This window comes from Fistularia commersonii, chromosome 18 (assembly GCF_037954325.1).
Source record: "Fistularia commersonii isolate RoL2024-O1a breed Wild chromosome 18, RoL_Fcom_v1.0, whole genome shotgun sequence".
NCBI classification, from domain to species: domain Eukaryota; kingdom Metazoa; phylum Chordata; class Actinopteri; order Syngnathiformes; family Fistulariidae; genus Fistularia; species Fistularia commersonii.
In genome coordinates, this window is record NC_141301.1 from 9374544 (window position 1) to 9517225 (window position 142682).

Here is a 142682-nt window from a genome sequence, read left to right on the forward strand (position 1 = left end):
GCCGAAAAAGAAAATCATCGGTTCCTTTTTCGTCGTCAGGACGTATCAGCACTCTTGGACTCCCCATCTGTCAGATGGATTAGGAAAGAAAACTGACAGCTTGATTTCCACAAATGATGATGGATGGGCGGACGAGTGCAATGAAAACCCCATTTAACTTTGTGTTTCGATCGACAAGAGCACACCTTTTCTTGTGAGTGGTGCGTCCTCAACATATCCAGTGTTGAGCTTCAGTGGGGGGGGCACAGCTGCCCCTCTGCAGCTTCCCTCCATCCTCTGACAGGAGTTGATAGATATCAGGGAGAGGGAGAGAGAGAGAGAGAGCCTCCTTGCCTCCAGGCAACAGTGCCTCCCACTGAGATTTGATTTCAGTTTGAAATTGACAGTGCAGCCTGATTTGGGGGGCAATTTCGTTGCAAGAACTGTTTCGCTGCCAATGAGCGTCCGTTTGTCACAGCTGGAATGTTGGGATTTCGTAAGCTGTTGCTTACTGAAGAAGACCAGTTGCCAAGAATTAAAATCTGCTCTCAGTCTTAATAATCCCGGAAAAAAATTCTATGTCTGGACCACAAACACCACCAATCTCATTATCTATCATTGCACATCAGCAATCGTGCGGTCAATACACAAACTATCGCTTCTGCTGCAAATTACATCTGAAAAGTCACTGGCTAGAAAAGCAGCCGTAGCGTTGCGGTGCCTCTGCAGAAAGGGGGAAAATTCCATTTAAGATCAGATTCAGGGGAAATTACATGACATAAATATAAATTACAGATATTAAAATTTTGATATGAAAGAACGGATTGATTTATTCATCTATAATGGACTAAAGACAGTTTTCAATGGCTCATTTCAAGATCCGTAGGAGTACATAAAAGGACAAATAAAGCTAAATGGAAAATAGTCTCAACGTATACGGCACCTTCACACCTTGCGATTTAAAGCACTTTACAATGAAAAGCATTAGTCCAGTCACATACTGTCTACACACTATTGACGTATTTTTTATCTCAGATGCTGATGTGCTTGTACAATTTCGCAGGTTCATTATTACAATATTCTTAACAGAGCAAAAAGAGAAACATAAAAATAAGGAAAATTTTTTTTTTTTTTTTTACATTTTGGGTGCAGTTATTTCACGTGTGTGTGTTTGTGTGTGTATTTACATATATATTCATATATTTATATATACACAATACATATATATATATATATGTATTGTGTATAATATATATATACATATATATGTGTGTGTGTGTGTGTGTGTGTGTGTGTGTGTGTGTGTGTGTGTGTGTGTGCATGTATAGATATGTATTTATACACATATACCTTCTATATGTGTGGACACACTCACACATACAGAGAAAGACATTGACATAAAGTATATATACAGAATGAGATGGTATATATGGAACAAATGGAACGTATATATACGGAAAGAGATGAAGAATTAACTTGGAGACCAAGAATAATGAAATGGATAATTTACTTGAAATATACTGACTATTTTGTAATACATGTAAAAAGAGTACAGGTGATTGTGTTGTCATGGAGATTTTGGATGTGCTTTTCATTTTGTTCTAGATATGAGTGTATTTACCTATTTAACACAGCAGCAATAAAATAGGCAGCAAACTCTTCAGTCTCCACAGCACAGAGCATCAAGTGGAACTCCAGCTCACTTTGGGGAAACAATGATGTGACCCAACAATCGTACATGGTGACCAAAATCATCCAAAAAAAATAGGAGATAGGAGAGAGCGGGAGCTAAATGACGGCACGCTTCACTTTTTCTTTGTTTCAGATGATGTTAACCTTGGATGAAAGCGACCAAGGAACACGTGTATCAAAATGTAAACAACTTTGGGAGCCACATCAGTCTGAAGTGGAAAATTGATTCTGAATGGATTTACCCCTTGGCTGCACAGTAATCAGAACAGAAGATGTCGGAAAAACAAACCAACATCAACAACAACAAGGAGATTGTGTTGCCTGGGAGACCTCTGCAGAGTGCAGCTGAGGGATCTAGCTGCTTCACTCTGATTTCACATACCTCGGTCTACCTGCTTTCCGCATCTACATTCAACCATGAAGCTTAAACAAGACCATGTTTGTTCCTTAAAAATAACAATTCTTGTAAAGCATTAAATCTGTCAGGACAACCATTTGGCCAGCCATCACCAGTCATTCTCATGTCACTGCGTATAGAATGCTGTTTGTCTCAGCGGCCACAGTCACAATTTACCCGCCGACCCTTATCTTAATGGACCGATTTGCCATCTCCTTGTTTACGTCTTTAAGCATCTAAAAGGACACAAAAGACTTTCCTGCTCTTTTGCCAGACAAAAAAAGCACACTGTCTTTAAATATGATAGGGACTTCAATAGTTTGTGTTAAATCTGTTTTTTGAACAGTTTCTTGTCACACTTAATTTTCACTTTCAAAGTTCTTTAGTTTAATCGTATCACAGATGTTAACATACCATTCATTTGGTCTGGCAACTTTCACTTTTGTATTGGCGACGTCTCACTTAACTTGATGGTATCACAAGATGTTGCCTTGGGTGGCACAAGGATCCTTTCTGTATAGACGAGAGACAGTGGTACTGAGAAGGAGACAGGAAGTAGAGCTCGAGGTAGCAGAGATGAAGATGTTGAGGTTCTTTTGTGGGAGTGAGGAGGGCGGGTAGGTCTGGGAATCAGTCCATCAGAGGCACAGCGAATGGTAGATCAGGTGTGCCCGATACGTCAGTCGCGATCTACCGGTCGATCGCAACGGTAGTGTGGGTAGATCGCATGGCATTAAAAGGTAGATGTCAGCCTATCGTCCTCACTATGAAATTTGTCACTTGACTGACCTTTTGACCTTTTCTGACACATGCGTCACTGTGCATGTGCATATACCGGCGCGTTCTAGTAAGCTGGCGAGTTAGCCTCCAATTTATGTCTTCTAAATTTATAGGTATAAAAATGAGCGAGGGAGCTGGACCAAGTAAAAAGACTAAAACGTATCACTTCCATACGGAATGGGAGGTGGACTTCTTTTTTACAATCTCATTTTCAAAGTACGTTTGCGTCATCTGCCAGTCTGCCATTGCTATATCGAAAAAGGGAAATGTGGAGCCGCATTTTCAAAATGTTCATAAAAACTACGACACCGACTTCCCTCCGAAAAGTAAGCTGAGAAGGAGAAAGGTGAAGGAACTAAAATCCCAGCTGTCAGGACAGCAGTCATTTTTCTCACAGCTAACTTCAACTATGTTGCGGACTCCATTCAAGTCATCAGAATAAGATATTTATCATAAGGTAGTGTACCATATTATCATAAGGTAGTGTACCACAAGGGTTCATGCAGTTATGCAAGATCCACAAACATTTATTGTGTTAAGTATACTCGGTAGATATATCAATAAATATATATTCAGCATTTTTAGTGGTGGTAGATCATTTTCACGTGGTCGTTTGAAAAGTAGCTCACAAGACGAAAAAGTGTGGGCACCCCTGTGGTAGATGTTTAGGGGATAAAGTCAGACTGAGATGGGTTGGTGAAGAAATATTGATGCTGAGGTTGGAGATACCAGGCAGGAGGCTTAGAGGAAGACAGAAGAGAAGATTTGTTGATGGAGTGAAAGAGGACATGAAGTTAGTTTGTGTGAGAGGGGAGGATGCAGAGGATGGGGTTAGATGGAGGCAGATGATTCGCTGTGGTGACCCCTGAAAGGAGCAGCCAAAATGAAAAGAAAAAGAAGAAGACGAAGGCAGGAGCTCCTGCAGTGGAAACGGATCAATATATCGGTGAAGTCAGTCGCAACGGAGTATGTTGCCAGTTTAAATAACCCACATGCTTTTCCAACGTGACCTTCAAAGTAGTTTTGTGGTAGTTCCTGCAAATGCAGTGAAATTATACTCAGAAAGTCTGAAAGTTGCTGAATAAACAAAGTCTTTGACCACAAACGCATCTTTCCTGGGGGAGCTTGGAAAACCACAACACGCAGAAAACAGACGTGGAGGAGATGCTGACAGCGGAAGCCTCAGGCAACGCCAGACCAAATCTACTCCCCTCATGAGCACCGTCACCGGTGGAAAATGAAGAATGTTATATTTTGGTCGAACTGGTTGAATTCGGAGGAGCGTTCAATGAACTTAGAGTAATATGGGAAACAGCAGGGTGACGTTTCTGTTGTTTTTCTTTCGCTCAAACCGTGACACTTCTTCCTCTCCTAAATTTATTGGCAGGTGTATTGGGTTTTGAGCTCCTCATCAGCTATATTTGTATAACTAAAATGCAATGCAAATGTTATTTTTGCAGCCTTTTTTTAGAATCATTTCAAGAATGAAGACGGTCAATGGCATATTATTACGGTATTAACACTAAATCACGAATTTGAATGGGAAATGCAATTTGCCCTCCGGAGGTCACTTCAGTGCCATTCTCGCTCCTAATATGATTTATGCTGGCGCCAGCTCTATGTCATCGCTTATTATGCTGCTCGCACGAGTTTTGTTTTTTGGTTGTTTTTCACTGAGCGTCAAACGCTATTAGGGTGGAAAAAAAAAACATTTGAATTTAAACAAATTAGGCTTTCCGGTCAATATCACAGGCTGCCGTCACTTGTACTGGAATGAATTGATGTGTTTCACTTAAATGGAAGGAGCTGTTCAATTGCCTCCCAATAGCCCAAGGGAACTGTAAATCTATCCCGGCTTTGATTTAGTTATTTGTGAGGTATCCATAATGTAACTAGATAGGAATAAATAAATAAATGGGACACAAGTGAAAGGAAAATATGTGATTGAGATTAGAAAATTGAAATTAAAAGAATTGGGTAAAATCACCTTGTTGTTTCATAAAGTGCAGTGCGAGCCGGGCGGTGGCCGGAGTGAGGGACCTTGGCAGTCCGACCCTCGGCTGCAGAAGCTGGCTCTTGGGACATGGAATGTCACCTCTCTGGCGGGGGAAGGAGCCCAAGCTGGTGCATGAGGCTGAGAGATTCCTATTAGATATAGTCGGACTCAACTCGATGCACAGCAGGGGGTCTGGAACCAGGCCTCTTGAGAGGAGCTGGACCCTTTTTTTTACTCTGGAGTTGCCCCCGGTGAGAGGCACCGGGCAGGTATGGGCGTATTTATTGCCCCCCGATTCAGCACCTGTACATTGGGGTTCAACCCGGTGGATAAGATGGTAACCTCCCTCCGGCTTTAGGTGGGGGGACGGGTTCTGACTGTTGTTTGTGACTATACACCCAACAACAGTTCAGTTTATCCACCCTTCTCTGGGTCCCTAGAGGGTTCCAAGAGGGGCTTCTTGAGAGCACTCCTACCAGGGACTCCGTCGTTCTACTTCAAAACTCACGTGGGCAACAACAGTGCAACTTGGAAGGGCGGGATTGGGAGGTGTCCATATGCGCACTTGGCACCAACACATCTTAGGCCATAGTTCTTTAATCAACTTTGTGGTTGTGCCGTCGGACTTGCATGTCCTGTACACTTGGGTGAAGAGAGGGGCGGAGCAGTCTACTGATCACCACCTGGTGGTGAGCTGGTTCTGACACTGGGGGAGGATGCTGGTCGGACCCAGCAGACCAATACGTAGCATGAGTGTCTGCTAGGAATGTCTAGCGGAGTTTTAACTCCCACCTCAGGCAGAGCTACAACCACATCCCGAAGGAAGCAGGGGACACTGAGTACGGAATTGGCGCCGGTGAGGGATGCTGTCAAACTGAAGAAGGAGTACTACCAGTCCTTTCTGGTCTGTGGAGCTCCAGAGGCAACTAACCGGTACCGCCAGACAAGTGGTAAGTGGCTCTGGTGGTTGCCAAGGCAAAAACTCAAGTAGGGGGGAGTTTGGGGAGACCATGGAGAACAACTTCTGTAGGGCTTCGAGGAGATTCTGGTCCACCATCCAGCGACTGGTGAGGGGGAAGCAGTGCTCTGTCAACACTGTACAGGGGGAGCAGGGGGCTGCTGACCTCCTATTTTTGGGTCTGAAGTTGCTGAAGTAGTCAAAAAGCTCTTCAGTAGCGGGGCCCCGGGGGTGATTGAGGTCCGCCCTGGGTTCCTCAACGCTCTGGATGCTGTAGGGCTGTCCTGGCTGACACGCTTCTGTGCCATTGCGTGGATGTCGGGGACAGTGCTGTAGGACTAGCAGACCAGGGTGGTGATCCCACTTTTAAAAAAAGGGGATCAGACAGTGGTCTCCAACTTCATGGGGATCACACTCCTCAGCCTTCCTGGTAAGGTCTATTCTGTGGTCTGCCAGGTGGTTCAACCTCAGATCCTGGTCTGCCAGGTGGTTCAACCTCAGATCCAGGAGGAGCAGTGTGGTTTTCGCCCTGGTCATGGAACAATGGATCAGCTTTTTACCTTCAGCGGGGTCCTCGAGGGGGCATGGGAGTTTGCCCAACCAGTCTACATGTGTTTTGTGGATCTGGAGAAGGCATTTAACCGTGTCCCACAGGCCATCCTGTGTGGGGGTGCCCCGGGGGTACAGGGTCCTCGTATGATCGGTGACGGAGCTTGGTCCACATTGCCAGTTGTAAGTTGTACCCGTTTGCAGTGAGAGTTGGACTCACCCAGGGCTGCCCTCTGTCACCGATAACTTCCATAACCTTTATGGACAGAATTTTTCTAGGTGCAGCGAGGGCGTCATGGGGATCCGGTTTGGTGGCCGCAGGATCGACTCTCTGCTTTTTGCAGATGATGTGGTTCTGTTGGCTTCATCAGGCCATGATCTCCAGCTCTCACTGGAGCAGTTTGCTGATGAGTGCGAAGCAGCCAGGATGAGGATCAGCACCTCCAAATCCAAAGCCGTGGTGTTCTATCAGAAACGAGTGGAGTGCCCACTCCGCTTCGGGGAAGAGGTCCTGCCCCAAGCAGAGGAGTTCAAGTATCTGGGGGTCTTGTTCAAGAGTAAGGGAAGGATGGAGCACCACTCACTACGTGTCAACAGATGGCAACTGATGGAAATATAACCTTAAAAACCCTAACACTTTCTGTCCATGGTACATGGGTCATACTCAAGAATTGATTTGATTTGCATTTCAAAACAAAGCTTATATAAAGTCAGAGAATGTGTTATTGAACCTGGTACCCTATCTGATCATGGTACTGTATATATGAAATTAAATTTAGGCTTTGGTTGGCACTTCAAATACTGGAGACTAAATATTTCATTGTTGACAGATCCAAATATAAAGGACAACATAAAAAAAACAATTGATGAATACTTCAAAATTAATGATAATGGATCAGTATCCCCCTCGACTCTTTGGGAGGGGGCAAAGGTGGTGCTGAGAGGGAAATGTATTGAAATTGCGGTTAGATTAAACAGACAGAGAATGGAGAAGGAAAAAACAGCTGGAAAGTGACATAAAAAGACTAGTACATGAACATAAAATGACAAGGGACAAAAATGTCTTTAAACAAATACAAGAAAGTAAAACCTCCTTGGATGAACTTCTCACACAAAAAGCAGAGGGAGCACTTCGATACACAAGCCAAAGGTACTATGAAAAGGGAAATCGGGAAAGCCGGCTACTTGCCTCTCAACAGAGGAAACAACAATCAAGCCGTATTGTCCCTAAGATAAAACACCCCTCCTCTCTGACCGAGGTCTCCCACCCAGAGGAGATAGCTGAGGCATTCCAAATTTACTATAAAAATCTTTATGATACATCAGGGGGAACACAAGACAAAAGGAAATTAGAAGATATATTCAAAAATCTTAATTTAAGAAAACTCTCTGCATCTGAGGCGGACGAATTAATAGCTCCTATCCGAGAAAACGAGATACAAGACGTTATTAAATCATTAAAAAACAACAAATCCCCTGGCACAGATGGTCTACCAGGTGAATTTTATAAGGCCTTTGGAGAGGAGCTCGTGCCAAAACTTTGCCAGATCTTTAATTATGCCTTACAGGAAAATGACCCGCCTAATAGCTGGTCTGAGGCAGTAATAACGGTTATACACAAAGAGGGGAAAGATCCATTAGATTGTGTTGCCTATAGGCTGATCAGTTTGTTGGGGAATGACGTAAAGATTATTAGTGTCATATTAGCAAATAGAATGCAGAAGTACTTAGGTAAATTGATTAATCCAGACCAGACCGGTTGCATACCAGGTCGACAAGGAGCAAATAATATTAGAAGAGCATTAAATGTACAATCAGTGGCAAGACATTCAGTTCACCCGTCAATGCTTCTTATGCTTCTTATTTGAAGGAAGAACTCTAAGGGCTTTTTCACAACTTCAGGCAAAGTACGACATTGACTCTAAGGATTTATTTAGATATTTTCAAATTCGACATTATTTGATGACACACAAAGAATGGGACAATATTAAAGAAGCTTCAACTAATTTTGAACAATATTGGATTGAGATAGTTGAGAACAAAATGAACATTAAAAATACAATATCAGATATATATGGCAGGATACGTATGGACACTTAAGTAGATGTGAAAGCTAAATGGGAACTGGAATCTAATGCCGTGATTGCTGATGGAGAATGGGAGAGTTCTTGGTTGCCCTGGCAAAAATGTTTAAGCAGCCCAACATGGAGGGAGTTCAGCTGGAAGTTAAGAATAAGGTATTTTAAAACTCCCTTGATAATAGCTTCTTATGATAATAACTGTTCTCCCCTGTGTTGGAGGGGCTGTGGCATAATGGGGGACTTTTCCCACATTTTTTGGGACTGCCCTAAACTGATGAAATTCTGGGAAGAGGTAAAAAAACAAATAAGTGAGATTCTAAAATTAAACAGACCAATTGATCCACAGCAATTTATTATGGGTACAGCATCAACAAGCGATTTAAGGAAAAACCAGGTGTTTTCGCTTAGAGTACTTCTATTAATTGCACATAAAATGATCACAGTAAACTGGCTCAAACCCCACCCACCTACCCTGGACCAGCGGCATCAGAGGCTTAAGGATGTAAACTGCATGGAACGCATAACAGCAAACTTACGACTTCAGACAGACCTATATCTTGACAAATGGGCACCCATTAAAAAATATTTGGAGAGTTGAAGATATTCTCTCTATTTGACTGAGTTGGATGTTTTTTTTTTTTTTTTATTTTATTTTTCACATGCTAGTGAGGAAATAAGTGACCTCTAAAGAATATAGTATAATGTGTATCTTGTTATGAGGTTTTGTAAGAATGTGTGTGACTCTGTTAAGGAACCTATTCTAATAAATGTTCAAAAAAAAAAAAAAAACCCTAACACTGGCCAATGACGACAGTAATACTATTCCCAGTGGAAAAGGTTTGATTTAATATTTACTCTTGCATGTGGCACAGTCACATGGGATAATCGCTGCTTGTTTTTATTCAAATGTGCCCAAATCTTCCCTTGGTTGACAGAGAGAAGAGAAAAATGAAAGAGCGCCGGCTGGCATGCGGAGAGTGAACGAGGAAAGACATTTACCCCGGTTGTAAGAAAAAACCTGCAGGAGGTGAAATGGATTAGTGTAGACGTTTTTCCATGCTCTGAAACATAAAGCCTCACAAAGCGGAACCAGAAATACTATTAAAAACCTCAATGGATTGTTTCTGCCCCAGCCTTGGTATCTTCCTAAATTTCAAGGTGTTGGAAAGACACATGAAGACGTGTGTAGAAAATAAAAAAACACATTCAAAAAGCCCGGCAAGACCCATCACTGAATTGCAGATTCACAGGGGACTGGTACCACATGACATCTCTTGGGCTGACCTCAACTTTGCAATGATATGATCAGTATTTTGCAGTAAACAGTCTCCATTTATAGAGTACTTTCACACCTTGTGGTTTCTAAGCAATTTACACTAAACAGCATTGACCTTTTCACACATCAATGGCAGCAGAGCTGTACCTCTATGGATATAACTCCGCCCGCCACCTGCTCTCAAGAGAAATCACAACGTCATCTGCAAAGATCATTGTCCATGGAGTTTCCTGTCTTACTTCATTTATCAGCTTATCCATCACCACCGCAAAATGTAGGGGCTCAGAGCTGATCTCTGGTGAACTCAAACCTCCATCTTGAACTCCTCTGTCCCATCTACATCGTATCTCCATGCCTGCTTCCAACTTCCTCATCCAATACCACACTTCTTCTCTTGGCATCATGTCGTATGCTTTTTCTATATTTGCAAAGGCACAATGTAGCTCCCACTGACCTTCTATGTTCTTCTCTGTCGACATAGTTCAAGCAAAAACTGCATCCCTGGTGCTCTTTCTTGGCACAAAACCAGAGTGCTACTCACAAGTGCTCACTTCCGCCCGAAGTTAAGTTTACACAACTTTTTCCCATAACTTCACTGTGTGGCTCAATTTATTCCTCTTAAGGTACCACAATTCTGAACATCTCCCTTTTTCTTGAAAATCAGTATTAGCAAATTTCTCCTCAATTTCTCAGGCGAATTCCTTCTACACACCCAATGTTACATTTGTATGCAACTGCACCGATGCCATGTCTAAATTAAGAGTAAAAGTTGGGGAAAAGAGAGGAATATACTGTCAATATAGTTTTAGACTCGCTTGTCAACTTCTCTGTTTTGCTATTAACTCAATGTGCGTAATTTTCTCTGCATCTGTTACCGTACATCTTTGTCCTTGAACAGAAACAATCTGTTTTCAAAAGTTACAGAGAACATAAATCAAACTGATGAGGTTATTAACAGAAAAATTCCGTCCTCTCCTCCTTCCTGTGTTTGGAGAGCACAACATTGATTTCTTTTTTTCTCTAAAAGAAGTTACAAGGTAGATGAAGTGTGGGCGGTTCTTCCTCCAGAGCCCGCAGTAGGTTTTATCATATAGTCTTGTAAACTATCCTTCATCCTCCATCCTTCTGAGATCCCAATAAATGATAAATCAGAAGCCCACTCTCAAGCATAGATGGAGAGGAAGATACACTGCACACCTTGATACAAGAAAGAAGATACTCTTTGAGTACTAAATATTTCCCTTTCATTTTCCCCAGGTTGCTCTTCAGTGAGTTGCAGACACAGATTTTACAACTAGAAAAGAACACCGGACACTAAGTTATGAGAAATGTATGCCGACTTTGATTCAAGATGCTGATCTCACGAATGTGGGATTTCAAATTAAGACATCTGAAACGGCACTTGGTAACTTCTTTCAAATCTCTGTTGCACAAGAATCTTGATGTGACAAATGGTGAGTCCTTAAAAGAAAAGAAAATTTCTAATTGTACTTGTTCTGTGCTGATTTGAATTTGTTCAATATTCACACTCACGTATACACGTGCACGTACACACACAGAAACATACACATGAATACATATGTACAGTATATATATGTATATATGTATACTGATCAAAGAAATAAAGGGAACACTTAAACAACTAACTGTAACTTCAAGTCAATCACACTTTTGTGAACACAAACTGTGCACTTGGGAAGCAACACTGATTCATTTTGACTTGTTTTAAGGACATTACATCAAAGTTGGATTAACCTGTAGTGTGTTTTTCCACATTAGTTTTGAGTGTGACCCCAACTCCAGACCTGCATGGGTTAATAAATTTGATTTCCATTGATAATTACTGTGTGATTTTGTTGTCAGCACATTTAGCTATGTATAGAACAAAGTATTTAATGAGAATATTTCACTCATTCAGATCTAAGATGTGGTATTTATTGTTCCTTTTATTTTTTTTGAGCAGTGTATATCCAGCATATATATGTATTTTATTGTATTTCTTATTCTCCCTCCTTCCTACTATTATCTATTACTGTTATGTTTTTGCTTGAAACTCTGGCACAACAATTTCCTTTGGGATAAATAAAGTTGTTCTCATCTCATCTCATATATATTTTTTCAGTTTTTTATACAGGACTGTCTCAGAAAATTAGAATATCGTGATAAAGTTCTTTATCTTCTGTAATGCAATCAAAAAAACAAAAATTACTTTTTCATGATAGTCTAATATTTTGAGATAGGATTTTTGAGTTTTTTGAAGGTGTAAGCCATAATCAGCAGTATTAAAATAATAAAAGGCTTGCAATATTTCAGTTGATTTGTTATGAATCCAGACGGTATGACATTTTTGTTTTTGGTTTCTAATTTTCTGACAGTCCTGTACATATATTTGTTTAGATACACACAAAATAAATGCACACACCTTACACCATATGTAAATACCATACATTTTCTGTGTTGATATGTTTGTCCATCTATTGGGCACCTGCTTCTCAGTCGGTAGACCGTGCATCCTTCCAATTGGAGGGTTGGTGTTTTAATCCCCAACTCCAACTTTTTGCATACTGAAGAGCCATCATTCAGCATGACATTCCTCAAACCATTACCATTGTAAATTCACATGTAAATATGTAACCATGGCAGGTGCACCGTCAGTAATAATCCCAGCGATTTTATTCCATTGTAGTTGCATGTCATCTACGGTGGAACAAACAGAAGCTCACTCTCTCTTTCCCTTGATCAAGCAGATCAAGGGAGTTCCCTGCAGGAGTGCTCTCTAGCACTCTCTCCAAGGGGTCAAGAAAGGGTCGATACTCAGCTGTTTGGTGCATAGACATAAACAACAATCCGAACCAATCCCCCTCCATCCAACGACAAAGTACATGCACTGAGCTGGGGGGGCAATAAGAATGCAATAAGAATGCCCAAACCACCTCTCACTGTGGGCAACTCTAGAGTGAAAAAGACTCAAACCTCGCTCAAGTAGACCAGTTCCAGAGCCCAAGCTGCGCATCAAGGTGAGTCCGGCTATATTGGGTCACAACCTCTCGGCCTCACACACAATCTCAGGCTCCTTCCCCACGAGAGAGGTGACAGTCCAAGTTCCAAGAGCCAGATTTTTCAGCCGAGGATTGGACCGCCAAGGTCCCTGCCTTTGGCCACGACCCAGCTCACACTGGACCTGACCCCCTGTCCCTCCTATGGGTAGTAACCTCATTAGAAGGAGGACCCATGTTGATTTCCAGGCTGTGCCTGGCTGGGGCCCATGGGTACAGGCCAGGCACTCGCCAACAAGTCCATCCTCCAGGCCTGGCTGCGGGGGGAGCAAACATACAAACATGTATGAATTTACATAAAAATATTTTGAGTAAATTGATTCGATTTGATTCCGTCTCACAGCAAGAGTGACAAGTTAGATTCTGACAAGGGGGCATAGAGCTTGTATGTTCTCCCAGTGTCTGCATCAGTATACTCCAGGTTCTCCAATTTCCTTCCACAGTTCAAATAGATGCTGCAGGGTCACTGGAGACCCTAAATTACTCACATGTGTGACTGACAGAGTGAATGGTTGTATGTCTCTAAATGTGGTCCATGATTTAGATTTTTTTTAAGTCCAAGGAGATAGACATTGGCAGATGGATGTCATCATTTGAATTACTCTGAAAATACTCAACAACAGTTGTACTGTCTCCCCTTCAGCATTTAAAACAGCGTCTACGTCGTCAGCAAGAAAAAGCTGCAGGTCAGTAAAGTAAGGCAAAAATTGAGGTTGTATTTGCAGCAAATCCAAACAACCGGATGTGATCTGGCATAACACAGTGACTCACTGAGTCGGGCAAGAGTGATCAAATGGGACTGGAAATTGCTGAAAGGCAGTAAAATTAGCTTTGCAGTCAGGCTGCAGACTTGCAGGCACGGATGATACACGCTGCAACGACACCAGTGCCAGTTTATCAGCCACAGGCACCCCCCTCACTAAAAGACATTCCTATTATTTGCTTTTTTTCTTGTTTAAAATCTATTCATTTCATTCACATTGCCGTGAAGGCCACCTGTTTTTAATTGACAGGTAACGGCTAATAAAGTGTTACTTAAGTGTAACTCTTTGACAAGGTTGTGTCAAAGATTTTAACCTCATTTGCCATTATTAGCCTGAAAATCCAAATTATTATGGAAGGCCTTAAATTCAGCAGGAGTCCTGTCCTGCCCCTGAGGGCACCAACTTCCAATGAGCATGTGTTAAGTTATTCATCAGAGCTACTCTTCCATTTCTGTCCCTCGAGTCCAGAGTATCAACTGCTTAATATGGCACGGCCAATGCCAAGGGCCATTTAATTCAAGTCAATCAATACTGTGGAATACAGAAGAGTCAGTGCTTTTATGTGTCTGTATAGAATATTAATGAAGCTGATGGTGTTGCGCTCGCAGGGTTTATGTTCCATTATCATATTCATGTTGATAATGGAGCAGAAAAGTCCCCGTAGTCTGGTGTACTCCGGTGACAATGATAGGAGATCGTCTCGTCGCCACCATTGGCTTGGCTCGCTCAGAGTTGAGAATCTTGCATTTCAATCCAAGGTCAAATTTTAGCTGACAGGTGCCAGTTTAGATTTTAGGCACAAGAAATCACATGGCGATATCAATATTGAGAGGAAAAAAAAAAACGTGCAGTTAAAGTCTCATTATTCATGCTAAATAAATCAGATGTCCAAAGTAAAATAAATTAAAGATGATATTTCACTTCAGTACAACATAAGTTTCAGTCCCAACCATCCAATAGATTCAAGATGTTTGTCCCGTACTTGGAGCAGCTGTACCTCAGAAAAGTTTTGGAAAGAAACAACAGATTTTGCATAATTTGTGAACAGCACGGAGCTGCTGTTAAGCAGAGTGAAGAAAGCTGCCTTTCGCTTTTTCTAAATGTTGGGTTTTTATTATCATTGTTCTGCCGGCAGCTTTCATTTCTACAGGAGCGCAGTGACTGGACCACTAACGGACCCACACAAACAGGAAGGGAGAAGTAGAATATAACAAGCCACTGGAGAAATCCTGCAGGGCTCCGGAGAGCCATTAGCCAAAGTTTCCATTTATTTATCTGTACAACCAAAGAAAAAAAAAAAAAGAAAAAAAAAAGAATACGTCAAGGAAGCTGGGGAGTCTCTCATCCCCAATGCCGCTGTTCTACTCTGTAATTTTTCTCGTTGCAGTGGAAGAGCATACCTGCTGCCCTGACGGGCTGGCCTGTCCAGAATAAAGGGGTAAAAGTGGTGTTCCTGGCATGTGTGTGAGGACCAGACACGATGGCTTTTTATTGAGTGTCACACAAAGTGGCGTGAAGAAGCCGATGACGGAGAGGCATGGCTGGCACACGGCGGCTGAGTGACGGCGATCACAGAAAATTGCCTCAATTAAAAGAGGTGAAAGCCGGGTACCTTGTCATGGCCTCGTGGACGCGGGAGCAGACGGGTTCTCCGATGCCTCCAGACGATAAGAGCGCACGGTTTTGTGGAGTGCAACCAACACCCACAAAATAAGCCCCGGGGAAGGGTAAGGTTAAGCTGGAAAACAACACACAAAACCTGGTCATGTAATAGGCATCTCATGTTGCTCCTGTCATTGTCGGGCCCACCGGAGGAAACCTAATTTATTTAATAGCCTACCGCCTCGGTGCCAAGCGTTTGGCACGAGAAACAGAAGGCAGCGATGATGAAGGCATAGCAGGAGGGGGGGGGCAAACGCTTTCTTCACTGTCGAGATGTGATTTCTAAAGTGAAGATCTGTGTCAGCCATCTGGTGACAGAGAATAGCGGGGAACTATGTCAGCATGCTATTTTGAATAATGTATACATGCTCGCTGTGTCTGGATAACTGGCACTCCGCGGAGTCATTTCTGTGAGCTATTTTGTGCATATTCAGTTCCTTTCTCCAGTTTTTCTATTTTCTTGAAAAAAAAAAGTTGAAAGCCAATCAACGCGATGATTGGATTCAATATCTATTCATTTTTCTGTCCTGCTTATCCTGCAGGGTTGTGAGGCTGCTGGAGCCAATCCCAGCTGTCACAGGGTAAGAGGCGGGGTGTATCCTGGACCCTACCACTGCGCGACTGTGACGCCAAAATACAATTCTTTATCTGCCAATTCATCTCTCTAAACAGAGATGTAAAAGGGACAAATTAAGGGTGCAGAGTAATTTTTGGACGGTCACATTTTCAGCAGTTTCCAGCATGGTTCTAAGGATGACCATAACTGTCTTTTTAAGGCACGCATGTGTTTTTGCAAACAGATATGCAAAATATAGATGTCTTTTTCCCCCATTCATTCATTCACTCATTATATAATTACTGTCAGGGTCGCTGGGGGGCAAGAGCAGGGCAAAAGGCAGGGTACACTCTGGCCTGGTCGATCAAAGTGCTACATCTGGGGATAAACAACCAGTCATCCAATTTAGGGTTCCAAATGAGCCCGAGGTTGGAGGAAACCCATGCAGAAACAGTAAGAATGTGCAAACTTCACACAAAACAGTCCCCTGTCAGAATCGAACCAGGGACCTCCTTGCTGTGAGGCGCTAACCATTGCGCCATTGAGACGAATTACATTTATTTTTATTATTTTTTGAATGTGAGTTATCAGACTGAAGGCCTTAATAATAAGCAAACTAACAACCACAATGACATGACAGGGAAAATGGCTTATTTTAAAAAAATTGAAATACTCCAAAAAAAAAATTAGATATGCAGCCAATTCTGTATAATTGTCCAAATTAATGGGGGTAATAGTAAATGGGGGATTCTGTGACTTTTCTGAGCATGCTGACAGTAGGAGCCAGTGATCAAACCGCCAACCTTCCAATTAGAAGGTGTCATTGTAGTAATTACATCCTTCTTTGAGGATTATTTTGTAAACTGAGCAGATCATAAATCCTGATAAATCTAAAATTCTTTTTACGGATAGTGCGAGTCCTCAAATAAAGATCATTTTACATCATATTTTTCCAAAAAAAGCCCCACCAGTGTTGCCTTAGCTGCCTTCTGTTCATGGTGCATCCATGATGGGTTAAATGCAATGGTCGCTGTTGTTGTGCTCTACGTATAACTGAATGTGACAATAAAGGCCTTTCTTTCTTCTTCTTCAGTTCTTTTATTCACCATCATGGATTGACCTTTTGGTGTAATATTCCTTCCCTCTGCATCCATTATTATGTAAAAATATACAACGAGTCACAGTTTGCTGCTGGGAGATTTTTTTTTTTTTTTTTTACTTGGAGTCATATTGCACTAAATCAATGGTGCCAGCAGACATAAATCAAATCCAAAGCTAAAAGTCCAATCACAAAGAGCACTGGCCTGCAGTGAAATGGATTAAATGAAATCAGTACTTCCCATTCCACAAAACACAAGATGCTGCTTACGAGCCTGCGACTTCATTTAAGGTGATTTGGGGAGATGATGAACATAGCAAAAGCAGCTGTCACTCAAAAAACATGTCACTGATATCCGCTGTTAAACCACCACGTAGTTTCTATCTCATCTCGTGAAAAAAACATAAGGCCAATATCAGCCAGAATAAAGAACATTTGCGCATGTGTGTCAGTAATAGGAATGTATTAGCAGAAGAATAGAAAATAGCAAAAAATGGCATTTAGTGAAATATGTAAAAAAAGACATTTCACATGAATGGTGTTTATTAAAAATATAGAAAAAACAAAAAATCACATGATGAACAAACAAATCAAGACTATAAAATAACAGAAAATGGCTTTCCATTGACAATATAAAAGTATAATTTCAAATGGTCCTCCATTCTAATGGGGTTTGTCGGTATAACTGTAATGTTTTTTGTCTGATGATTTGGTGAGCCAATTATTTTCCATACATTTAACATGGGATCACATAAAATAAAAATATTACTAAACCGGACTGTTTTTTGTATCAATAAACACTCGATGACCGTCTGTTAATCTGATCATAAAATGTCACACATAATCAAACTGTGGTAATTCTTCTGACGTTCTTGGCATTTTCCTGGAGATTACTGGAGGACACGACATCGGGGACCTGGGGAACAGGTTCAAGTTTAATTTCCAGCAATGATACACGTCGTAATTGTCTCCACATAGTAAACAGTCAAGGGGAAAATGCTAAGCAATGGAATTTTTGTACCATCTTATTTCCATCTTATTATATCTTATGAGGGACACCATAACACAGCTTTAGGAAACCTATGGCTCGCCATATATGGCTCTTCTGGTGACAGCATATGGCTTCCAGACAATTTTGGATTTAAAAATTAAAACTCAGTTTGGTAATTATTTTAAAATACTTGTGATATTTCCTCATAATACTGTGTCATTTTAAAGTAAACAGAAAATTAGTCTTGAAGATAAAGTTCACGGCTCACCCGTCAGTCGGGTCAGGAACCATTGGCTTCCAGGCACGTCCAGGTCATTGTAAAGGTGAAGAAATTAATTTTATCAGATAGCAAAATAATTTATCCGCATCATCCCTCGTAACGGAAAAGATGGCGAAAAGAAAAAAAGACGATGATTGCCGTGCATTCCAGGCTACGTGGACAGAGAAATTTGCATTTGGATCTGCGGTATGTCTAATATGCTATGATAAAAAATTAACAAATCCATGCAGTACCAGAGGTCGCATTAAAAGTAAGACATATTTAATTTACTAGATGTTAAAAATACTATATTGCTCTCGATGAAATACATTTAGAAATATTTGGCTTTTATGGCTCTCCCAGTCAAAAAGGTTCCCGACCCCTACCATAACAGTATTGGTGTCTAGCTGTGTAGGAGTTTCTTGTAAAGTTCATTTTTGGTCCAATCTAATGACAGTGGAAGATATTCCTATTTCCAGATACACTGAACATATTACCGGATCCCATTCTCTTCCAAAAGAGTTAATTAAAATGGAACTTGTGACCCGAAGTGATTCGAATAAGGTTGAGCTGTGTCAAGCTGAAACTTGGCTTTGGCTCCAGATGGCAACAGGAGATACAATTTTGAAATAAGTTTCATGGTTGAGTTATAGATAACAGGTGCCTTTCGCATAAAAAAAAAAAAAAATTCCCAGAGGCTGCCACCGAATAATATCAGTGACACAGCAAGGGAAATGACATTTGCATTTATATATTTGTATTCCCATGGGTGCAATATTCAAAGGAAAAAAAAAACTGTTCCTTCAGTGACTCAGACTGTAAAGAATGGAGTGATGTAAATGACAAATGTTTATAATGTGTCCAACCAGTATGTCAAGCATTCGCTGTAGCGGTTCAATGGCGAGACGGGGGACAGCTGGACGGCATTGGCTCATCGGATGTCGAAATTTTACCCAGCAAACGCCTCTGCCTGGCCATCAGGGGTGCCCCAAAAGACATATATTAGGCTACAATCCTTTTGTGACCCTCAACAAAGCAATTCCAAATAATTTGTGAATTCTAGTACATCCATGTTGTGTTTAATCTAGCTGCTTTTCTTTGTTTACTTCTTTTGTAACCAATAAACCCTGCTTGTTTCTAACGTCCTCTGAGAGGTCAAGTCAGTACAAGAAATCATTTAGTGAGTTTAAACCCACGCCTAAGAAATCACAATTCCAAATAGAGGTGAAACTTCGACGAAAAAAACGCTGAAATTCTACAATGTAGTGCTGTGACCTGAATCCCAAGGTGAATAATTCAATAGTGTGTACCTGACTAAGCTGAACTGAAAGACCATCTGAAGATAATCTCAGATAATCTTTGTGAAAAGTTTCTAATCATTTCAGGTGTATTTTGCTGGGATGGCCCATCAACCGGTATCCGAAAGCGAAGTTGCTATTCATACATCCCGCCGTCTTTGTCTTGCGATTTTGTGAAATTTGGGCGGGATTGTGTTTAAGCCAGAGCTGTTTCACTTCTGTGCCCAGGCCGTCAGAGAGAGCCTCAAACCGTTCGAAAGTAAAATGATTAAGTTATTCTCCCTGGAGCGATAATTCCTTACACCTGCTGCTATGGACCATCATTCCTCCCAAACGTTAACAAAATGTACAAGGATTTCTTTGCTTGGCACCCACACAAGTATCATGCAGTCAACCAGTGATCTATTTGAAATGGTTGCGCTGTATATTATGAAGCATTCGTATCACCGTAGAGCAAAGATGCCATTTCAAGTGGCCATCACTTTCTTCTGTTCAGTCTCACTTGTTGAACTTCACTCTGTCACTTGGCGATCTTACCTTCGGGAAGCCGACAAAGTCCAACTTGCCACGAGCTCCCATAGTAATCTCATTTGTAACTGCATCTGCAGGGTTGCAAACCGCAAATTTAGGCCTTAGCAAGATGCCAAATAAGGTGAGTGAACTATGGTTCACTTAAATTTGTTCTAGTACTTCGGGTCATATTATGATTTCATTGACAATTGTTCATTGGTTCATTTAGAATATATCTTATATATTATCCTGCATCTAAAATTACATTGTACGCTGAAGCCAATTGCAGCAGTCACTGGGTTGGAGGCAGGATACAACCTGTACTGGTTGGCTGGATTACTGAGCCACATATGGAGACAGAGAACTATTCAGTCACTCATACGCACCTATGGACAATTCAGAGATGTAGAGTTGCTACTGACAATTTATAACTACTAAATATGAACATACATACAAAACAAACATGCGCTTGAGAAAATAGAAGTAGAAATTTCATTGCAGAGGGAAACACATTTCGACTCTGTGCATGTGACGACAAACGCTTTGAATCTTAAATATCCAGGATGTACTATCATGTCAGATTAACAAATAAGATATTAGGAATCACTGAATGACTATGAAGATATAAAAGCCTGAACATCATGATGATATTATTGTGGTATTTAGTCAAATGTTACAAATGGAAAGCTTCCCTACCATCTAATATATTTGATAAAAAAAAGAGAGAAATTCAATTTTGCCTTTTAGCTTCCCCACACGATATTGATGTTTATATGACGGTCACAGCAAATTGCGTGTCATACTCACCCATGGAGCTCTCGCTTGAGTACCCTCGGTTCACTCTCCCCCCGGTCGCCTCAGCAACAGAGCTTCGTCCAGTCCCTGATTGGCCAAACCTGCAAATAAGCAATTGAAAGATCCAATGGAGAAGATTACCTTTGGCTGATAAACGACAAAGCCTCTTCGTCTTGCACTACACTGCTGAGAACATTTCTCCCCGCTCGTGAAGTGGCTATGAATCAACAGGCCCAGCCTTGTTGTAGTCATGAGGTTGTCCGAAAGAGAAGAAATTAACCCATCTTATTATCTATAGAGCACCTACTGACCTCCCGACTTTTGTTGGTGGAAAAGCTACAGAATATATTTCAAGATTTTGATCTCCTTTATCAGACCACAATTTTGACTGGCTCCAAAGTGTCTGGAGTTTTTTCTTCTACCGGATTACCTTGATTTCTTTCGTTCATTCATACATTATCTATACCACATAGCCTGCACTCAGGGTCACTGGGGATGGTGGAGTCTATCCAAGCTGTCATTGGGCGAGAAGCGGGGTTCACTCTGGTCGGTCACCAGTCGATCTCAGGGCCTCACATAGAAACATACAACCCTTCACTCTCATTCGCGTCATAAAGAAATAAAACAACCATTCACGCATTCATTCACATGTCATATGGAGACGTGCAACCATTCACTCTCTCATTCACACTACCTTTAGACAAACAACCATTAACACCATTAACACATGCAATTTAGACATACATCTATTCACTCTTATTCACAGATCAGGGCAATTTAGGATCTCCAGTGAACATTTGTCATGTTTTACAGGAGAAAACCAGAGAACCCAGAGGAAACCCACACAGATTGGGGGAAAATTCCAGGAACCTTCTTGCGATGAGGCGGAGCCACGAGCCACGCCCTTAATTTTCTAATCGTCTTCTTTTTCTCCTCCTTTCAACTTAATTTTTTTATACGTATTTTTTTAAGCTCATCTTGTTGATTAAATACCAAGAGCAAATATATAGGCCTGGTTCAAAAATAATCTTTCAGAGGCAACAAAAAAAAAGGGGGCCTATTAGATCTTACCTCGTTTGTTCCTGCGGGCCACGCTCTGAAAAGTTAAAGAAAAGATGCGTCAGACTTCTGGAGCCGTAAAAGACGAGGAAAGAGAAGAATACTTTGCAAAACTATTCTGTTTTCTGTGTTTTATTTGTTTGGGGTACCGATATAATGGACTCAAAGCAGTTCGCAATTCCGCAGTGAAACCCAGAACTGAGTTTCTCTAACAGGACCGCGGTTCACCAGAGGGCTCCTCCAACCACGACTCCATTTTTAGAGTGAGATTAACAAAATACAGCTCAGCGGCTCTCAACTCAAAACGTCGTTTTTACGTGACGCGTAAAAAGCAAAGTCAGTTGAACTCGCTCACCGATTACGCGTTTAAAGATTCCCACTGCAGGAAGAACGATGAGGAACTGGGATAGACTCTGGGGGCGAAAGTCACACCTGGTTTGCGACAATCTCCCGAGGCCTAAGGCACGGCCGTGATTTCCAGCGGTTCAGGATGAATAACAGGGATTACGCTGACTTCTGAAGATGTGACCTCTTTTTGTTATCTTGCTCAGACAAGCTCCCTGCACCCCCTGAAGCTCAAGCAACAATCCCTTCAGAGATGGCACCTCACGGATTTATATATATCTGCTACATCCATAATTCCTTCCTGAGCGCCACTTCATCTCGACGGGCTTGTCGTAAATTTCCAAGGTATCGACGTCTCCTTTAGAGAGGTGACAAGCGGTCTGAATGCATCTCAAATGTCCCGGGGTTGGTTCTGGGCTCTAAACGTGTCAAAGTAAACCTGATTGGCTCTGCTGTGACTTAACACCTTATTAATGGGGCTGGGAGAATCACCACAGAAATGTAAACAAAAAGAATCCCTTCCCTTTTCCACTTTAAAAACATTACATCATTGACTTCCAAATACTATGAATCTAGAATTCATCCATGAGCGTAATGTGGCACAAGAATGCTGGATCTGGAGGCAGGTGAGAGCCACGATGCACGTTTTTTCAAGATCCAATCCAGGCTGCGGTTGTGAACCAGCAACGAGTTCAACAAAGCGGTCGATGGCCTGTCAAAAGTCTCGGAGACTTTTCTGCACACCTCAGTGATCTTCATCGCGTCTGCGGACCGATAAGACCGGGAGGGAAGTGCAGCATCCTGAATCAACATTATTGAATAAAACCAAAAGAGCAGACATCACTATTCCCAGGCAAGTCTTTCAAACAAAGCACGTACAATGAACTTTAAGTTTGACTTAAAGTTCAGTTCTTATAGTTTTTTAAGTCTATTTGAATTCTGAATTAATCCTTATATTTTCTTGTTGAAATCTTCTTGTCATGGCAACTGGACTTGAAGAAACTGGAAGTTTCCAAATATAACTCCCTGGCAGTTATATTCGGAAATTCTCCACAGGTCATTATACTGAAGAAGCCTCTTGGATGTGGGGTGAAACATCTTCAAGTGAAGAAATGCAAGTCCATTTGCCACGACAAGAAGATTTCAACAAGAATTGACCATCACCTGGACGACTGAGAATCTGCACAGAATTGATCCTTATGTTATATCTATAAGAGCTCTGCATTCTGGGTCTGTAATCTGTAATTGGCTGTAAATCCAGCACAATTGCAACCAAAAAAGGTGAGTCTCTGGAACCAATGGCATTTTCACCCTTAAAAACTATACATTTTGTTAGTTTGTGTGTGTGTGTGTGTGTGTGTGTGTGTGTGTGTGACAATTTACTGTGATAATTCTGCAGTATCTTATAATAGTTCTATAAGTTAAAAAAACAAAAAAAGTTGTTATTCCTCCACAAACACACCCCAAAAATACACACACACATAATATTCACACAAACCATTCACAATTCACGGTTTACTGGTACTAATCAGAAGTTTGGACAGGAGTTGCAGCTGCTGTTGATTCCTTCATGTCCAAATTAGACTGCTGGTTACAGAATTTGAACCTCCAACTCTACAGTCACACACTTTGTTTTCTTTTTTGCCAAATCAGAATCAGAAAAACTATTTGTCCACAGGGGCAATTGGGGGCCACATGGGGTAGCAGCATTAAAATTGTGAATACCAATGAAATGAATAAACAAATAAACAAACAAACAAATAACAGAATTATACATATATGTATGTATATATATGTATACACGTGTGTGTGAATATATATACACATACATTCATACATATATATACACACACACATGTATATATATATACACACATGTATATATATACGTATATAAACACATATAAGTATATATGTATACATATGTGTGTATGTATACACGTGTATGTATACACGTGTATATATATACGTAAATGTATATATATGTATATTCACACACATATATACATACATATATATATATGTGTATACATATATATATATAAATAATACCGTACAAAATTGTGCAAATTGTAGTTACGCTCACTCTGCATTTATATAATAAATATATCATGAGCGGCATTATACCCAGTGAATGTGTGTGTGTGTGTGTGTGTGTGTGTGTGTTCGCATGGGGATGAGGGGTTTGCAGGGCTGCTGGGAATTGGGGAGTTGGACAGCTCTGAGAACGAAGGTTGCCCTCCTCCTTCGGGTCTTGCAGGCAGGGCAGTGGACTCTGTGACCAGAGGGGAGCCAAATTTACTGTGTTTGACTCCTGAGAAGCAATGCTTTCCGCTGACACACTTAATGTTCCACCTTAGGATAAAAGTATTGCGTGTCCTTGACGGGGGCCGGCTGGGGGTGGTGCGAAGACACAGCGTGTAACTGCCCGTCACCTTCTTTGTACTTTAATCACCGCCGCCGCTCGGAAATAAACGGCGGGGAGTTACAATTTTAACACCGGGTGCAATTTAAGGAAGAGGAAAGTGCCTACTTGCATGTCTCCATTCTCTGCAGCAGAGGATGGTGCAGAGACCAAGCAGGAGGAGGAAAAAGAGAACAGCAAGGGAGGCTGTTATCGCTAACGGGACAGTGCAGTCCTCTTCTTCCTCCGTCACCTCTGCGACTAAAGAGAGAAGGTTACATCAGCGTGTAACGATTGAAAGCTTAACTTGTGAGTTTACTTTGCCCCTCGGTTAGCCATGCAAAGACAGCAGGGAGTTTTAATTTCCCTTTTTTGTTCTGACGGATCTCAAGGGTCGCCGCACTGAGCACATTTCAAGGCATTTTGTGCCTTCAGCCCACAGCAAAAAAAAGATCCCTGGTTCTATTCCAGCAGGGTTCTTTTCTGTGTGGAGTTTGCATGTTGTCCCTGTGTCTGCATGGGTTTCCTCCGGTGTCTGTTTATGACCTGTGGATGAGAGTGAATGGTTTTGTGTCCCTACATGACGTTTGTAAGAGGGAGTTCAAAGTTGTATGTTTTAATATTATGTTTGTATTAGGGAGTGAATGGTTTTGTGTCTATGTAATGACTGAATGAGAGGGTGAATGGCTATATGTCTCTAGCATCTCGGTGACCCTGAGTGCAGGATGCAGGATAAGTGTAATTTATAATGAATCAATTCATTTATAAATGAATGGACAGATGGTTATTTCAAACGTATGGGGATTTTCAAACTCCGTTTCATTTGGGCTGTATTATTTCAAGAGCAAGATTTGAATAGGAAACAGATGTTCCCAGAGATGACTGACTATGCAGGAATAACCATGCTTTGATCAACAACAACAAAAAGAAGCGAAGAAAAAACAGTTTGTAGAACGCATACAGATACCTATTATCATTCCAGGTTAATGGATGCACAACGCGTGTTTTAAGAGATTTGGTTTAATGACCGCTACTTTAGGTTTATGTGAACATAAAAATTGTAGTCAACAATGGTGAGGTACTTGACCTCCATTTGATCTTGGCTTGAACCACAGGTTTGTTAACGCAATGATATCTCGGGCAATAATCTAAGTCAATCACTCAAAGTGGTGTTACTCAACGAGGGCGGTGTTGTCTCACCTACTTTGAGACGGATGCCACTCCGCAGGGGCGCATGCAGGGCCGACACCGAAGCCAAGCAATCCACATTGGAGCTCCTTGCTGCCCTCATGCTGAAGTTGCTGGTGACAGTGATGAGGCTCTCCAAGTCTTCACCACTGACGTTGTATTCACTTTGACTCAACTCAACACCAGTCACAAGAGAGAAAAAAAATAGCATTATCATCATCATTATTTCATATACAGATTTTTTTTCATAAAGTTATAACAGGTAGATAGCAGATAGTTAGATCCATACATATATAAATGTATAATAAGATAATACACACACATGCATACAGTATATGCATATCTGAATTACATTTAAATATACAATATCCCAACTGCAATGTACATTATATCCAGCAAACTCATTTTATACGAGAAAAATTTATTTCATTTTTCCTTCTGTTCAAATAATAGAAAACAATGGACACAATCTGGTAGCGCATCATCTACATTGGCTCTGTCTGTCCAGTGACATTATATAATTGGATATGATTTGCTGATACGTAGAGTTTACGACAAAGACATCCTACGCATTAGCAACCTTTGGAATAAAAAGGTTAGTTACATATTTGATCTAGTTTAACCCATGCAGACATGGGGAGAATATGAAAACTCCACAAAGAGAGCCCCCTCTAAGGGTTCCAACCAGCAACCTTATTGCTGTGAGCAAAGGTATCAACCACTGTGCCAATGTGCCCCCCCAACACCACACGTCACTTAAACTTATTGCACAGTTGCAAACGAGTGGGTCCTCAATTCTGCTTAAAAGGAGGCAGAGCTAGAGGTCTCAGAGATGAAGATGCTGAGGTTCCCTTTGGGAGTGACAAGGATGGATAGGATCAGGAATGGGTCTATCAGATGATGACCAGCACATGTTAAATGTTTTGGAGAGGTCAGAGAGGTCATCACTATGTTGGAGCACGGAAAAAAAAGGCCCTTTTTGGCAAAGTCTTTCTCTGGACCTTGGGGACACATGAAAGGGTGGAACTCTGGGAGCTCAGTGCTCGTCCATGCTCATCAGGCTTCACCAAGTCAGATAGATAAGATGGTGCAATCCCATTGACTGTTTTATAGGTAAGGAGCAACACTTAAAAGTCTGTTCTTGCTGAAACAGGAAGCCAGTGGAGCGAGGCCCGCAGTAATTACTTCAAATTTACCTGCTCTGTTCAGAACACGGGCTACTACATTCAGGACAGTTTGCAAGTCTCAGACATTCTCCTAAAGCAAGCCAATTAAAGAGGGCATAACAATAATCCAATCGCGACGTCAGGAGTGCATGGGTCAACATCCATGCATCCTTTCGTGACAAAACGGGTCTGATCTCAGAAATGCTTCCAAGAAGGAAGAATGAAACTCCAGTGACGTCTTCAATAGAGTATCCAGTCAAACATCATGCCGTTCATACTTGATGTGGAATTCACTGAACATCACTTCTGCTTACTATTACGGTGTACGAAGAGAAGTACTGATGAATAGTTAAGATCTTGCTTAATTTTCTGACATGAGTCACAGCATGATTTTTTAGTTACATACAGCAATATAAGATATAAAAAGCATAACTCTGATCAAATGGTTCAGTGGGATGTTTGCCTTGTCACAGTCAAGTCCGATTTGATTTATGGCACCAAATCACAGCAGAATTGGCCCATGAGACTTAGCATTTAAAGCACGTCTGAACCTCTTCTTCTTCTTCTACTTCTTCTCCTTTCAGCTTTTCCCTTCAGGGGTCGCCACAGCCAATCAACCTTCTCCATCTAACCCTATTTTCTGGATCCTCCTCTCTCACACCAACTACCCTCATATCCTCTCTCACTACGTCCATGGATCTTCTCTTTGGTCTTCCCCGAGACCTCCTGCCAGGCAGCTCCGATTCCAGCATACATCTACCAATATATTCACTATCCCTCCTCTGTACATGACCGAACCATCTCAGTCTGGCTTCTCTGACTGTCTCTCAAAAACATCTAACACAGTGGTCCCAAACCCCCGGGCCATGGGCCGGTACCGGTCCGTGGATCAATTGGTACCGGACCGCACAAGAAATAATCAATTATTTCCGTTGGATTTATCATCTGAGTCTGAGCAATCTTTATTTTGAAACATCTTTTACTTTGACCGGAATCTCTCGGTTTCATCTCGGTCACTTGAGCACCAACACCCACAAGCTAGCAAAAAGAGTAAAAAACAGACGTCAAACGGAAAGTTTCTTTTCGAAGAGGAAAAGGTGGCTCCACACAGTGGATTCATGTTTATTATTACAGTCGCGATATAAACAGTTGCGATATAAACAATCCCCCTCCACCCCCCCCACCAGTCCGCGGTAAAGTTGTCAAGCGCAAACTGGTCTGCGGCGATAGAAATGTTGGGGGCCACTGATCTAACATGTGCTTTTCCTCTGATACTCATTCCTGATCCTATCCATCCAAGTCACTCCCAAAGAGAACCTTGGCATCTTCATCTCTCAGACCTCTAGCTCTGCCTCCTGTCTTTTCGTCACTGTAACTGTTTCTAGACCATACAGCATCGTCAGAATGGTGTCACCACTGTCTTGTACACTTTTCCTTAAAATCTGGCTGATCGCCCTCTATTGCATACTACCCCTGACACTTTTCTACACCCATTCCAACCTGCTTGAACCTGTCTCTTCACCTTGCTCTGGACTATTGACCCTGAGTATCTGAAATACTCAAACTTCTCGATCTCCACTCCCTGTAGCCTCACCGTTCCATCCGGGGTTCCTCTAATTCACACTCATATACTCTGTCTTGCTGCAACTAACTTTCATTCCTCTCCTTTCCAGCGCATATCTCCACCTCTCTAAATTTTCCTCAGCCTATTCCCTGCTCTCATTAAAGATCACAATGTCAGCTGCAAACATCATGGTCCATGGAGATCCCTGTCTAACCTCATCTGTCACCCTGACCATCAAACAAGAAGGGGCTCAGAGCTGATGTAAACCCATCTCTACCTTGACCTTCTGTTACCCCTACAGCACACCGCACCACTGTCTCACAGCGAGCATACATGTCCTGCACCAGACTAACATACTGGTGTCCGGACTGCCACTCCGGATTTCCTCATACAATAAAGCAGGTCTGGACCGCACTCTTTAAAATGATTTACAGAAAAACAACTTTACCGCAAGAACTTGGCTGCAGGAACGAGGACAAAGTGGCCTCAATGGGCAGAATCTTGCACAGATCTGAGCTCAATGCAGACGGCTTCTGTCACAACCAGTTGAGGCACAAAGGGAATTTCGGTTCAGCTACATCTTGATACTGAATTTTGCAATTAACAATCAGTTCATGATAAGAATTAATTACACCACAAACACTCTTGGTGGAAAAATTAATTCAAAATTATGTTTTAGGGGTGCTATAACTTTAGAGGCGCTGGCAAAAAGTTCCACAAAAGCAGCAAATGTGCTTCATCTGACACACCTATTGTTCGGATTGAGAAAGTTGGACTCATTTACGGTCCACCAGATTTAAGAGCTAAGTAAATCAAATCAGGGTCGCTCATCAGTGTCCAGAGTAGCGCCGGCCTCTCGGTGAAAGTGCTGACTCCAATCCGCCGTTGGGGTCAAGAGAATTGGCAGCATCATTTGCTCCTTCACTGACTTTGTCCAGCCACAAACTCAGAGCCCTTTGTGCCGGATTACTGCAGATATTTCTTTGAGAAAATGGCTTGAAAACTTGGGGGAGATCATCAGGTAATCCAAAGTTTCCTGGTCCAATACCTGGCTCCTCCATTGGCTGTGTCACCCATGTCCTTCAGCAACGATTAAACCCTAATCCAAACGCCTTAATCAGTTCAGGGCTGTTAAATGACTACATATTTAGATGGTCTCCACTTATATAGCTCTTTCACTCCTTGTGATTCCAAAGCACTTTGCACAAGATATCAGTCACACTCTGACGGAGTGACAGAGCTGCTATGCAAGGTGCTAACCAGGCCATCGGGAGAAGCTGAGGATTCAGTGTCTTGCCAAAGGACACTTTAGCATGCAGACAGAAGAAGAAGGAATTGAAACCACTGCCTGCTCTGCCACCTGAGCAACAGGCAGCCAAAAGATATCACATTTTTTAAATCGCGTTTCTCTCCTAAAGCATCATGCTGGATTTTAACACCGTCACTAAACCATTTCTTCCTAGTTTCCAGACTGGGAATTAACTCTTAAAATGACACTTTCGTCCACATTTCCACTCCAAGACCACGATTTGGAGGAGCAGCAGCTGGTCCTGTTGACACTGGATGCTTATTACATTTGATTTATGAACTGAGCTGAACCAGAATAACCCCATAAACCGACTTGATTTACAAGGAGATCAGACACATTCAGAATCCATTTCACCAGGTTTTAAGTGTTTGTTCTCTGCAACATGTAGAATAGCTCGATCTATCAGATTCCCAGGAAGGATTAATTGCAGCTGAGTGAGTGATGTTGGATGCAACAAATGCAAAGAAGCCTTCATGGGAGTGGCCTGAAAAGTCAGGTAAAATCCAGACTTCTATGGTCAGTTTTTAAAATACAGGATCAAAACCTTGTCAGCTGTAAAAAGTAATCCATAATGTGGTGCTCAGATCTGTACACTCTCAGGACGCAGGGCTACTTGCTTCTCCTGGAGCCTCTAAAGGCAGAACGGGAGCCGGAGCATTCATTTACCAAGCTCCTCAACTATGAAACCATTTTCTAATTTTCCATCCAGGGGACGGACACCCCCTCTTTGTATAACAACGGCCTTAGGCAAAGGCGTGGTAGAGCAATCATCTTTAGAACCGAACATTCCTGGTTTGCTTCCCGGCTCCTCCTTGTGTATCAAAGTGTTGTTGAGCAGGACACTGAACCCCTAACTGCTCCCCAAGCGCTGATGGATGGCACCCAACTACTCATGGTTCATCCATGATGGGTTGAATGCAGAGGACGAATTTCCCCACATGGGATTAATAAATTAAAACCTTTCTTGTTGCAAAAGCTTGTAGTTAGCTCTTGGCTAGCCCTTTTAATGCTGCCATAGGCTTACTCTGCTGAGGGATATCCCATGATGCACTGCTCCCATTTCTCCCGTTCTTTCCGCTCTGTTCCGTTCTTCGCACTAATATCGGTTCATCAATGCATTAAAATAACCTCCTAACTTCTCAGAGTCCTTGGGCTCTCTCATTTTGCCCATCCCAAGGGAGCGTGTCCATCATTGTTGTTTATTTAATGAATATTAATGAATATTGAAGCTATTATTGTATTGGCTACTACCAGTTAGCACTGCTGTCATTATTAAAATGAGATCATCTCATCATCTGCCCGCATTGAGCTGGGATCTGTCCAAGAGTTTTGTCCCGGGTAAAATGCAGTGTTTCCTCATCACAGTTGCCATCTCATGGGGGAATGTTGGATTTCTACAAAATGATTTTAAAGCGTGTGATCCAGACCTGCTCCACATGAAACGTGTAAGGAAACAACTGTATTATGATTTGGCACCATCTGAATAAAATCTAACTCGACTTGACTCTGAACATTAAATGATTCTGATACATCTGATGATGGCAAAGACTTTTCAGGGATTTACCATGTATGTTTTCTGCACAGTCAGCGCTAAGTGTCAAAAAGTAAATCCACTGTTGTTGGTAAAGCAAGTATGCACGTTGCAACTAGTATTTTCTTTAGGACTGGACAGAAACAACTGAGGATAGCATAATACTGCTCAATGTCAACGTTATAAAATGGTCATAAATGTTTTGATGAGCACGATCCTTGTAACCCATTTACCTTTTTACCATTCACATGCCACTCCAAAGAGGGTTGAGGGTACCATCCAGATGCTCGGCACTCAAACGGGACTACCTGGCCCCTGAATGCCATCTGGTCTCCAGATACTGTCACACTGCCCTTTTCTGCAAAATCAAACAGTTGTGTTTTTGTACTCGTGTTCGCACATCTGTATGTTTGTATCATAAATAATCTAAATGTGATCACATATAAGACATGTTTCCAAATATGGACAGTTTGCTTTATGAAAAAGACTGCATTTAATTCATAAATGACCACTGCTTCCCCTCTTTTCCCCTCCACTATCCTCGTTGTCAGCCACATAAGCTACTTTAGGCCGACGATATTCAGTGTCTCACGTGTAAAGCCTACTGAAAAGCTGCTGGATTCATTCCCATAGCCTGAAAGGTAATTACCGAAGCATATACACCTTCTCCAATAGCGCTTCCATGTTGATTTATATTTAAATCCCGTATGGATTCTATGCTGCGGCTTTCGGCTACGTCACACAAAATCACACCACTGAGCTCTTATTCACATTGTGGACCCCAGTTACTCTGGAGACTCCTTGTCAAAGTTGGTCCGTCACCATCAGCCTCGCTTGCCCTGACTGATGAGATGCTGTTTAGAGATCATGACTGACTGATAGACCCGGACGGAGCACAAAGCGGCCATCACACTGCATCACAAAGCCTCGAGTTTCAGTGACCACTGAAAATAGGATTGTTAATCCTAGAAGAAAAACTTTGAAGATGACGCGAATCTGTTGCAGAAAAAGCAAGCTTTTCTTTTGTGAGAAAAGGACTCTTTACTTTATATCCATTACACATCTTAAAAAAAATAATTGTAAACAGTATGAGATAATTTTGTGCCTGTCCCTACTAACTCATACGCACTCCTCTGGCTCAATCACCCTCTTGCTTTCTATCTCTCTGTCCTCTTTCTATCCCGAGTGGTCAAGGCAGAAGGCTGCCAAATATTGAGTGCAAATCTTTCCAAAGGTTTATCCTTTTTTTAAGTGTCACGGGAAAACTCTGCTGTGATTGGGTGCCATATAAAAACAATCTGACTCGATTTGATGTGTCTGTTTTCAAATCACTGCGTTGAAAATTTTGACTGGTTGCGACAGAAAGCTGCCTACCTTCTGAGCTGAATCTGTCCAAGGCGACTGACCGGTAGAAGGCAGTGTTTCCTCACCATAGTCGCCAAATGTTTGCTCAAGGGTGAATGTTGGGTTTCTGTAAATCAGTGTAGTCCAGACCCACTCTACATGAAAAGTGTCACGGGACACCTGGATTGTGATTTGGTGCCATATAAATAAAATCTGACTAGACTATATAAGGAGATTTGCAAGTGTATATGATACACAAGTAAATGCAGAACATATGAGTACAACATTTGCACTTGCGCATTTATCTAACCGTCACCTTCCAATCACTCAGGACTCTATTAAATATGCAACCATAAGGACTTTGGTCAATTAAGGCAAGGACTGAAGATGAGACCAGTCAGTAGGAGGCAGTCGGTCTGCCGTAGATTTGTGGCTCCTCTAAACAGTATATTTGACGCTGCTGTAAACAAATCACAGGCAGAGTTGCTGACTGCTAACCAGTCATGCCAGCGCGCACGATTAATTCAAAGGCTGTGTCAGGCCGTAACGATTGGTTGCATCCTGGGCTGTTAACGGGTGAATATGTCAGTCGGGATTTGTGGTCCGGGGGGGGCCAGCAACAGAGGCTTTATTTATGATATATTGTCGGTGACGGGTCATTGATTTTGTTTCCTCTCATGTTTTGTGGATATTTGTCCGTGCAGATATCTTTTATTTAGCTGAGCTCTCAATTCAAGGGTGCAGATGCAAATGAGCTGAGCGATAAGGTCAGAGGAAACGCGAGGGTCTATGTAAATCTTTCGGCTGCTAATGAGTTTGCTGTACAATATGAGGGATGCCACTCCCTCGGGAACTTGAATGGCACTGAGCCGACAAGGCGGAGTTGTCGATATCTTCCTAAATGTGTCGTTTATTAGTTAATCGAGAAAATACGGCCTCCCAAATCTGGCTTCAACATTGGAATTTAAGCCACTGTAAAAATAGATTTATGTAGTGTGAACTTTTAAACTTTTTCCAGGGGTCCCCTGAATGCTACAATGTAATACTTTCTCTTGATAATTCCACAAGCACAAGGAATAAGGTACATATTGCATGTATTCGGTTCACCAACCACTGGAGGTTTCGCAAACTCTCAGAATCAGAGAATCAATAATCAGAAATTAAGCACCATCTTGCATGACATATAATTACACATTTCTCAAAAGTGAAGAGCTTTCAAGAATTGTGAACCGCCACACAGGTTTTCCTTTTCTAATGCTGTCACAGCCCTGCGTGTGAGAGTTTCATTGCAAGAATGGTAAACAGTTTCTACTTATAGAGTGCTTTCACACCTTCTGGTGTCAAGGCACTTTGCACCAGACAGCATTGACCCTGTACACGCGCGCACGCACATGCACGCACACACGCACGCACACACACACACACACACACACACACACACACACACACACACACACACACACACACACACACACACACACACACACACACACACACACACAGAGCAAAGCTGCAATGCAAGGCGCTAACCGGGCCATCTGGAGCGACTTGGGGTTCAGCATCTTGCAAAAGGACACTTCAACATGAAGACAGGAGGAGCTGGGAATGAAACTACCAATGTTCTGATTGGATGCCCACACTTCCAGCCACAGCCACCCCAGGATTTAGGACCAAAGAGGAGAGGAGAATTTCTGATTCCTCAGCAAATGTGAGTAAATAGGAGAATGTCCGAATTTGTGTTTTAGTATTCCCCCACTGTGTGTGTGCGGGCATGCACGTAAGAACACACACACACACACACACACACACACACACACACACACACACACACACACACACACACACACACACACACACACACACACACACACACACACACAGATGGCAGAAGAGCTGCTGTGCAAGGCGCTTACCAGGGAGCACTTTTTAAGTGTCTTGCCCAAGACATGTAGACAGAAGGAGCCTCGAATTGAACCTCATACTTTCTGTTGCCCATTCTACCAACCGAGCCACAGACGTGTGATAAACACAACAGAGCGCCGAACCATAATAAGTATAATAATATCATAAATAATAGTAACTTATTTTCAAAAATGTATACCGCAAAAACACTTCCTCTTGAATGTACACACGTTTATACGTCTTTCTTCTTTTCCTTTAGGGGTCAACTTCCTCCATCTAACCCTATTCTATATATCTTTTCCTCTAAAACAATCTAATTTCATGTCCATCAATAAATAATCTTTGGTCTTCTTCTCTGCCTCCTGCCTGGCAGTTCCAACCTTAGCATCCATCTACAAATATATTCACTATCCCTCCTCAGTACATGACCAACCCATCACAGTTTGGCCAGTTTTCAACTCTTCTCACTCTCCATTGCTCTGGACTATTGACTTTAAGTCCTCCACCTTTTTTATCTCCACTCCCTGGGTCAATTTCATTTACACACATGTATACTGTCTTGCAGCAACTAACCTTCATTTCTCTCTTTTCCAGAGCATACCTGCACCTAGATTATCTTCTACCTGCTTCTTGTTCCCACTATAGATAACAATATCATCTCCGAGTATCATGATCCATGGAGATTCCTGTCAAACCTCATCTTCCAGCCTGTCAGTCACCACTGCAAACAAGAATGGGCTCAGAGCTGATCCCTGATGTAGTCCCACCTCCTCCTTGAATTTCTCAGTCACACCCTCTGCACACCTCACCCCTGTCTCACAGCTTGCATACATGTCCTGCACCAGTCTAAGATACTTCTCTGCCTCATACAGTACCCATAGTCCCCCTCTCTGCACCCTGACGTGCTTTTTCTAGATCTACAAAGGCACAATGCAGTGACCCCAGACCTTCTCTGTACTTCTCTCCCAGCATTCTTAAAGCAAATACAGCATTTGTAGTACTCTTTCTAGGGATGTAACATACTGCCCCCGCTCATAAACCCTGACTTCTGCTCTCAGTCTAGTTTCCACTATTTGTTCCCCTAACTACTACAGTCTGAAAATACACACCTTGAACAAATAGTTGTGCTGTTTTCCTACCAATCTCCTGGAGGTCACAGGTCACTTCACCTTGGTGGTACCTTTCTGTGTTCTTGAGGACAAAGACCCAGCTGTCACCCCTCAAGACGGGGATTCTCTCTGCAGTCACATCAGTGTCATCCGGGGAGAGGAGGCCGTGGAGGCTCGAGATGGTGAGTGCCACCGAGCCATTGAGGAGCCAAACCATCACGGTCCACTTTTCGCTAGATGTGGTGCAGGTGAAGCGGGCCTCATCCCCTCGCAAGACATCCAGCGTCGCAGGCGACAGCTGCATCAGAGCTGCAAATGCTACAGATGAGGGAAATGACAATAGGCTCAGTAAAACTGAAATCCTTTTTCTAACAAACCCAATCTGCAGAGCATGTTTTTTTAAAGAGGCAGTTATCCAGAGGAAACTCTAATTCTGTTTCTTTAAGAAGACCTGATTCCATGAGTCATGTTCTGGAGTTAAGAGCCTTATGCAAATCTGAATTAAGAGGCTAACTACGTGATATGTGGCAAGAAAAACCTCACAGAGACGCATGTCTGTGCTGCCACTTGACCGGAAAGTCACCCAGGTTTAAGGAGAGGGGGGAAAAAAAAAACAACTAAAGTTTAGACATCTCACTGAAGACAGAGTCACCAAGTCCCATCAGCAATCATTTGTTAATGACTTTGACTTGCTTTTGAAGGTTGGGTGCAAATAGACTCCTGTATAATTCATTCCCTGGACAGGAGATAAACAACAATTCACTCTCTCATTTGCATCATACAGAGACATGAAACTACGCACCTGCTTGCTGCAAGGTTGGAAACATTAATCCCTGTGCCACCATGCCATCCTCCCAAATAATAAATGAAATATCAGAAGTATAGCAAAAGGTTTCTTCTCCAGAGTGTGTAAACTATGACAAGAACAAAAGCATAAATTGGAAGGAAAGAAGGAGAACAGCCTGACCTAGAACGGGCCTGAGAAGGAATAGAAAGACAGAGAAAGAACAACAGCACGCGTTCACCAGACAGCTGATTGGGTCGGACGTATCGAAGGGGGGTGAGCGATTATCATAGAGGAAAGTCTGACGAATTCCCCAGTGGCTCCCAGCAAACTGGCGCGACATGTTTCTGCAGGGCGAATATTTAGCCAACAAACCCGTGGGATCTGATAACCTGCAAGGCTAATGTGATTAAGACTGGAATATAAACAGAAACGGTGATAACACACGGTTACTCATGCACTTCTAGGATTCACTCTAGTTCCACCAACCGTCCTGGTTTGACGCATATGGGCCGAGCTCTATTGTCGTTGCAACTACTGCTGACACATAGCAGCGAAAAAAGGAAATTGCGCTGATGAGAGACCGTGAAATATGCAATAAGTGGTTTATGACGCTGTACTGAGGGTGTGTATTACTTGTTTGCGGCGAGCTAACAGCGTTTTCCTCAGCAGCCAGCACGGGGCTTCATAAATTATGTATCCATTTAGGAAATGAGGTCTAAGAAATATCTAGGTCAGCCTATACAGCAATTTATTTTTATTGCAATCAGAGAAAGGCAGACTAATGAGCATAATTTTGCAGACGCCTTTTGGGACCGTGAACCATTGACTCTGAAGTCCCCTGGCCAATAGCTACATCCTACAGTTAACTAGATGGGCAGCCATTTTGAAGAGAATTAATTATAAAGTGCAGAGAGATCATTAGGCTATCTAATTAGATTGTCTTTGGGTTTAATCTGAATGGCGGCACAATTAAGTACGTGTTACTACACGTACATTACCGGTCTAGATGACACATTTGTTTTGCGCTGAACTCTTACCTTGGACGGTGCAAAAAAGCAGAAGCACTAGGGGGGTGAAGATATTCATGTTTAGACCCTGCAATCCATCAATCCATCATCCATAGTTGTGTGTACCTAATATAAAACAAGAATATTGTTAGTTACTGTCATATTTCTAGAAATAAGTAAAAACTAAGTTAACTTGGGATGTTGATGAGTGTGAGGAAGTGTGGCATGTTTGCACAAGAACTCTTGTGACAAACCTGATCTATTGACCAAATGTTATTAAAAAGCCAGTGCATCTTGTATGTGAGTGACTGATGGCTGGCTCTATTTCCTCATGCTAGCACAAATTGACAGTGCTTGTTAAAGGTACAAATAAAAAACATGAAGCCCACCAAGCCTGAGTAACTTACCCGTTTGTCTCCTTTCAGCAGCAGCAGTTGGTGAACACAATATAGACCTGTAAAATAACTGTTTCTTTTTTTATACGTTTTAAACAGACGGCCAACCCACAAAACTGTCCCGTTAAACATTACCAAATATCGTGGGAACTTTGGTCCGCATCGCTAGTGTAAGCAAATACACACAATGGTCCTTGAACAGACTGTTTCCACAGCAGCTTCAAACTGAGCCCACTAAAATGTACATGTTTGGTTTGAAGTGCTGACAGATAAAGTATATACATATATCTATGTATATCTATACATACATACATACATATATATATATACATACATATATGTATATATACACTCACACAAATACATACGTATACGCATACATACGAATATGTATTTATGTGTGAGTATATATATAAAATCCAGCCTCGGGGCAGCACTGGCCCATGTCTCCCTAAGCCTTCCTTGGGGGGTCACAGAGCAGTGTCTCCCTGAGCCGGTCCCAAGCCCAGATAAATGCAGAGGGTTGCGTCAGGAAGGGCATCCGGCATTAAACTTTTGCCAAAACCAAACATGCGAGTCAACCATAACCATAACATACCGAATCGATCGAGGACCGGGTTAACAACGACCGCGATTGGTACTACTGACCTACAGGGTACCAGTGGAAATTGGGCTACTGTGGGTCGAAGAACAAGAACAAGAAGATGAGGAGGAGGGCGTGTTCGGAAGCAAGGAGAAAGAAGGAAAGAGCCTGGGACTGAGAGTGGGGACTTTTAATATCGGGACTATGACAGGAAAAGGTCGAGAGTTGGTCGACATGATGCAGAGAAGGAAGGTGGATATACTGTGTGTCAAGGAGACCAGGTGGAAAGGTAGTAAGGCTAGAAGCTTAGGAACAGGCTTTAAGTTGTACTATTATGGTACTGATAAGAAGAGAAATGGAGTAAGAGTTATCTTGAAGGGGGAGTTTGCTAGGAACGTCCTACAGGGGAAAAGAGTGTCAGATAGACTTATGAGCCTGAAACTGGAAATTGAAGGTGTGATGCTTAATGTTGTTAGTGGCTATGCCCCGCAGGTGGAATGCGAATTTGAAGAGAAGGAGAAGTTCTGGATTGAGTTAGACGAAGTGATGCAGAATATTCCCTGAAATGAGAGTGGTAATTGGTGCAGACTTCAACGGACATGTTGGTGAAGGCAATAGAGGGGATGAAGAAGTGATGGGCAGATTTGGTATACAGGATAGGAATGCAGAGGGACAGATGGTGGTAGATTTTGCAAAAAGGATGGAAATGGCTGTAGAGAACATCTTTTTCCAGAAAAAACAGGAACATAGGGTCACTTATAAGAGCGGCGGTAGGAGCATGCAGGTAGACTACATCTTGTATAGACGAGGTAACCTGAAAGAGATCAGTGACTGCAAAGTAGTTGTTGGTGAGAGTGCAGCCAGACAGCATAGGATGGTGGTCTGTGGGAGGACTGGTGACAAGAAAGATGAAGACGACAAAGGCAGAGCAGAGGACAAAGTAAGGGGGGAGTGTTGTGTGGTTTTCAGTGAGGAGTTGAGAAAGGATCTGGGTGGTCAGGGTGAGCTTCAAGATGATTGGACAACAACTGCTAGTGTTATCAGGGAGACAGGTAGAAGAGTACTTGGTGTGTCATCTGGAAGGAAAGTAGATAAGGAGACTTGGGGGTGGAATGAGGAAGTGCAGGAGTATATATAGAGAAAATGGTTAGCGAAGAAGTGGGATACTGACAGGACTGAAGAGAACAGACAGGAGTACAGGGAGATTCAACGTAAGGTAAATATAGAGGTAGCAAAGGCAAAAAAAAGGGTGTAAGATGACCTGTATGCTCAGTTGGACAGTAAGGAGGGAGAGAACGACCTATACAGGTTGGCGAAACAGAGAGATAATGATGGAAAGGATGTCCAACAGGTCCAGGTGATTAAGAATAGAGAGGGAAATGTATTGACAGATGCTAGAAGAGGGATGGGAAGATGGAAAGAGTACTTTGAAGTGCTGATGAATGGGGAAAATGAAAGAGAGGCAAGGGTAGAAGAGGTGACTCTTGTAGACCACAAAGTAGCACAAATTAGTAAAAGTGAAGTGAGGAAGGCATTGAAGAGGATGAAGAGTGGAAAAGCAGTTGGTCCTGATGATATAGCTGTGGATGTATGGAAGTGTCTTGGAGAGGCTGCGGTAGATTTTCTGAATCGATTATTCAACAGGATCTTAGAGAGCGAGACGATGCCTGACAAATGGGGACGAAGGGTGATGTTGCCTATTTTTAAGAATAAAGGGGATGTACAGAATTGCAGCAACTATAGAGGGATAAAGTTGATGAGCCATACAATGAAGTTATGGGAAAGAGTAGTGGAAACTAGAATGAGAGCAGAAGTCAGCATTTGTGAACAGCAGTATGGCTTCATGCCTAGAAAGAGTACTACAGATACAGTATTTGCGTTGAGAATGCTAAGTGCAGAGGAGGCCAGAGGGAGCTGCATTGTGTTTTTGTAGACCTCGAAAAAGCATATGACAGGGTGCTAAGAGAGGAGCTCTGGCATTGTATGAGGAAGTCTGGAGCAGGACATGCATGCTAGCTATGAGACAGTGGTACGATGTGCTGTAAGGGTAACAGAGAAGTTCAAGGCGGAGTTGGGACTCCATCAGGGATCAGCTCTGAGCCCCTTCTTGTTCACAATGGTGATGGACAGGCTGAAAGATGAGGTTAGACAGGAATCTCCATCGACCATGATGTTTGCAGATGACATTGTGATCTGTAGTGAGAGCAGAAAACAGGTAGAGGAAAATCTAGAGAGGTGGCGGGATGCTCTGGAAAGGAGAGGAATGAAATTTAGTCGCAGAATATATGTGTGTAAATGAGAAGAACTCGGGTGGAACGGTGAGGCTACAGGGAGGGGACATCAAGAAGCTGGAGGATTTCAGGTACTTGGGGTCCACAGTCCAGAGCAACGGAGAGTTTGGAAAAGAGGTGAAGAGACGGGTCCAAGCAGGTTGGAATGGGTGGAGAAAAGTGTCAGGAGTACTATGTGATAGAAGACTATCGGCCAGAACAAAAGGAAAGGTGTACAAGACAGTGGTGAGACCAGTAATGCTGTATGGCCTAGAAATTGTTACTATGACGAAAAGACAGGAGACAGAAAAAGAGGTTGCAGAGATAAAGATGTTGAGGTTCTCTTTGGGAGCAACCAGGGTGGATAGGATCAGGAATGAGTCTATCAAAGGAACAGCACGTTAGTTTTTTAGGACAGAAGGTCAGAGAAGCCAGATTGAGACGGTTTGGTCATGTACAAAGGAGGAATAGAGAAAATATTGGTAAACGGATGCTGGAATTGGAGCTACCAGGCAAGAGGTCTCGAGGAACACGGAAGAGAAATCTATGGACGTAGTGAGAGAGGATATGAAGGTAGTTGGTGTGAGAGGAGGATGGAGAGAATAGTGTTAGGATGGAGAAAGTTGATTCGCTGTGGCGACCCCTGAAGGAAAGAGCCAAAAGGCGATATATGTATGTGTACATATATATATATATATACACACACACACACACACACACGTTTTCATGTGTATACACACAAATACATATATATATATACACACACTTCTACCTCCTGCATTAAGGTCTTTGGTTTTCTCTGTGTTTCCCTGTTTCGTCCAACTGTCCAAAAACATGCAGCAGGTTAACTGGAGACTGAATTGCCAGGACGTATGAGTGAGAGGGTGAATGGTCGGATTTCCATTTGACAAGTAAACGTTGTTGCGGCCCTGTTATCGACTGGCAACTGGTCCACATCCCTGCCTCTTGGCCAATAACAGCTGGGATAGGCTCCAGCTCTCCTGCAACATGAAATGCAGGATGAGAGGCACAGACAATTAATATACAATTAAAGTATATAATTATTAAAAAAAGAAAAATCAAGGATAAATAGATCAATTCATTTTCATGCAGAAATATATAGATCTGCATAAGGAGTATTGTCGACTCATATAATTCGAAAATCAGAATTAAGAAAATTTAATCAAAAAAATTAACCAATTAATTAATGAAGAAATCCGACATTCACTATTCCACTATCCTACTTCATCTGGTGTAATTAGCATCTGGTGTCCTTTACCTTTCTACTATAATAGGCTGAAGATACTGCTTTCCAGATGGTGCATGATGTTAGCTTCATTGACATTTTCAACTATTTTCCCACCACAATAATCTGACAGGAAATGATTAACAGCAATGCAGGATGGACGCTCTTGTTCAAAGATTACCATGTCGTGCTTGTGAGAATGCAAATTACAGTTATTAAATATAACCAAAATATAACCATTTTCATCTATTCACTTTATTGCATTTTCCATTTTTCCGAGTCACATTTCATTCCTTATCCGAAAAAGTGCATAAGATTAGACAGCAGTATTTGCAGAAGTTAACCAGAGTGTCGACGAAGTCTGCAGCCTCAAAGTATGCGCACATTTCTTCCTGATTTGAGTTTACATTAACATCCAGCAGACAATTTATATCCCATCGGTAAAGACTTGTAAAATATGTTGACGCACGTCGCAAACGCTATGTTAAGTATCTTTTTCGTTTAACAAAATAACTGTTTGTGCATTTTACAAAAAGCTACTCATTACAAACAGGCACCGCCATGCTACTCTGCACATAAGTCCCTATTTCCAAAATATAAAAATTAAGTGGTTATTGCAGTCACAAGGGAAGGAGTAGTAAATATTTGTTGTTTTCACTGTTGTTGGTGTCTTCTAACCAAATGACCAACGTTTTGTTTTTGTTGTTTTTTTGTTTTTTTTTTCCTTTTCTTGTCCTCCTTTCTACCAGTGAGGTCTGGCGCTGCCCCTGGACGAGGTGGAGGGGGCTGTACGATGGAGCTGAGGTGGGTGGAACGGGGTCAAGCAGCAGGGGTCATGGACAGACAGCATGGGAGGCTTCCTCAGGCTGAACGCAAGACAAGCAGATAAAAGAAAAAAAAACAAAAAAAAAACAGGGGTCATTATTTTTTAGGTTGTACAATGATGACTGCTGCAGCCGCCGCCTCTTCGCCTACACCGACCAATGCGCCCCCTTTCTCCAGAGGCACTTTGCAACTTCAGCTAACAAGGTGTGACAAGGGGGGTTGGTGGTGTGGCCAAGCGGCTCGGGTAATGGAGGGGAGGGGGGCGCATTGCGGTGTCTTTCAAAGTGTGGTCTTCCCAGATCTTTGGGTTCTTTTTTTTTCCCCTCAAAAGAAGGGCTTTGAACATTCGGATCATTATCGCCCTCATCATTGCTGGAGCGGCGAATTCAGCAAATTAAAGGAAAGACTATCTAAGTTGTGGCTACAGATGATCCCAAAGCATTGCATGTTCATTTGCAGATGGATGCAGTGGTTGTGAAAGTCGCCTCTTTTTTATTCCTTTTACACAACACCCTCAAGGTGATAACCCAAGGAAAGTAACAGTGTCAGAGTGTTGTGCTTTATATTCAAGCAAAATACTCCTCAGCAGTTGCAATGACTATTTTTTTTCCGAGGCCAACAGAAAGATAAGGAGACCTACAGTGTTGATGCTATGCTGCAATGAGTTTTCCTCTCCGTCAATATAATGTTTTACTGCCATCCAGTGGTGCTGCAAAACCATACCAGTGTCAGCGCAGTTGAAAACAAAAGGTGAACATTGAAAAAAGATAAAATGAACCTTTTAAATATTTAAAACAAGATGATTTCGTACTCCACTAGTAACAACCTCAGAATTATAAATTGACAAAAATTGCTGGAAAGAATTACTAATTCACTCCCTGTGGTGTTTTATAAACTACTGCTCACATCTGTCTTGCCTTTTTTTAAGTTTTTTTTCCCCATGCAGTGTCCTCATACTACTTCTACATTCTGTGGCATGCTTCAACATTCTGAAATTAAACCTGTCTTTAGAACAAATTTTTATTCCAGGAACATATATACATGCATTTATGCATAGCACATAAAAGAATATTTCAAATTGACAGTTCGGAAAACAACGTCGCATTGTACCTGGACGGTCATGCGGTCAAACGCATTTTCTCCAGGCTTCGGCTACTCAGCCTCTTCCTCCTCCTTTTAAAAAATAAAACAACAAAAAAAGATGAATTTATTGAAGAGCAAACCAATGAAAAATATATTCTTTAAAGATTAACATTTAACATATGTTCATTTGTGCAACCACAAAGCTTATTAGAAAATTAAGAAAAGATGAAGAGTTGGATGCAGGTGCATTAAGTGATAGGGAGAAGATCCACAGTGTCTGAGGGGGATTAAAACGGGTGGAATAACCTGGATTTGATAATACCTGTGTTTCTTCCACATCTTCTTGTTCTTCTTCTCCCTTTTGACACATTAAGAAAAGCGAGAGAGAAAGAGAGAAGAGGCGTGTGTGAAGAGACGGGTAGCAGGACGGTGTGAAAACCCCAAATATTAGTGGTTGTAAAGCTGTTTGGTTAAAAGTACCGGAGACATCATTCAAGAAAGGCACGTTTGGCAGTGGAGGAGAGTAACTGAGGACAAGACGGACCTCCAGAAAACTGCATCCCCGGGTAATACTTGCGGCCAAATGAGTGCTTAGTAAGATTCCTGGCCATCAGAACAGGTCTTATGTCCTTCTAATCATCACAGTTAATTATATATGACCAAAGCTGCTTTGGCCGGCAGTTCCACTGGGACATCACTTTTTCTGTAAAGGCATCGGTTAACACAGATGTAATGCCCAAGGGTGACAGCACCGGAAGAGGCCCCTCCTCCTCCAGTAACACGCGTGTAAATATAAAAGCATCATGAAAACCTTTGTTACCTAGTTTGCAAGTATACTGTTTTCCACTTTTTTTTATTTTATTTGGTCTTAGCGGCCAAATGCATCCTTAATTCATGCCGGATCGACTGTAAATCTTGTCCCTGATTGTATTTCTTACAGCCAATAGTACTTTATGTTCGAAAAATATTTGAAAAAAGGTCTTATGAATTTTTATTTGCACTTACCCGCCGGTATATCACTTAGATGTTACGTACCAAAACATGTCATACACAGAAATCTGGAAAAGCTGGAGTTAAACGATGCCAGTTTTCATAGTCTGTTCAGGAATCTTAGGCTATAAAAACAATAAATAAATAATGGAACTACATAAAGTTAGTGTAGGCCCACACCAAGAAATACTGCATCTTATCTTCTCTGGAACTTGTCAACTCCACTTTGTGCAAAAAGTCCTCTTGACCAAAAAAAAAAAAAAAAAAAAGAAAAAAAACACACAACTCCAACAACAAATCCCAAGTCAAGTCAGTGTCTTCTGTCAGTTTTCATGCAATGTAACTAGACAGAAAACTTCTGCTTGTGTGCACACAGGGGGGGTCTGGACGGCACAGTCTCTCAATCTGCTGGTTCCAAGGCATCAAATTGAAAGAGTTGACGTGACAGATTCAGTAAAGATGAACGAATAAGTGACGCGGCGACTCTAAGCAAACAGAAAACATTATGATGTCACCTCAAGTAAGGCTCATCGATAAAAAATCATAACTGTGTCACACTTCCATGATGCAACGTTGCCTTGGGGGGAAAAAAAAAAGAGAAAAGATTCTTTTTGTGGGCAATAAACTCATGCACTGAATTCCCACTCCTGGTAACCAACAAAACATGAGCACATCCAAAAATACCTCTAATACTTCAGCCTCCTCTTCTTCCTACGGAAGATGAAACCAGCGGTTGTGCAGAGAAGGAACATGTCAAAACAAAACAGATTATGGTCTTCAAATGTTTGCTATCGCACCGCCGGCCGCCTAAAGTAACATCAAGTGACTCTTCTATTCATCATGCCGCACACCATCACGCATCCCCACAGTGAAGAACAGACCGGCTCATGCTCCACGCAGACGAGAATGGAGAGAAGAGAGGAGGAAGACACTAAAGGAGCAAAAACACCTCAACTGTCAATCACCAGACACAGAACTACCTCAGTGAATTGGTCATCTTGATCCTGCAAGAAAAGGAATGTAAAGAAAAAAAAAAGGTGGAATGGTGCAAAGGCAAAGCAGCAAGGCAAAGCTTAAGATTGCAAATCAGACAGATATTGGAATGTCTCAGAGAAGTGGATGCTATTTGAAACCCCGGGCGGTCAGGGGTTAACAGCATAGAACACGTTGCACTATGAAACTTGCAAAATGCTGATTCGGGGCAGGCTTGTCCTCAGAAGTGTGTAACAAGATGGTTTCACTGAAGTAATAACGTGAAATCTAGCTGTGCTGATGTCGCACCGGGCAACTAGCATCCTACATGTCCGAAAGAGCATGTGGGAGAGTGTGGATGTAGGTGTGTCTATAGGCGTCAGCCTAGGAGTGTCTTTGCGCGACGCCTGCAGGAATGCAAAAGTCTGGTAAAACTAAGCAAAACTCTGCTAACATTGGACAGACATTAATTAAATTACATGAATTACTCGTGTAGCAAAAAAGTAAATAAATCAGGGTGCTTCTGATAACCACTAGAGGTCCTTTTAACCGACAAAGAAGAGTAGGGGAGTTTACGGGCGTGTATAATATTCAGACTTTTAATATGACTTCTAATATTTTTTAATCAAAGAATATTTTTCTCTTCTTTTCTCTTCCATCTTTCACACTGTTTAAAAACAGCTAATGATTAATGTCAAATTTTTTGACTAATTGCGAAATTCCAAATTGTGATGCAAAAGTCATTAAGTCATAATTCAGATATCACGGTCAAATATGCAACGTATACACTTACAAAGACCCAAAATGCATTCAATACAAATATAAATATATAGAAAAACAAGAATACTCACAATATGTTTGTCAACAATATAATAAAATGACAGTTTGTATATGATGACTACTTAATGACAGCTTAAAAAGCTGCTGACATGCAGATGTCATCTAACTAATAGTATACACAAACTACAAAAATTGTCCAAATGCCAAGCGGGCTCCAAACTTGGGCATTGCCTGCGGTTTCTAAATAGCTGCAAAACAATCAAATGCAAAATGCAAAGTTCTCTCGTGTGAAAAGAACTGAACAATCTGACAAACTAAAACAGATGGACGGGAATTAAATCGAGCAACGGATGCTGCCAGTAACAGCACAATGCCACCACACGAGAATATGCTTAATTTCCGGCAAGTGATGGATAAACGTTAAAAAGTACTATGATGTGACAGGTGGGAAAGGAAGAGCTCTCTACCAATTTTATCTACAGATTTCTAATTTATCATTACATGGTAACAGACATCTTAGACACCAGCCTTTGAATCAGTCAAAATATCCACTTTCGATCAGGTGGATTACTAAAGATTTTAAGATTTTTTTTTAAATGGATTATTTATCGATTTATTTATTCATATGTTGGGTTTATGTTGAGAGTATCAAATAAATAAAAAATAAATTAAATAAATAAATAAATATAAAAAGGAACTATTTAAATAATTTTTATTTTCTTATTTTTAAATGTACTTAAAATAATACGTGTTTAATTTCTTGTCACTAAAATTTGCATCACAACCACTAATGTGAATCCTGCAAGCATTTGATTTATCAAGCTTTTACAGCCCCGAGTGTGTGCTGACATTCAGGAGCAAAATTCGTGGTATAATAACTGTTTTAATTGGCTATTATTTTGCAAATATAAATTTTACATTGTTCAGTAAAATAGTTCTTTTTGTATTCAGGTTGACCACTGGTTGCACGCTCCAGTACATGGGATTAATGTATAACAGCACACAGAACAGGCAACATTTTTGGTTGGGTTGCAGAAATATAAATCAGCTTTTTAATTTCATAACGTCAAGTATTGTATTTGAAAGTAACCTTCAACAGGTCATCTTTTTTTTGGAGATTGAAATGTTTTTGTTGCATGCAGATATACAATTTATTTTTCCTCTGTCACAGTTGACTGATTTCATAGATGCTACATGCTTGATTTTTTTTTTTTTTTTAAACATAGCATGTAGGTAAAAAAACATTTAAACATTTATTATTTAGGGTTCCCAACCCTTGGTTGAGACCTATTGTACTAATTTATATTTGTATTTTTGATGCTAAACCCATATATACAGTAGTTTTTATAGGCAACCTAATCAGGTATTTTCCAAATACACAACATAGGGTACTTAGACAACATAAAACTCCACAACCTTAAAATTAAAAATAATAAGTCAAATAAATCTACACTTTGGGGAGAAATTGAAGGAGTCTGATATACTGGAAATCTAGGAATAAAGAAAGCTGATGCCAAGGAAAAACACAGACATGACGAACTGAGGAAGGCTAAAAGCAAGTGAAAGAAGAAGAAATTACATAATCTACCTCAAGCTGTCGTAGTTCTTCTTCCTCCTGGAGGGGATAACAGATAGCAGATCAGCTTGTTGTGGGCAGCAAGAGAGCACCAGGCATGCAGAGTGGAAAAGTCTGTTTTGTTTTGATTTGAAATGGGAAACTATTAGGATAGTTGGAGGTTGTCAGGCAGCACCAACGGGACTGGAGAGAAACGAGGAAGATGTTAGCAGAAAAAAGAAAACTTGTCAGGGTGGGAGAAGAAAGATAAAGTGTTGAAGTGAGTAAATTAATGACAGGAATAATTCAAAAAAAAAAAAAAAAAAAACCAACTGATCAGACCCTAACCCGCGCCCTCGGCCAGCACAGCGCTCTGATCTCTGCACCATCAAACCCACACTCCTGGCGACCACGGGGAGCGACCGTGGAAAGAGACGATCACCAACGCATAGTTACCTCCGACTGCAACTCCTCTTCATCCTGGAGGTAGCAAACCAAGAGATGGACAAAATGGCAAAGAGACTGTCAAGAGGCATATTCTCTGTGTGTGGGTGTGTGTGTGTGTGTGTGTGTGTGTGTGTGTGTGTCTGTGTGTGTGTGTGTCCATGAAGAAGTAGAAAGGTTTGCACTGAGAGGGGAAAAAAGATATGCGAATGGATCCGGCATTTACACTACAGCATGGACTGAAGAGACCTGTCAGCCTATAGAGAGAGACGAGTGGAACACAGTTGTTGGCTACCAAACTTAAAATTGGTATACACAGGCAAAATATCCGAGATCCCTTAACAGTAAATGCTGAAGAGTTAATGATAATAATGCAAAACGTGCATTGTAATTCCTACAGTGACGAAGAATATTTGAGCGGTTGCGAGAATAAAGAAAAAAGTGAAAAGTGATGCTTACATTACACTTCTGAGTACATAACAGAAGACATAACTATAAGACCCTCTAAATTCAGAGGATAGTAGCTTAGGGTCAGTTTGTGTATATATATGTACCTTTGATTTTGCTCAATAAAGATGACTGCATTTCAAGTGGAAATGCGGAAAAGTACAAGGAAAGAGAACTTAGTTATTTTGACCAAGAGAGCACTCACTCACGATTTCATTTCAGAAGTTCTTTAAAATCTATCAACAAGTGGCTTGTTTGATCATGCAGTTAATTTCTGTGCCAATGCATCTGCTGGAAAGTTAAGGGGTAAATGAATCTGGCAACATTTGAAATAAACCACGGATTTAAGCAGTTCAGCTCATTACCATACGGAGCAACAATTCTAAATTTCAGGCGAACGGGCAAGGCTGAACAGAGCACTCAAAGACGGGTCTTTTAAATCACATTTAAAAAAATCCTACCTGTTCTTCCTCCTCTTCACGACCCTGCGAGGTGGAGAAGAAAAAAAAAAAAACAAGACAGTATGAGATGCAAATGAACGTCCACATAATTACATATCCAAACAGTGTGCGTGTGTGTGTGTGTGAATCCGATGACGTAAGTGACAAAGATTGCAGACGGATAACCAAAACAAATTTGTTGACAAGGCAAAAAAGCGACAAAGGCATCAACAATTCACAAAGACTGGTGACACAAAGCACAATTTGAAATGAAGGAGAAACCTAGAAAGAGCAACAGAAATGCAAATGTACGGAAACTAAACTGTCCGAAGACTGGAATGTTTCATTCACATTTTGAGTTAGTGTGTAAATCACAAGGCTGAGGAGAAGATGCAGGGCGAGGACAACGGGAACTAGAAAAAAAGAGATACACGTTCAATGAGGTAGTAGAGCAGGACATTCAAGCAAAGATGGAGATGCTGAGGGAGAAAATAATCATTCCAAGAATTGCGGGAAGGTGGAAAAACATTGAGGGAACAAAGGAAATGTAAAAGGGGGGCTGCAGGCTTGAGGTGGCAATCACTGCGTCGACCTCTTCCACTACCTCCTCCTCCTCTGTTGGTTCCTCATCTCCAGCTGTTTCTCCTTCTGCGGTTCTTTCTGCTACCTCTTCCTCCTCGCCAACCGCATCTTCGTCCTCCTCATCAGCCGCTTCTTCAAGTATCTCCCCGTTACAGTCCGTCACTGGAAAGTCCTTTTTAATGAGTAGGTGAAGGGGAAAAAAATTAATTCAAAAAGGGAAAAAAAAAAGACATCTGATAAGTTACTTATTGGAGGTTTGGGGGCGGGGGGTTGCATCCTGGGAAGGAGGGAGCAGCAATTTAGGGTTGTCACCTGGATGTTGAAGTACTTTAAAAAGGAAACTACTCAAATTAAGATGAAAAACAGTTTTCATTTCATGCACAGAATAGGAAAAGTGAAGCAGTGTGTTGCCTTTTTGCTACTTAACATTTCAAAGCTGCATCGAACCCTCTGTGGGTTGTTTTTTTTTTTTTTTGGTAATATAGCCGAATCAGCAGTTAACAGTACAGCAAAAACATCCCATGTGGTAATACTAAAAATAAAAACGAGGACCGATAAATGGGCTTTTACTTGAAATTAACACATTTTGGTATTTGTACTTTGCTAGAAGTTAAAGGTCTTAATAGTTCCATATCTCAATATCGACACAATTTGGAGACAGCTGTATTATGTTCTTTCATACTCCAAGTGGATAACCTCCAATGGTTGTTGTCAAGACGTTAACCGAATTAATTTAGCCTGGTTGTGTGAGAGGTACTGTGGGAAACTGAGGAACAGTTCAAAATACACAATATGACGAGAAAAAATATACACAAATAAAAATATATGATGGGTGGCACAGTGGTTAGCGCAAGAAGAAGGTTAGATTCCAAGCCGAGGTGCCTTCCTGTGAGGAGTTTCCTGCGGGAAACCCAAGGGGAGCATGAGGTAGGTCAACTGGAGAGGTCTCAGACATGTCAATGAGAGGGGGAAATGGTTTTATGTCTCGATATAATGTGAGAAAGAGGGAGTGAATAGTTGTATGGATAATGAATAAATGAATATATGACCACATTAACAATAATAAGTATGATGAAAATCACACATGTGATTCCTTGAGACCGACGCTTTTAAAGGATTGCAGGAACAAGCGGGGTCAGTTTGAGCTTAATGATGCTTTTGTCAAATGAAGTTTGTTTTGTTTTTTTTCACCCACACAAACAAAAGAGATTAGTCCATGTGATGACTTGAAACGAGTCTGGAAGGGGTGAGTCTAGAGCCTGGGAAAGAAGTTTTTCAACATAGGGGATGAAAATGAAAATGGAAAGGGAAGACAAGGTGAAATGAAAAGGCTTGACAGAGAGACAAAAATAAGCGCTGTATTACTGTTGAGTCATCCGGGGTTCCGTCTGCATGCGTTTCCTCAGCGAGCGTCCCGTTTTCCACTATGTGAGCCTTGTCAGCCTGTAGTGCTTCCTGCATTGAGCAAAGGATCCGTGTCATCAGAAAAGAAACCAGCAGAGCCGATCACTGATGTACGCGGGTTACCGGCCACTTCGGTGGTCTACAACTAGAAAGAGTTTAAGGGTTTCCTTAACAAATACATTGATCGAAAACCGAAACCGATTTAGTACACCTGCTCCATTCAATGTCAGGTGAAGTTTGATGGGGGAACTGATTAGATTAGATTAGATTGAACTAAACTAGATTATGACTCAGCAGGATCACGCAAACAAGAACGGCTCTGATGACTCTTGCTGCAGAGATGCAGAATAAACTGACAAGGTTGCCGGTGGCCAGATACACAAATCATTTTCTTATTTTTGCTTCTATTAATGCAGTGAGGGAATTTAGTTTACCTACTGTGGACAAGCTTGTCCTTTTCCACTGATCTGCATTCCCAAATATCTCACTGCACAAAAGGAAAATGTGATGGTGCCTCCTCCTAAGACAGCCAGGGGTTGCAGCTCAAATCAGAAGAAATTGGGTTCCGCGGGAAAAGCATTTGCGCAGATTATTTTCGACTAATTGTTTGAGGATTTATTTCAAGATGTGAAACATCTTTCAGTGTTGGTCAGTTCAGTGCATTTTTTTCAACAGTTTGCAAAATGCGGCCTGTCACAAGAAACCACAGATAACAAAATTTAATGTGAGTTCCCTGTTTTTTTGATCGGGGAAATAAGATAAGCACGTTCAGTCGGAAACCTGTGCAGCCATATTTGAGACTGAAAAGGGGAAATATTTGTTTTTAACTTCCTTGCAGGGTAACAGTGCTCTCAGGACTTTTGTAATTTAAAAGGTGTCACTGACAGTTGACTCCAAAAACTTCTTAAGATGTTTCCATTCATAAGGGAGTCATAACTTTTATTTTAGATGCAAGTTAAGAAATAGTGTCTGGGCTGCACTGTCACATAAAGTAACTTACAGGGGGCACTAAGAGGCAGCAAAATGTAAAACAAGACCGCTCCTTTCTAAAAGTTGAAAACTCAATTGACAGGCAATGTCAAACTGTCATTCATAGAAACTGAATTAAGTTTTTGATTTGCCAATTCCTAAAATTGGAATCTAAATCATTTCTTTTCATTCTTATAATCTAAAAACTGCAAACAAGACAGTGTAGGTTTGAGCAATCTGATAAAATGACATTTTTTTGCCCAATGCATTTTGCATTTATAATAATTAGGGTATTTTGTGCACATTTATTAGAGATTTTACACTGATCTCTGAACATTTTCAATGGATCCTTGTTTTGCTTTCAATGTAACAAAAGATTAACAAATACTAATTTTTTTTATCTGCATAAACATAAGCTTCAGTTGACAAGGAAAAAAATCAAAGTTTCCTAAATTGAACAAAAATAACATATTGATATTATTCAACCAATAAATATTGAATATCTAAAAAATGTGCAATCTAAAAAAAAATGTTAATTTACGGCAAATATAACTTTCCTTGTAAAAGAAGTGAGGTTTTCAGTTTTGACAATAGTTTACATTGAGTGCTCCTTAAAGCAGCGTGGTTTATTCACATTAACACTTTCACCAGACTGTGAACCTGATTAACCTGATTTTTAGGCAACATTACCGATATGCGGCATCCCTCTGCAAAACTGATACCTGTACATTTTTCAACATTTTCCTTAACACGATGAAAAACGGCATTGAACAATGATATCTCCAGGAGATCTACTTATTATCATTTCATTTTTAATGCCCACATCTCCTTATGGGCACCTGTTGTTTCTATAACCATTCCCTGCACAAGGCCTTTCTTTTGTGTTTTTAGTTGTTTGTATTCTACTGTGTATATTGTACATAACCTGTTTATTTGAATCTATATCCTTAATTTGCATATTCTTTCAATTATTACCATTTGCAAACTCTTCTACCCTGTAGTGCTGCTGTGACATTTGAATTTCCCTGTCATGGAGTCAATAAAGTCTATCTTATCTTATATCTGAACTGAAACCATCCAGTTTGTACTAATGCACTGAGAGGATTTGGCCATTGTCGTCGGATTTGACAAAAATGACAAAAACACTCATCATATTGCACATATGTGGCAAATTTTCTGTTCTTTCTGTGTGTCTGGTCTGGTTCAGAGTACAAATGAGAAAGTCGACTAGCTTCACAAATTTGAATTATTCTGCAGGCTCTTTCAGCGCCACTCCATATATTAGCTATTGATGCTTTCTCCACCGAGGTGGTCTGAAAGCAGTAGAATAATGACAACAATGGCAACAAAAAGAAACTGTGCTGACCTTTGACCCAGGCGGAGGGGGCAGTCCCAGGAAGGCATACACAGAGTTGTCTTCCTTGGCATCAAAGAATGTGTCGTAGTCCTGAATGAAAATATCGAACATCGCTCTTATTTTCCTAACTTTAGTGTCCACTTTGGGTTGGGGCAAACCATCATTTAATAAGGCAGTGTTGTTTCTGTGCGCTCACCCCACAGTAGTTTTCTTCGTTGAAGATCTGAGGTGGAAGGGGGATGCCGTTGGAGGGTTTCTTCTCCTCGGGGACATTCTGCCTCATCCAGATGCGGTTCTCCTCGTTGCAGGCAATATCCAGCTGTGCATAGTCCACTTTAAGAGCCTCCAAGAATCCCACCACATCTTGCTGCTTCTTCTTGATCTTGAAAGCAGGAAAACATCGACAAATACGACTAAATTGACAATGATCCGGCAGTGTTACGTGAGGAATACACTTTAATAAAATGGGATTATTTCAAGTTGGATCATTTAACACATTGGTATGTGTTTGTGAATAAACACATAGGCTCCTTTATGATGGATAATTCAATCCAGAAGAATACATGCCCAATAAGATGAAGCCGGTGTTCCCCTTAACCCTTGCGTTGTCTTGCGGGTCAAAAGTAACGCACTACCATGTTTAGCTGTAGAAAAAACACCTTAACCTATTTTTTTCCAACTTGAAATTTTATGACTTTTCCCAAAGAGACCCCATAATTAGAAAAAGTGATACTTCTTTTCTGTTTATGTTTCCATGTAGGCTGTACACAAATAGGGTACAAAGATTGTCTTATGGGTCATTTTTGACCCGTAGGACAAGGGGAGTAAACACAATGTTAAGATCGCATAAGGGTTAAAGCTGGCTTTTATAGAGTACGCGAAGAGTCTCTCCTCATAGTAACACTCATTCAACAGTTCCTCATCACTGGTTTTGTGGGGTGAATGAACATGAATAAAATTGCGCCATTTGGGCGATTTTAAACATCGACCGACTGGTGTCAGTTGGCTCTGAATGTTAAAAAGAAGAGCAGCCAGAGAAGGCCGTCCCAAACACATGGAGAAGAACTGACAGCAGGTCTGGATCTTCTTGCATGATGTTTCTGTCATGAATGGCCATGTTCTCATGGCTAAAAACAGAATTGGGTTCTTCCTGCTCTACCAGCTTAGGGTGAGTGGAAGGGAGGCCTTCACTGACACGTCCACTCCCTAAGATCAAACTCAAGGTGTTTTCCAATAAGACCATCGGACAGGGGAAACCGGTGCCATTGCTGGACTGGCACAGCTCACACCAAGAGCTCTGTGGCGTTCGGGGAACCGGACTGAGAACTTTGTGAGGAGCCTCGTTCACTACGTGCACCTGAACGCAACACTGGAAGAAACCGTTCAAATACCAATTGATGCCTATGGGATTAATTAATGACAAATGAAGAGTGCGAGTCCTTTCGAAGTCTCTCCCGGCGACGCAGGCGAAACACCCGAAACTAAATATATAAAATGTATAAATATTTGTATATATATAGCTCTAAAACAAGCGAAAGTCGAACTCTTACCGCGGTAGATCCCGACGAAGAGGCAAGAAACACTTTGATAACCATTTTGTTAATATATATTTTGAGGAGCTAGCAACAAGTAGGTTCTTAAAGGAGAAGGCAGCTCCCCTATTATTAGAGCGCACCCTGGACGGGACTTTGAGAGACACACGTACGTGTACGCGCAAGAGCGCGGAGGTTATTTTCGTCCCCAGGATTGGTGGCTCGGCCCCAAGAGACGCAGCACCACTCAGATTGGCAACTTCAGCTGTCTGTCGGCGCAGGGGAGGGGGTGCGCGGTAAGTTAGTCCCCGGCTCCATGCTGAGTGCATATATGGACAGAAAGTAGCACTTCCAAGTTCGGGATCCCGAGCTCCGGCTGGGGGGGTTGATTGAGAGAGGTTTGCAAAAAAGAAAAAAAAAACTGATGAATAAATAAATATAACAATTTGCACATGGAGAGGGTCGCACCACAGTTTGTACTTCCTCCAAAAAAAAATGCATGGTGCTACTTAACTCACTAGAAAGTCTTTTGTGTTTGTAATAAACTTTATTTGGAGATAAATCTTACAAAGAATTGGCAAAGTTGTCCCAGCAATGTGGTGTACATTAAAACAGGTGTGATGTGATCTTAATATTCTCTATTATTCAGACATTTTAATAGAAATGAATTCATATGTGTGGTAACAATTTCAAATGTAAATATGTAATGCTAAGCATTCGAAAAATTATCATTTCTGTGCCTTTCTGTGTTTGTATCTACATCCAACCGGTCGAGACAGAAGCCCCCCCCCTTTCCCCTTTACCACTGACACCAAGTGTTTTGCTCATGGAAGGGGGAAAGTTGGGGTTTCTGTAAATCATTTTATAGAAGGTGGCCCGGATCTGCTCTTCAACAGATTTCAACTTATCGTCAATACTGCCATGTTTCACATGTGAGGAGGATTGAAATTGCGTGTGAGTGTGTGTGTGTGTGTCTCTCTCTCTCTCCTTCATATATATATACATACATATACATATATATATACACATGTGTATATATATATATACACATGTGTATATATGTACATATATTTACATGTACATATTTACATTTACATATACATATACATATACCTCATCATGAGACAACACTGTTGTGATTTGGCTCTATATTAGTAAAATCTGACTTGATTTGTCCCAGTAAGAGGGGTTCTGTTCCCCCCCTTCACACACACACACACGCACACATATATATACACACTGTGAAAGTGAAACCTGTGATGTCACATAGATGAAGCACGGCGTCTGTGATGACAGTGCAACTTTTTCCATGCAGTATTTAATTGAGAAATCTTCGAGCGCACGTGTACGTCGCCCAAAAGGAAGCTACGATGTCACAAAGCATTCTGAACAGGGACGCTTCCACCGCGAGCCTGGAAGGGGAAGCTGTGTTACATAGAAGGAAGCTGTGATGTCATATGGGGGAAGCACAGTAACTGTGAAATCACAACAAATTCCCAGCAACCCTTTCCTAAAGGCCACTGCACTTGCAGGTGATAACAAAACAAACAATGGATAATACTATAAACAAACAACCTTCCCTGCAGGTAAAGACAGACTATGTGCGATTTACGGAGTTTATCTATAGTGATCAAACTTATAAAAGGAAATATGCTGGTTTGCTCTGTTTTATGAGGTTTATTATTTGTCTGATTATTAATGAAATAACAGCCTAATTAATTGATAAGTATTTTTGTATCGGTTTTATTTTATTTCCACATTAAGATCCAAACATTGCCCTCTCAACTTTGTTTGCTGATCTTTTTTTAGTACTTCTGTTTGGGTTATTTCCTGCAGACCTCCCATGAATTTTAAAAGCACCTAGAAAAGGGTATTGCAGGTCAGCCCACGCTATAAATCCTGTTACACTGCCTCAATTTATGCTCTATATTCATCACTATGGAAATGAGTATTAAAACTCTTCTGTCGACTTTTCCCTTCAGGGGTTGCCACAGCAAATCAACCTTCTCCATCCTAACCCTATTCTCTGTATCCTCCTCTCTCCCACCAACTACCTTCATATCCTCTCTCACTGCGTCCATAAATCTTCTCTTTGGTCTTCCTCAAGACTTCCTACCTGGCAGCTCCAATTCCAGCATCCGTCTACCAATATATTCACTATCCCTCCTCTGTTCATGACCGAACCATCTCAGTCTGGCTTCTCTGACCTTCTCTCCAAACCATCTAACACGTGCTGTTCCTCTGATAAACTCATTCTTGATCCTATCCATCCTGGTCACTCCCAAAGAGCATCTTAGCGTCTTCATCTCTACCACCTCTAGCTCTACCTCCTGTCTTTTCATAACTGTTTCTAGTCCATACAGCATCGCTGGTCTCACTGCTGTCTTGTACACCTTTTCCTTCATTCTGGCTTGCAGCCCTCCATCGCATAGTACCCCTGACACTTTTCTCCACCCATTCTCTTTACCTCTTTTCCACACTCTTCGTTGTTCTGGATTGTTGACCCCAAGTACCTGAAATCCTCCAACTTCTTGATCTGGAAATGGGTAATAAAAATGTAGTAGTAAAATATTTAACTTTCAGAGGGGCGAGGCCTGCAAGAAGGCAACTCGTGAAATGCAACAGGATGCCAAAAAGGATGCCAGTGAGACCGCAAGCTCCAGTACAAGGACGTCCCTGTGGTCCTCTCCCTCTAGGATGGACTCCGGCTATAACAATGTCGACAACTCGTCTGACTTTGAAGACCAAACCGAGTCGCCTTCGCACAATAGTCCAGATGCCAAGTGGCAAAGACCCAAGCCGCGTAGCAGAACCAAAGGCACGTCATTCGACCTCGCTTTATGTCTGGCGGCGTTACATCCACTCTTGATATGCAGTTTATGTTTAATGTGCATTAACAGTTTTCCTCCCGCTCAGGTCACAGACCTAAGTCGAGTTATCCCTCCAATCAGCTACTGAAGTTGACTCCGATCAAGGCGCTGCGGGTTTCAAAGCCCCGGGTCCACACCCCCTACAACGTAAGGGAACTCAAGAACCAGGTGTGCGATGTGCAGCGTCAGCTAAGTGAAGTCACAAAGGAGAACAAACTGTTGAAGAGGCTCCAGCATCACCACTTGTCTGCAATACAGCATTTCCAAAATGCAGAGGGCAGCATTTCAGAGGTTTGTTTTTTGATTACAGTAAATCTCCTCGGGGTCTTTCTTATTCAGTCAGATGCGTGGAAACAAGAAGTCACCAAATATGAATTGTCAAAAAAAAATTGGAAACCTTTGCCGCTGTGTGTTAGTTCTGACTTTGAGCTTCATTCTCCCCCTTTTCCTTAAAATTACTAATCTGACCAAGAAATAATTTCTCATCGCCATCCACATTCCCCAGATTCTAACCAAACACAATACAGAGGTCAAAGTCTTGCAGAAGCTTCTCCATGACACACGCACCTGCCGTGACACCTTGTCAAAGCAGCTTCAGCAGGCCGAAAAGAAGTTGCTAACCACTAAAGACAGCCTCCAGCACTTGCAGATGCTTGGCCAGGATCAACACCTGCTGGAGAGGGAAGAACTCTCCGGCAAGCTGGCGAATGTCACTACCCAGCTGGAGGAGAAGGACAGGAGGATCCTGGTGTGTTGTTGCAGAATTACCTTAGTGAATCCACATTGCCCTTAACCCCAAGAACGAGAAGAGGATGGTTGTGAGCATGTTCTTCTTTTTGCTTTCTCCTTAATGCTGAATTATAGAACCTTGAGAAGACAATAATGCTGTATCAGTCATCATTCAATCGGCAAATCGCTACAGAACACAGAAAAGTCACCATGGCAAGAAATATGTCCTGCTCTCTGCAACAACAGGTTAATCATTTAAGCTGGGAAGTTAAAGTAAGTATGAACGAATGGCAAGTATTTTTTTTAATTGTTTGCTTCCCATATTTTTAGAGCTAACCGATAAAATGTGAGCCCTGATATCCAATCAAAGTTAAAGAGGGGCTTTCAGGCAGCAAGTCCAAAACCTCATTTGAGGACCCATATTTGATATTCTTGATTTACCCTTGCATTTCCTATGTTTTTAATCTCCCAAATAACCATTGCAAATACAATCATTTGTGCTACTACATTCTATGTTGACAGTTTCAGAGTAAATCTCAGCAAAAGAAAGTTTAATCTCAAGTTAAATCAGTTTTCCTCCCACAAACATTCATTGATATGAATTCCTGCCTATCCTATCTCAGAATCACCCATTGATGTGAATGTCCCATGCTTGCATTTTACTTTACAAGACATGCTTGTTTTTCCAACTCAAAACAATATTTTATACGCCTTTTATTTCTCATCAAACAGGATAGAGAGAGGGAACTTGAAAAACACAATATTTACTCTCTGAGATATTTAAAAGGATCAAACTATCAAGGTATTCCTGCATGAGTTTGATAAATTAGTTTTGCATCTGATATCCACTTAGTTTCTCCATGGTGACCATTCGTCTGGCCCTTTTCTGATTGACAGGCAAAAAACACAAGATGGTGCAAACGGATGAAATAGTTCCTATGAGCACAGACCCTGTAAGTTGTGTCGCGGCACTAGTCTACTTACCTCCGTGATGACTGAAGATTTTATAGTCATTGGGGTATTTTGTGTTTTTTGTACTTCAGGACAGCTTTTCAGTTGAGTATCCACATGAGAGTCTTCGCACAGACAGCAAGATGAGCACAAGTGAGACATTGTTGACAATCGTGTCTTGTTTTTATTCACATTCTGCTCACATTTTAGCCTTGAAAAATCACTTCAATGTTTACACAAAAAATTAAGAGAAACTGCCACGAGAAAAAGGTTTGACCTTTATCCTTAAAATATCAGTAGGTGGTGACTGAAAAAAATTCAAATGAAATTACTTTTTAGGACATTAAACGGGAACATTGGGATGTTTTTTTTTCTTCAATATATACCCTGCATTGGAAGATAAATACAGCGATTTTAAGCTACACTTGAGGTCGGCGGGGCGCAGGAAGTAGAGCAAATGTCTGTGGAACCAATATTCCTTGTTCAATTCCTGACTTCTCCTAATGTATTGAGGATCAAGACACGTAACCCCTAACTGCTCCGCTGGTGGGCGGCATGCACACTGCTCATGGGTCATCCATGATGAGTTTTTTGCAGAAAATGAATTTCTCCACAGGGGTTAATAAAGGATAAATTATTATTAATAATCTCAAAATCTTTAAATGACAGAATAAATTGGCAATTTTGATTATTTTCATTCCTATAATTTTGATCACAATGTCTGGCCAGAGCTTCACTGTTCTGCCAAATTACATAAAGTTACTGTTGACAAGTTACTGTTGACATCTAAGACACTTTTTGTATTTTCCCAGGCCGAGTGAACAAGCTGGTTCAAACAGAAGGACTACTCCCTCTGACACCCCCAAAATCTGTCACTCACGTGGAAGTACAATATTCTGAGAAGGACCAGAAGCAGGAGAGCCCCCACAACTGGGTAAACGATCCAAATTATTTGGACATTTGATTTTAGGGCCATGTATTTTTTTTTTCTTTTAAACTTCAATTCCTGACTCTTTAATTTACGATGAATAAAACAGCCATTGTTTTAACTGATGCATTTTCCCCTACTTTGGCCGTGATCTAGAAGTCAGACGAGTCCACATCAGAAGAGGACTCTCAGGTGGAGGATAGGGGGGCATGTGCAGGTGAGGGAAAGAAACAGCACATACCGATTCTACACACCATTCCATGCATGTAGTTACTTTTAAATTAAATCAGTTTAAAAAAATGTCAAAATATTTTCAACAGTGGGGAAAAAAGGGTTCCCTCCAGTTTTGATTTCAGTGGCAAACATGTTTTTTTTTTTTTTGGTTTGTTTTTTATTGTTAGAAAACGCAGAGCAGAGAGATTGCTCAGACAAAAGCACAGATTACCAGTCGGAGGAAGACTGCAATGAAGAGGCAACAGAACTCCCGCAGGACTCATCCTTCTTTTTCACAAGGATCGGACCCAAGTACAAACAGCACAGGCGGGTTAAGACGCGCAAGGTCTACACTTTCAAACAAACTGTTGAAAACATGCACAAGGGGCTTCCGGCTTTCGCCAACATGGACTTTTCTTCTTGTGAAAAAGCCAACGAGCTGAACATAGAGGCTCTCAACAATGGGCTTTTTGAGCTCTCTATTGAGAGCCTACTCGCCATGACTTCTAAGGGAGATGGAAACTTCAGCTCTGACTCCAACTAGAGGACTCAAGCGGACAATGGATACCAGAGGCACAGGCACGTGTCTATACCGGATTGTTATGGCAGCAACTTGAGTTTAACATGTGTAACCAATAACTCGACTAAATGTGATGACTTGCCTTATGTAGTGAACTGACAAATATTACTTTTAATAAAATATCACAACTTCCTAGACAATTCCAAGGTTTTGATGAAGCAACTGCTGTCTTTTATTATAAAAGAAACATTTCCACATCAGTATGATTTTAAATAATATAATAACAGACAAATTTTACTGAACTTAATGCAAAATTTTCAAAACAAATAAAACAATTTAAAACAGAATACTTATTTTGTACAATAGGTTAATAGGACAGGTGTTTTATTTATGATTTGAGAATAAAGTTGAAATTTTAATATTAGGCATGGAAAGAGGATGCTTGAAAACTTCTAAATAAAGCCAAAGCAATGAGTACAGATGAATCACTCCCCTACGAGAGAAGTTTAAATATTAATAATGAACTTTCATTTTTGAAATTGAAGTACAACCTCTAAAACTTAAAGCTGCTCTTCAGAAAGCCCTTTGTAGATTCATCTAAACCATTCTAAAAAAAATGCATATTTATTTGTAATAAGGAGATTTTCTCTCTCAGGGGATAAATAGTTTGGTAATTAATACTAGGACTTTTAGAGGCTGGAAAACAACACAAACTTGGAAAAGTTTTTCATCTGAAATAGTTGGTCAGAAACAGGAATTCAATTATCAATGGCTGAATACACAGATGAAATGCAGTGTCACATGATACAGGAAAACAATTGGATGATCAGTCCCCGTGTTCATTCCTGATAAATGTATGAGCCCATGTAAATGGTTCATCCATTTTTGAGAAATCCTGATTTTTTTTCGGTGCCAAGCACAAGATACCAAAAATTCAACTTTATTCTTCACATTTTGACTGTATGCTCAACAAAGTGCTCCTCCACATGTCTTATCTGTACAACAGGCTCTGCAATTCCGCTGTCACTTTGCATTGCGAGGTGGCCAATGCATCACATGCAGTCATAGGCAACTGTCAAAAAATGATTGAGCAGAATGGTTTTTACCAACCAAATGTTCAGCAACAGGTTTGAAACACTCATAATCACAGCTCACATTTCTTAGCTGACAGCATGGAGACCCAGTGTGATGACTTTGTTGCAAACCACTAACCAGCATGTGATTCCAACACCACCTGAAAGAAAAAAGGAGGTTGCTTCTAGCATTTCAAGAGGACAAGTGTCACAATCACTCATTTAGGGACACAAAATTACAAAAACAATATAAATCTTCTTAATACACATACACTAGGAGCTGCCCTGTATATTCATCAATATTTCACTGTCCACAAGCTACAAAGAGACGGATCACCTGCCACTCCAGTTGGAAAGGCCACGAGGCGCTCCACGGGGGCAATCCATCTACTGGGGACTACTGTCACTGGGTCGGAGTAATACTTCCATATCAAAGAGATCATCACAGCACCCTGGTGAAGGGAACCAAAAAACACTATCACGTATGAACATAGATTTGTTGAACGAACAAAATTGTTCTCCCGCCATGACTCGCTTCTGTATTCACATTGAATTTGATCAGTCTAAATAAGTGAAAACTATGTACTGTTGATGTATTACTTTTTAGGTGTATGCCAGTCAAGCTACATACATTAAAGGAAATTACTATTTTTAAGTCAGCAGCATGGTTCATGAGGGTTACACAGGTTTTGGTTGTTTTAGTCCAGCACATTATGTCACAGCCCTTATTTTGGCTAAATAAGCTGCTTACTTACATCTAGAAATACAATCATTCCTACTTACTTGAAGTATATAGAAGACAATGTTCACAACCCATTTCATTTTGGCTTGTTGTGCTGTCCTTGATTTCACTGAAAATAGAAGATGTAAAAACAGTTAAGTTTTACAGCAGTATCTGCAGTGACTCAGACTTCTTCAGTTCCACACTAGTGCCTCTTGGGGCTCCTTTAAAAAGACCAATGATGTGACACAGCGCAATTTGACTGCATTTAGTTGACTTGTTAATAATAAGAGGGCAGCAATTCTAAAACCATCCCAAGAGCCAATATTGCATGTTGTTTTTAATCTAGTATTTTGGAATATGGGAACTATGGAAAATTTTTGTTCCGGCAGGTGCGGCTGTTCCATTCCTTACTACAAGTTAAATGCAAACTCAAGCCCGGCTCCCGTATAACTTTGACTATCCTTTGCATTTCCATCACAGAAACTCTCTTACCGTGTGTTTTCAGCTTGTCAGTCATCTTGTTGATTTTACGCTCCAACCTGGCATATCTAGCAAACTCATCCATCATACTAATTGAGGACTGCTCCTTCTTCATATCCTGGATTTCGGCCCTCATCTCGTTCTCCTGCTCAGCATCTTTCTGTACCAATTTTGAAAGCTGGAAATAAAAAATGAATAGCTATTCAGGCTCAGGGGCTTGTGTGATGACGGTTTGTTTCTTGATAAATGAGTTTCCCAGTCGTGTTATTTCTGGTGTTTTTGTACATTAAGGCGAAATCTTTTATTTACTGTGACTGATCTTCCACACAAAGCTGCTAACATCACAGATGGCTCTCGATTTGTGCTAAAGAGTAACCACATCACAACCCCTCGCATAACTTGAACATTAGAACCACGTAATGCAGACCTGGGCATTTAACCACCCGCAGGCCATATCTGGCCCGTTTTGCTTTTTTTAATCAGGCCCGCCAAAGTATTTTCTTTGAATATTTTAATAAGTATTTTCAATCAATATTGAATTTAGAAACTCCTTTTTTCCTTTTGTTTAATTTTGTAAGGATGATTATATGCAAAATAATGTCGGTACATTCATATGATGATTTAAACATTTTAAAGTTGAAATAAGATGACAAAACAATGTAAATATTTAAAATGCAATTTTTTATTTTAATTCATGGTACCTAGTATCATGATACCTAGTTGGCCCGTGCATAAAGATCAAATAAGAAATGTGTAATAATGTGGCAATAAGATGTGTAAATAAGAAATGCCAAATTAATTGCCCACCCCTGAGGCAATTATTGTAACGTTACGTCACGTTATTTTGTAACGTAGCGTTGATGTAGCAAACACAGGGGATGCTGCGCCATTGTCATGGCCATATTCAACGAAATATTATATTGAGAAACATAATAAAGTTATTCTCTGATTTCTAGTGTGTTGGTAGCGGTTTAACCGAGGTAGGAATTAACAATGCGAGAAACACTAGCATAAATGAATAGAATAATTACGTTTCACGTACCAAAACGCTCAGTAACATGAACGTTTGTTGTCTAAATAATGAGACTACGATTGTAAACACCACTATTAATATCACTTCGAAGCTCGCTAACAACATATGACACTTACGAAAGACGATATGCTCGGGAGGAGAGTTTTGATGAGATTGCACAGAAAAACCGAGCCTAGCACAAGAAACCAGGCATAACCAGAAGCCATTTTCTCCCTCAGGAACCTCCGCCCTCTTCTTCGGGTTCTTTGTGTTTCTGATAAACACAATATATGGTACGAGCACAATGTCGCCATCTAACGGTCAGAATGTCTCAAATTTGTATTAATCTCGTTTTGGGAAGCTTTCTCAAATCCCTGGAGTCCTACTTGTTCTTTTAACCAATTAACGTTTTAATAACTCTACCGGAAATGTGTTCCATATTTCAAATCAAGTGGCGGGCTGCTCTTTCGGATCAAAATATTACATACGTTACAAGATTTATTTTCAGAAAAATAACATTTTCAAGCATATTACATTGTGATTTTTTTTCATTCTGCCGTTGCTGGTCTGGATGACTGACGGTATGAACATTTACAATATTTTATCTGTCGATTGTTGATACTTAATGACAAACAATCTTTGCGACAATATTGGTTTTGCTACTTATCATATAAGATTATGTGATGGCTATTTCTTTTCCAGTATTACCAAAACCCATATTTTCAATTTTGTTTGATTGAAATGTGATAAATTACCAATTTTACATATAGGATATAGTAACTTTCACTTTGCCTCTTTGGTATTATGGGTTCAACACACGGCCTCCTGCTTGGGGGATTTGCCCGGACTAACTCCAATGGAGGGCATCCAGGGGGCATCCTTACCAGATTACCAACCACCTAAACTGACTGCTCTGACATCATGAAGCAGGGATTCTGCTTTGAGATCCCTCTCCAGAATGTCTGGTCTCTTCGTTGTATTTCTAAACTCCGTCACCATGCAGAAGAAGTTCAGTTAGGCCACTTTTCACCGCTTCACATACAGAACTAAACGGCAACGGAAACATGGAGTCCAATGGCAATGAGGCCAGCAGGATTATATTGTGTATGAAATCTCAAAGGTCCCTGTAACCCCTCACACACACACTCACACACACAGCTGGAGAAGTTCAGCTGCAAAAAGTACATGCATATAGAATGAGCACAAGCTCTTCATGATCCTTGTGAGGGTGAAGAGGCCGACCAGCTGTTAAAGAAACCTGAACAAAAATCGCATTTCAACTCAAGAATTTAATGTTAAGCAATTGGACACAGACTTATTTTTAGTTACTTAGCCTCCAGGAGGCATTGCAATATGCTCCCACTGAAGTGGGAAACACTGATCTGTCACTACTATCAAGTCTGCCTTTCACTGAGAAACGTCCCCAACTTCCATGCTCCAGTGAAGAGGCTTGTCAGATGACCCTGCAATGTCCAGCACCTTCAGCATCTCAAGAGGAATTTCAACCACGCCTGGTACATTGCCTCTCAAGAACTTCTTGACTACCTCAGAAACCTCCTGAGGCCATATGGACATGATTTCATCAGTTTTCCATGTCAGTCAGGTTTAGGAATTCCTCAAAGTGCTCTTTCCACCATCTGACAATGTTTGGGAGACCCTGGTTAAACAAAACCCAAAAGGCCTCCTTCTTAAGCTTGATGGTGTCCTTCACTGCTAGTGTCCACCACTGAGTTCTGTGCTTGCCACCTCAACTCCCTCAAGTTGACCACAACTGACCCTACTGTGGTAAACCCCCTGAACATTCAGAGTCAATTTGTGCTACCTCTCTTTGGATGTAGGTGTGAATAGAGGCCCGCGTGACAGGGCCCTCCAACAAATGTTTCTAGTTCACATATAACTAACATTTTGGTTTTGCCAGTTTCCAGACTTCCCCACCACCTAATCCAACTCGCTACCAGGAGTGAACAGTTAACCTCATTGCTCATCTCCTCATTGAAGTGGATATAGCTACGGATCAATTGATATTACTACAAAGTCAATCATTCATTCTTCAGCCTTAGGTGTTCCGGTACGATGCATGATCACGAAGGACCAAATGTGTTTTTTGTGATGGCACTGCATGGAAGCCCAGCAACAAAGCAGCGCTTGGATTAAAATCAGGCAGACATTCCTCCCAATTAACCTCCTCCACGTTTCTCTATTGTTGCCAAAATTAGCATAGAAGTCTACAAGCAGAACAATAGTCATTAGTTGATGCCACCCCTCGCACCCCCAACTCCAAGTTAAGGAGGCTGGATATTCTGATGGACTGTTCCACAGATAAGACCAGGCAAATATGAGCAATCTCCTTCCTTCCTAATGCAATCCCAAGCAGGAAACCCCTTCAGTCTGCAGAGAAAACTCCAAATCACTAGCACTCAGCCAGGGACTTGAGAGTATCCCCACATCTGCCAGATGACTTTCACCCTTGGCAACTCCAGAACAAAGAGAGTCCATTTCCTCTCCAGGAACTTGTTTCGAGAACCAATACCATGTGTAGAGGAGAGTCCAGCTGTTTTCAGCTGGTTCTAATCCATCATTTGCCCCAGTTCCTTCTCTGCCAGAGAGGTACATTCTACATCCCAAAAACAAGTTTGCCATGCCCAAAGCTGGCACACTCAGGTCTTCACCTCTGTCAGTAGCCTGAAATACAGAGAACCTGGCCGCGGTTGTCCCTCCCTGCAGGTAAGGTGAAGTAATTCAGCGGCATCTCTGCATTGCTTGTTTGGCCAGTGCCTGACAAAGCCCCTGTGGTTGGGCCTGGCCACTACGCGCCTGCTAAATTCCCACAATGTTGGAGTCTGGGGGGGGCAATTTGCCCGATTCAGGTGAGGGGCCATGCTACCTCTTGGTCTCAATGATAACATTACATTACATTACATTGCATTTGGCAGACGCTTTTATCCAAAGCGACTTACAATAGAGGACATAGGGACTGCAAATACACTTGTAAAATACACAATGCACAGGAAATAATACTTCTGGGAAATAATACTAACAATACTTCTGAATTGTTCCTAGTCAGACCCTTTGCCTTGGGCCACTCTGCCTTGCAACATCTCACTAGGCATCCATGCCCCAAAAAACACAGCACCCAGAATCACAGGTACACAGGGTGCCCCAACATGATTATTTTAAGAAAATGAAATAAACAGTTTGCCATGAAAATCATAACATCTATGGCATTAAAAATATATATATTAAGATTAATAAAATATTTACAATTATTATATGTTATAACAGTAATTTGGACAGGGTGGTCCTTGAAGATGGAGGCAGCTCTCTTGTGGACTCTGTGGTGGCAGATACTCTACAGAGAAGGCAGTGGAGCATATTTGATATACAGGACTGTCTCAGAAAATTAGAATATTGTAATAAAGTTCTTTTTCTTTTGTAATTCAATTACAAAAAAAAGTGTCGTACATTCTGGATTCATTACAAATCAACTGAAATATTGCAAGCCTTTTATTATTTTAATATTGCTGATTATGGCTTACATCTAAGAAAACTCAAAAATCCTATCTGAAAATATGAGAATATCATGAAAAAGTATTTTTTGTTTTTTTAAATGCATTACAGAAGATAAAGGACTTTATCACAATATTCTAATTTTCCGTGACAGTCCTGTACAGTAGTTTCACATAACCTACTTTTCAGTTCCATGATCCTGGGTAGGTATAAAAAACAGATTTTTTTTCCTCTATCACATGACTTTTATCAACCCTTACTTTATTCAAAAAAAGCTTATTTGTCAAGGCTGAGGTGATTCTACATACTGGACTTGGGGCGCGCTCTACTGGACAAACTATGGGACAAATCCATTACAAAATTAACAAAAGCATGTTTTTTGTCTATATTATTGTTGAGTATGTTCTTAAAAAAATACACACATATAACTAATTTGGTACAATTTAACTTAATGGTCCATGGCTATGAGATGAGCCAGTTATAGCTGTACCCAAGCAGTTGAGCAAAAATGAACCAATATATATTTCATATATTATTAATGATTCCATTGTTAACAAATGCTTTTGATCTATTTGAATTGTACAAAATTCTATCAAATATAGAAAAAAAAGTCATACATATGATAGAATTTCTTGTCAATTGTTAGAGTGTTGAATCTATGTGATCTAAATGGCTGGAAAGCTTGGGAAAATCTCAGCCAGTTTGAAAGATAAACTGTTTGACCACAGGGTATTCGAAAATCGAAAAAAGCTCCCACTTAACCAATTCTGATTTACCAAAATATGATCTGGTCTAATCCAATACATTTTTCAAAAAGGTAAACGTACTCAGGCATAATTTATGTAGAAAAATCAGATCACACTGGTAAATCATAAAGGTCAACAAAGGTAACTATTTATCTCCTGCCGTCCCATCTCTACAGAAGGCCAAATCATTAAACAACCTTATTTTTCATTGTGTGCGCAACTTGATTAAAGTATTCATAACATTTTTAGAGAAAGATTAAGTATAGAGGAATTTAGCACAAATAGCATTCAAATACATGAGTACACCACTACAATGACAGACCTGCATTCAGAACATTGCTTCAGTGAAAGTACATATGTATGAACATAAAATAAATTATTTACCATTGCAAGGCATGTTATATTTTCACCTATGTACACGTTAAATGTTTATTCTAAAATCCTTTTAACTGCTGATTAAAAAGTTGGGTTGCTCAATCTATAACATGGTCGTGCCTTGTTTGTAGCATCATTTATAGCATCGGCTTTGCAACAAAGCATTTTCCAGCATAATGTTTAATGGCAGGAGAATTTGCATATAAACACTTAATCCTTTTGCATTTCTTCATCACTACCTCTCCAAATCATAAACATTTGCAGATATATGGACCTCACTGGACAATTTATTTCTCAGAATAAAATGCATCCGAAATGAATATGTAATCTAAATATTGTGTATGTCTATACTCTCTCTCTCTCTCTCTCTTACACACACACACACTCACACACACACGCACAAACAAACACTTGCACACACCACATACATATTTATGCAATCATATTATGTACACACAATTTCTTCTTTTCCTGCTGGCTGTTCCCTTTAGGGATAACCACAGCCAATCATCTTCCTCAATCTAACCCCATTCTCTGCATCCCCCTCTCACACCAAGTATCTTCATGTATGTTATGTTCATGTCACTCCATCCTTAAATCTCATTTAAAGTCTTCCTCTAGGCCTCCTGCCTGGTAGCTCCATCCTCAGCATCCTTCCACCCATGTATTCACTAACCCCTTATGTGTGCATGGCCAACCATCTCTGTCTGCCCCCTCCGACCTTATCTCCAAAACCATTTTGAGAGAAATGCAGTACAAAGTGCTTGCTTTTTTCCTGCTTTAGATACTTTCAAAAAAAACATCTGAAAAGATAACACATTTAATCTGCTTCCCTTTCAGTCCCAGTTACTCTGTGTTTTTTTTTAAATTGTTCTCACTGAACAATATCAGTGGAAAGCCCTAAAGAAAATAACTATATTTGCCAGAGCAGAATGCATACTTAAATGAATATATGGTGATATATATATATATATATCCATCCTTAAATGGGGTCAATATATATATATATATATATATATATATATATATATAAGCCCATTTCATAAACATTTTATAATTTTATAATTTTATATATTTTTAACCAAGACAACAGAAGGTTTCATCTGTTTCACTTTTAATCCTAGATATTGTATATAGTTAATTAATATATATATATGTATATATATATATGTGTGTGTGTGTGTGTGTATATATATATATATATGTATGTATATAGTATAAAGTGCTTGTTTTCTCTCCAAGTAAGGGCGTTTTAGAAACACTTTTTAAAAATCACGAACAAAAACACATTTAATCTCCTTCCCTTTCAATCCCAGAGACTGCAAATAGTTCTCATTGGACAATAAAACTGTAAAACTGGGAGGTAAGAAGTAAAATTTGCCATGATATGAATAAATGCAGCTAATCTCTATCCCTCTCTACATATTGTATATTTCAATTGCTTAGGTGGAAAAGCAGTATTAAGTGCATGTTTTTTCTCCATGAAAAGCCCATTTTATATGCCCTTTTGAACCAAAACAGCATCAAGGTTAACCTACTTCCTTTTCAATCTGAATACTGTTCATGTTATTTAATATGGTTACATTGAATAATATCTGTGTTAAGCTGTGAAGTAAGTAAATATATTTGCTGGAACAAAATGCATACTTAAATGAATGTATGGTAAACTTGTGCTTATCTCTTTATCTCTCCATAGATATTGTACATTTCAATGACTTTGGGAGAAATAAAGTCTTAAGTGCATGTTTTTTCCCAATATAAACTAATTTCACACATACTTTTTTTAAACTCAAAACCATAGCAAATTTAATCTGCTTCCCTCCCAATCCCAGATGCTGGAAATAGTTCTTACTGGACAATATCAGTGTAAAACTGGGAATTCAGTAACTACATTTGCTATGAATATGGTTAAATGTAGCTATTGTCGCTATAACACTTTAAGTAGTGTATATTTCGATCACATATTAGGAGAAATGCAGTCTTAACAGCATGTTTTTTTTGTCTATGTAAGCCCATTTCATACATACCTTTTCAAAATCAAAAACCAAATCACATTTAATCTGCTTCCCTTTGAATCCCAGATTCTGTAAATACTTCTCACTGGACGATAGCAGCATAAAACCAGAAAGGAAGAAATTACATTTGTCACAACAAATGTGTACTTCAATGTATATATGGTTAAATCTTGGCACTCTCTCTCTGTAGATATTGTATATATCAACCACTCAGAAAATGCACAGAAATGCAGCTTTTGTGCATGTTTTCTTTCTACATTGGCTCGTTTCATACTTTTTTTTTAAATCCACAACCGTAGCAAATTTAATCTACAAACTACATTTGTCAGAAGAAAATGTATACTTAAATGTATACGGTTAAACGTTGCTAATCTCTCTGGCTCTCTGTATGTATTGTATATTTCAATCACTTTGGGAGATACGCAACATTGAATGCTTGCTTTTCTCCGTTAAAGCCCATTTTAAACACACTTTCTTTAACCAAAATAACATCAAGATTAATCTGTCTCACTTTCAACCCCGTTTATTGTTGCACACGCTTAAAGAACAACTTGTCTTTAAAAAAGAATCGAGGAGGGAGGGAGAGTGAGAGCTCTGTGATTGACATTGACCCTGTCCACACAGGTTAGTTGCTATGGTTCAAATGTATGCCTGCTTGACCTTTGGACCAATCAACGGAGGTGGAAGGCGGAGCTTAAGCCCTTCCTGCCGGGATGGTAGGTTAAAGGCATGAAATGGACTTAGAAGAAAGATCCAATCCGGTTCGAGCTGGTTCTTTTACTGGGTCGGACCTTGATGAGAAGTTGCAGACTGCTAAAGGAGGTGTTGCTGAGGTGCTCGACCGTCTACCACTTCATATAGTTCCCTAAACTGTGAAAGGTCGCTTTGTTCTCCAACCACACTACCTAAACAACAATGGGAAGGAAAAAGGTAATTTTTTTTTAATCGTGATTTTATCGTCAACACCCCCCACCCCCTCCCGCCGCTCCGACTAGACGCTATTTATAAACATGTGTTTGAATGCACGGGTCATATTTTCGATTCGGTACGTGTTATTGACTATTGCTGCATGGATTCGTTGAGTTTTTTTCTCCCCCCTTCCTCTCCCTCCAACGTGTCCGTGTTCGTGCACGAATCCAGCTCCTCTGCACCGCGCCTCGCCGAATCCAATCGATACAGGGAAGTGGCGCCTTTTTACTTAGTCTTAGGGGCGGCGTGTGCTTTATGTTGATTATTTCCGAAGAGTTTCGCACGATTACTCAGGCCCTTTTTTGTGCGAATGAATCTCGGCGGGTAAAAACCGCGTCCATGTGGTGTAAAGAGAGGGAGGGAGAAAAAAAAAAGTCTTAACCACGTAACGAGATCAGACAAAGGGGTGTAACCATTGCCGAAGTACAGGTTGCATGGCGAGGAAGGAGAATCTCCTTCCCGAAAGCCCCTGTGCATGTTTTTTTTTTTTTTACTTTGCATGTATTGTATAACATGCGAGCTGCTTCATGTTTTTGTCACACAAAGGATACAATGATGTTACTTGTAAATCGTCGCGATTAATTTTTATTTATTTTTGACCTCTACCGCCGTGCGTCCCGCCGTGCCGTGCGTCACCCTCGAGGTGCGCAAAGGCTCTTTTTTTCTCGCGGACCGCCATGGCAGCTGGTGATGTGTCCTCCCCCTCCTCCGCCGCCTCCTCCTCCTTCACGAACAACCCTCGTCGCCTTTTTTTAAAATCACATTTTAAAATTAAGTTGTGGATGGGGGAGGGGGGTTACGAGACACTCGTACGCCCGAGTGGGAGGGGGGCAAGAGCGACGATCGGTGCACGAAGACGCGCGTTTTTGGAGATGGAGCGATCCCGCACTTCCCCTCTTCTTCTTCTTCCAAGTCGCTCCCAATCGACAATCCTTCCGTCGTCACGGAAGGACGAGTTTAAGTTTAAAATACGGGATTTTTTTCTTCCCTCTTTCGCAGTATTTACTTCGACGTCGTCGTCCCCTCGCACACACATTCCAGACGCGCCGCCGTCCTCGCCATTGACGTGACTGCATAATTTGATTGTGGCTTAATAGGAGGCAGAGGTGCCCATCCCCCTTTCCCCCTCTCTCTCACACACACACCCACTTTAGGGTACTTCATGAGATTGTGGCGGTGCCTGGCTTTTTATTTATTTTCGTTTTCTTTCTCCCCCTCCCTTTCTAGGCAAGCGAGACGGAAGAAAGCACAGAGGTCGGTATTTTAAAAGGTGTTCATGTTGTGTGTTTTCGGTCCACTTCCATGTCACTGACACCCCATTGAACATTTTGTTCTCCTTAATGTGGACACAGCGGCGCAAACACAATGGCTTTGGCGCCCTGCGCTCCCACTCCGATTGAAGACGCTTAAATATAAAAAAGACATATTTATCTCAATTGCATATTTAAGTAATAAAAAATGTGCTTCCAAAGCAAAATTGTAGTCTTATGACTTTTTTTTGCAAAAGAAACATTTTGAGCAAAATAAAAAATAATTATTGAAGAGGTAAATAATCACCAGCATATTTACATAATCAGAATTGATAGAACAAAACAAAAATGTGTTCTTTACATAATTTAGCCATTGTGTCTGAATCAGGGAGATTTTTATAATTTGCATGATGTTTTTGTTTTCTCTTATTTTTGGCATCCGGTTTTGCGGTGACATCCGGTTGGAGGGACCACTGAAATCCAGATGTCTGCAATATAAATTAGCTTTCTAAGATTGCAACCAAAAAAAAAACATTTGATGTCATCATCAAATCATATTTGCCCTTCCCTTTTTTGCAGCACGCTTAGTAAATTTATTTTCTTTTTACAAAAAAGCCCGTCCCCATAACCTGCCCTTTGATTGTTGCGTTATCCAGCTGCTCCTGGTAGTTTACAATTCCAGGTGCAGTCATTGTTAAGGGCATGTTCAGTCGCCAGGGGGCATTGTTTAACATTCAGCCCAGAGTGATTTTAAATGGTGACTGATTGTTGCACTTTTAACCCCCTGCTCTTGGAACCGAGACCTCCTGGTTTAAAGCTTACTCACCTCCTCCCATTGGTCAACCTAAAACGAATACGACCATCGGGTTTCATTATTTTCACTTGTGTTGCATTTCCGCCATGTTTTATATTAATCTACTGAATGCTAATTCATGTTATTTGTAAACCGCTATCAGTTTTGACAATTTTGAAGTTGGCGTATTTATTTAGGCTGTTTTAAATTTGTATTTTCGTCACCGGCTTCTGCTGCAACATGATATTATGTAAGAGCATCCTGTGCTATTAAATACTCAATTCTGCAAAATATTAAGAGCAACCCAGGTCAGATTGACAAAAGGCCATGAATCCCTGGAAAAGCATGCATCACACAACTATGCGGCTCAGTGTGTGGCAAAACAATTTGTCTGTCAGAAAAAACAAAAAATCATCTCGGTTATTTTGTTATTGGTGCGGCTTTATTTGAACTTTGATGGCCCTTGTTCTTGAAGCAACGACATGTTAAGACATGGGAGTCTTATTGCACCACCTCAGTAGTTTTGGTAGAAATCAAAACCTTTGAGTATACAGAAGAAAAAGTATTCCATTAGCTTGATGATAACATTAGCAGTTGCAATTGAAAGTATTTATCACTGTTTATTGGTTAACGGTATTAATAGTGCTTCTGTTCATGTATGCAGCCAAGCCGCACCTTTCAATTCCAATGATTTAATAACAAATCTTGATTTCAAGAAACAGTTTGTCTTTGATAATAAAAAATAAAAGCATGAATTTTATAAAGTTTTTTTCCACATAGACCAAAAGCATCAAATTTGTTTTGGAAGACATTTCTTTATTTCCCTGCAGCTTTGGTTTTAAATATGGGGGGTCTTTGCAAAGATTTGTCAGATGCACATTTTATGTTAATCTAGTATTGTGATTTAATGCTGTGAAAAACTAAAGTGTGCCTTTTTCTTATGCAGCCAAGGAGAAAGTCGCTAAGATTACAAGATGTAAGTATTATACAAATGTCATTTGAATAAAAGAGTGATTTTCTGTGCAGTCCCTGTGGGTTTAATGTAATGTGTATGTGCCTATGTCACAGAAAGAGAGTCAGAATCCACCTCCGCCAGAAAAAACAAAGGTAAGGAGGGAAAAAAATAGTCACTTGTTTGGGAGATGTCAGTGTTCAGATGTTAATTTTTGCATGCAAGGTATCTTAATACAGAATAGCAAAATGAAAGGTTGTCTATGAATTGGATATTCTTCCATGACTTTCAAAATACTCTGCATTTTTAAGTATTCCATGATTCTTTGCAAATTTCTAATAATTTTTGTTCAATTTAAAAGCCAAACACTTCTTAATTGGCTGTTTTATTTGTTTTTCCTTGCCTCTTTTGATGCACTTCATGTTGTTGTTTTGGTTTTGACTTGGTAGGCAGCTCCCAAGAGCAAAAAAGTGAAAGAAGCAGCAAAGGAAAAGCCAGAGGAGAAAAAAGAAGAGCCTGCAGCTGAAGAAGAAGAAGAAGAAGCCCCTGCAGAAAACGGAGAAGCCAAAACTGAAGTGGTACCCCCTGTTTACTTACTATAATTACATTAAGTCACTGAAATAAATGGAAGACAGTTTGACTCCCAAATGGACCTTTTTTATAATTAATATCTAATATTCTGGAATATTGTGGGGATGAGACAATTCGGTCATCCTGCTTCACAGGATGAATTATGAGTTAAGTAGAATTGCACTTAAAGCAAGCCGAAAGATAACAACAGGTATGATTTGAGCGCAGCCATCTTTCAAGCATCTAAATAGAATACTGTTAAGTCAAAAAGGCCATTATAAAAGGATGTGTTGTACACGTACCTGCCTTCAAATCCTAATTTTTTTAGTAAAAGGTTCAGTTAATTTTCTTCATACTATGTAATGGACATAGATGTTGACGTAACAAGTAAAAAAAGCTTGTTCTGAAAATCAGCAAGGCACTCCAACAATTGAGTGTGGTTAAAGTGCTGTAAAGCATACTACTGCTACTACTGTATAAAACTTGTCTTTGGTTTGCATATAAGCGGTAGAAATTTACAGAATAGTTTGCTTAGATTTTTTGGTTTTTGCTTTCCTAGGAGGCTGCTGCAGAAGATGAAAAACAGGACAAAGCTGACGATGAAGAAGAGGAGGAAGAGGAAGAGGACAAAGCTGCAGAGTAGTAACCCATCAAAAGTCACTTGCCGTTGCTCCCTGTAACTCCTTTCTTGTACAGTGCAGAGAATATTTTTTATCTGCTATTTTATTAAGAAAGCAATGTTTTTAGGGATATAAATTCTGAAATACATTTAAAAAAAAACACAAACTGCATCCAGTCTCATGGCTTCTGTGAAGGGAGAATTAATGGTTATTGTGCTGGGCTTCTTCTGCCATTCTTATATTTTTTTGGGGGGGAGGGGGCCTTTGCCCTCTTATTTTTGATTTTAGGCTGTAGTTTTCTACATGATAAGCAATTGTGTCTATCTGGAATTCAATGTGCTCCTCCGGAAGTTTACACGAGGGCATTTTGTAAATTCTGTTTTTAAAATCAAACATTGTACTACTTCTGTTTTGTTTGTTTTTCCTTTGTTTTTTTGTTTTTGTTTGTTTGTTTTGTTAGATCAGTCAGAGTTAAACAATGTATAAATGCTCTTTTCTGTAGTGCTATCTATCTAGATTGTTCTGTCTGAGTGGGTGTAGATCTTTTTGCTCAAATTCAAGGATATTTCTCCTGTGTTGCATAAAGTGCAGAAAAAGGTGAGCTCAACAGTAATAGTTTCCAGAACATATGGCCCGTTTCTCAAGATAACTCACTGTTGTTGTAAGCAGGTTAATGTCATCAAACCACACTTAGAACCGGGTTATAAACAACAGATTTCTTTGAGTGTTGGGCGAAGACACATTTGAGTTTTTCTAATATATGAGCAATTTAAGCGCCACAATGAAATCTGCTTTTTTGGCTCCTAAATTATGTAGCTCTCAATAACCTCTTTCAGTGTGATTTCCACCATTATTGGAATTGTTTGGGCTAGTTAGTGTTTTTGCATCATAAGAACATGTTTCAATAATGTTAAACTTGTGTTCTTGTTGATCATACTGTTGCCATTTCTGTGTCGAGGCGGTATCGGTACCTGTGAGGACGGTTACATTTTACTGCTGTGCTCCGTGCAAAAATAATAAAAAAAAAAACTTGCCCATGATGGCTTATTCTTAACTGCATTATCCCCAAAACATATATGCCACATTTGTGCATATTCATGTTATGATTTTGGCATGTATGGACCACTGTACTGATTTTTTTTTTTTTTCAAGGGAATGTTTTTTTTTTTTTTTTTTTTATAAATGGTATTAAATGCCAATAAAACTAGTTATTTCTCTGACGTATTTATCAGTTATTTCTTTTTTCCTTCAGTATTTCAGGGTTGATTTTTAAACTTAAAGCAGAATCGAAAACACAAATTTTACATAAATCACAATATTATGATATAATTGTTTTCAATGCTGCAGTTGGAATGAAATAGCAGAATCTAATAGGGTTTCATGAGTAGAAATGTTTATTAGGAATATTGATAAAGGTCATAAAATGCAGTTTGCTCTTTAAAGCGATTAGAGAGTTTGTAGCATTTTCTAGTGTTTTGCCAAGATAAGTATATGTGACTACAAGAGTTATTCATCAAGTCCTAACTGAACTAATTTAATAGTACTTACATGTTGACAAAGTGCAGGAACACCACTGTTTACTATAAACAATAACCTGACCTGGTTTCCCCAACCCTGTCACCTAATACCAGGTCACCATGGCCTTAGCTGACAAACCATAACCAAAATCAGTCCGACAAACTTGCCTAATGTTGAACTTAACTAAATATGACTCCTAGAGAGCAGCTCATTCAAAACCTTGTGTAGGTTTCCTTCCTTCATCTATAGTACTTTTAAAGGAGAATTTACCTAAATAAAATGACAGCAGTTTTTTAATCTAGGTTCTGTAAATTTTTTTTTTCAAAATTCAAAACCAGTTTTGACCTGAGTATGAAGGAAGTTTTTTTTAGCTACTACCCCTCAGTTAGATAGTTCATTCAAAATAAGTGTTGTCTAAGAAATCAAAGATGTTTCAATGATGCAAACATTGTTTGATGCTTATATTCAAAGGACTACAGCCCTCCTCACAGCATTAAATCATCATGGTCATGGATCATACATGTAAATTATCATTCACCCACACATTGTCTTGTCAATTTTTTTTTTTGATAGTATGAGCCCTAAAAAGCAACGCCATTCAAACCAACTGTTCAGTTTTTAATGAATAGTGAGGTTTTCTCCAAAAATCAGCAAACTTAGACGGATAAAAAAGATTAACCGTCAAAGAGAGAGGGTTCATATAATTTTTCTCGGGGCCCATTGAGAGGGGGGTCCATCGCTCATTGGGGAGCCACACTTTTAAACCTTTGTCCATTTGAAATGCGATCTACATATTGGGAAAAAAATCACTAACAAGCCAGCTCGGTGGGCTAACCGAATCGAACTGGTCTAACAATTCGAAATATAGTCCTCGACGATCACGGGTGTCTTTTATTTTGTCTTAATTCTGTCATAAGAGGGACGTCACCAAACGGCCCGACTGCCGTAAAATAGTCGATGACGTCATGTGCAAAGTGACAACCTTGATCTGTTAACAAAAAAAAGAAAGAAAAGAAAAAAAAGAAAAAAAAACAGGGCGGCGGTGATCGTTGTCGATTGTTTTGGGGGGGGGGATTACTCGGATCGTTCAAGGAGGGGGACGACGACGATCGGAACACGCAGATCGAACAAGTCGAACGTCTACTTCTTGTCTTTTGTTGAGAGCGCTCCTCCCCACCCCCTTTTTCCTGTGTATGGTTCGCTGTGGCGGAAGTAAGTCGTATGGTCGAGGCCTCATCCTTCCAATGGCGACTGCAAGCAGGCTGAACAGAAAGCGGGAGCAACCGTGGAGGGGGTCAGAGCTGTGGAACTGAAATTAAATAAATATATCCGCTTCTCAATAGCCACTAAAAAGTTCGCCGAAATTTCCCCAAATTCGCCTCTTCAAGTCCAAGTGCGATTCAAATGGCCAAAAATCGGAACATTTCGCTCCTTGAGTCGGGTAAGCCGCACAAGTAAAGCCAATTGAAAGCTCCGTTTCCGACGCTACAGCTCGCTTTAATTGAAATCCCGTCTGCTTTTTTTCACTCTTCTCCTCTTTTCATTTCCAGAGCTTTATTACTTGATATCTCGTTTCCTAACCACGGGTCCATGTCGGAGATCGGCTGAGGTGAGAGCTAGCAAGCTTCGACCGCTACCGTGTATTGTATTTCAAAATAAGTTAGTTGACCAGCTAGTTGATGAGAGTTATTAGTGACTTGTCTAATCTCGATTGTCTCGTTTTAATCCGCCCAAGGTCCTGGTGAGCGAACTAGAGGAATATCAGGTTTGTGTCCCTGCTATTTTGTTATCCTCTAGATGCTATCCGTTCGTCCTCGGCCAGTCCGGAGATACAAACTTGTTAAGACTCGGGTGGACTTTTTTTTAATAACCCTTATGAGTCTCACACGTTTTGACACCGCTCGAATTTTCATTTTTTTTAATATATATCAGTGAGGTTGTGTTTTCATGGCATGACTCCCGCTTTATATGAAATCCTTTTTATTTCGAATAGCTCTTGCCCAGGAGGTTGGACTGGCACGGAGACGAGCACCCGAGAACATATGAAGATGTGGTGAGATTGAACTCAATATGTGTTCATTGTCGGGGGGTTGATTGTCCTGTGCCAGGGGGAGTCCACGCTCGGTGCTTGTTTACGGTCTTTGTTCTTTGCTAGCTTAGCTAACGTTAGCTGTCTTTGAGTCGTGGCGGCTGACAAGTGTCACATTTCTACCCCAATCGCTTATCCATTGAATATAAATTAACCAGTCGTTCGCTTTGAAATTCTATTTCGATATAGGGTTTAATATTATTTAGCAGTGGCTGTTGTACTGCGGATAGGGTGGGATCGGCTTCTCGCAACGTCGGGGCCGCTCCGCTGACCAATCAGAGGCGGGTATGCGTTGTTTCTGCGTTATTTTGCATGTGACCCGCGCTGTGATTGGTCCATAATAAGAGAATGTTTTGCATAAAAAAAGGCCACGCCTCGCACATGAAAGCGAGTCCTGCCAGTCGTTAGACGTTTCCAAATTCCTACTGTCTTATTGAATACAGCTGACCACACAACGGTCGTCACCTCTTATTTATCAATTTTATATTTCGGAGAATGCAAAATGAAAAGTTCTGCTTGCTTTGCAGAGACTCTGCACCGCCAAATGTAATTTAACAAGTTGTTTTCTTTCCACTTAATGCAGCTTGTAGTATTATTGCGCCAAAGAAAGTGTAGAGAAGAGTTCATGGAGTGTATTGCACGGGCAGTACTGTGACACTATACAAATTTGTGTGCTGAACATGTGTAAGAATGCTTTGGTTACGAGAAATAAATTGTTCAAATGGAATATATCCTGTGAGGAAGGCATATGATATGTCAGATGTTGAACAATTTTTCAATAATTGTATTTTGTACATGCTGAAATGAGCAGCAACCATTTAAGATTTTTCAGACTGGGATTTTTCTCCTTATATTACCTTTGTGTCCTGAACAGGTTGCAGCAAACAGACATGTTGCACCAGACCATTTGCTCCAGATATGTAAGCAGATTGGACCACTTCTTGACAGAGAGGTGCCATCTTGTGTCCCGGGTGTGCACTCTTTACTGGGGTCTGGAAAGCAGTCCATGCTTAGGACCGCCAAAGGTACAGAAAGCCAGATTGATCAGTAACGTGTCTTGTTTTTATGTGTGTGTGTCTGTCAAATTCTGTAACTAGGATACGCCTGCTAAGGTATGCTCATCCATATTGAGCTTCCTGAAATGTTCTCTTTCCTTCCAGTTTTTCATACAGAGAAAGTAGCCTTTAAATCTTTTGCTTGTATCTCTGTCTGCCTCACTTGTCAGTGACTGCACATTCTGTTTTTTTTTTTTCTATTGGTTGCCATGACACTAGTGTCCGAGTTGCGGTCATTGAGTCTGTATTTTGGATAATATCAGCCTTTTTCTATCTAGCTGCAGAGACTGCCAATTCATAATCTCTTTTAGGGTCAGATAATTCTCTAATATGTTTTAGTTATTGGTATATTCTTCCAGCATTCCAAATATGCTTTTTTACATTTTGTTATATTGTGTTTGTATGTATGTATGTATGTATATATGTGTGTGTGTGTGCGCACGCATCTGTGGGCGCTCCGTGCGTGCGTGCGTGCGTGTGTGTGTATATATATATATATATACCAATAGGGTGCTTTTTTTTCTCAGTTACAGTACTTAGATTTGGAAGATGCCAAAGGGCACTTCTCAATGGAGAGTTTCAGAAGTCTTGATTTAGGAGGAAATTCAAGACTCTTTAATGTTTGTCATGAGTTTGTTAACAGTCTTTTGCTTAACATGCTATTTGGGTTATTCTTTTCTGTGAATGTAAATTTTATTGAGAAACTTAAGAAAATTTCAGATTCTGCTGACTATTGTCCTTAATGGGCCATTTGCGAATTGAGTGGATTCTATTTCTCATTGCCATAATGTTCGATTGTACATGTGTGTATTATGATGTAGAAATGTGCAATAATGAGGATAGATAATTGAGTATTTGCGTGCATATCTATGCATGAATATGCATATGTTTAATGTTTGTATGGAAAAATAGCTGTGTGTTTATGTATGCGTATACATTTAAGCATAGATATGTGCATGCTTGTGTTTATGGACACATGCATTTGGGTGTACATGCATGTTTTTTTGCATATATGTGTTTAAACATACATACATATATACATACATAGCTTTGAGGTGTGTATGTACATGTATGTAAACATAAGTATGCTTGTATGTGTGCACTGAGCCTTTTTTCTTAAACGCTGAAATTCTTATCAGAATTGCCCCCTAGACTGACTTGTGCTTGATTCCATGCTTACGGAGACACACAATTCTGGTAAAATCTCAAAGTTTGTCTTTCTCTTTTCAGACTGCGATAAAGTGGGGTTTAAAGCATCATCATATGCAGCCCTTCACAGGGGTAGACCACCAGAGAGGCCTTTCAACTGCAAGAAACCTCTACATTTGGGTATGTCCTACCTCTTACTACTGTACATTTGTGGTTAAAAAAGATAAAGATGTTTTCTTTTTTGAATAATGTATAACTTTCAGGAGTGTGTTTTTCATGTTTTCCTTGAACTATGTAGGTAATGGATGTGCTTTGATGGTATTAGGTTAAGTATTATGAAAATGCAAAATTATTTGAATGCAAATAATTTAGTCTTGTCCGTCTTTACCTACTATTTAGTCGTTAGTAGCAAAGCATCAATACAGTACTCAAACAATCATAAAAGCACTTACTGTGTGAGGTTGGGATGAAGCTGCACTTTTGTTTTTAAGAGCTTGTCAGTTGGTAGTTTGCAGCACCCTGCATTTGTAATCACATTGGAGGCTCACTGATGTCTTGGTCTGACTTGCAGATGTTTGGCATCAACCTCCATAAACTTTCTTGTCTTAGATGGTTTAACAGTTATCAGGCACATTATATTGCAGTTTCAATACCATCATTCAGTGTTGTCTACACATCGTTTTTCTCTGACCGACTTCACTTGCAAAGTTGCTTACTGGCAAAATGATAAAGTTCACTATGCAGAAATGTGTTCTTAGAACCACTCTGTCTAAAATGTACCTCTTTCCTCCATTTTGGGTGGGACACAATTTTGCAGTGTCTCTATGACTAGAAAATTTGCTCTCACAAATAAGTGCCATTAATTGCTCAAGATAGCTTCAGCTTGAGGCAATGAGAACTCAGAACTGGATAAATACCTTATTATGAATGGTGTTCTTGTTGCTGACTGTTCTCTAGCAACAGATACAAATCAGATGCCTCAGACATGCAAAAGGCTCGCAATATTGTTGTAGTTCACATGGTAGATAGTGTCCGCTTCTTTTATTGCCTCTGACATTTGGCCCTATGTGCAACATGTGGAACAATTAGTATAGAAAACGCTGAATGATTATTTGTCCAGTTGCAACCCTCTACAGCCACGACTGTATTCTGACATTCTACATCTAGTGAATGTTCATCGAGGAAGAGAGCTGACAGGAGCACAGCGTTTCAGCTCCATCAATCCCGTCAGCAACTATGAGCGCATGCGGCTCCATAGGCGAATCCTGGGTCATCTGTCAGCAGTGTACTGCATCGCATTTGATCGCACTGGTCTCAGGATTTTCACAGTAAGAATGAATTTGCCAGCTTACCCAATTTTTCATCAATCTTATGATCAAAGCATTGTGATCAAAGTAATTTTAGTTTCCCTTTACTTTTCTTTCAAAAGTAAATGGCACGTTGATGAAGATGGAAAAACTGAGTCATTGATCCTCTGGTTGTTCATGTTTCCTTGCTGATTGTCAATGTCACAGTATAGTTTTGATCAGCTCTTGCTGTAGAATTAAAGAAATGATCATTCTTGCTTTCTCTGATCTCAGATGAATATTTTTCTTTTGTCAGGGCTCGGATGACTGTTTGGTGAAGATTTGGTCTTCTTTTGATGGAAGGCTTCATTCAACTTTGCGAGGACACTCTGCTGAGATCACAGACTTGGCAGTTAGCTATGAAAACACACTAATTGCTGCAGGAAGCTGTGACAAGACCATCCGCGTATGGTGCCTTCGTACCTGTGCGCCTGTGGCTGTGCTGCAGGGGCACAGTGGATCCATTACCTCCCTACAGGTAGAACCAAGACAGTCCTTCATTATTTTCCTTGTACATGAACATTTCTCCCCTTGATAGTGACTTGTGATGCATTATTGCCCTATCTAGATCAGACTCAACTGGTTTCCCTGTAAAAAATCATATAGTAACTACTCTTATGTATCTAGATTGTGCATGTGTGTAGATATGTATGTATGTGTATATACTGTATATACATATATATATATATGTGTGTGTGTGTACATACATATATATACACACATATACACATGTGTGTGTATATATATACATATATATGTAAATGTGTATGTGTGTGTATATATGTGTGTATACATATATATATATATACATACACAATGTGTGTGTGTTTGTATATGTACACACACACTCTAACTCTTCAGAATTTTCTGCCTTTTTGAACAGTAGACACTCCACTGTCATGATTACATGCAGGTCTGAAATACACACACATACATGCACAAACAGAACTTTGCATTCATCAATAGAGTGTTTACAGATTGAGCAGGCAGCCCCTTGTTACAAAGTGGGTCAATGCGTTGCTCAAGGGCACGGGGTACATTGCCAGTGCTCAACCCCAACACAACACAACCCCAGCTAGTCCACACCCCGTATGTCGTGGTCCAAGCAGTTCTTGAACTGGCAGCCCTCCAAGCCAACGAATGATGGATGCTGTGTCATTTGTTGTATTTCAGTGCTTGTGAAACTCTTGGTATGACTGGTTATCCGGATCGACCTCTGATTTTTTTATTGTCAGCAGTGTGCTCAGAATTTTTGTTGTAGGCTTGAAAATACTTTGTCTGTTTATAACATTGTCTCAAATGCAGGCTGATCTGGAGGGTGAATTATCTGGGTGTTTGTGTATATCTTAAAAATAATTTATGCATTTGTCCTGGAACTGTTTCGCTTTCAGTTTTCACCATTTGCCAAGGGCTCAAAGCGCTATATGTTGTCCACTGGAACTGACGCTACTGTCTGCTTCTGGCAGTGGGATGTGAACAACATCAACTTTAGGTGAGTCTCAACATCTGGGTATTTATATTCAATCACATTGTTTTAATAAAAACTTAAATGCACACAAAATGCCTCTTTAAACATTTTGGTAATACTTCTATTTAGGATTGTTTTCTGCATAATATCCAGAATTCGGGATTGAAATGTTTTCACACACCCCTTTAGCTGTTCCATTGCCTTCCTCATGGAGAAAGTCATTGCATATGGAATGTCTGATATCTTTCAATGGACTGACAGCATTACAAATGTTGTCTAACATTTTGTCAAATGTTAGGTTTTGACTGAGTGCATTCATGTGAGTCTTACCAAAACACAGAAAGATGGCTTAGCATAAGTTCACTGATAACCTGAATTACAGTCCATTCTCCTTTGCTACTGTTACTCATTTTCAATTGCAGACTCCCCAAGTTAACTGGTCACTGAGTTATGAATGGAGTGTTGCTGCTTATATGAATAGCTGTTGAAATAAATTAGTGCTCCATAGGGAGTGAGCAAACGAGCAGTCTTAGAATTAGTTCTTTATTTCCCTCAGGTACTACTTCTCAAATGCATCAGATGTATTTCTGCACATGCTGGATCTGGGTCTCTGCAAGGGAAATCCTTGTCTAATCAAACCCCTTACATAGGTTTTCTCCTGCCAAGTGTAGTCACTGAGTGTTTTTTTACATGCCTCAATGCAGGGTTGCCTAATTGAATCATGCAGAGCACCTCTGGGCGGTGTGTTCATTACATTTCTTAACATCTTGTAAGGGTGTTACTGTGTAGGCTGTTATCTTTTGAAATTAGAATGGACATTAGGAATTTTCCTTGAATAGAACAGACCTGCATGTTATATTGGCAAGCAAGCAAGACAGACTGGGTTAACTTTGCTTTAGCACTGCAACCATATTGTCAACCCAGGAGGCTGATTTTGCAGTCTTCCTGCAAAAGGTTGGTTTGCCTTAGTAAACCAAACTCCGAAACAGTTTTCCTTGAAAGGCAACTCAACAAAACCCAGTTCCCAAATTAAAGTGAATTAAGCTGATCTTAAGTGGTTCTTTTTTTAACCATGTCAATCATCACATTAATTGAACATATAAAGCTCTTGAATGGCCTTTAGACTTTGACGTGCTTACTTTTAGAACTTGAATTACTTAGTGAAACAGAATGTAGCCCAAGTGATTTCAGGCCAATGGCAACGGAGTGGTGTGGGCTTTCACGAACAGTGCTGTTGTGATGAAAAGAGGGTTTCTATTTCATAAAAACACTTTTTGTTAAGATGTGTCCAGACCAAATTTTTCCAGTTTTGCCTGAAATATGATTTCTCTGTTTGTCTTTCTAGTGACCGGCCCCACAAGTTTACAGAGCGGCCAAGGCCAGGGGTTCAGACAGTTTGCTCCTCATTCAGTCCAGGTAATTGGACAAACATATAATAGTTGTAAGACCATTGTGTTATTAATATAAGCTGTTTACCAATCTAGTTATTGCTTGTTACTCATTATTTATGGAAAGAAGTTGGTTTTGGATGATTTTTTTCACTTAAGATTTGCAGTTTATATGTTCATGAAATTTAAGGTACAGACATATCTTGGCTTTAAGGTATTTTTCAAAATGAAGGAAAAAATACATTTTTGAAAAGGACATTGAAATTTTCTACTGACTACCAGTATAAAGGAGATTAGGGATAGATGCACAGAAAAATCTAATTTACTTGATCAAATACTAAAAATCTTTGTCCTTGTATCATGTCATAAGGGGGTTACCTTTAGCCAAATATAGTGCCACAAATTTAGACATGTTTACACAAAGGATAGAGTTTGACTGAGGCAGATGATTCGCTGTTCTGAGGATATCAGTGATGTGTATGAGTGCGGCGTGGCGCAGGAGGTAGAACAATCATCTCTGGAACTGAACAATCCTGGTTTGATTCCCGGCTCCTCCTTTTGTCTGTGTTTAGCAAGACATTGAACCCCTAAATTCTCCCCCGGCACTGGTTGATGTTAGCCTACTGCCCATGGTTCATCTATGGACCTGTGGAGTAGGGAATGAATTTCCCCACAGGGAATTGATAAAGGATGAAGTATTATTTTTATTATACAAAGAGATTAAAACTCTTCAACCATTTTTGTTCCAATTTGATTTTAGGTGGGATTTTCTTAGCAACAGGAAGTACTGATGATGTCATCAGGATATATTACTTGGGCAGCGGGACTCCAGAAAAAATATCAGAGCTCCATGAGCACACGGTAAGAGTCATTTGACTTAACACCTAATGAGAGCATATTCACTTTTGCAGAATGCGTTGGTTGGTCTGTTTAATACAACCAAAATGTATTTACAAATGGTAATTTCTATGTTTTTTGCACGCTGTCCAGGACAAAGTTGACAGCATTCAGTTTTGCCACTCAGGAGAGAGGTATGATAAAGTGATTTGTATATTCACATGAACATTTCATGCAATCAACACAGGAGGTAATTGCTCTTTAAATGCGAAAACAATGGTCACATATTAAAGTTTTGGTGTTTTTATCAGGTTCATAAGTGGAAGTCGAGATGGGACTGCAAGAATTTGGAAGCTCCACCAGCGTCAGCAGTGGCGTTGCATTTTGCTCAATATGTCTGCCACTCTTTTGGGGTAAGAATCATCAGTGTTGTGTTAGTGTTACTGTTTGATATTAAGATTTTTATGATATTACAGAGAGCATCATCTGAAGGCCTGAGGCCTCACAGTACAATATGACAATACTTTGGTCACAAAACAGTATTCTTGCCATTTTAAGTTTACTACTGTTTACTACTGTACTTTGTCAGCATAAGATAAGATTTTCTTTCAGTCTATTTGTCCCCCCCCACAGTCACTTTTATGGCTGCAAAATGCAATTGGGAAGCCGACACCCTTGAGCAACTGTAATCAAACACGCAGTCCATCTGTTAATAAAAAAAAATTCTCATCATGATTTGTCAAAATATTGCAAGTCAAGGCTACATTGAAAGTACCTATATTTCCATCCCTTATGATTTAATTATGACGTTATTCCAATCGGCACTTTTTTCAAATAAATTGTTTCAAGTGTGCTGTTCTTTCTTTTCTCAGTGCGGAACCATCGAGTGAAGAGGAGACCTACTTTAAACCTAAAGTCACAATGGTCGCTTGGGATCGACATGATAATACAGTTATCACCGCAGTAAACAACCATCTCCTCAAAGTGTGGAACTCCTACACTGGACAGCTGCTACATATCCTCAGAGTAAACATGCACAATAATCTCATTGAGAAAATCTCAACTATGTAATCTACCTTTCACAAACATCCTAAAATTTTAAATGAGACTAAACTAAACACTTCTTCCAGGGCCATGAGGCTGAGGTGTTTGTCCTCGAACCCCATCCCTTTGACCCACGGATCATCCTGTCTGCTGGCCATGATGGGAATGTCTTTATATGGGATCTGCTTCGAGGGACAAATACACAGCATTACTTCAACATGGTAAGCTGATAAAAGCCGTGACGTACAACATGGTCACAGGAACATGAAGCATTGTCACAAAAAGTGTACTCAACTTGGCTTCAATGTTGTCCTTCAATGTGTATTTGACTTATTACCTTGGATGAATTTGTGCTTTGCCTCCAGATTGAGGGCCAGGGTCATGGAGCGGTTTTTGACTGCAAATTCACCCCTGATGGTCAGCGTTTTGCCTGCACAGATTCCCATGGCCATCTGCTCATCTTTGGTTTTGGTAGCTCCAAGCTCTATGAGAAGGCAAGATTGAACCTCAGTTGCACAACCAAAAAGCTTTAGTTTGAGAAGAAGTACCCTCACTTGGGAACTACATTTAATCGACAGAGAAGTTACCCATATGCTTGGAGTTCACATTTTGAAATGCACTCCAAAGAAAATAATGTGAAGTAACTCAACATGTGTTTTAATGAGTCAATTATTGAATGTTCTCAAAAAAAAACTCAAGATGTATCTGATCAATTTTTCTGTTTGGTTGTCTACCCAGCTCCCAGACCAGGTGTTTTTCCACACAGACTACAGACCACTGATCCGGGACGCCAATGGCTTTGTGCTGGATGAACAGACACAGCAGGCACCTCATCTCATGCCCCCACCATTTCTTGTCGATGTGGATGGAAACCCTCATCCACCTAGGTAAACATAATGCCCTAGCATAGCTGTCTTCAATCATTATTGTACATTAATGATTTTGGATCATTGAATCACTGCAATGTTTTGATGCTGTAACAAACTAGGAACTTCAAAACAAATTGAATTATTGCCCTTTAGTTCAAATGTACTGTCCTTTCTATTCCATAAAAGTCTTATCTTCCATATTTAAACCTCATCTTCTTATCTGCAATGTACACACCAAAGCCATTGTTGGTATTAGTCAGTCGGATATTCTTTTGGTTCAATTCTAACTTCTGACATTTTATTTTACTTTCTAATCTTCAGGTATCAGCGTCTTGTTCCTGGGAGGGAGAACATTGCTGCAGAACATTTGGTTCCTCAGCTTGGATATGTTGCCACAAGTAAGAACGGACAGAATAACTGCAGACGTGCAAACCACTAAAGGACAAAAAATGACATTTCCAGATACTTTTTAGACCACTACACCCCTGTGCTGAAATATTTTTATGTTCTTGATCATCTTTAGGTGATGGCGAGGTGGTTGAACAGGTGATCAGCCAGCAGACTGCAGAGCTTGAGGATGTATCCGTACGACGCAGCAGCCTTTTGGATGAGGCAATACGGCAGCTCCAGGAGCGACAGGACCGCCAGAGTCAACCTGGCACTGAGGCAGAGCAGGGAGTGAGACAGGGAGAAGCTGGTGTCCAGGGCTCTGCCCAGGTCCCAGCTCCAGCATCAAGCACACCACGCAGAGGTACAGTATGAACATACTGGTTCACTGGGACAGTTTGACCCAATTTTGTTTCCTCATTCATAATTGCATTTTTTTATACTTGCAGTATCTGTAAATGATCGTGCAGATGTGCAGTCCCCTCCTAATGTTGGACTGCGCCGTAGTGGACAGGTAGAGGGCGTCAGGCAGATGCATCAGAATGCTCCTCGGAGTCAGATGGCCACTGAGAGGGACCTGCAGGCATGGAGACGCAGGGTGGTAGTACCTGAACTTTCAACTAGCACCTATAGGTAAGCTGTATATTATGTTTGTATGCTTTTTTCTAAGCTGTATCATTTTCTACATTTATAGACCTGTTTATTGATGTGAGGCATAGCTTTCTCAAAGTGTTGTTTTAAAGCATCTGAGTATGTTGATTACCCAAGTAATTTCTTCGCCATTAGTCATTTATGCCACTTCATGTTTTTCCAGGTACCAGGAAGACATCCGGACATCCAAAGGAGATGAGGAAGTTGCTTTATACAATATGAAGAAGAGGCGCATCATCTATAGCAGCTGTAGGGTGGGTGTTTTTTTGACTACTAATGTAGTTATTCTCAGGGTTATGTTTTTTGTATTGTTTTTGCTTAAAGATGCAATTTTATGTCTGTCGGACATATACTGATGTGATCAATTTGTCAGGTATCTTCACCTAAAATGGAAAAGTAAAAGATCCTAATAAACAACTAACCCTAATGTTAATGATGACTAATATTATCATGGAGTTACTCCCATCTTATGATGCACATTTTAATTTTGTTCTCAGACAAATCAAAATGTGCCATTTCAAATAAGGGAATGTTTGATCCTTGATTAATAGTACAAAATTGGCAAGTTTGTGTATACACGTGCTATATATACATAATTTCTCTGCTTCAAAGCATTTGTCATTGCGCAGAGAAGAAAGTCATCGATATTGTATTAAGTCAGGTCAATATGCTACCTCAGGATGATTCAGATGATGAGCCTCCCACTACAAAGCGAACACACGGCCACGGCGACATGCTGGAATTCATAGACTTGTCGTGTGAAGAAGGAGAGGAGACTGTAAGCTCAGAGGTACACACTGAGGTATGAAATTCTCTATTCTCTTGTGACTTTTGAGAAAATATATATTGTTCCTTTGGGATGTGAGGGTTAAACATTTTCCATTTTTATAATCCCTGCAGGACAATGAATTAGATGGCAGTGAGCTTGATTCTTCCAATGAAGAAGAGTGGAATAGTGACAGCCCCAGGTATATCTATTTTATAGATAAGGTTTACTTTCAGTCATTTCAGCTTTTGTTCTTACGGCATAGTTTAATTATGACTTACTTTGTTTGTGGTGGGTAGTAGTACCTACCAGCTGTTTCCTCAAACATGTTTCATATATCCTTAGCTGCCTTTTTTTGTCACATTGATTTGGGGGGAACACAACACAAATACTCATCCACAAGTTCTTTTGATTGGACAGCCACACTTCCAGCGAGTACTCAGACTGGACCGCGGATGCTGGTATAAACTTGCAGCCCTCCACTCCCTTGTCATCACGGAAACGGGTGCGACACCAACTCAGCAGCTCAGAAGATGAGGAGGAAGAGAATGAAGAGGAGGATGAGAAACAGCAGAGCACCGAAGAGGAAAAACCTGGAATGAAAGGCAAAGCGAAGACCAAGAAATCAAAGAACAAGGTTTCCAGAGTGAGTTGTTTAGTATAGTATATAGATATTTCAATTACTGCAGTAAAACACACAGAATATACGTCATTGTAGGATATGTCCAGTATTTTATAACTGACCATATTTAATCATGGTTTTCACAGTAACCTTACACACCAGATGTTTGTTACACAGAACAATCTGGGAAAGACCCTGGGACAGGTCCCAGGATCCTTTGGAAAGGGGTGGGGTTGTTTAAAAACAAACTTGGCAGGTTATTGGCTGAACCATCTGTTTATCACAGCTGAAGCTAAAGCCATTTGGAAGAAGACCAAGGCCATCTTTTTCTGTCAAGACAAACCTTCACTGCCATTCTCTGCTCCTCTTAAAGTGAAGAAATGCTGCTGATACAAGAGTTTTTAGAGAACTGCAAAGCACCCGTGGTAATCGTTCAAGGAGCGACCACCATTGTTCAAGTTGCCTCCACAGATGCCTTTCAATGTTGTCACCCTTAAAACCTATGCTGATTAGCTGAACAGTTTTTGGTTTGGATAAAAGGAGGCCTGTCCAAGATCGCCTCTCATGCGATCCCGTAATGTTCAAGGTTCCAGCTGCCTCATAAGGTTAGGGTTGTTAATAATTTAGAAGGGGAAAACAAAAAACTTCAAACTAAAGTTAGCAGTGGGCTCCTGGTCCTGCAAGTGCTGACTCGGTGTAGTGAATCGACTCTCACCTGAGATCTGACAGCTGTCAGAAGCTGCAGTGAAGCTGCATTTTCTTGCAGGTTGCTCACTGCCCACACGATGGGGCAACTTTGTTTTCCTGTTGTATTCAGTAGTCAACTATATTAAAAACATCATACAACTGTGACCTTTTTTTCTCATGTATGTACATGTTTTTATAATTTTCTCGTCAGCAGTAAATATTTTGATCGACACACTTGGAACCTTTACAGTGGCACTACTTAAACATTTTCGGGTATTCCATTTGACCTATCAGTTGTTAAAAAATACTACAATAATTTGCCTAGGTTTAAAAGTAACATGTATCCTTTAACACTATACATTCTGCTCCATTTATAAGTAACCTTCTGTTGCTGGGATGAGATGCATCTGGGTTGCCGTTGCTGTGTGTCCTAGTGTCATAGGAAAAGAGGTTGTTTGTCGAAAGATAAATATTCATTAATTACTCCTGTGCATCTCTCTACTTCAAACAGCGGCCAAAGATCAGACCATCTATCAACAGGGAAGTGTCCAATGAGTTTAGGCCCTCACTGTGGATCACTGATGTCATTCCCAGGAAATCGCCATTCGTTCCTCAAATGGGCGATGAGGTATGTGTTAAACTCCTATGGGTTTAATCATTTTTACCTATGGTCAGAGCCGGTTTTTGGCACACAAAAAAAGGAAAAAGAATAATCATGGATGAAAATAAGGTGAAAAATCTGGAACTCTAAATGCATACTGAAAATGGAAAAGAATAAACCATTTTTTGTTTTTGCTTGAATATTAGTGTGAATTATTCCAGAATACACGCTTTTGATAAATGCAGTCTTAGGTCCTCTATCAAGTTTATCTTCTCGCACATTATATTCAGGAATTAACCAGATCAAATTGTCTGTCTGTTTGTTAGGTGATTTACTTTCGGCAAGGCCATGAGGCTTATGTTGAGGCTGTGAGTCGGAATGAAGTCTACCCCATCAATTTGGAAAAGCAACCTTGGAAGAAAATGGAGCTACGGGTAAGACAAATAAAACAAGCAGGGTGACGATGCAGCTCTGTCTTCATTTGAAACTGTAAGAGTTTGAAAAGGACTTGTAGTAGAAACACAACTGAAAAATGTTGGATTTGTTGCCAAATCCAAATATCAAGAGGTACAAGTGATTTGCAAATGAAGATATGGCCACCGTGTCAAAAACAACTTGAATGGCAACATAAAAAAATTAAAATGAAAAATTTTTCTGCTTGTATTCAAGGACCAAGAGTTTGTAAAAATAACAGGAATCAAATACGAAGTCTGCCCTCCAACGCTCTGCTGTCTGAAGCTTACCCTTATAGACCATGGAACGGGCAAGATCACCGACAAGTCTTTTTCTGTCAAGTAAGAAGTCAAGTTTCTATCATTTCCCGTCTTCTTAGAAAGTCATAAGTTGTCCCTTGGGTGGCAAAGTTCTCCAGAACCATCCACTGCAATGGTTACAAAACAAAAAGCATTGATACAATTCCAACTCTGAATCAAATCATAACCTACTCCTAAAAGTGTTTTCGCCTTAATGCCAAAAAAAGTATAAAGGAATCCCACAAAAAAATCTGCCAATGTACACATCACAGCTGATTTTTTTTTTTTTTTTTTTGAGTTGCTTTTGTACATTTTACGAACTAAACATTTCAATAGATGGTGTGCACAGGACTGACTCATTCCATTATGCGGGAACTTTGTCAATTTACCCAGCATTTTTTACTCAAAAACTTTTGTCTTCTGCTCCTTTTAAAACTAACTGGTACAAACGACAATATTTTTGAAACTGTAGTTTAGAGGTCAATCCATTAAACTAATTTAGTTACAAATAGGCCATTGTTTTTGTATAGAGCCTCATCACTTTTAATGGTGCTGTTTTTTTTAATCAGTCAAATAACATTTTATTGTACTCAGTCCAAGTTTCTCTCATTCCTCTTACAGATATCATGACATGCCGGATGTGATTGATTTCCTGGTGTTGAGACAAAGTTATGACGAGGCGCTCCGCAGGAACTGGCAGCCGGGTAAGTTGCTGCAAGAACACTTTCAACATCCACTAGTCACAGAAACCCAGAACACGGATGCTGTTAAGTATAATGGACTTCATAACTTTATTATGAAGAGCCGCTTGTGGCTCTTTCATCCCCCTGTGGCTTTGGAAAATGAATCGCTTTATTCAGATTGATTTCATCTCAGTTTGTCATTTTGTTAAATGTAATTCCAAATTTGAAGATTATGGCGGTCTCATAAAATAGAAATATAAGGTGTTTCATTTCTTGTATCTCTAAATATGCGCAACAACATCCCGGCTTTGCAGTTTATTTAGCTTTTACATCCTTGACCTGCAGATTGCGTGCCGAGGTTCAGGAGCAAAAATCACATTAACAAAGTAGCATTCACTGAAATAGTCCTTTTGTTTATTTGCGATGACAGCTGACTGCATGCCCCAGCACATGTGATTATAACATTGATGCCACAAGGAAGTGGACAGAAATTTTGGTTTGTTGCTGGGGGATTATTTAAGTTCAACTTTTTATAATATGGAGGACTCAAATACACATTGACTATTTCATTTGAACGGAACCTTCAAACCCAGCTTCTTTTTTTCAGAGTTCCAAATGTTTTTATCATAGCAGCAATAGATTTAGTTTTGTCTGTAGCGGTTCATTAATTTTATGACTGCATCATATTATGATTTTTTTCTATACCTAGCTTAAAACGGGGAAAAAAATATACCTGCAGTCTTTCGCCTGGAAGTCATATGGGTTTTTGTGGCTCCCTGTTGTTTGATTTTCCGTGGGAAATGGGCCCAAATGGCTCTTTGAGCGTTGAAGGTGGCCGACCCCTGCTCGATACTAATGTTTTATGTCAAGTCATATCAAAGAAACAAAGGATAATTTCAATTCAAGGGCTTCGTTTTATACTTCCATCTTACTCATGACTGAAGTTTTTCTTTTTCATTAAGTCTGTATTGACACTTAGTCATCAGTTTCTGCTGCCTCTGTTAATGCCCTCCCTTCTGTGCAGATGACAGGTTCCGTTCTGTGATTGACGATGCGTGGTGGTTCGGGAAAATTGTCTGTCAGGAGCCGTACCAGCCCGAGTACCCAGACAGTCTCTTCCAGTGCTTCAAAGTCAGGTGGGGTTTCCATTAACAAAGTGTTCTGTTAGCAGATGCTGCGGTGACACATGTAATGGGATTTGTAATAGGTTCCTAATAAAGAATGCAGATTTCTACTTGCCTGTAAAAGGCTTACTTAAACAAGAGTGTGTATCCGGATTTACCTGGACGTTGTCTGGAATTTACCATCTACGTACATGGGTTTTTGTGGTAAATCATTGTCTTTTCCAGTGGTGAAATATTTCTTTACATACATTACTTTTTTTTTCTTTCCAATAATCAGATGGGACAATGGGGAAACTGAAAAACTGAGTCCTTGGGATGTGGAACCTATCGCAGATGATGGTAAATATCTTTGACCATGATAGCAGTACTTTTCCAGTGCATGTCTGCCATATCATTAGCTCAGACTGAAATATCTTTACAACTGTTGTCGTCATCAAAATTCAGAATTGCTGTCAGGACTGTTGACTGAGTTGTCTGTGCAGATATATATTATTTAACTGATGCACCTGAATAGCTATTTCATACAGGGTTTTATCATGACAAAATGTAACTAACAAGATTAAATTACTCATAACAAAGGATTTACTTGCTCTGGAGTAGGTTCTGGAAAACACAAGAAGATATGTATACCATAATTCTGTCTACTGTCAGCTCTCTGAGATCAAAAAGTAATTTGCTGGGATGTTCTATGATTGTATTATTTTTTGAATTTTCTCTTTAGAGAGGGGTTACTATGAATTCTGAAAATTGTTTTTTTTTTCCTCTTTTTTTTCTCTTTTTTCTTTTTTTTCTCTCTTGCATAAATATGCTAATGTGATGCACTTGGCAATTAACTTTTAAATAAATATAATTTTACTCAGCAGACCAGCAGCCAGACACAGAAGGAGGTGGTATCCCTGTGACAGCGGAGGAGATGAGTGAGCTCATGTACAAGCCTCTCCAAGGGGAGTGGGGAGAGAGGAGGAGGGATGAGGAGTGTGAGCGCATTATTTCTGGCATCAACCAGCTCATCACTGTCCGTGAGTTTCTAAACCCCCAGTCATGACTGACCAGCCACTCATTTACGTCAGTGTATCTGCAAGTCATATTCACCCCAAATGAATTGTTTTTCCGCAACCAGCTGCACTAATACAACCTCCTATGTGTCTCTGCTCCAGAGATTGCAGCTCCATTCTCCGGTCCAGTTGATCTGGTCCAGTATCCCACCTATTGTACTGTGATTGCTTACCCAACCGATCTGGGTACCATCAGGCTGCGACTCATGAACAGATTTTATAGGTCAGTCCCGAGAATTCCTTCCCCTTCAGACACGCAATTATTTATAAGCTATTGATAGAGTTCATGGTATTGTATACTCAAGTGGTATGGGTACACTATGGTCATAAAGGCGTGGATATGGTCAACAACAATACTTGGGTGGTTCTCTCGAGTTTGAATTGTGTTCAGTTTGTACTCAAGGAGCCCAATATATACATATTAAATATCCCAATACAATTCCCAAAGACTCCGACCCATTGATATGGTGAGACTTGTTAATGCTTCAACACCATTTAAGCCAAAGTTTGACTATAACATCAAAGTATTGAGATTAACTAGATCAGGCAGTGTCTGTCCCGAACCCTCTGTTGTCTTGTGCCAATTGTAACTTCAGTGGAATGTTCTCAGCTGACATTAGTGGCACATGGTGTGGTCATCACATTCTGTAACCCATGTGTCTCAAGGTTCAACATGTCATGCTCTCTCCAAACCAGTCTCACCATTTTCCCTTGTCCTCTGTAAACTTGAGCTAGTTATGTGTGGAAAAGCCTGAATTAATCACACTAGCCATCTGGCACCCACAGTATATCACTTTTAAACTCTTTGAATTCACCTTTCTTTTCTGCTCTAAAGTTTGGTTTTACCTCCAGCAATCCCTAAACACCTTACATTTAAAATATATGGGGAGCAACTTCAATCATGCGGTTATGCTGTAATCCGTTTGTGTCTGGATTTAATCTTCTTGAATTTTTACATTTTGATAAGTATCTTGAGACACAAGATTGTGGTGGGCATTTTCAGACAAGATATACGTTTGGACTTTTTTACATGCAGTTCTTATCATGAGAAGCAATGCTGTTTTGGGTTGAAATTTGTGTCTTTATATGAATGTTTTACATGCACAGAATGAATGCTACGCAGACAAGAACGTAAAGCTTGTTTTGCCAAACCCGTAACCCACTCCCCCAAATCGTAGTTTGCTGAATGTCTTTGCACTCCACTTACCTAGTTACCATTCCCCAGATGGCAGTTACATTTCGATTGTTCATGATTTTGTATTTTACTTTTCTTTGATGGTCCACAGGCGCCTTTCAGCATTAATTTGGGATGCCAGGTACATTGCACACAACGCCCGCACTTTCAACGAGCCGAGAAGCAAGATCGCCCACTCTGCAAAAATCATCACAAACGTTCTCCACAAATTTGTCAAGTGCGTTTCAATTGTTCCTAAAGACCAGTATTTCTTTACCGTGGTCTATTTTAGAACTTGAATGATTTATATAGTACATAAACTGATTCATTGTTCTTGCTCTCACAGTAATCCAGGCTGTACAGACATCATGGAGATTTACAATGTTGTTGAAGAAATGGATGATGATGATGAGGTATGTTTGAGTTAAGCAGCACATGCTCAAGTATCGCAGTGTTTACTTATTTTGTTCTCCAAGTATATCTCAAACTGTCATTGACATGTGACACATGTTTTTAAAATAAATCCGCTTCCTCTACACTTATGAGATGTAATAAATCATGTTTCATGTACAAGTCCAGATGTCTAAATTTGAGGGAGGGGGGTTATTTGTGTATATGTAAACTAATTTAATTAAAAGGGTTTTATTGTATTTAAATGTTTGTCGATAATAGTAGTAATGGAATTTAAAAGTGAATTAGAATATAACCTCCTTTTTTAATCTCAAATGAACCCAACAGACTTTCATTTTTAACCACAGGAAGAAGATACAGAAGCACCTGGAACATCCTCCGGACACAGACTGCGTCAGGTAAACAGATATGAGTTTTTGAAAGAAAGTAAACAATTACAGCTAAAATACTTTGTTAAAAATAGCGATCTATTAGGGTAATTGAGTTTGCCATTCTGTTTCTTTTCGTATGACCCACCCATTCATATTTTCTCTCTAGACTATTACAGGTGATTAGACAGCCTAATAGGTAAACAACCCATTTTAATTTTCCGGTGGTACACAAGAATTCAGGTGCATTAAAAAGCATCTAATTTCTTGGTTTATTAAATCCAGGGTCAAAGATGAATCCAAGTGAAGTAAGTAGATAAGTAGATTAAGTAGAATAAGTAGATTCCACTCTTTGTACTTTGCTTATCCTCCTTAAAGGTGTTAAAAAACAGGGCTCTGATGCTACGCATCTACATTAACTTTTGTTGATTTTAAAAAAAAAAAAAGCTTATCAGTTTACAAACCAATAAAACAAATGTTATTCAGCAGCTTCTAAGCTGCCTCCAATTTTTCTCACGGGTTCAACATTGCAAAACTTCTGTCTCCTCTTTTCCTGGAAATGTTTCCACATCAATGTCAAGAGAACACGGGTGTGAACTTGTTTAGATGGTTTGTGCTGACGTCAGTTAATGTTTGTCATTAGCGTATCCAGCACAAAATTGGTCTTAGGGACTTTAGGCTGTTATGTGAAAATTGTCAGGTTCCAGTACTGGGCGTTATGAACTGGTGCATTCCTAGTTGAAAGAGAATAAGTAAATCTGTACTTGTTGTCTGAGACATTTGATACTCTGAATGCCCAAAAAAACAACAGACAATTTATTGGTAGCTCACAACATTTGCTATTCTGTCACTTTCTGAGAATCTTTCAATTTTCTCTAATGATTTGCAGCGCTCTGTTGAGGTGCTGCCAGACAGAGATGCCTGGAAGGAACAGTGCAAAAATCTGCTTAACTACATATTTGAGTGTGAGGATTCTGAACCATTCAGGCAGCCTGTGGATCCTCAGAACTACCCGGTACGTTCAGGCAGCACAATAAGATTGCGAGTACAAGATTGTACAAGCAGATTTTTTTAATTTGTGTTTTAAATGTTCTAGTGTGTTTGGTAATGCTGTGTAACCCTAACCCTATGCCTCCAGGACTACCATGATATAATTCATACTCCGATGGACTTTGGCACGGTGAAGAGGACTCTGGAGGAAGACCACTATGAAAACCCCGTTGAACTTTGCAAAGACACTCGGCTGATATTTGCAAATGCTAAAGCTTACACACCCAATAAACGCTCCAAGGTAGGAAAATATCAAACAAGAAGTTTAACTGTTGAGTGCAGGATCTGTAGTGTGTGTCTCGACCTTTCAGACTTTTCACCCACTTTTGAATATAGTTATTTATTTGTCGGACTAATTTTTCCCCCCATCTCTGTTCTAGATATATAGCATGACTTTGCGGCTCTCTGCCTTCTTTGAGGAGCAAATCAGAACTATCATATCTGAGTATAAAACTGCAGTCAAGAGCAGCAATAAGCTCCGTCGTAGTCAGAGGTTCAGAAAGAAAATGCAACAGGAGCCGCCTGCAAACACAAGGTGTGTTTGACTTGTTTTTAGTAGCTCATGTGGCAAAGGAAAACTAAATCTCAAAAGTAAAGATTTTATTCAAACTAAATGTCACAGCTCTAAAACCTCTGGCTGTGATTCTCACAACGTTCAGCTTGGAGCCGTATGCATTCGTTGTCACTGACTTTTGTTCTTCTTTTCTCAAGTCAAAAGAGGGCTTCTGTCAAAACTCAGGAAAAAGTGGAGTCAGTGTCCGTGTCCAAATCTACCTCAGCCAAAGTGTGTGTTCCTGAGAGGGCCAAAAGAAGTCGAGGCAGAAGCTCAGGTCGCAGCTCCTCAGAAGATGACTCAGGCTCCAAAGGTGATCATCAGCAAGTATATTAAAAAAAAAAAAAAAGCCAAATCATTGAGTAAACTTAGATCTACTTTGCATCGTATGTTTATCTGGCAATGGAGAAAAAAAAGTTACACCCCACTATTGAATTTAGAATGTTACTGTGTAACAATTGTTTTTCTTCTATTTTCTTTTTCCTAAATGCAGAACTCAGTTCCTCTTGTCATTTGTAATGTTAAGGCACATCAGCATTCAGGGAACAACAATGAGTATTTTCAGAACTGGAAAATGTGAAAACATACACACGGGAAATTAGGTTGTTCAATGTAATTTTTTGGGGGGTGGGGGGTGCAATGGTGGGCTTTCTTGCTTGTGTATAGGTGAATACAGTGTAAGATTTCACATTGACTCACTAATACTGCAACAATTTGTAAAATCCTATTAGCTTTATTTGCGGCAGTACCCGCATTATGGTTCCGTGCTCTTGCCAAAAAGAAGATGTTCCCTAGGTTCAAGGCTTAAGAGGGTACAATAGTTAAGACCGAATGAGTGAGGGTGTTCTGGTGTGTCTGTCTGGTCCTGTGATCGACTTGTACAGGGTGTTGCTCAACGTCAGGTGGGATTGGTGCCAGCACTTCTGCTGCCCTGTGAGCTGGAAAGACATTGTGGACCATCAATAAAAAAAAAGTCTGCTGTGCTGCATTCACCATCACTTGATGGAAACTTCTGTTTCACTGAAAGATGCTTTTTTCTTTTCTTCTTCTTCTTTTCATATTCTTCAGAGTCTGACAGTGAAAGCGAGCCAACTGATTCAGATGAGAACCGTCCAGGTTCCTCAAAGCCCCGTCATGGCAAACAGAAAGCCAGACTTAAAAGAGGCCCCTCTTCCAAGCAGAGAAAAAAAGGTGAGTGAAATTTGCTCATCAAAACATCATTTCATATCACTTCAAGATAAAACTCTTAACTCAAATTTTATGTTTACCCATCAAAAAAGAGTTATGAATTATGTTTCTTTTCTTACCAGTTGCTGACAGTGATAGTGAAGAGGAAGAGGAAGAAGAGGAAGCCCTTGACAGCGAAGCTGAAGTGGAAGAGGAAGGAGAAGCGTCCTCCCAATCTTCAGGTCGTCGTTACCCCATTAGGACTCAAAGCAGTGGGAGTGCAAGACTCACCCGAAATAGCACTGCTGCAGACAGAAAACGAACCGGTAAAAATTTGTTTTGGAGTTCCAAGTGGTTTTAATTTATTTTACCTCATCTTTATTGTTGTTGATTCATTTTGTTATACGAAGCAATATTGTTGGAAAATCTATATCAATGTATTCAACAAAATATATCCATATTGTGCATAAGGCGTAACAATACTAATATTCTCCTGTGCTCCTCCTGTTTAGAGGGCAGAGTGATGATGAACGGTCACAGCTGCAGGGCATCTCGCAGGGAGAGACGTCGTCACAGGGATACGGACAGGGCCGTGTCTCAGGGCTCTGACAGAGAAGAGGAGGAAGTTACTGTCCGTAGGTCAACAAAAAGGAAAACTGCCAGGGCGGCTGTCTCTAAGATGAAACTTCTTGAAGCGTCGGATGAAGATGAGGAGGATGTTGATGGCCCAAGAAGGAGCAGCAGCCGTTTTCGTCACACATCCCGGGCCAGCAAACGCACCGCAGTCATCCAGAGCAGCTCAGACTCTGACCGAGAGCTGTCACTGAATGGTAATTTGCTGAGAACAGTGTTTTTGTTTTTTTTTCTAAAATCTTAAACCTAAAGTTCTAAATGTTGAGTCATTTTATAAGTTAAATAGGCACTGAAAAAACAGTCTGCGCACACAGACTCTGGTCCCACGAAGTCGTGCCTATTCTCAGCAATGCACCCAATTGTCTCTACAGATTCAAGAAATAGACAGGAATCAACCACAGAATCCAAGGATGGGGAAGAAGGCAGTGTCAGTGATGCCTCTTCTTCCTCTGTGAATCAACAAAATGGAGACCACAGGTCTGTCAAGCAGAGGACATCAAGAATAACAGCAAAGACAAAAGGAAATGGTGAGGAAAATGTTCCCTCTCCTGCATTATCATTCACGTCCTTGAGTTTTGTGCTCCCACTATAGACAGAAATTATCTGTTTTATGCTGCGTCACAGACAAATTCAATCATTTAAATCCACTTCCTTTTGTGATTTTCAACATCTTCAATCAGACAAACTATACTTGTTTCCTTTCCTATGTGGCTCTAAAATGTACCAGATGCATTTGAAATGCAATTGTTGACTTATTGGCCTGTACATGATACATGTTACAGGTTGGATGAATCTATAGTATGAAGCGCTCCTAAGACTCAACACCATTAAAACTACCACTTCGACATCAAAATAGATGTAATGTTTACACACAAGGAAACAAATAGGTAGAGGTGCCACCTTTAACCACACTTCATCTAATGGGGATATGAAAGGGCTACATTGTTAAATGTACATATTTGACTTTGTAGCTTCATGTGATCTCTGCAAATCAACGAGGGCATACCGTAGCTGTATTCATTGACCTCAACCACCATCATTTGCTCAGGAGCCATGTCAGAAATTGACCCCGCAATGTGATGCAAAACTATGCTGTTGAGTCTAAATGTGTGCTGCTGTGATCAGTTGAACTTCTCCTTCTATAGAAACGTTGACCCATGTGAATGGACACAACTCGAAGCATCAGAAGTCGGACAGCAACTCCGAGCAGGAGGATGCTACAGAAAAGAGTTCTGCCGAAGTGGAGGACGATGATGAACAGGCAGCGATTTCACCAATACCCTCCAGAAGAGCGGTAGCCACTCCTGCCAGGAAAAGTAGGATTTTAAGTGAGGATGAGGTAGAGGACACTGAACAGAGAAGCACACAGTGCACCCCTCCTGTGAGCTCAGATGAAGAGGATAAAGTCAATGATTCCCAGAAACAGCCACATCAGAATGGGAGAAATGATGAAGAAGCCATCCATAAGGACACTAAGAAAATAAACAGAGTTTCATCTTCAGAAGATCAACACAAATCTTCTTCGGCTAATAAACTGGACAGTGCAGAATCAGAGGAGCTTAGTGACACCCCAAAGAGAAACAGCACACGCAGGAAAATAGTTAAAAAGGATAAAGAAAGTGACATTGGAAACTTTCACTCCAGTGATGAATTTGAGGTTGAGACCAAGAAAAAGAGGCCCGTGAGAAACAAGAATAAATTGAAAAGGCCTCGTGGTGACTCTTCCCCAGAGAGTTCTGAACAGGAATACAAACCCAAGGGTAAGACGAGGAGAAAACACTCCACCGGCCCATCGGATGAAGAGAGCGACAATTCTGATAATGCTTCAAACAGACGCTTTGGCCTCAGATCCTTGCCTAAAAAGAAATACACCAGTGACAACTCTCTTTCTGAGGAAGACTCTGCTTCCATTAGCCAGTGCAAACAGAGGAACGGGAACAAAACTGCTCCAGTTTCTAGGAAAGACAGGTATAATAAAAGAGAGTTGAACAAAACCTCACCGAGTGAATCCAGGAATCAACTGTCTTCCAAGAGAAAACTGATTTACACATCAGACTCTGAAGATGTGGAGGAAGAGGTAGATAAAAAGCCAGTGCCCAAGAACAATAAAAATGGCAGGTCAGGCTCTGGCAAGCGCCCCAAAAAAGTAAAGAACAACAGCACCGAGGAGGACGCATCTTCTCAGTCCAGTGAGGAAGATGATGGTTTTCCGCAGAGGAGGAGGAGGAGCAGGAAGACGAACGAGAGACGCCCACAACAAAAACGAAAGGAAAGCTACAGCAGCAGCAATCGCAGTTCTGACTCTGAGATTGAGCAGTCGTCTTCAGCCGCTGAAAACTCAGTTGCGAGCTCAGGGTCCCACACCAGTCCAAAGAGGAGTAGACGGCCAGCGGCCAGTGAAAGGACTGCTCGTCGCCAGCAAAGGCAGCGTAGCCGGAAAGCTGTCTCAGATGAGGACAGTGACATGTCATACCGCAAAACGTCGCGAAAGACACGTGTGAACACCCGAAACCGGGGGAGGCGGACTGTCACTTATCACGACAGTGAATGAAGGACATATCGGCGAGAACTTCGTGCTTAAGAGGGATGTTGACTAGAGACGGGAGAGAAACTCGATGGCCACGTTATGGTAGCAGCACTGGTTTCCTTGAGAAAAAAATAAATGCTGTGAAACTGTTTCATTCAGGGATATTTATATTTTCTATGAAAAACATGTTTGTAGATGTGATAACAAATTCAAGCATTTGAACTGCTGGTTTTCACAAGGATGCAGAGCAAAACTCCACCGCCCATAATGCTTGTTGTGATTCGGCCAGCAAAGAAACCATTTTGGGGAGTCTTGTCAGCTTGGGTGCTATCTAATATACCTCTGTTTAATCAAGCATATTGCTGGCTTGCACTAAGATACACTGTAATGAGGTATTTCATACACTAGTTTTGCATTAGAAACTCAGGGGTCAACGAAGTTTACTGTAGTCTCAGACGTGCAGTTGTTTTTTGAGCTAATAAAAAGGACAAGAAACAATTCCAGGTCGACGGAGGACTAAGCACACTCACTGGGGAAATATAAATCAACATTCAGACTTTTGACTACAGCACTCCTATGTAAATCCATACACTTAATGCTTGACTGTATTATGGGTTGATATGAGCCAAATGAATGACTATAAATTCTTTCCCCTTACCATTTCATTTTATGTATTTTGTTTGTGTTGTATTCTAGTGAATACCGGTATGTGTAAATATTTGATTGAGAATGAGATTCAGTGATCAGACAGTAGCAAAGCGTTTTATTTAAATTTGACCTTTTTTTTTTTTTTTTTTTACTTTGAATTTCAATGTCTTGCCATATGTCAAAAATTGGTACAATTTTGCCGAGTACATGTAAACAAAAGTACTTTTTGCAAAATACTTGGATTTCTCATATTGGGAAGACCGTTAATTGTCCTGTGTTACCTATGTTCAGTATTAAAATTCTTTTTCAGAGTTGATTTAAACATTTTGCCAGTCACCATAGTTTAGTTTGGTTTATGGGGAGTTTCTGAAATACAGTTGCTAAATGACATTTTGCTAAATGTTTTTTTTTTTTTTTCGTAAATCACCTTTAATAAACAGATTTCACAGGAAAGCTATTAAGGCAATGTGGTTGTGGAGTGCAATGAATGAGTTATTCTTCCTATTAATAAAAGAGAAAAACAATGAAAGGTGCATTTCTGTCATTTAATTGTCTCCATTATGAACATCCTTAAGAGAAATACATGTGTAGAGCAATTTACTTTATACTTAATTAATTCAGTATTGCTCGTAATAGAAAATAAGTGTGTATCGTGATTAATTTCAGTCCCCTTAGACTTTTGTTCAACAAAATTCTACTGATCTAATTTGCACCAACGATTTGGTAAAATTAGGAAACGTGAGACGTAAAGTTAATTCGGCTCACATTAAATCGCGATTACATATAGGATCATTTTGCGTCGCTTCCTGATGACGACATTGTCGTAAAGTATTTCCGATCGCTTGTCGCACTTTCGACAGACCCCCCCCCCCGATGCACATATTACATATTCCTACCATTGTGATGAATTTAGAAATTATCAAGAATTCTTGGAAAATTAAAATACTTTACATTACTTTGGAGTGGGAAACGCCCTTGTTGAAAAATTTGTATTTTTTTTTATACGAAAATACTATCCGCAGCAGTCATTCAGACTGGCTGTCGTAAAAAAGCCGATCGCGTACATGTGAGCTTACTGTGTTCATTGGATTGGCAGATGCCCTTCAGACACAACAAAACAGACCTACACCCCTAAAGAGAAAGTTTTTCGATTATATTGGAAATCATTCAAATCATGAGATGTTTACATTTATCCGTTTTTGAGCAGCCAAGCTAACAGTCAAGCTGGATTTTAGCATGTTCTCTTCCAGAGTCCATCCGCACAAGGCTGGGTAGAGTTCAGTAACCGGTCATATATTGAATTTTTAAAATGTCAGTGTGCAAAAGGTTGATTTTTTATATCAAGCAGAGGCGTTTATGGACGCCAATCCGAAGAAATGTCACGACGTGGTCACCTGTCGGAGCTGCTTTCAATGCAAAACCTCACAAGAGACTGGACCTCCTCGAGAAAAATGTAGTAAGTACTCAAACTTTCCTTTTCTTACACAAAATAACAGTGTTACTCATTTAAGGGACTGTTCTTTCCATGCCACCTTTTTATTTCATTTATGTCAAAATCCCTTTCAAGTTTAGTTAAATTGCAACTCAGAAGGAGTGGGATTTTGATTCCAGATCGTGGTTTAAACATAAATAATGCCCATCTCGAATGTCAAAATTAATTTATAGATACATATTAGCAGGTGTTGTGGGGTATTAAAATGAACATTTTCCCTATCATTAGCAATATATATCTACAATGCAGTGTTGTGATGTGTTCGTGTGTGTGTGTGTGTGTGTGTGTGTGTGTGTGTGTGTGTGTGTGTGTGTGTGTGTGTGTGTGTCACAGGGTCTGTTTGGCGTTGCAGAGCTGACAAGCCCCTTGGGCTTCCAAGTGGCCACAAAAACAGCTCTCAAAAACACAGATCTACTTGTGAACAAAGCTTGTTCTTGTAGCCCTGGGGTCGAGACTGTCATGGCGTTTGACCAGCTCTCAGATGGTCTGTGCAGAGTGGCCGACCTGGTGAGTCGGAGCTTGAAAACTTGCGAGTTGTATCAGTAAATAGAGATACTTTCTTGATTCCGAACGAAATTAAGGTGTCTAGCAGCATACACATAACACACATTGCACAGACCAAACATATTGCACACATCTGCATACATACAACCAGTCACTTAGCAGGAAAGTCCTAAAAAAAATCAAATAAAGTAGGAACAGTGTCCTAATAAGACTGTCCAATGTGATGAAAGAGTCCTGTAGTGCAGTGCTGTCCATTCTAGATCAGACAGTCTGAAATGCCCAGCTGAATCTTTGCATAATCATTCAGAACATTTGTGTCTGAGGTCCAGCTCATATCTATACGTTTCAGTTTTTAAAGGAACACATAAGAATCTCCAACAATGATTGCTTTTCTATCTCACAGCTTCCCATTAGTCCTTGAAACAAATGAAAAAGCCTCTTGGATGAGAAGTGAAACATCTTCAAGGGAAGAAATTCAAGTCGAGTAGAAACATAGAAACATTTTGACAAGAATTAACAATGACCTGGATCTTTGAAAAAGTTCATCAGTATTTTGAGGTGTTGAAAATATTTGTAAAACTATGCTATTCTGGAAAATTAATCAAAATGCACTATGCAGCAATTATAATTTATCCTACTTTCCTCAGTTCATAACAGTCATGGAACCTGCTACTGACTTAATAACTCATTTTTGCACTCAGTTCTTTGCAAACTGGCTCCTTGAAAAAGTATGCTTAAGCTTACTTGACTGAGATCTACCAATTTCAGCTAAGCCAATGACATTGTCGAATAAATTTGTTTGCAAAAGGCAGTAATGCATTATTGTAAAGTGCTTGGGATACAGTTTATTCTCTCTGTAACCAGGCTGATTTCGTAAAAGTGGCACATCCAGATCCGTCTTTTCGTGAGGCTGCAGAAAGGACCTGCGTGGAGATTGGCACAGTGGTTGAGAAGTAAGACTCACTTACTAGCGATCTTATGAGTACGTAATTGTTTTAGCACTTTGCAGTGTTCTTAAAATGTGTTTTAACATTGGCTTACGCCACCTTAATGTTCCAGATTGAACACTAATGTCGAACTATGCAAGAGTCTAAAGAATTTGCTGAACAGCCCGGAAATTGTGGCACAGCTGGATCATGATTCCAGGTATTTTTAACTATCTTATGCATCCACTATCAAATCTGTCCTTCAAATATTTACTTATGACTAAAATTGAGATTAACACAGTCAGGTGTTCAGTTATATTGAGCTCACTCTGCCATTCATTTTCCAAGTGGATACTTTAATGAGGACTCTATTTTTATTTGACTACCTGATCGGCAAGCTAGTTTAAATAAAAAGATTTGGAAAGCTAACTATGGAGTAACTTGTGAACAATTCTATCAGAATATTTCTTCCCACTATTGAATTTACAGACATTTCGCAAGACAAATCTACAGTATGTCAGAATTCACTGAAAGAAAAATGCTTGTAAAAAAAAGTAAAAGCAGCAACTATGCATTGACTCTTAAAATATGTCATATTGCTTTGACCAACTCTGATCGCAGACATAAAATGATGTACAGCAAATATTTAGCTCATCCCTGTGCCCTGTTAACACAACAGGAAAGACATGGCATGGAAATCTTATTATGATAGTGTAAGGGTTTTGTTTTTCTCATGTAAAGATATCGGTATTTCCTGTTTTTTCCTTGTTTTCTCTTAATTTGTTTCACGCCTTTGCGATTCAAAGAGTTCCGCAAAGCAATATCGATATCATTTCGTTATCGCAACCAGGTTTCATCAGTTGACAGACTCCTCTGCCGCTGTCTTTCTAGGAGAGTGGCTGAGTTGTTCATGTTTGACTTTGAGATAAGCGGGATTCACCTGGATGACAAGCTGGTGAGACACTACTTCTAAACCAGACTGCTGTCCCAAACAGAGGCAGAAGATGAAAAATATGCAAAATCTCTCATACATTCTTTTTCTCTCCACAGAGAAAGCAGGCGGTCGCTCTTCATGTGAAGCTGTTAGATTTAAGCAACGACTTTTTAGTGGGCTCGCACATGCCCAACAGGATTGCGCGGACGGCGATCCCCGAACATCTGCACATGCATTTCACAGCCTCAGGAAGCTTTGTCCAAGTTGGAGGGTTTCATGCAGACTCTCCAGATGATTTGGTAAGGACTGGGTTTGGGGTCCCTCACTGGATATTACCTCCAATTATCCACTAGGTAGCGCCATTGTCACATGCTAGTTATTCAGACGATATTCCAGGGGCAGGTCAGCAATTATTGTATTAGAACTATTTCCTATCCATATAAGAAATCACACACTTATTGCTTATCATTCAAATGCATTTAAGAGCATTTTTGCAAAGAATGGCGAATAGAATTGTTGTACGACTTTTTAAGATAAAAAATTTGTAGTAGCACTGTGGAATAAAGGAAAGCAACAGAAAAAAAATGAGTTATTGTGAAGACAAGTATAGTCATACATATATATATACACACACACACACACATACGTACATATATATATACGTATATATATACATATGTATACATACGTGTATATATGTATATATACATGTATATATGTGTGTGTGTATGTATATATGTACATACCTATATATATACACATATATATAGATATGTACTTATATATATATTTATATATGTGTATATATATATGTATGTATGTATGTTTGTTATAATTTCTGATGAAAATTTTCCTACCATTCTTTCTATATATAGGTGTATATATATACATTTCTATACATGTATGTATGTATGTATGTTCTAATATCTGATGAAAATGTTTCTACCATTCTTTCTATCTTCAGCTACGAGAAATTGCATACAGGATTTACCTTTATCCGAATTCAGACCTTATGGAATGTTTGGAAGAACTTTTAAAGTGCAGATACAAACTTGCCAAACTGGTAGGATACGAATCTTATGGACACCGAGCCCTGAAAGGAACGATGGCCAAAACGCCAGGTTACTGCAACTCTATTTTTCTGTATTTTGTGTCAGCTCAGCTTTTATTGTCAGACGTAGATGCCATTATGGTGAAAAACAGACATAAGAATCAGTCAAATACAGAGTGAAACCAGCAACTGTATAATGATTGTTTTTGCTAGTTATTGGCTCAAATTGTCATTACATACTGTATGATTCACAATGTTATTAGAGTGAAAAGACCATGGCAAGGATTCCAACAGGGAATTTTAGGAATTTTATGTTTCTAAATTGCCATTATGCTTTTGCCGTATCTCACAAATGCTCTGTCTTATAAAAGCTTTTCCCTTTATGGCCTCTTATGCAGAAACGGTGATGAGCTTTCTTCAGTTGTTAACAGACAAGCTGTCCGACAGGTACATCTCTCACCTTCTTCATGTTAAATGTAGTACGACATTCGCCTGATATTAAAGGTGCAGTCATTGCCTTTTACATTGATGGTATTGCCAAGCTTTGCAAGAAAAGAAAACAGTGATGGATCTTGGGCCAACCACTAACCATCTGTGATTGTCATATTTTTGTTTCGCATGCCGTGTCAGTCTCTCTCCTGGTATTTTATGAATAATCAGTCAAGGAGTAGTTCTCAAAAATTTTTTAGTTTGTCTTTTGTCTTTTTTGGCTTTAGTTGATCATCTCATTACACTCAACCCTCACAAAGGACACACCCGATCAAAAAATATGAACGATACCAATTTGAATTGTTTGAATAAAAAGTCCAAATAAAACCAACACTTAAATACACCACAAATATAAGTGATCCATTTTAAACTCGTGGCTGGTCACGCTTTCCTTTTGGGGAGGATTTTTTTTTTAAATTTGAGAATTTTCTGTGTCTGGTCATGGTGAAATTTGATAAGTAGGATTTTTGTTCTCACCGGAAAAACTTTGCATCTACATCTGCATTGTAGATGCAGATCCTTATACCAGAGTTATAAATGTCAACCAGTTGCATGCTGGAAAATGCTGCAGTCCTCCCTGGGTAAAAATTGGAACGTGTGCCTGTCGTCACTTACTATATGACAGGCTCTGATCTCTCTTTTTTTTGTCTTTTTTCTTTTGAATGTCGCAGAACAGCAAAAGACTTTCAGATGATGAGGAACATGAAGAAGAAACTCAACCCTCACAATTCAGTGAGTTACATTTTGTTTACGACACCGTGCTTATTCTTGAAGCTTTTTACACGACTGTCTCAGAAAATTAGAATATTGTGATACAGTTCTTTATATTCTGTAATGCAATTACAAAAACAAAAATTACTTTTGCATGATATTCTAATATTTTGAGACAGGATTTTTGAGTTGTAAGCCATAATCAGCAGTATTTAAATAATAAAAGGCTTGCAATATTTCAGTTGATTCGTAATGAATCCAGAATGTATGAAATTTTTGTTTTTGTAATTGCATTACACAAGATAAAGAACTTTATCACAATATTCTAATTTTCTAAGGCAGTCCTTATATATTTATGTATATATGTGTATGTATATATATGTGTATATATATATATATAGATAGATAGATATGTTGTACCTGATAAAATGTCTGTAATAAAATACTCGACAATAATGTCTGTAATAATGTATTTGGAAACATTATATCTTATATCTCTCTTCTGTGAGCTGCCACCTTACTGTGGTGGAGTGGTTTGCGCGCCCCAGTGATCCTGGGAGGTAGTTGTTGTTGTTGGCTTTATGCCTCTTGAAGGGTCACCCAAGGCAAACAGGTCCCAGGTGAGATACCAGACAAAGCGCGGGCCAGAAGACCCTCATGAAGAAGACAAACTTTAGATCTAATTTTCCCTTGCCTGGACGCGGGTCACCTGTCTCCCCATCTGGAGCCAAGTCCGGGGGCGGGGCTTGATGGCGAGCGCCTGGTGACCGGGCCCTCATCCATGGGTCTCAGCCGGCCACCACCTGAAGGATTGACATGACGTCCCTCTTCCCCTCACCACCCACATGATGGGCCAAGGGGGTCGGGTGCAGTGTGAGCCGGGCTGTGGCTGGAGCAGGGGAGGGACCTTGGCGGTCCGATCCTCGGCTGCAGAAGCTGGCTCTTGGGACATGGACTGTCACCTCTCTGGCGGGGAAGGAGCGTGAGTTGGTACGTGAGGCTGAGTGATTCCTACTAGATATAGTGGGACTCACCTTGGCATACAGCGTAGGGTCTGGAGCCAGGCCTCTTGAAACGTCTGGAAGCTTTTTTTTTACTCTGGAATGGCCCCCGGTGAGAGATGCACGGCAGGTGTGGGCATATTGATCGCCTCCCGACTGGACGCCTTTACATTGGGGTCCAACCCGGTGAACGAGAGGGCAGCCTCCCTTCCCCTTCAGGTGGGGGGACGGGTTCTGACTGTTGATTGTGGCTATGCACCTAACAACAGTTCTGTTTACCCACCCTTCTTGGGGTTCTGAGAGGGGCTGCTAGAGAAAACTCCTACCAGGAACTTTTTCATTCTACTGGGAGACTTCAATGCTCATGTGGGTAAAAACAGTGCGACTTGGAAGGGTGTGACTGGGAGGAACCCCCCCTCCCCCAATGTGAACCTGAGAGGTGTTTTGTAATTGGACTTCTGTGCCTGTCACAGTTTGTCCATAACAAACACCATGTCCAGGCATAAAGGCGTCCATATGTGCACTGAGCACCAACACACCCTATGCCACAGTTCTTTGATCGACGTTGTCGTCGTGTCGTCGAACTTGCGGCCGCATGCCCTGGACACTCGGCTGAAGAGAGGGCGGAGCTGTTAACCGATCACCTGATGGTGAGCTGGCTCCGATGGTGGGGGAGGATGCCGGTCAGATTTGGCAGACCCAGACGTAACGTGAGGGTCTGCTGGGAACGTCTGGCAGAGTCCCCTGGCAGAAGGAGTTTCAACTCCCACCTGTTGCAGAGCTACAACCACAACCACATCCCGTCGGCTAATGTCGGGATGGCAACCCTCGAACCCGCTGGTGGACCCCAGTGGTGAGGGATGTCATCAAACTGAAGGAGTCCTATCAGGCCTTTCTGGCCTGTGGGGCTCCGGAAGCAGCTGATAGGAACCGGCAGGCCAAGTGGCATTTTGCTTCAGTGGTTGCTGAGGAAAATACCCGGTTTGGTGTCCGCAGGATCGAGTCTGCTTTTTGTAGGTGATGTGGTTCTGTTGGCTTCATCAGGCCATGATCTCCAGCTCTCACTGGAGCGGTTTGCAGCCGAGTGTTTAGAGGCCGGAATGAGGATCAGCGCTTCCAAATCTGAGACCATGGTCCTCAACCAGAAATGGGTGGAATCCCCTCTCCGGGTCGGGGAAGAGGTCCTGCCACAAGTGGAGGAGTTCAAGTATCTTGGGGTCTTGTTCACGAGTGAGGGTAGGACAGAGCGGGAGATCGACAGGTGGATCGGTGTGGCATGTGCAAGTGACGCAGACTCTGTACTGGTCTGTCATGGTAAAGGGGGCGCTGAGCCAGAAGGCAAAGGTCTTAATTTACTGGTCGATCTGTGTTCCCACCCTCACCTATGGTCAGGAGCTGTGGGAAATGACCGAAAGAATAAGATTGCTGATACAAGCAGCCGAAATTAGTTTTCTCCGCAGGGTAGCCAGACTCTCCCTTTGAGATAGGGTAAGGAGTTCGGTCATCCGGGAGGAGATCGGAGTAGAGCCGCTGCTCCTCCGCATAGAGAGGAGTCAGATGAGGTGGCTCAGGTATCTCCTCAGGATGCCTCCTGGATGCCTCCCAGGGGAGGTATTCTGGGCATGTCCATCTCGGAGGAGACCACGGGAAGACCCAGGACACGCTGGAGAGACTCTGTCTCCAGGCTTGGAGTCTACCAGGCTCTTTCAGGCTTGGAACCCCTTGGGGTCTCCCCAGAGGAGCTGGATCATGTGGCGAGGGAGAGGGAGGTCTGGGCCTCACTGCACCGTCTGCTGCCCCCATGACCCAACTCCGGACAAGCGGGGGGAAGATGGATGGATGGATATCTGATATCTGAATATATCACAGCATCTTTTTGTGCTTGGTACTGCTAATGGCGAATGACAAATATGCAGATTGTCTGGTAATATTATTATTATTGCCTTTTTTTTATCATAACTGGAATCCTTCACAAATGGATTTTCCATTTATATCAGTATTACTCTGCCCCAGTGAATTCTTATACGTTTGATCTCACCACTATGCGTATGAATGTTTGAAGGGTTTATGTGACATTCAGGTGCTTTGAAGAAATGTTGTTTAAATTTAAATCAGGACTATATTTGTTCTGATCTCTTTCACAGGATGTCATGCCTTGGGATCATCCGTTTCTGAGTGGTGTCATACGTGCAGAAAGGTACTTCGTTTCGATACAATCCAACATATTTGTTATATTAATTTGAATCCTTGTTGCTACCATAAACTTTGGTAGTTTTATACATATTTGTATTCGTAACATGTATTGTGCAGATTTTAGTGCCTTTTTTGAGATAGTTCTGATAACCGCAGTTTTTCCTTTGATTTGAGTGCTCAAAGTCTGTTAAGTAGTTTAAAAAAATATATTATAGGCATTTTTTAAACAATATTACATCATACATACAAGAATAGGATAGTTTTGTCTTTTGTTTTGTTTTTTTTTTGTTTTTTTTGGGCTGTTTAGAATTTTTTGATTTCCCAAAATAGTCAGCCTATTTATCAATAAGCGATTAAGAGAAATATTGCTAAGCTTGTCAGTGAAACTATAACTTTACCATTGTTTGGCAGTCAATATCAGTGGTTTGAAGTAGTTGCAATGTTCATGGTTTTTTTAATGGTTTTATTTTAAAGGACATACCTTCTCAATATAGTGTACTTTTCTTTTCCGACCAGTCTTTGAGCCAAATGTTCTGAAGGGTTTTTACTAAATCTTTATTTCAGACTTTTCAGCTCCCTTTGTCTGTCCTCTGTAAGGACTGCTTGGTTGCCTGGTTCTCCTCCGTCTCACCCTGTGGGAGGAAATTTTTGGCCATCTCACGTCAGTGGTTTTTCGGGCTCTTCCAATTGGCAAGGAGGATCCTCAAAGAATTTATTATGCCGTCTGTTTGCATTATAAGAGCTATTTTTCCTCAAAGTTTCTTCTAGACTCCACTACACACAATCATCTGATCTTCTTCCTTGAGTTGCAACGCAATGAATTTCCATTTTTTTTTCTGTTTTTTCAATCGCTTTCCTCTCAGACGTATTTAGAGAATAATAACATCTTGTATGTCGGTCTTTGTCACTGAAAATACAAATACATTACTTGGCTATTGCCTTTTGCTCATGGTAGATACAACATAGAGCCCAGCCTGTACAGTCCTTACCTGTCACTGGGCGGCTGCATGGAGGGCCTAAACAACCTCTTCTCCCAGCTCTACGGCGTCTCGCTGATGTCTGAACACCCCAAAACCGGAGAGGTCTGGAGCGATGATGTCCGCAAACTGGTAAATCTTTACTTCATCATTTGTGGAGGCCTGATTTTGTGTGTATTTTAACCAAACTGTGTGTCTCCCTCCCTATATGTCTAGTTGTTTATATTGAGTATATTTCTTTGTGTTTCCAGGCTGTGGTGCATGAAACCGAGGGATTACTTGGATACATCTACTGTGACTTTTTCCAGAGGCCAGATAAACCCCATCAGGTTTTCATACACTCACACCAGTTGATTTGATTTTCTTTATTTCGCTTTTCAATTTGTATTTTGTGAAATTAAAGGTGTAAACCAAACTAAAAAACTGGAAAACTTCTCTGGCCCCCTTCTCGCATTGCTCGCAGGACTGCCATTTCACCATACGTGGCGGGCGATGGTGCCAGGAAACAGATCAGTACCAGCTGCCAGTGGTAGTGCTGATGCTGAGTCTGCCCAAACCCACCAGGAGCGCACCGACCCTGCTCACCCCGGGTATGATGGAGAACCTCTTCCATGAGATGGGCCACGCCATGCATTCAATGCTGGGACGCACCCGCTACCAGCATGTGACAGGTGAGGTGTATGTAATAGTGTGTGTGTGTGTGTGTGTGTGTGTGTGTGTGTGTGTGTGTGTGTGTGTGTGTGTGTGTGTGTGTGTGTGTGTGTGACTTCAGTGGGTATGTCGGTGCAGGTAATAGAGGGGATGAAGAAGTGATGGGCAGATTTGGTATACAGGACAGGAACGCAGAGGGAAAGATGGTCGATTTTGCAAAAAGGATGGAAATGACTATAGTGAACACTTTTTTCCAGAAAAGACAGGAACATAGGGGAACTTCTAAGAGCAGAGGTAGGAGCTCGCAGGTAAACTCCATCTTGTATAGACGAGGTAACCGAAAAGAGATCAGTGACTGCAAAGTAGTTGTAGGTGAGGGCGTAGCTAGACAGCATAGGGTGTTGGTTTATTAGGGTGACTCTGGTGACAAGGAAGATCAAGAGGACAAAGGCAGAGCAGAGGACAAAATGGTGGAAGCTTAAAAGGGAGGAGTGTTTTATGGTTTTCAGGGAGGAGAGAAGGCTCTGGGTGGCCAAGGACAGCTTCCTGATGATTGGACAACTACAGCTAGTGCTATCAGGGAGACAGGTAGAAGAGCACTTGGTGTGTCATCTGGAAGGAAAGTAGATAAGGAGACTTGGTGGTGGAATGAGGAGGTGCAGGAGCATAAGGAGAAAGCGGTTAGCAAAGAATTGGGACACTGAGGGGACTGAAGAGAACAGACAGGAGTACAGGGAGATACAGTAAGGTAAAGATAGAGGTAGCAAAGGCAAAACAAAGGGCATACAATGACTTGTATGCTCAGTTGGACAGGAAGGAGGGAGAGAATGATCTAACCAGGTTGGCAATACAGAACAATAGAGATGGAAAAGATGTACAGCAGGTCCGGGTGATTAAGGATAGAGAGGGAAATGTATTGACAGATGTTAGAAGAGTGATGGGAAGATGGAAAGAGTTCTTTGATGAGCTGACAAACGAGGGGTAGCACTGAGCCCCTTCTTGTTTGCAGTGGTGATGGACAGGCTGATGTTTCTAGACAATACAGCATCGTATATTGCTGTATATTGCTAGAAACAGTAACAATGACAAAAAGACAGGAGGCAGAGCTAGAGGCCACAGAGATGAAGATGCTAAGGTTCTCTTTGGGAGTGACAAGGATGGATAGGATCAGGAATGAGGCTATCAGAGGAACAGCACATGTTAGATGTTTTGGAGAGAAATTCAGAGAGGCCAGACTGAGATGGTCATATACAGAGAAGGGATGGTGAACATATATTGGTAGAGGGATGCTGGAATTGGAGCTGCCAGGCAGGAGGTCTCGAGGAAGACCAAAGACAAGATTTATGGACGTAGTGAGAGAGGATATTAAGGTAGTTGGTGTAAGAGAGGAGGAAAAGTTGATTCGCTATAGTGACCCCTGAAGGGAAAAGCTAAAAGGAAAAGGATATATACATATATATATCATATCATCACTGTGTGTGTGTGTGTGTGTGTGTGTGTGTGTGTGTGTGTGTGTGTGTGTGTGTGTGTGTGTGTGTGTGTGTGTGTGTGTGTGTGTGTGTGTGTGTGTGTGTGTGTGTGTGTGTGTTACTATATCCAGGTGGGATTGTCTGTTCAAAATGACCGTTTTCAAAAAAACTTTCATTTGATTTTTTTTTCTGTGGCAGGGATTTTAAAAATGAACACAAAATTACCCCACAGGGTGCAGAACTTGACTCACATGGCACAAATGTGAAATTAAAGTACCCCTCCATTCTGCTGGTAATAAAGTCAGCTGTGTAGCTGACACATGATTTTCCACTAAACAGGCATTGAATGAATGGATTTTGAAGAGTAATTCCTGAGCGTCATAGACATTTTTTCCCCCCAAGTCACTCCCATTTATAAGGCTTAACTTGAACGTTAACTTGAACCCCACCAACCCCCCTGAAAGAACAAAACGCCAAACAATGAAACATAATTGAGTTGTGTTATGAAATTTAGTCATGCACAATTCGGTAGGGTAAAAGTGTTGATGTTTTTATGAGTTCCCCCCCCCACACACACATTTTTGAGTACAGAGCCATGGGCAATATCTTATATTTTGGCAACAGAAAAATAAAACACAAGCCAGATTACTTGTTCGTATCCATGGTAACATGACTACATACTTCATATTTCGTCACCGCGAAACATTTTTCTTTCATTTCAGAGCATGCTTTAGAAGTCAGGATGTCATAAAATGCATTATGTAAAGCCACATCTTTATAAATCTTGTGTAAGGATTTTTACTGCAGACTTTGCTGAGAATAATCCTCTGACTGATCATGCAGCAAGTGCATAATTTTATTGTTTTCACAGAATTTTTTTTTCAATCACTTTGTCCAAATAAAAAAGAACCTGGTGTCGGAGAAATGCATTTAAGTTCGTCAGTCGTTTTTAACCGCCCTAAATGACAACAAATTAATCCGCACCGCCCCTCCTTCCATTTGAATCTCCTCATCTGAAGTCCTGATGGTTTTCTCCTTAGGAACCAGATGTGCGACCGACTTTGCTGAAGTCCCTTCGATTCTCATGGAATACTTTGCCACTGACTACCGAGTCCTCAGCCAGTTTGCACGCCATTATGAAACCGGACAGGTCTGCATCTGGTCAACTCCACAGCCCCAATTATCAAAGACTTAAAATTTCGATGTAATAACACGACAGAGTATATCACATATATCACACATTTTACTGGAAACTGCTAAAACATGTTTCAACTTAAGATTACGTCATTGTGGGCGCGATAAAGTGGTTGATGTGGAAGAAAAATTTGAGACATAACAGATGCGGACACACAGATAAGATGAAATCTCCGTGTTGTCAGCCCCTGCCCGAAAGCATGGTGCTTCGTCTGTGCGAGTCAAAGAAGGTGTGTGGAGCCGCAGACACCCAGCTCCAGGTACAGCGACAACGTTTTTTTTTTTTTTTATTTGCAGTTGCATTTGAAAATACAAGTAAAATCCACACAAGCGCAACTCATGCTAGTAGAAAATAAGACTAGACTTTTTTCTTTAGTCTGATGTCATATCAAATTGCAGAATAGCTACTTTGGTTTAATTGTATCTTTGCCTACAGTGTAATTATTATGAACCTGGCATCAAGGGAATCCCTTTTGCTATTAATTGCTCAGTCCTTTTTACTACAAATAGGAAATCAATAGTTTTCACTTAAAATCAGTGGACATTTCATACAGTAATTGCTTGTAGTTTTTTCCAGTGTTACTATCACAGGTGGTTTTTCAGGAACACAGTTAGGTACAGCAATACATCTAACCATTTCCCCTTTATTACTCTTAATGTTGTACTGCATGTACAGTTCTACAGCTATGTTTTTGTTGTTTGTCGTTTTTTTTTCCCCCCATTCTCTCTGGACAGATTTTCTACGCTGTTTTGGACCAGATCTACCACAGCAAACCTCAGAACCGCACCACCACAGAGATCCTGAAGGAGATGCAGCAGAAGTTCTACGGGTTGCCTTACACGCCCAATACGGTACATCAACAGCTGTCTTTGTGACACTTTAACTTTGACGATATCTTCCAAATCCTAGCATCGCAGCACTGCTAATATAGCTTTCCCCTCGCTGCGTCTCTTACTTCTTCTCTTTTTGTCTAGTTTTATGTCTTTTTTTTTTTTTTTCTCCTCAATCGCAGCGCAGCTCAATGGATTTAAGCTGTTTTTTTGAAGCCCTGCTAAAATAACAAAGCAGAGGTCTGCTTTGAAGGAGTGTTCCCCGGGGGAAATATCTTAAAACTCTTCCTCCTCTTTTAATGAAAAAAGACTCACTATTTCCTCCATTTTTGCAGCTGCGGGTGACGGGATGCGGCCAAGAGAGAAAAAGAGACTCCAAAAACGCGGTCATAATTTATCCAGGAATGGGCCTTTATGGAGCATTTATTTTGGGCTATAATTATGTGGGGGTGCCATCAGGAATAGAGATTACAGAATCACTTCATATTCACCCGAAATTTCAGTGTCCCAGCCAGAAGCTCTCCTCCCACTCCCCTCCTCATGTCTCACTCTTTCGCTCCCCATCCAGATATTGTGGTTTATGTTATATAGTTTCCCCACTTTCCCATTTGTTGCGAATCAGCTTCTCAAACCACCCTGAAAGCTCTAACAGACACTTCGCCTCTGCGTGCATGGCCAACCGCAGCAGGGTTCCTTTTCCCCTCTTGAACCCGTCAGACGCTCAGGATGATTATGGTGTCCAACCTTCCCAAAGGATCAGATCGTTGGCGGTTCGGAGAAAGTGAAAACAGATTTGTTTATATCCGTCAGTGACAAACTCTACTTAAAACCCCAGAGCAGTCTCTTACCTATCCCCATGGAAACGCAGCAGAGAAAAAAGTTTCCGCAGTAAAGCAAACGTTTTGAGTGGCTAATAGGTTTACAAAGAGCCCTGGATTATAAACATCGGGGTGACACTGACATGTGTATCACTTAAAAGGGTTGAGAAAGCAGCTCGGGCAGCGCAGGGAAAGGCGGATCAGCTGTGTGTAACAAGGACCACATGGTCCCGCCCGAGCCGGGATTATTATTTGGAATTAAACGGCAGATCGGCGAGATGGTCCTGCGGTCTCTGGTGTACATTCTTAAAACTCAAACTCAAAACTTGTCCTTCACACTAAAAAGAAAAATCTTGCATTCACATGAAACTAGGAGAGGTCAGCATGATTGATGTCGAGTCTCATGTAGCAATGCGCTGGAACCCGGTAGCCTAAAAATCATTTTTGCATCGAGCTTTTACGAGAGTAAGAGTATCTCGTGAAAGCCTCAGTCAGCATACCAAACGGGTTTTTTTTTTTTTTTTTCCTGCTCCATGAATCTATTTGTTCTTGCGACATCGGGAGTTATGAATCTAATTTCGACAGCGTATAAACAAAACCATGGAATCAAACGGTCTCCCAATGAATGAGGTAATTCTGTAAATACAAAACACCTTTGTGCTTCCATCCCTGCCCCCTCCCCCACCCCCAAAAACCAGTTCTATTAGGGATCCACCCGCCCCCTTTTTTATCACGTTTTTTTTTTTTTTTTTTTATGTTACCGTTTCTTTTGAACTCGACTCTTAACGCGCCAAGACAGCCTTTCCAACCTGGATGACCCGAGGCAACGTGTCACTCTTGCGGTCAGCTGACAAAGCAACCTCCATCAATTTTAGCCTGTCTGTGTTTTTTTCTTCTTCTTCTGAGCCTTAGAAGAGACATTATTCCACTCATTAAATATCTCCATGGCTCTGAAGAGTCCTGTCACGTCAACACTTTGGAGCTTAAGCCTCTTTAATACCGGGGGATCATTTAAGCCAGACAATGACAAACCAGCACCCATCGCAGTATTCTGACTACATATTTTTAAAATTTGGCAATACTTTTATGACGATGTGAAAAATGTGTAAGAAATCCCTTCTTCTTCTTTTTTTTTTTTTTCCAAAGTGGTTTGGCCATTCAGTTAGTTTCACCAGGTTTTGAGCAGTTGACTCTGTATTATCCTTATTATATGACTTTATTACATAATTTTGAATTTGAATTTTTAAAGCAGTCATCGTGACGGGACGTTGATTGATAAGAAAAACATCTCAAGTCTTTATTTCGTCCACTGAGCTCTGCTTGCTTGTCTCTTCTATGTATAATTTGAGCCGACCCCGAGTGGAACCCTTTTAGCCTGAACAGCTGCTTTCAGGTAAAGAAACTATTCTGAGTTATGAGCGCATAAATCATGATAGGCAGTAAGGCGAGGTGGACCGAAGAATAAGGGAATGAGATCTTACTTATTGTGCTTAAAGTTAGCAGTTAGCAACTTCGTCTGCTGTTTGAGTGCAAAAAAAGATGGTCACAGCGATGAACACACGCAAAGACATGATCGGCACTATGGTATGACTAAATGTTCTTTAAGACTAAAAAAGAACGCAACGTCAAAAAGCTGGCCGGTTTACAGAGAGACGTAGGAGTAGACGCATTTGGATTTGGAGTCCTCCATAACCTTTTAACTCTTTCACCATCAATCTCTTTTCAAAAAAATTGTTATTCTGCAGCAGCATAGGTAACCAAACTGATTTTTCATCACCCACCAGTCATAAAAATCTCTACATGGAGGATGTTAAAAGACAGAACGAACGAAAACATTCTTGTTCGGTAAGGTTCTGTAAAAAACATGGGTTCAATTTATTATGTCACATCAAATTGTTTTTTGTCAGCCATGGTGTTATGACCTTTTTTAAGCAGAGTATACGTGCCTCAAATGTTTTATTCGGCTTCATTAGTCAAAGAATATACCTATTATTGAAACTGATCTGATATGTTGCTGGAGCACATTTCAGTGAGCCATCCCTTCCCTTCTGCAGTGGCTCAGCACAGGATCGCTAGGGACTTGAGACGCTGCCGTTCACAGCAGTCCCATCTGAGGAGGGTCACGGTATTCTATAAATGATATGTATATTTCCAAGGCAGAGCCATTATCCCAAAACACAGATGATTTTAATTCCTATGGATTGGCTCTTGATATTGCTCTGTCTACTGCTGGTAGAAGGAAACACTGTTTATTTTCAGTAATATTGAGTTGCAGCTCATCATTGGTGCCCTTTAACTATCTCAGCAACAGCAGTGGACTGTTGAACAAAAAGGAGGTCGGAATCTCAGCGTTAAATCGAAAAATCCTGTCTGAGAGTTAAAAACTGCGGTCGCCAAGTGAGGAAAATAAAAATAATCCATTTCTTTGGCATTGATACTAAAGGATATAAGAAGCATGTGTTCAAAACACAGTGCATTTAATTTTTTTTTCTTCTTTTTTTTCTTTTTCTTTTTCTTTTTTCTTCTTTTGCTTTTGTTGATCCTAGCCTCGTTTAATTGAGAATTAGAGGAAAAACATTTCCTGTGCTTAAAAAAATGGGGGTTTTGGAAGGAATAAAAAGAGAGATGTCTATAGTTTACTGTTATTTTGTTAACAGTGGCAGTTTGAGTGTCGAGTGGTGGCCAGATGAATTCCCCAAGATCATAAAAGGGCTCTATATCTTTATGCGTTTTGAGAGACCCCCCTTCAGCAACTACAGGCAAAAGGAAGAAAGGACTTTCTACTTATTAAGAATAACTTTTTTTTTTTTAAACAAAAGCTAGCATGGTGTAAACGTATGCTTGGCAATCGGAGGAAACAAACAATTCTTCCATAAATATAACATTGGAACTAATATTTCATTACACCTCAGCAGTGAATGACTCTTGTCTATTCAAGTTGAATTGCTGTGTCATAACAAAGACATTCTTCTGTTAAAATAATGTTGAGACTTTTAACTGTTTTGCCTTGTTTGTTTAGGATTCTTTTTTTTTTTCTTCCATAGAGTCGTTTTAAATGGTCAAGCTGTTGCTCAGTTGTTTAACACCGACATTCCTAAGGCTGGAATTACTTAGCCCCTGCCCTCCAACAACTTCTCTCAGTGTCACTGACAATCTGAATATCTAACAGAAAGATATTCTAGTTATATTCTTCCCCACTATGTGTGTGTGTATAATTTTGATTTATTATCTTTCCAAGTTGCCCCCCCCCCCCCCCGCTGCAACATAATAGCTCAGAAAGATGATTCTGACACCTCTTTAAAGAGAAGCTGACTCAGTAATTAAAAAGAAATTAGGAAAAAAAACGTGTTTTTGTAATGAACCATGACATGTCACATCTTTATTGTAAATGGATAGGGAGTGATATCATAGCAGTAGCAGAAGAAGTGAACAGGTAGTGATCAAGAGGGATGAAATGTGGCAATGAATGTAACTCTAAATGCACCGTCCATTAACTTTTGATTTTCTCCGCAGGCGTGGCAGCTCAGATTCAGCCACCTGATCGGCTATGGCGCCAAGTATTATTCGTACCTTATGTCCCGGGCGGTGGCATCAATGGTGTGGAAGCAGTGCTTCGTCCATGACCCTTTAAATAGGTGAGAAAAGTTTTATTTGTTTATTAATTTATAAATGAAAGATTTCTGCATCCATTGTTGTATATCACCAAGCTCTCTGATTCTGTCCTTTGCCAATGAGACGGATGAAAAGAAAGCCTTCGTATGAATAAATTACATAATCCTTTTTCTTGTACTGTAATAAAATTGAATACAATACATCACTGAGCAGTAAATCTGCGGTTTATGTGCGGCAATGTCTTTTCTTTTCTTTTTTTTTCAACAAAACATGGGAAAATAGTCTTGTACTCGAGCAGCTGGCGCTCAATTGATAGAGCGGATGTCCCTCCAATCGGAACGTCAGCGATTTGATTCCCAGCTCCTCCTGTCCGCATGCTGAAGTGTCCTTGGGCAAGACACCGAGCCCCAAATTGCCCTCGATGGCCTAGTTAGCGTCTTGCACGGCAGCTCTGCCACCACCGTTGTCTAGTGTCAAGTGCCTTGAAACCGCATTTCGTAGAAGCGCAAGAGCAGTAGAGACCATTCATAGCGACAACATGTCGTTTAATTGGGTTTTATTTTATTAAAATATCTAATCACGCAAAAAACATAATGTTTTATCAACCATGCTTACAACAACTTGTTTTCTCATATTTCCGCGTTTTAGCAGAAATATTGTACTCACAATGAAGGTTGCAATTCTCCAATTTAAACTCCCGTTGCCCCCCGTCTCACCTTCTGACTCACACCGCAGTTGTTTTGCTTTCCTAAAATTTTACGTTTTTACCATTCACATGTCGGCAGGATTAGACAAGAATTACCGGGGTCACCATTCATGAAACCTTAGCTCTTACATTTGGGAAAGGGTTAGTCAAAGCCTCTGTGGAGGTCTGCACTCTACCCCCTACTCATGGTTAAGAGACAAACGACAGAAAAACAGATTCAAAAACCTGTTTTGAATTTAGCCCCTTAGGCCAAACGCCTCTTGACATGTCGCTTGCTCTGGATACTGTTCAGTTTCTTGACATTGAACATGACATTCATATGAAACTCCTGCCGACCTGGCAGATGTTGCTGTAATTCACAGACATACCCCAGCGTTTGCATTGCCAGACCCTTTCTCTTACTGCAATATCGAGCCCCCGAAAAACACAAAAAGCTTACACGGTAATAAACCAATCAACCAACGAGCAGATTTCGCTAAAGAAATTCTGAATTAAGCTACAAACAAACAAACTCATTGGCTTTCCACGTTTTGGCATTGTAGCGTAGTGGCAGTCATGTGCATTGTTTATATCATTTATCATTGTGTTCACCTGTTAAAACGCTTCTTTGTGTTTTGTTTTCAGTATATTAGCCCTTATCAGGCTTCCAAAAAGGTTCAAGGGGCTAGTGATAGTGGAATTGGGAAAAAGTTAAGAATTACAGTTGATCTGAAGTGGGAAATAATAGCTCAATGTGAGACCGTTGTTCGTGTTACGGATCTTGCCAATCACTACAACATAGCTGAGTCAACTGACTGTACAATCTTGAAGAACAAAAATGTGCTAAAGGCAGCTGATGTGTTTAGGGAGTGTTTACGTTAAAACAAAGGTCTCAAGTCTTGGAAGTAGAAAAGTAAATGTTCGCATGGATTACTGAAAGACAGCTTGCTGGAAATAGCATATGTGAGGGTCTTATATGAGAGGAGACTTTACTGAAGGAAACACAGAGTACACTTGCTGGCAAGAAGCGAAAGAACACCAGAAACAGTAATAATTAAGGTTATCTTTATTTCCTTTCTGTATTTTTGCCACAAATAAACCCATAACAAGGTTTCAAAAGAATACTGAGCAGTTTTTCGGGGCTGGAGAACAGATCAATTGGAATTAGATTATCAATGGAAAAATTGGTTCAGTTTGCTAATGAAAGAATGAATTAAATTTTAAAAGCAAATCCCTTTGATTTTTTTTTTTCTCACCTCCTTTGCTCTTTCTTTCTACCTTTTGTCTTCCCTTTCCCTCTGACATTCATCCATTCCACCAGCAGCTGTCAGCTCCATCTCCCTCCAGCTGTCATGAGCAGAGATTAGACCGGGGCCTGGGGTTCAGCGTGGTTTAGACAGCAGTGGGTTGGGAATGGGAAGAGGGGGGCTAGAGTTTTGAGGAGTTGACGGGAGACAATACATGTGTCTGTAATAGTATCTCATCCTCTCCCCATGACTGAATTCTGCCACTCCCTTTCAGGGATATGGGTGAGCGGTACCGCCGTGAGATGCTGGCCCATGGCGGAGCCAAGGAACCGATGCTGATGGTGGAAGGTAGCGTCTTTTTTTTTTTTTTTTTTTTTTTTTAAATAATATATTCGAGCACTCTGGAGTCAAGATAATACATAGTTTCCTCTCAACAAAAAACTCAAATTAATTTAAGGTTGTTGTATGACCACAATCTTAATCCATGGTTATATTATAAAAGTCACAGACATGTAAGCAATTAAATAATTATGCCCAATGGCTAGTTTTGTTAACTGCCCTGTAGTTATAATCCCCCACTTACCTGTCAAGTTGCGGTTTAAAAACCTGCAATCCCCTAGGGGGGGATGTTTTTCCTTTCTTTCCCCCCTTTTTACCATTGGCCCCCCGAGGAAGACTGTGTATAATTACTGTAATGTAATTCTTCGGAATTCGATTCAATACCTGAGACCCTTTTTTTTTTTTTTTTTTGTTTGCTGCTGCTTTTTAGTTTCACCTTGATAACTATGAGAAAAAAATGCTCTGAGAAAATTGTATTGCGGTGTAATAGAGTAAAAAATATTATAAGTATCGGTATTCATTAAGTATCTTTTTGTAAGACAATTTTCCATAAACATGAATTTATGGGAATTTTTTTAAATTTCCTAGATGACTACACAATATTATGTTATTATAATAATTATAATATTTATCATATTAATATGTTCATATCACATTTTACTTGGAGAGGAGGGGCTAAAGGCATACTTTCAAGTACCATGTTGGAAATTGGCTTGCTGTCTGTGTATATACTCGATACACAACCAAAAACATTGAAATTGTAAATCGGTTGACACAAAGTTAATGGCTACTTGCCGAAAAACAACACGCAAAACAGGCATCACAAATGCGAAAAGGTCAAGGAATATATCCATATATCCCTCCCATATATTTTGCAACCTTAAAATGATTTAGTCACTGACTTCAGAGAGGGCCGGCTGACAGAGCATGTTTTTTGGTAACCGAGACTTTAGCGTTGCATAAAAGGCCTCTCAACATTTTAATAAAAGTTAGCCTCAGGGGAGCGCCAGCAACACTCCTCAGACAGACAGAATTTGCCGTCAGACAGAACTTGCAAGTCTTAGTAATTTTCCCGATGCTCGCAGCCGCTTCAGGTGTGGTCATGCCTGCTCGGCAAGGACGCGTTCACCAGTTTGGGTGTTGTGATCGTTTGCGGGAGCTTTTCCTTAAGCTCAGAGACCGGGTCAGTCTGACTGCGGTTGATCCAAACTCATGTGTTGCTTAAACCGTGTCGGATGGAAAAAAAAATCCCCCAAAAAGCCCCAAAACAAATAACACAGTCAAGTAACTTGACCTCCTAATTCTGCCATATTGGTTGTCGTTATTCGATATTTTGCGATCGGGGAAATAGCGTTCCTACGTTTGCCACCATTGAGTCGTCGGTAATCCGATTAAGGCAATTTCGACGCTGAAGTCACTTTATCTTTATTCAGCCTTGGGAAGAGGCAAGGTACTTCCTGCTGCCACCCCAGCTTTCTTCCTTTCCCTTCATCCTCAGCCACCGTGGCATGTCTGGGCAGGACAACAGAGAAGGCCAGAGGAGCGAGACAACAGGGAGAAAGCCGGTGATATCGGGTGATATCAGGGAGCGCACTGTAAATCTCTCCCTCAGGGTCACCTCCACTTGGCCGTGGGATTGTCCCGCTCAAAGTTCCTACCCGGAGCCTCTGAAATTACAGCCACCAACAAATCAGAACCTTGTTATTAGATTGGCTGACCAATTACCTGTTGTTGAACTGACAATTTTTGCTTTTATTGCTCCCTTTGAAGCTAATGCTACTGTAATTATAGGTCCCGGCAATGAATAGATATCAGTGACACATTGGTTGCTCTTGCAGCTTCTCACGGCTGAGGTCATTGCGAAAGCTGTAACTGTAACATGGCATGGATACTTTGAATAATAGAACAGCTAAAATAATATTAATATTGATTATTCCAAGTCAAATAAAAACTCAAATAGCATGATTTTTTTTTCCCCAGTTTCACATTTATGCTGTATAACTTAAAAATATCTGGCCACTTTTTTTTTTTTCCTTTTATCTTATTTGAATATGATACGTCTGGAAAAGTGCTCAGGCCAAAGTAAAATGAGAATAATCCGCGCACCTCATTCTTTACCTTCATATTATGGAATCCATATAAGCGCATGTGCTTAAATAGTTATCTTTTCACCATTGTTAGCATTTGGGTTGAAAAGTTCATTTTGGCCATCTAGAATTCCTTCAAGCAAATGGAAAAATAAGTCCTTGTGATGAATAAGAATTATTGTTTTGTTTGTTTTTTTTACATAGTAAAGGGGGGGGGGTGGTTAGAATCCAGATCCACATAATCCTTTCAGACAATGAACCTCATAAAAAGAGTTGGGAAAAATTTCCCCGCTGTCCCCTTCAGTGTGGCGCCAAGGGGGCACACAAGGGGCGACAGCGGGTTGCGCTCTTTATCTGCATGGCTTCAGCTGTTTTTTTTTTTTTCCAGAAAGATGGTTTTGAAGTATAAGCCCATGTAGCTGCTTCAGAACACGGTCTGGAGGGGGGGTTGGGAGGGGTGGGATTGAAGAAAAAAAAAAAGCGAGAGAAAGAAGGAAGAAATTTGAGAGAAAGGAACCAAGAGAGTGAAAAGTGATCGACTTAAGCTACCACCACAGAGGCGGCTTTCATGACCGAAACTGTTCCCATAGCCCCAATGTCTGAGCACCGAAAATGGATATACTTTGGTTTTGTAGCCGTGTCCTGAGACCAAGCAACTTTTTTTTTTTTTTTTTTTTTTTTTTAAGGGAGTCAGCCTGACTGAGTAGTTAATTACTTACTGAGACTCAAAACCTCAAGGGATCGGTGACCCTAAGAATCCTGATAAAAATGTGAGAAAGAGATAGAAATCTGCCTGAAGGCTAAAGGTGATGTTTTGTGCTGCAGATGCTGTATATTAACTTTAGTGCCTGATATGGCAGTTTGTGATAGCTAATGATGGACCCTAAATTCAATTAACATATATAATCAACATTTTGTCAATACTATGGAATCATTTTGATGCTTTTCTAAAAAAAAAAACAGGTTCTGTTCTGTGAAAATGCTTTTGTCATTTTGAAAGTATTGAATCTGAGTTTAAGTGCCAGCGGTTTGGCAAGTCAAGTCAGATTTTATTCATGTGGCAGCAAATTTCAGCACAGATGTCTCATGACACTTTCCATGCAAAGCATGTCTGGGCCACACTCTTTAAAGTGATTTACAGAAAACCCAAATTCCTTTGTGAGTGAGCACTCTGCAGCACTTGAGCTCAATGTGGGCGGCCTTCTGTTTCGACCAATTTGGGTACAAAGCAAAAGAGAACGACAGACTGATAGACCGCAAGAGTGCGATAGAGATGGGGGAGGGGGCGTGGGCACAAATTTTCTCATACTATTAGTGCTAATTGCTGCAAGTGTTTGTTTTTACGACGATCCTCCACTAGCTCTGCGTACTCCTCCCTCTTTCTCCCTCTGGCTTCCTCCAATTCTCTCCTCCCAGGGCACTGTCAGCTCCAACATGATGACTTGCTTGGATGACTCAGAGTGCAGGACGATGTCTGGACTAAAAGTGGTTTCCATGATGTGGGAATTTCAGTTGTTTCCCCAGGTCCATCCTTAGCTGCCAGTCCTTACTTGTTCCCAGGAGACCTGTTTGGGGCTTCGGTTGGGGTTGGGGTTTTTCTCCAGCTCTTGTAAATTTTATTGTGGTTGAAAGCACTTGCTTTAGTCGATGGCAGTATTGATGGACTCTGCAACTGCCTTTAATACCCGGTCGTGGCGCCTGCGATAGCGGCCGTCTCTGAGCGCGTTAGGACAGCTGCTCAGAATGTGCTACAGAGTTCCTCTTCCTTGGCACAAGGGACGTGCTGGGGTTTCAACCTTGCCCCAAAGGAAGGGGTTTGATGGGCAGGGCAGGACATCGTGGGCGGACTGGATGAGAAATCTGATGCGGAGGGGTTCAGCCCTCCAAAGCTCAGGCCATGAGATCTTCCTGTCCATGGCTTCTTCCCATCTGGTCCAAGCGCCTTGTTGCAACCCCACCCACTGGCTTCTCGTTGCTCTTCGACGCCAGCCCTCATTTCGAGTTGGACCCAGTTCCACCTCTCCTTGCCCTTGAGTCCACTAAGGTGGTTGTTGGTATGGTTCCCAGTCCTGCAAAACCGATCACCACAGATCCCACAAGCTCTTTGTTGGACAGCCGTGCTTCTGCCTAGTCCACAGCCTCCTGTGCCCTCCACCTTCTGCCAGTCCTCACCTCAATGCCAGCTAGAGCAACTTTTGGGTCCTTGGATTCCCTATACTGGAGAGCCTCCCTCACTCTGGCAACCATTAATTCCTCTGTTAGGGTGTTGATTGGTAGAGTCAGTTTGTTGTTGTTGCTGTAGAGGGCGATGCTGCTTAGAGTTCTGGGTCCAAGCAGCATCGGAGGCGGCTGCCAACCCTCTTCTCAAACCTTTCCACAGTGGAGATTGGAAATTCGTACATCGGCAATGGCCACAGTATCCTGGGCGGTATGCCATGCTGGTACACCCAATTTTGAGATATAACCAATACTATCTCGCAGAAACATCTTCACATGCATTTTTATTTAATATTAGGTGATCTTGGTCAGTGGGTCAGGGGGGCTAATTCCAAGTTAGCATTCACTGCAAATGGACACACACATCTGGCGTAAATCATTGCGCTATCCTGAAATGTCACTCATCACATAGCAGCTCTAGTTCAGTTCAGGGTAGTTTATTATGTTTTGGTCTTTGCAACCTCTAGGATCAAATATATACATTCATAAATGGCAATATGTGCAATAAGATATAAACAAGAAATAGTTAGTCATGTAAAACTTCTAAACCAAATTTACATTGAGGGGGTGTAGGCTGAACCTTTAGTTTTTGCTTTTACAACCACTAAATGGCAAACCAATGCAAAAGAGCCACCCTCGGCCATAATGTGAAGCCACTAAATATGCTCTTTTTGCTCATTTGTGTTAAAATGATTTTCCCTTTACTTTTTTCCCTGTTGTGTTAATAAGAATTTAAATGGACTGCAAACTCGACTATGGGTGTCCTGCCTCCCGAGGTATAGCTTTTATCAAGAACTTGACCAGATTACTTTCCAAAAACCATCAAAGAATTCTGATAGTCGTGACAGCTCGAATTATTGCAGTATATTATGGTGGTTTAAAAAAATTAATCTTGCACATGTACATACTCGTATATAGATAGGGGAGATTTAGATCCAGTCCCAAGAAGTTAACCCAGAAACATTGTAATTTTTTGCATGAACAATTATACGTTCTTCATATTTGCCCAACCTTAGACCAGACCTGACCCTTGCAGTGATTTGGCCCAAATGCAGAAGGCTGCATCCTCTGAGTGGAGTTTGCATGTCCATGTCCGTGTTGGTTTCCGCCGGGTTCTCAGCTTTCCTCCTACAATCCAAAATGCGACAATAGGTGACCCTAAATTCTCCGGATGTGTAAATAACTGAGTGAACGGTTTTATGTCTCTATATTTGGCCCAGCAATCAACCGTCATGAACCCTGCCTCTCGCCCAATGACAGCTGAGATATCTCACATCCCTTAGTGACTTAGTCCCATAGTGACTGAAGGAATGATCGAATGAATATATGTCGTAAAATGTCCCAGTCTGAATTTAAGATCACGTTCCAGACCTCTGAATGTATCTTTATTATTCATCAATACCAAACCTGTTGACCACCAATTGAAGTTTGGAAATATTACACCACTGCTGTGTAAATGTGGCAAATCACTCAGTGTCACTTCCAGTCAAGCAGGGAGGATGAAAAAGGGACAGACCTGTTGACATTCGTCCACATCTTTTTTTTTTTTTTGTAAACATGTTGTAGTGAGGACACTATTAGCAGACATTCAGTCCTGGACATCCCAAACAAGTGTATCTGAGATGGATTAATATTTCTAAAAATAGATTTTGAGACTCAAGACGCATCTCCAGACAAATGTCTGCATTCCATTTCCAAATCCAAACGACACACGCACGTGTCGGTTGGCACGAAAATGTCGGTGACGATAGTGGTTGACAAGGGCCGGCACGGGGAATCTAAACATTTACAAACACAAAGCGGAATCAAGGCCCATCAGAATGTGTAAATCTGGACATCACAAAAAATTACAAAAAATGAACAAGAACGTGTTCGGACATGCCGATCAGTATGGATCGTCCCGAAAGAGGAGCGGATGGCGGAGCTGTGTCAGCTCACCAATATATCACGACCGAGTCGAGAAGGATAAGCAATGGACCGAAATAGCAGAGGCTCTGTAAATACCCCGTGAAAGCATTGCGTGATGGGGAAAAAAAAATTGCTGAAAAAATTTAAATGTAGTTTTCCACAGGTCATTTCTAAATCTTTTCAAAGTCTTCAGATTCGAGATCCACTGTCTTTGTAAAATCTCAGAGACTTAAAACTATAACAAGTTTTTTTAGATTCGAGCTATTGTGAGATGATAAGTCTTACACAAGTCTTTTCCCAAATCTTTACAAAGTCTTTTGATGTGTGGGTGGCATAAAACTCGTTTTCATACAGATTACTCTAATGCAAATATTGTGTGAAAACCTTTTTGCTGCACAGTATTAAGTGGGGTCAGCAATATCACAAGCTTTTTCCTTTTCTCTCTCTCTCTCTCTCCTGTAAAGTCAATAAAGAACCTCCCTGTGCAGTGTTTGTCATCACCCTTGTCTTGCTTGCCTTCTGGGCCTGTCTGAAGTGCGGTTTGAAGCAAAAGTTTCCTAAACTTCAAAGGGCCTGATTAGAGATGCAGTGAGCCCATGATTTGCCTGCCGGTTTCACAGAAGAACCCCCCCCTCCGACAACGTGACATGTCAGGATTGGTTATGAGCAACGGCGCAACAGCTACCGAAGAAGCCGTTCTCCTTTTAAATGCAGGGTGGTAAACTTGAGAGACTCCGTACGATATCTGTTTGCGAGTCCGTGTGTGTGTGTGTGTGTGTGTGTGTGTGTGTGCGCGACTACTTTGTACCGTACATAGACACACACGCTCACACGTAATAGAACACTGGAGGCCAAAGCTCAAGTTACTGCATGTTTAGGTTGGCTCACATGTTTAATGTAGAATTGTGACATACCGCTGCATAACTCACAGATGGGGGAGATTTTGGCAATTGGGATTGCAACCAAAGCTGAGAAGGATCGGAATCAGTAGCTCTTATAGAACAGCAAAGTCTCTTGATTTATTTACACCTACTAATCACATTTATTGTTCTAATAACTGTATAGAGTTACAAAAACAAAGATGCTTGCTTTGCTCTCTGATTAGGCAACGTATTTGTGAGTTCTGAGTGTTTATTTTCTCAATCAAAACTTTGCAGTTTCTCTGTGAGGGGAAAAAAAGTTTTCACAAGCGAAATGTTTGATGTATTCGGCCCATAGCTGCAGGCAGTGTTGCAACTTTTCAAGTAGTTCTTAGGAGGTTTTTGTCCCCAGAGTGATCCTTATCGCTTGCTGAGAGCTGTTAGTCAGCCACATAGGTCTTCATTTTACCGATACCCATCTCCTACCACCCTTTTCAGTAAATAAACAAACCGTCGAGTACATACCTTGTATGCGCTCGTAGTACCCGACAAGATTGTTGTACTCAGAAAGATCAATTTTGATTAGGAGGACTGCATTACAAAACCGCGACGGCTTTTCAGATGAAAATCTGCTGTGTTTTCTCTGGGTCTCTATACTTTATATTCACATGAACTTGTGATTTTACACCAAAGGCCAAGTCAACGGTGTGCCAGCTTTTTTTTTTTTTTTTTAATTTGACAGTTTATGATGATCTCTATTTACTGTCAGGCTCACAACGCCATAGGCTACCGTTCATTTCTAACTATCAAGGAGCTCCATGCAAATTAAACAAGTGCTGCTATTTTTTTCTGTCGTTGCAAAGAACTGAATAACCCACAAGGTTGTCCTGTTCCTTTAACGGTACATTTACAGTATAATGGATCTCGTATACATTGTCTCTGAAAACCTGCTTGTATTTAATATACTGTGTACAGATTTTTAAACTTTTATTTTGTTTGTATTCCATTTGTTTTGCTTATTTTAGCACATGCCGACCAAATTGTCTATGTTGACCAAGTAGGCCCAAGTCACTGGCCCCGGAGTTGACCGTAATGGGAAGACGCCTCGTTCCATAATGACTGTGTTGGCTCAGTTACGAATGGAAATGGAAACTCTTAAATCTGAGATGAGTCAAATGCCAAAGCCTCTGTCTTACAGCTCTCCCGACTATGGACACAAAGCACGGCCCGTGTTTGTTTTGGCTCCGGTTTGTCCTCAATGTGCAGCCAAGAGTGAATGCCGGCCCAATGTAACACTGTCAGTCAACCTGGTCAAATCACACTAAATCTGCCTTGGCATGTCGTCACATTTGTACAGCGCTGTACACAACGATGCAGACAAACTGTGGCGCGGTTTGTCTGCATTGATCTGGAAAATGACGAATCAATACTTTCAGATAAGGGGTGTACATATAAATGACAGCAAAGTTGTTTGTTTTTACTACAAACTATTAACTCGAAAGTGTGTTCGTGATGAACTGGATAAAAGCTGATTTTTACTTACACGAGTTATCAATTCCCATTTGCCCCGTGCTGGATCTATTGATGTGCAAAGAATTTTAATCTTTTACTACATCCATAAATCTTCTCTTTGGTCTTCCTCGATACCTCTTGCCTGGCAGCTCCAATTCCAGCATCCGTCTACCAATATATTCTCTATCCCTCTTCTGTACATGACCAAACCATCTCAGTCTGGCTTCTCTGACCTTCTCTCCTAAATATCTAATATGTGCTGTTCCTCTGATAGACTTATTCTATCCATCCTGGTCACTCCCAAAGAGAACCCCAACATCTTCATCTCTGCAACCTCTAGTTCTGCCTCCTGTCTTTTCGTCATTGTAACAGTTTCTAGGCCATACAGCATCGCTGGTCTCACCACTGTCTTGTACACCTTTCCTTTCATTCGGGTTGATAGTCTAGTATCACATAGCACCCCTGACACTTTTCTCCACCCATTCCAACCTGCTTGGACCCGTCTCTTCACCTCTTTTCCACACTCTCCGTTGCTCTGGGCTGTTGACTCCAAGCACCTGAAATCCTCCAACTTCTTGATCTCCACTCCCTGTAGCCTCACCGTTCCACCTGACTTCCTCTCATCCACACACACATATTCTGTCTTGCTGTGACTAACTTTCATTCCTCTCTTTTCCAGAGCGTACCTCCACCTCTCTCGATTTTCCTCTACCTGTTTTCTGCTCTCACTACAGATCAAAATGTCATGTGCAAACATCATGGTCCATTGGGATTCCTGTCGAACCTCATCTGTCAGCCTGTCCATCAAGATTGCGAAAAAGAAGGGTGTCAGAGCTGATCCCTGATAGAGTCCCACCTCCACCTTGAACTTCTCTGTTACCCCTACAGCACACCGTACTACTGTCTCACAGTTAGCATACATGTCCTGCACCAGTTTAACATACTTATCTGCCACTCCAGACTTCCTCATACAATCCTAGAGCTCCTCTCTTGGCACCCTGTCATATGCTTTTTCTAGGTCTACAAAAACACAATGCAGCTCCCTCTGGCCTTCTCTGTACTTTTCTATTAGCATTCTCAACGCAAATACTGCATCTGTAGTACTCTTCCTAGGCATGAAGCCATTCTGCTGTTCACAAATGCTGACTTCTGCTCTCAGTCTAGTTTCCACTACTCTTTCCCATAACTTCATTGTATGGCTCATCAACTTTATCCCTCTATAGTTACCGCAATTCTGCACATCCCCTTTATTCGTAAAAATAGGCACCATCACACTTCGTCTCCTTTCTTCAGGCATCTTCTCACTCTCTAAGATCCTGTTGAATAGTCAAGTCACAAAATCTACCGCTGCCTCTCCTAGACACTTCCACACCTCCATGGGTATATCATCAGGACCAAGTACTTTCCACTCTTTATCTTCTTCAATGCCTTCCTCACTTCACTTTTCTTAATTTGTGCTACTTTGTGGTCTACAAGAGTCACCTCTTCTACCCTTGCCCTCTTTCATTTTCCCCATTCATCAGCTTTTCGAAGTACTCTTTCCATCTTCCCATCACTCCTCTAGCATCTGTCAATACAATTCCCTCTCTATACTTAATCACCCAGACCTGTTGTACATCCTTTCCATCATTATCTCTCTGCTTCGCCCTTTGTTTTGCCTTTGCTGCCTCTATCTTTACCTTATGTTGTATCTCCCTGTACTCCTGTCTGTTCTCTTCAGTCCTCTCAGTATCCCACTTCTTCTTTGCTAACGGATTTCTCTGTATATACTCCTGCACTTCCTCATTCCACCACCAAATCTCCTTATTTACTTTCCTTCCAGATGACACACCAAGTACTCTTCTACCTGTCTCCCTTATAACAGGGAGTGTTGTCCAATCATCTGGAAGCTGTCCCTGACCACCCAGACGCTTTCTCAACTCCTCCCTGAAAACCATACAACACTCCAAACAACACTCCTCAGTGCGGCACTGGCCCGTGTTTCCCTAAGCCTGCCTTGGGGGGGGAAAGGAGCAGTGTCTCCCTGAGCCGGTCCCAAGCCCAGGTAAATGCAGAGGGTTGCGTCAGGAATGGCATCCGGGGTAAAACTTTTGGCAAAACCAAACATGCGAATCAACCATAATAGCCCACTAGATAGGGGATATTGCTTTAAAAACGGTACATCCTCTAAGAGTTGGTGATGGAATCAGATCCAAAAAAAAGGGTGAAATGAGGAAATATTCACTAGGAAACGAGAAGGTTTTATGTAATTTTAACAGTTGAGTGCTGATTATCAGCTTTCTATTACTGTTTCTCCACTGCCCTATAGTGGATTCTACCTCCCCCAAAAAAATGACTACTATCACATTCAACAGTTTGACAGGGGGTTGTAATTTTGGCAATCTTTAAAATGGCTTTTCAGAGTCCAAAGGAGTTCAGAAAACCAACTAAATTATAGAGAAATGACACCTGTGCCAATGTAAGTCTATACCTCCAATTGGGGTCCAACTCCTCAGTCTACACCATTTGGAGTTGATAAAAAAAAGATCAGTGAAGCTCATACAATAAAATGAGTGATGAGAATAGATTATAAAACAGTCAGGTGGAGCCTGCAAAATTAAAGCCGTGTGCAAAGCTTTTATCTAGATACATCAATGATGGGATTGGATCACATGTATCAGGGGATTCATGGAATATATATTTAAACATACTGCATATTTATATATGAGATGCATAGCCATGTTTCACACTATATGTATCTTATACATACTCTTGAGAGTAGCTGCTATGGAATTACTCATCCACTCCGCTCAGCTGTTAGTATATTTTGGGGCTCAAAGTACATGAGGTGCCCACTGGAACTGTGTCTTTTTTTTCTCCTCCCCATTTATTGTTGTTGCAAACAAACTGCGTTGCGTATTCTTGTCATGTTGTGTCAGAGTTTGGAGAGACTAGGTGTCACCTTACGCACTATCTTGTTTGCACAAAGTCGAACCCGGATGATTTTATTCCAGCGAGAGGTGGCTGGCATATTGATTAAGAATCTGTGTTTCTGCCCGGTCAGAGGCAGTGATTATTCACCGCTGTGGGCAAGTGCTTGCTCGTGGGTGAATGTTTGGTTTTGTTTTAAAGAGCGGTGGTCCAGACCTGCTCTACGTAGAAATTGTTGTGAGACAACGGTTTGTGATTTGGCGACAGATAAAATCCGACTCGAATAATGAGACGGATGGGATGCAAGTGAGAGCACTTTTGTTGACCAGGATACATCTCATTCTGGTCACTTCACACTTCAGACTGCTGACCTTTGGAGTAATACTTCATTGTCCCTTTCCAAAGTTGATTCAAAATCTTTCTGTACGCATTCATATCTGGAATGCAGCTCAGATTGGTGTCAACAAAGCAAAGCACATAGCTGGTATTTCTTTTTTTCTTTTTTTTTTTTTGTTACGTGGCCAACCTACTGAATGAGTATGAGCCCACCCAATGAAGCCCTTCATGTTTGTTCAGTACAAAATTATTTGTCGACTACAAATTGGAGAGTTTCAGCAGATCCAATATCTACTTACTTCCTGCTAAACAAATCTTTAGATGGTTAATTCCCATTTTCTTTTTTCTTTTTGTTTTGCTTTTTTACCTAACCTGGGGCCTATTTTTACGACCTAATGATTGATGGGGACAAAATTTATTGCGTTTGGTGCAGCACCGACTGAGAAGGCTACTAATGAACTACCGTGGGGCATTTAAACACAAGAGTCAGCTGGGGAAGCATGGTTGGCCCCGGGTTGGAAAATTCCAGAATTTATTCTTTTAAAATGTCGTGTCGGAGCATGTGTACAACCTGTGAAGGTGGCAGCTCTTTCATCCTTGGAACCGTTGAACCTTCGGGGATGTTAATGGGAGTTGAACCCTGACCCCGGGGCTGTCGAGGTGGGTGGTTGGGGTGATGCATGAAGAAATACCTATCAAATTTAATGTTGGGTCAAACCAAGTTGTCGGAGAAAAGGGTTACATGGCAAATGTAGTTTACAGGGTGGAGGAGTGGTCATCCTGGAACCAAAGTTCCTGGTTCGATTCCCAAGTCCCTCTTTCTCTGCCAAAGTTTTGCAGAGTAGTGCTGGGCTTACACCTTAAGCCTTTAAAAAGATATTGAAAAGACTCAAGTAAAACTTTCATCCTACTCCAGCTCTTGTCTAAAAACTAGGGATTATACACACTATTACATCTAAAGACTTTAAAAAGATTTGGAAAAGACTTGTGGAAAACTACAACTAGATTTTTTAGCAATTTTTTTTACCCACGCAATGTTTTCACTTGGTATTTGCAGAGGCTCTGCTATTTCAGTCCATCGCTTTTCCTTCTCCAGTCGGTCATGACTTGTTGGTGAGTTGGCATCATCTTAGCAGGGCCTTTCTACACACAGCTTCACCACCCGCTCCTCCTTTGGGACTATCCACACTGATTTGGGCCGTCCTTTGACGTTACCGTTGATCCATACCACAAAGAAATACCATCTCTGCCCCCACTAGCATTCCCTAATTGTTTGTCTACCAGGTTTCCATTTTCCGGTTTCGTCGGAGCTCATCTATTGGTTGTTGATTGTGTTATGTCACTGCAAAAACTGAAAGATAGTATCAAACAGGTTTGATATTGTTGTAAGACCAAGACTAGGGAAAGACCGAGCTATGACTGCTCTTGAACCATAAGATTATCGATGACAGGAGTGCAATGCAACTCTTGTAAGACTCCAGTAAGATTTCCTTCCGACTACCAGTTTTAAGTCTGCGACAACAAAAGGTGTAAGCCCAGCATAAGACACTGAACCCCCTATCCTCTCCCGGGATGCTTCTCAGTGTCTGCTCACTGCTAATGCTTCAACCATGATGGGTTAAATGGAGAGTAAAAACTTCTCTGATGTGTTCAGTGTCAAACTGAATCAACAAAGAGAGGGTGCACGCCCTCTCTTTGTTTAAGAGTAGTTTTATAACCTTCCCTTATGAGAAAGCTTATAGCTTAGGCTAGGCAAGCCCATGGTTATGCTGCCAGGCTTCCACCGTAATAATCTCTTCGATGAATTCAAAAGCCAGTATTCTATCATTCCAGCCAGAACTTGTCACTGGTAGCGCTACTGTTAGCTGTTGCACTACTACTTTTCTACCTTAGGTTAAGGGTAGGAGATCAAGTGTTGACTTGGAAGTAGCCCGTTTACTACTATTGACAAATGATTATTGAAAATGTATTTGAGGATGTTTCTGCGTGATAGCATTTTGGCAAATTCTTGACCAAAAACCAGCTGTTGTTTCCCTGTCAAGAAAAAAAAAATCACTTGTTTGCACTACTGTTATTTTTGTACTTCTCTATCCTTCTGTCGTGCGCACTCTTTTCACCCCGCTCGGTTGAGGCAGAAGGCAGCGTTCCCTCGCTACTGTCGCCAAGTGCCTGCTCATTGGGCAATTTTGGATTTCTGTAAGTCATTTGTGAGTGTGATCCAGATCTGCTCTGCGGGGAAAGTTTCAATAGACAACTGAGTTGTGATTTGGCGCCATATAAATAAAATCCGCTTGCATCGCCATTGATACGTCTTCACTTCATGTAAAGATGACAGTAAGTCCAGCTTTAAAGTGTATTAGCGTAGCTTCAGGCGCATGCTAAGCAGAGCGACGCCATGGAGGCCGTTAAGAACCATCGGCATTTTCCGAGAGAGCGGCAGAAAAAAAATCAAGGTCGTTCTGTCATTTACGGCTGCGCTGCCACTTTCGGGTGGCTGTATCGTTCCCTGGAGGGGAGAGTTGAAGGGTGGAGGGGTTCGCAGTTGCAGCGTGTCAAAAAACCCATACATTTGTATTGTATTGCAGCTGTGGGGAAGGGTGCAACCACAAAGTAAGACAAGATGATAATCCTCCGTCGCTGTCATGCAAGCGAGGCCTCTCGGGTTAAGCCAGTTGAGCCCGAACGGCGGCACCTGTACCGTAGACTCCTCGCCAGCGCACACGCGTGTCGGAGAGAAAGCGAGTACATCTGGTTGTGAGGATACGCGCATCTCACTCTGTGAAAGTCTGCGTTTCTCTTCACGTGGGCCAATGCAGACAGGTTTTTGTTTGCATTTGTGTGTGTGTGTGTGTGTGTGTGTGTGTGTGTGTGTCTGTGTCTGTGCGGCTGAGGTGACCCGTGCTGGGGGAAAAAAAAAAGGGAAAGGTGGGGGGGGGGCCTGCGCCTGTTTACATTGGCAGAAAGACAAGAGGAAATGAAGTGACTTCAAAGAGGGAGTACGGCTGAAGTGTAGCATGAGCAAAGGGAGTCCTGCACGCTTGAGCGAAGCTACACGCTTTTTTTGAAAAACACACGGACTTCCCAGGGCCGGCTCTCGCCGCGGCCCGCCAGCCCGCTTTGCTCTGTGGCGCCGTATTGCAGCTTTCTCCCTTTCACGTCATCCATACTGCTTTCTGCGCCTGGACTCCGTGTAAAATTGAATACAATTAATTTGTGATGTCTGCCCTCCTAACAGGTTCCCAAACAGCCTAATTTTAATGTCCCAACAATTCAACTTTTTTTTTTTTTTTTTTAATATGTCTTATCCTACCGTTAAGTCCCACGTTGGTTTTTAAAGTCATTCTTTTTTTTTTTTTTATCTTTTTTTATTTCATGTCTTTTAGGAATTATGAGTTGTTTTTCAGTGTGCTGGTGACAGGTTTAAAGGTTTTCCTTAAAAGAGGATCTGGTAAACCATGAACCAACTCAAGAGGCCTACGGTTCTCCACAGCCGAAAGAATGATCAGAAACTTAAACCGGCGCTCCTTAAAACCCGAGCGCCGTGACACCCGTGGATGAGACGTAACTTTGGAAAATCCTCAGGCCGAGTATCTCCCGCATCTTAGCAAGGTGTTGTCGAGGCCAGCGGTCCCCAACTTTTGTAGTGCCACGGACGGCATTATTTTTCTTCACTACTTATAATGTAGAATCAAAATCAGTGGGAGTCCTGAGATTGTTTTCCCCTTGATGGTAGGGGGTGATGGTAGATGGTGACCCCCGAAATGTGTTCCCTTGTAACCAGCCTAATCGGCTATTGTGTTATGGCACTTACTCCAGTAGTCCCTCCCCATATTGCGGATCATCTTTTGTGGTCTCACTGAATCGCAGATTAAAAATTTGCAATAAAAAAACTGCAACAACATACGGTACAGCGAAAAATCTCTGATATAAAATGGTATCACCGAATTAAAAGAAAAAAAAATGGAGATTTTTAATTTTGATTCATCCTCAAACAAAGAGCCATGTTTTTTACAGTAATGTCATATCTTTACCTGTGGCTACTACCACGGTGTGGAAGGGTTGAATTCTGTGATGTGGTTTCTGGGGTATATATATATTTTTTATATATTTATTATAACAATAATTTTTATGGTAAATTTTGAAAAATTAAAAAATGGGATGAAAAATTATTTTCATCCCAACCAGAGCATTGTGTTCTTGATCCTGTGCTCTAATTCACTCAATCATTCTCTGCATCTCCTTTACGAGTATAACACATGTTTAAGAGTACGGGAAAGGTTAATAAACGCGTGAGCAAGGTTAATAAGAACGTGGGGAGGGTAATAAAGCTTTTAAATATAAATATATAATAAAATAAAATTAAAAAAAAAACCTTATCGCAGCTGGTTCTGAAACATAACTCCAGGTATAAACGTGGACTACTGCAACCGCTATTGTTCTTCATGTTCTTGGTTTCTGTGTTCCAAAATAGTTTGCCAGCCGGGCACGTAAATCACCTGTTGCGATGAAACCCTCATTTATT

The 142682-nt window shown here is 40.8% G+C and overlaps 7 protein-coding genes across 21 annotated transcripts in view; 4 read left to right on the plus strand and 3 right to left on the minus strand.

The window, feature by feature from the left end:
* Nucleotides 1–17159: 17159 nt before the first annotated feature.
* igsf5b (immunoglobulin superfamily, member 5b) lies at nucleotides 17160–37967 on the minus strand. Of its 3 annotated transcripts, XM_086164183.1 has the most exons (11): nucleotides 37821–37967; nucleotides 37444–37539; nucleotides 35620–35937; nucleotides 31498–31622; nucleotides 25707–25869; nucleotides 24636–24767; nucleotides 21770–21794; nucleotides 20711–20799; nucleotides 19931–19995; nucleotides 18105–18130; nucleotides 17160–17761 (listed from the first exon to the last, which is right to left on the minus strand). In XM_086164183.1, the coding sequence occupies exons 2-11, from the start codon at nucleotides 37490–37492 to the stop codon at nucleotides 17680–17682; spliced, it is 1074 nt and encodes a 357-aa protein (XP_086020309.1). In that variant the 5' UTR covers nucleotides 37493–37539; nucleotides 37821–37967; the 3' UTR covers nucleotides 17160–17679. The 3 variants fall into 3 exon arrangements, with proteins under 3 accessions (XP_086020309.1, XP_086020310.1, XP_086020311.1); XM_086164184.1 differs by lacking the exon at nucleotides 18105–18130; XM_086164185.1 differs by lacking the exons at nucleotides 17160–17761; nucleotides 18105–18130; nucleotides 19931–19995; ... (1 more) ...; nucleotides 21770–21794; nucleotides 24636–24767 and adding an exon at nucleotides 24792–25052.
* A 4179-nt stretch (nucleotides 37968–42146) lies between these two features.
* On the minus strand, nucleotides 42147–55465 carry sh3bgr (SH3 domain binding glutamate-rich protein). 11 transcript variants are annotated; one of them, XM_086164186.1, is made up of 13 exons: nucleotides 55306–55465; nucleotides 53952–54137; nucleotides 53765–53845; nucleotides 51391–51480; nucleotides 50048–50197; nucleotides 49465–49488; nucleotides 48569–48592; nucleotides 48146–48172; nucleotides 45786–45809; nucleotides 45490–45516; nucleotides 44138–44173; nucleotides 43843–43905; nucleotides 42147–42773 (listed from the first exon to the last, which is right to left on the minus strand). In XM_086164186.1, exons 1-12 carry the CDS (start codon nucleotides 55348–55350, stop codon nucleotides 43885–43887), a joined length of 735 nt encoding a protein of 244 aa, XP_086020312.1. In that variant the 5' UTR covers nucleotides 55351–55465; the 3' UTR covers nucleotides 42147–42773; nucleotides 43843–43884. The 11 variants fall into 11 exon arrangements, with proteins under 11 accessions (XP_086020312.1, XP_086020320.1, XP_086020314.1 ...); XM_086164194.1 differs by lacking the exon at nucleotides 51391–51480; XM_086164188.1 differs by lacking the exon at nucleotides 48569–48592.
* A 2438-nt stretch (nucleotides 55466–57903) lies between these two features.
* Nucleotides 57904–61522, plus strand: LOC147224321 (uncharacterized). The gene is made up of 10 exons (XM_086164983.1): nucleotides 57904–58105; nucleotides 58204–58448; nucleotides 58663–58905; nucleotides 59022–59159; nucleotides 59619–59688; nucleotides 59784–59839; nucleotides 59930–59990; nucleotides 60650–60771; nucleotides 60922–60982; nucleotides 61167–61522. The coding sequence occupies exons 1-10, from the start codon at nucleotides 57904–57906 to the stop codon at nucleotides 61520–61522; spliced, it is 1554 nt and encodes a 517-aa protein (XP_086021109.1).
* Nucleotides 61523–61698: 176 nt separating this feature from the next.
* On the minus strand, nucleotides 61699–65047 carry get1 (guided entry of tail-anchored proteins factor 1). Of its 2 annotated transcripts, XM_086164558.1 has the most exons (6): nucleotides 64925–65047; nucleotides 63788–63953; nucleotides 63355–63422; nucleotides 62909–63023; nucleotides 62654–62732; nucleotides 61699–62570 (listed from the first exon to the last, which is right to left on the minus strand). In XM_086164558.1, the coding sequence occupies exons 1-5, from the start codon at nucleotides 65012–65014 to the stop codon at nucleotides 62659–62661; spliced, it is 513 nt and encodes a 170-aa protein (XP_086020684.1). In that variant the 5' UTR covers nucleotides 65015–65047; the 3' UTR covers nucleotides 61699–62570; nucleotides 62654–62658. The 2 variants fall into 2 exon arrangements, with proteins under 2 accessions (XP_086020684.1, XP_086020682.1); XM_086164556.1 differs by having other exon boundaries at nucleotides 61699–62732.
* Nucleotides 65048–72207: 7160 nt separating this feature from the next.
* On the plus strand, nucleotides 72208–77804 carry hmgn1a (high mobility group nucleosome binding domain 1a). Its single transcript, XM_086164649.1, has 6 exons — nucleotides 72208–72360; nucleotides 73627–73653; nucleotides 75389–75418; nucleotides 75511–75549; nucleotides 75844–75972; nucleotides 76524–77804. The coding sequence occupies exons 1-6, from the start codon at nucleotides 72346–72348 to the stop codon at nucleotides 76605–76607; spliced, it is 324 nt and encodes a 107-aa protein (XP_086020775.1). The 5' UTR covers nucleotides 72208–72345; the 3' UTR covers nucleotides 76608–77804.
* Nucleotides 77805–79349: 1545 nt separating this feature from the next.
* On the plus strand, nucleotides 79350–104727 carry brwd1 (bromodomain and WD repeat domain containing 1). Of its 2 annotated transcripts, none has more exons than XM_086164328.1 (44): nucleotides 79350–79543; nucleotides 79653–79711; nucleotides 79838–79867; nucleotides 80096–80155; nucleotides 81066–81216; nucleotides 82477–82575; nucleotides 83563–83723; nucleotides 83998–84219; nucleotides 85133–85233; nucleotides 86555–86625; nucleotides 87358–87458; nucleotides 87588–87628; nucleotides 87746–87847; nucleotides 88307–88460; nucleotides 88565–88699; nucleotides 88844–88972; nucleotides 89217–89365; nucleotides 89669–89745; nucleotides 89871–90098; nucleotides 90184–90367; nucleotides 90549–90639; nucleotides 91065–91187; nucleotides 91286–91353; nucleotides 91572–91797; nucleotides 92972–93088; nucleotides 93388–93495; nucleotides 93731–93855; nucleotides 94435–94517; nucleotides 95521–95632; nucleotides 95898–95959; nucleotides 96481–96639; nucleotides 96778–96898; nucleotides 97962–98087; nucleotides 98196–98262; nucleotides 98608–98658; nucleotides 99518–99643; nucleotides 99767–99919; nucleotides 100059–100213; nucleotides 100390–100544; nucleotides 101300–101422; nucleotides 101542–101724; nucleotides 101911–102228; nucleotides 102403–102558; nucleotides 103177–104727. In XM_086164328.1, the coding sequence occupies exons 1-44, from the start codon at nucleotides 79507–79509 to the stop codon at nucleotides 104580–104582; spliced, it is 6705 nt and encodes a 2234-aa protein (XP_086020454.1). In that variant the 5' UTR covers nucleotides 79350–79506; the 3' UTR covers nucleotides 104583–104727. The 2 variants fall into 2 exon arrangements, with proteins under 2 accessions (XP_086020454.1, XP_086020455.1); XM_086164329.1 differs by having other exon boundaries at nucleotides 96484–96639.
* A 1533-nt stretch (nucleotides 104728–106260) lies between these two features.
* The window catches only part of LOC147224325 (mitochondrial intermediate peptidase-like), a 39412-nt gene continuing 2990 nt past the window's right edge, over nucleotides 106261–142682 (plus strand). Inside the window, exons 1-18 of the mRNA XM_086164198.1 lie at nucleotides 106261–106662; nucleotides 107032–107205; nucleotides 108067–108155; nucleotides 108262–108348; nucleotides 109020–109083; nucleotides 109179–109361; nucleotides 110027–110183; nucleotides 110512–110560; nucleotides 111274–111334; nucleotides 114459–114511; nucleotides 115463–115616; nucleotides 115736–115813; nucleotides 115948–116155; nucleotides 118645–118754; nucleotides 118984–119058; nucleotides 119534–119650; nucleotides 123961–124082; nucleotides 126266–126339. Coding sequence (XP_086020324.1) covers nucleotides 106516–106662; nucleotides 107032–107205; nucleotides 108067–108155; nucleotides 108262–108348; nucleotides 109020–109083; nucleotides 109179–109361; nucleotides 110027–110183; nucleotides 110512–110560; nucleotides 111274–111334; nucleotides 114459–114511; nucleotides 115463–115616; nucleotides 115736–115813; nucleotides 115948–116155; nucleotides 118645–118754; nucleotides 118984–119058; nucleotides 119534–119650; nucleotides 123961–124082; nucleotides 126266–126339 — 2002 coding nt within the window. The 5' untranslated portion in view covers nucleotides 106261–106515. The remainder of the gene's footprint in view (nucleotides 106663–107031; nucleotides 107206–108066; nucleotides 108156–108261; nucleotides 108349–109019; nucleotides 109084–109178; nucleotides 109362–110026; nucleotides 110184–110511; nucleotides 110561–111273; nucleotides 111335–114458; nucleotides 114512–115462; nucleotides 115617–115735; nucleotides 115814–115947; nucleotides 116156–118644; nucleotides 118755–118983; nucleotides 119059–119533; nucleotides 119651–123960; nucleotides 124083–126265; nucleotides 126340–142682) is intronic.

Coding starts and splice junctions, on each gene's coding strand:
- igsf5b (XM_086164183.1), bottom strand. CDS start 37,492: ATGAATATCTTCACCCCCCTAGTGCTTCTGCTTTTTTGCACCGTCCAA. Junction 25,870..31,497: donor GGCATGTGAATGGTAAAAAG/GTAAATGGGTTA, acceptor ACTGGTGTTGAG/TTGAGTCAAAGTGAATACAA. Junction 21,795..24,635: donor CAGAGAATGGAGACATGCAA/GTAGGCACTTTC, acceptor TTAACTTTTCAG/AGCGTGGCCCGCAGGAACAA.
- sh3bgr (XM_086164186.1), bottom strand. CDS start 55,350: ATGGTTATCAAAGTGTTTCTTGCCTCTTCGTCGGGATCTACCGCG. Junction 48,173..48,568: donor AAGAGGAGTTGCAGTCGGAG/GTAACTATGCGT, acceptor TATCCCCTCCAG/GAGGAAGAAGAACTACGACA. Junction 43,906..44,137: donor AAGATGTGGAAGAAACACAG/GTATTATCAAAT, acceptor ATTTTTTAAAAG/GAGGAGGAAGAGGCTGAGTA.
- LOC147224321 (XM_086164983.1), top strand. CDS start 57,904: ATGCAACAGGATGCCAAAAAGGATGCCAGTGAGACCGCAAGCTCCAGT. Junction 59,160..59,618: donor ATTTAAGCTGGGAAGTTAAA/GTAAGTATGAAC, acceptor CTCATCAAACAG/GATAGAGAGAGGGAACTTGA. Junction 60,983..61,166: donor GGATAGGGGGGCATGTGCAG/GTGAGGGAAAGA, acceptor TTTTATTGTTAG/AAAACGCAGAGCAGAGAGAT.
- get1 (XM_086164558.1), bottom strand. CDS start 65,014: ATGGCTTCTGGTTATGCCTGGTTTCTTGTGCTAGGCTCGGTTTTTCTG. Junction 63,954..64,924: donor TCCCGAGCATATCGTCTTTC/GTAAGTGTCATA, acceptor TTTTATTTCCAG/CTTTCAAAATTGGTACAGAA. Junction 63,423..63,787: donor TGACAAGCTGAAAACACACG/GTAAGAGAGTTT, acceptor TTCTATTTTCAG/TGAAATCAAGGACAGCACAA.
- hmgn1a (XM_086164649.1), top strand. Junction 73,654..75,388: donor AGACGGAAGAAAGCACAGAG/GTCGGTATTTTA, acceptor TTTCTTATGCAG/CCAAGGAGAAAGTCGCTAAG. Junction 75,550..75,843: donor CTCCGCCAGAAAAAACAAAG/GTAAGGAGGGAA, acceptor TTGACTTGGTAG/GCAGCTCCCAAGAGCAAAAA.
- brwd1 (XM_086164328.1), top strand. CDS start 79,507: ATGGCCAAAAATCGGAACATTTCGCTCCTTGAGTCGG. Junction 87,848..88,306: donor ATGTCTGCCACTCTTTTGGG/GTAAGAATCATC, acceptor TTCTTTTCTCAG/TGCGGAACCATCGAGTGAAG. Junction 96,899..97,961: donor CTCATGAACAGATTTTATAG/GTCAGTCCCGAG, acceptor GATGGTCCACAG/GCGCCTTTCAGCATTAATTT.